General features: G+C 37.6%; 1 long non-coding RNA gene across 1 annotated transcript; it reads left to right on the top strand.

Annotated features, from left to right (window-relative positions):
- Positions 1-45,135: 45,135 nt before the first annotated feature.
- Positions 45,136-130,664, top strand: LOC119627554 (uncharacterized). The gene is made up of 4 exons (XR_005243741.1): positions 45,136-45,215; positions 63,915-63,982; positions 126,912-127,097; positions 130,426-130,664. It is a non-coding gene; the product is annotated as an uncharacterized lncRNA (long non-coding RNA).
- Positions 130,665-144,179: the final 13,515 nt, after the last annotated feature.

Here is a 144,179-nt window from a genome sequence, read left to right as displayed (position 1 = left end):
TGTATTGTATTTATGTTGTTTTAATCAATTGTTTATAAAATATAGATGAAAATTTACATACATGTATTAGTTATAGAAAAATCTGATGCATAATCATTAAAATACTTTGTGATTTTTAATTTTCAACATAATACATTACATAAAAATAAAGTTCAACAGAGAAAAGGAATGGAAATACAAGTTAAAGGAAAAAAAGAAAATGTATACATTTTCTAACTGTTAAAGATGAGCTTTTCTTTGTAATGGTGATAGTAAATAACTTATCATCAAAGTGTTTAGCTTCCACTTGATAAATTTAAAACCATGATTTAACTGTTTTGTTAAAAATGTTTTATTTACAATATGCTGAAAAACATATGCATTGCAATTATTTAAACTCGTGATGAAAAATTTTAGATGACTTAAAAATACGTGAGGGACGCATAGTTTTTCTGAAACTACTTTAGGGGCTATATGAGCAAAACGTTTGTTCCTATAACATTTGAATTTGTAACTTCTGCTCTAAGGTTTATGTGCATAACAGAAAACGTCTTCACTTGAGGGAAACGGTTCCAGACTATTTAAATTAATCTTAAGTAACTGGGACTAAATATTTAAAAGAGCCTCTGTAGTCAGAATGCACACTGCTTAGTGAGAAAGAGAAAAACTCTCTAAGAGAGGGGTGTCCAATCTTTGGGCTTCCCTGGGACACTTTGGAAAAATAATTGTCTTGGGCCACACATAAAATACACTAACACTAATGAGAGCTGATGAGCTGAGAAAAATCGAAAAAAAAAAAAAAAAAAAAAAAAAAAAAAAAAAAAAAAAAAAACCTTCACAATTTTTTGAGACAGTTTATGAATTTGTTCTGAACTACATTCAAAGCCATGTAGGGCCACATGCAGCCCATGGGCCGGGGGTTGGACAAGCTTGCTATAAGACATGAAGTGGATTTCAACACACAAGGTGCACATGTTTCACAGCTAAATGAACATTCAATTCATATCAAAGAATGGAAAGAAATTAAAAGTTCTCACTGTGTACACTGAAGTTTAAGATGCTATAAACCTTAGAGGGCTATCAACAGGTTTACTGTAGTGTAGGATAAATAACCTTAATTCTCTTACATAAATGAATTTCTTATCATTGTCTTCTGTTGAGTGAATTTTAGCACTGAAGATTTTGGAGGAGACAGCTAGCTGATTTAACTTTTTGTGTTTATATTTATAGGTTAGTGTAACTGTATTTAGTTCTATAAAGATAAAAAATGATAAATGTCATAAATAGAAAATAATTGTTGAATATTCAATTGACAAAAACTATTTTAATGGATTAAATAACAGACCTTTAATGGTATTGGTGTCTTCCTTGATTTTACTTTTTGCTTTTCTCACTTTCTACTAACCATGATTTTAGCAAAAGATATGGAGGGAAATTAAGTCATCCTGAAATGAAGAGGATATTAAACAAGTAAGGAAGTGATATAAGCTTTTCTCTTTTTTGATAATGCTGTCTTCACATACACCAACTCCAACACAACAATAGCAACAAACTGAAAAAATGAAAAACTGAAATGTACAATGTTCATGGATTAAGTTAAACCCACAATGAATAAAGGGACTATGCATCACAGCAATATTATCCCTACTGATTAGCAAATTTTCTCAAACAATCCAGTGCACTCCACAATGCAACTCCTTCTTTCTCCTTACATTCATGACAAAAGGACACGTCAGTGGCCCTGAAAATCACTGGGCACCTTTGCTAGTTGAGATGGAGGAATGTCAGAGCTGTAGAAAGTTGTCCACAACAATAGTAATTTCCACTCCATAAAATGACACAAATTCTGCCTCTTTGGCATATTTTATGAATGGGGCCTGGCTTCCCGTGAGCTGGCAACATGCTCCAGAGTGGGGTTCTACCACTGGTATAGAAGCTTACCTGCCTCTGTTGCTCAACTATATTCACTTTACTGATAAATAAATGGAGGCTTAAAAATATAAGTAAATTATCCAGAGTACATGATTTGTAGGTGGTTGAAACTGGAATTTTAAATGTCTGACTCTGTGTTCTTTATAAAAATTTTAAAAATAGATTTACAGATTTAGGGGTACAACAGCAGATTTCTTTTTATTTTATTTTATTTTATTTGAGATGGAGTCTTGCTCTGTCACCCAGGCTGGAGTGCAGTGGTGCAATCTCAGCTCAGTGCAGCCTCTGCCTCCTGGGTTCAAGTGATCCTCCTGCCTCAGCCTTCTTGGTAGCTGGGATTACAGGCTCCCACCACCACACCTGCTAATTTTTTTTTTTTTTTTTTTTTTTTTTTTTAGTAGAGATGGGGTTTCACCATGTTGGTCAGGCTAGTCTCAAACTCCTGACCTCAGGTAATCCACCTGCCTGGGCCTCCCAAAGTGCTGGGATTACAGATGTGAGCCACCACACCCGTCACAATGCAGGTTTCTTACGTGTGCATTGCATAGTGGTGAAGTCTGGGCTTTTACATTAACTGTCACCGGAATACTGAACATCGTACCCAATAGGTAAGTTTTCCACCCTCACCCTGCTCCTACCCACCCACCTTCCTCCTCTTGGTGGTTTCCAGTGTCTAGTGTTCCACTCTGCGTGTCCATATGTACTCATTATTTAACTCCCACTTGTAAGTGAGAACATGTGTTTGACTTTCTGTTTCTGTGTTACTTCGCTTTGGGTAAAGGCCTCCAATTTCTTCCGTGTTGCTGCAGAAGAGGTGATTTCTTTCTTTTTTATGACTAAGTAGTATTCCATGGTATAATTATACCACATTTTCTTTATCTGACCCTCTGTTGATGGACACTTAGGTTGATTCCATATCTTTGCTATTGTGAATAGTGCTGTGGTAAACATACAAGTGCAGGTATCTTTTTTGATATAATGATATTTTTTTCCTTTGGGTAGATACCCGGTAGTGGGATTGCTGGGTGGAATAGTAGTTCTATTTTCAGCTCTTTGAGAAATCCCATACTGTTTTCAATAAAGGTTGTACCAATGTTCCTTCCCACCAACAGTGTAAAAGCATTCCCTTCTAAATTTGTATTCTCAACTGCTCTATTATACTATCTTTTATTAAATTTCAAGCTCTCAGAAACCCACAGATCTTATTTGTAAGTTTTATCCAGTTCCACCTTCTGGCTCACTTGTGTCTTGCTTGTTTTGAGGGATACCCTCCAGCCTGGGGCTCTGCAATTCCTCCAGCCTAGGGCTCCACAATTCCTCCAGCCTGGGGCTCCACAATTCCTCCTGTCCATCTGGGTACTTTGAGGTATCCTTCAACAATGTCTACCTAAGGACAAAATAGTAAAAACAAAACAAAACAAAACAGGCCTGGCACGGTGGCTCACGCCTGTGATCCCAGAACTTTGGGAGGCCGAGGCGGGTGGATCACGAGGTCAGGAGATCCAGACCATCCTGGCTAATACAATGAAACCCCGTCTCTACTAAAAATACAAAAAATTAGCCGGGCATGGTGGCGGGCGCCTGTACTCCCAGCTACTCGGGAGGCTGAGGCAGGAGAATGGTGTGAACCCGGGAGGGGGATCTTGCAGTGAGCCGAGATCGCACCACTGCACTCCAGCCTGGGCAACAGAGCGAGACTCCGTCTCAAAAAAAAGAAAAAGAAAAAAAAAAGCCCACAAAAACCAAAAATGAAAACCCAAAACAAACAAAAAATGTTTTAAGGTATACATAAAATTGCGATTGATCATTTTACATTATTACATGTGAGAACCTTAAAATCACTTAAAAGATATATCTGTGTTAATATTCAACAAACATTAAGTGTAAATTACCTTGGGCTCAGTTCTGTCATCCACACTTAGGAAATACTACTTCATGTAGCCAAGGGAACGCAATTCTCCTTGGGAATATATGATGTGGGGGAATTAATTCTGATTTCTTCTGCCACAAACAAAGTAAGATTCCAGAAACTTTATTTACTCCTGAAATCCATGACATATTCAGAAATATTTAGTGACCTTGCACATTCCTTTCACTATTTTTTAAAACAGAGAAAATCATAAAATCTCTAAGTAGCTACAATATCTATTTGTTTATTGTTGTGGCTGTTTCACACTGACCTTAAGGAATCAGGCTAGCTTATGGTGCTTGCTTTAACTAAAATTATTATACTAAGAAAGGAAAAGAAAATCAGCCTCTTGGATATTATCACACAAAAGGCAAAATTGTTAGAACTCAATAATTTGGTTGAAAATTTTGATAACTAATGAAAAATTTAAAAGAATATTAAAATTTAAATACACAGTGATACATGTTGTGTATTTAGATACACCTGTATCTGCATTTTGCATCTTAGATTTTAAGTCTACACTAGACAAAGATTTTTTAAACTTGTTCTATATAATGCTCTCAATTTTTGAAGGTAATAAGATTGAGAGTTCATGTTTCTATATCATACTGTACTTTGACAATTAGAAAGACTAACAATCAGAATCCAATTTTTGTATGTTTCTTAATTGATACAAACCTTTCCACATAAACTCTACCAATTTCTTAAGAATTTCCTTTCTTATCTAGATATTAATCATATTTGATTATATAGAAAATCAGATAATGCCACATTTTCTAAAAGGTATTTTTTTAAAAGCCTGATCTAATATATTAGCATGTTAGGTTCTTCAGAGAAACAGAATCAATGCATTATTTGTTTATTTATTAATTTATTGATTATTAGGTACTGGTTCATGCAATTATGGAAGCTGATTAGTCCCAAGATCTGCAGTCTGAAGGCTTGAGAACTAGGAGAGTTGACAGTGAAAGTTCCAGTCTGAGTCCAAAGTCAAGGGAACTCTGATGTCCCAGCTCGAAGACTGTGAGGCAGGGAGAGTGAATTCTTTCCTGCTCAGCCTTTTCTTCCATCCAGGCCTTTGGTGGGTTGGAGGAGTCCACACTGGAGAGGACAGTCTGTCTTACCCAGTCTACCGATTCAAATGTTAACCTTATCCCTGCAACATGGGGGATTTTTAATCAAATATCTGGGCACCCTGTAGCCCAGGCAAATCAGTGCATAACATGAACCATCACAATTACCTCTGTGTGAATTTCAGCAATATGCCTATGGCCACTGCATACAATTTGTGCAGGCTGTATACTTCACAAATTTAGGAAACTTTATTTATCAAGTTATTCATCAAAAGGTCTTAAAGGTGCAGGCCTTCTCCCCACTAATTTATGTAAAATTAATGTTTAGGCTAGATAGAGGATTCCCTTTACTATCAAACTGTTATAAAAGAGTTTCCAAGTTATGATTTAAAAACTACTCCTGTCCGGGCTCGGTGGTTCACGTTTGTAATCCCAGCACTTTTGGAGGCTGAGGCAGGTGGATCACTTGAGGTCAGGACTTTAGGACCAGCCTGGTCAACATGGTGAAACCCCCATCTCTACTAAAAATACAAAAATCATCCAGGAGAGGTGGCACACACCTGTACTCCCAGCTACTTGGGAGGCTGAGGTGGAAGAATCTCTTGAACCTGGGAGAGTGAGGTTGCAGTGAGCCATGATTCTTCCATTGCACTCCAGCCTGGGTGATAAAGACTCTGTCTCAAAAAACAAACAAATAAAAAACCAACAAAACAAAACAAAAGAACCTCTGCTCCTACACAGTTAATAAGATAATTAGGTAATCTTTGTAGTACAACAAAATTCCCGTTTCCTTTAAGACATATTAGAGATTGAGTTACCTCTGTTCTTCATTTACTCATTACTAGCTTAGTGATTAGTTTTTGAAATGAAATTGTATTCTTAATTAAGTATACAATGTTGCAATCTCAAAAAATATATGGTAACTTGTAACTTACAATATTAAAATGCTTCTAAAGGGCAACAACTTAAATATTTCCAAATAGAAAATGAAAAGAAAGAAGAAAAAATTAACTAAAATAATTTTACAGTTATTTTTTCAACTCATTAATAATCAGTTTGCCTTTGGGAGGCCAAGACGGGCGGATCACGAGGTCAGGAGACCAAGACCATCCTGGCTAACATGGTGAAACACCGTCTCTACTAAAAATACAAAAAACTAGCCGGGCGAGGTGGCGGGCGCCTGTAGTCCCAGCTACGTGGGAGGTTGAGGCAGGAGAATGGCGTGAACCTGGGAGGCGGAGCTTGCAGTGAGCTTAGATCCGGCCACTGCACTCTAGCCTGGGTGACAAAGCGAGACTCCGTCTCAAAAAAAAAAAAAAAAATAATAATAATAATCAGTTTGCATAAACTATGGCAACAAAAAGAAAAATCTAGTTTAATCAATTTTTAAAATTAGAGTCTCTCTCGTTTTTTTGTTTTGTTTTGTTTTGTTTTTACAATAAACTTTTTTTCTCAAACTTGTTTGCCATGTTAAAATAATTGTTGATTTGGAGTTCATTTTGTCGTGAAAATCATTGCACCGAGAAGAAACAGTGTCTGGCTTGCCAGATTATAAATAATGCGGTAATCTGGAACTGCACCCCTTTCCATCTAAGATAAAAGTTGTTGAATAGAAATAAAATCAATGATTTTGAATTCAGACAAATGGCTTCAGAAATCTTTGCAAAATAACCTCTTTTAGTGATCCAAAGGGTCTTATGAATTTTCATGGTAATAATATGTAGCAAGTAATTCCAAATTTGATAACAAATTATCTTACATTTTAGTTCCTTTCTCACCTACTATCACTTTTGTTGAAAGATGACCCTAAAATTAACCTAAAAATAATCTGTCCTGCATCTCAGTGATGTGTGTGTGTACCCTCACCTGATGCTCAACATTTTTCTTTCTCTCTGGACTTCCTTACTTTTCTCAAACTAACAAACTATCGTTGTTGTCATTCTGACTTGAGGTTTCCTTTATGCCTTTTTCTCATCTTCTCCAAATTCAGTAATGAGAAACTCACGGTTATTTTTTCTTGTCATTGATACCTCATTTTAATTCCCACTGTTATCATCTTGGTACCAGAACTCATTACTTCACAGCAAGACGATTTTAATAATTTCTCAGCTGATCTTTCTTGATCTTGTTTCTGGCCTCTCTAATATTTTCTGTATGCCACTACTTGCTTTATTCAGTTCATCTTTCTACTCAAAATCCATCCAGATTTCCTCATAATTAGTAGAATAGCTTTCAAATTCCTTTAGATTTTCTTTAAGATTTTCCACATTCAGACTGCAATCTACTAATCTAATATAAGGTTTTGCTCTGTATCCCCACCCAAATCGCATCTTGAATTGTAAACCCCACAGGTCAAGGGAGGGAGATGATTGGATTTGGGGGACAATTTCTCCCAAGCTGTTCTTGTGATAGTGAGCAAGTCTCAGGAGATCTGGTTGCTTGATAAGTGTGGGGCTCTTCCCTCTTGGTGCTCTCTCTTCTTTCTCATCTGTTGGCATGTAAGACGTGCCTACTTCCCCTTCTGCCATGATTGTAAGCTTCCTAAGACCTCCCCAGAAATGTGGAACTGTGAGTCAATTAAACCACTTTTCTTTATAAATTACCCAGTCTTGGGTATTTCTGTATAGCAGTGTTAAAATGGGCTAATACAGTAACCTCATTGATTGGCTCACTCAGAAGACATTTTTTAAGAGCTACTCTGTGCCAGGGGCTATGCTGGGAACTTGATGCATCAAGTTAAGGAGTATGATTATCGGTCTTGATAAGCTCACAATGCTTCTCAGCTGAAGGACCTTAGAGGCTGGTAATGCTTTCCATTACCCCTTCCACAATTTCAAGTGCTATTTTTTGATTTAATAACTAGTTCATTCACCTTGTTTTTCCATGAAACCTTCTCTAACTATCCCAGTCCATTTTGGTTTCTTCCTCCTCTGAACTTTCATCTTATTACATTTACTTATGATAATCTAGATCACTTGTTTTTAACTGGGGAGGACTTTGCTTCCCAGGAGATGTTTAGCAATTTCTGGAGACATTTTTAATAGTCAGAATATGCTATTGGCATGTAATGAATAGAGGCCAAGGAAACTGCAAAACATTCTAAAATATGGGGACAGCCCCCCACAGCAAAGAATTATCTGGCCCCAAATGTCAATAGTGCCAGTTAAGAAACCCTGATCTAGGTAGGTGTTATCTATATATAAGCCTTATTTCCAATTATGCTGTAAACTTATTGAAGTAGAAACCATTTATTTTTCCATATATTTTTCTTTCTTTTTAAAATCATAGCGTAGGCTGGGTGCAGTGGTTCACACCTGTAATCCCAGCACATTGGGAGACCAAAGCAGGAAGAGTGGTTGAGAGTTTGAGACCAGTCTGGGCAACATAGGGAGACCCCATCTCTACAAAAAATTAAAACATTAGCTAGGCATGGTGGCATGTAGTCCTAGCTACTCAGGAAGCTGAGGTGGGGGGATTAATTGAGCCTGGAAGGTCAAGGCTGCAGTGAGCCATGTTTCTACCACTGCACTCCATCCAGCCTGGGTGACAGAGTGAGACCCTGTCTCAAAAAGCACAGTGTAGTGCGTTGAATGGTGCCCCCCCAAGAAAAGATATGTCCACATTAAATCCCTGGAACATGTGAATGTTACCATATTTTGAAAAAGGGTCTTTGTAGATGTCATTAAGTTAAGAATCTTAAAATGAAGATATCATCCTGGATCATTTAGACAGGCACCAGATTGAATGATAGACAATAAATAGAAGAACAATAAATGGTCCTTATAAGACATACGAAGAGGAGATGCATAGACAGGAGAGACATACATACAGAGAGGAGGAAATGTGAAGACAGAAGCGGAGGTTGCAACCATGTAGCCACAGCCCAACACACAGAGGTGAGGAGAAAACAGAGATGGAGATGGAAATGATGTGGCTACAAGCAAAGGAAGATAAGGATTGCCAGAAGCCACCAGAAGCTGCAAGAAACAAGGAAGGAGGATTCTCCTCCAGAGCCTCCAGAGAGATTGCAGTCTGCCAAAACTTTGCTTTTGAACTTCTGGCCTTCGGAACTCTGAGAGAGTAAATTTCTGCTATTTTAAGCCACCAGGTTTTCAGTAATTTGTTATGATAGCCTCAGGAAATGAATACACCTAGTAGGTACAATGCATTCATTACCCATAGTGGGTGGTTAATGAATATTTCATATTTATAATGAAAACCGTCTTTCTTCTTTGTAGAAGTTCAATTATGCCTTCTTACAAAAATTAATCAAATTAATATTCTTGTACTTCGCTATAACCTTCCTCAGTTAAACTTCTAGACATATCAGCACAGGCATACCACTTGCTCACATGAGAAGCCACCCAATGTAAATATAAGATGCCAATGCAAATTCATATGTGTAAGTAGTCATTAATTTATTTAAAATATACTCCATGTAGATGTACTTTAATGAAAACTTAACCTACCCTGCTAAACTTAACAACTATAAAATATAATTTCATACTTTAGAAGTTGGTTGTGTTTAATGTAGCTTGTAGCAACATCAGCTTTAATCTCTAGATGGCACTATGTTATAAGGAATCAACCCAAAATCTGATATTACAATTTTCATATAACTCTTCTTGGAAATGAAGAAAATTGTGCTGCTAAAAATCTTCTGAGGAATTATATACCGCACAACGAAAGTCCGATTTTACTAAATATGGATAGGCTTCTAATTTATACATTACTGTGGGATAAGGAAAGATGACAGGGGAATTGAGTTCTTAAAACATGCTAGTCAACAGTAAAAAAATATGTCATAAAAGTTTTTCACTTATGCTTTTGGATTATTTTGTGTACATTTTGTTGGAAAATTATATATAAACAACAGAGCTAGCGCTAGGATTCTTATATGAGAATGTCCATGTAACCTAACACTTTATCTTTGATAGTTATAGGTGAAGATTAATGAACTACTTTTCACTTTAGCTTAAAACATAAACAAGATAACACATTTGCTTTTTTAATCATTATTGAAATTCCAACTTTGGTCTCAGTAGAAAGACAAAGCTACTTGTATCATCTTTTTCTTAATCCTCTTTTTTACATTCCTGACCTCTCCTCTGAAGAATATATTTTGCCTTGAGTCTCTAGTGACTTCTAGGGATTTAAAAAATTCTTTTAACTTCCCAAAGCCTTTAGTAATGAGATTTTTCTCTATTTGCATATGTGGTAAATTCAATGAGGCAATCAATAATCTCTTATCTTGGATTTCTTCACTTTCATAGCATTTTGAACCACTCCTAAAGTACACTTTTTCATTTATTGTCTTGTATTTTAATTATCTGCAACTAGGTCTTACCATCTCTATAAAATTATTCACTTCTGGGGGGATGGCATCCTGACTACCTTTATGTACCTGCTATGTGCTTAGTAACTTCCTATTGAATTAAATGGATTTAGTAGCACACAACATTATCCTATTCAAAGTGAAAAAAAAAAAGCAAATTTGTAAGTTGACTTTCAAAAACCCCCAAAACATCAGAGTATCTTTGATTGAAGTATAAAATGAAGGTTTCAAATAAAATTACACATAATTTTCTTGGTGAGATCAATGATTTATGGAATAGTTTTTAGGTAAAATTTGAGTACCTTCAAAACCAGTTTGTTTGAATTTTTGTACTCTCTATGTACAAATAGAAAAATAATCTCTATCATCACCCCTACCAATCCCATTCCCTTAACCTTTACTCTTCCTTCAGATCTCAACTTATCTGCCAATTCTTGCGGGAACAGTTCTTTCATCTTCAGAAAGATGCCACATTTCTGTGTTCCTAAGTCATACCACCCTTCCCCTGTTATAGCACAAAATTAGACTTTCACTGCTTATTTCTTTGTCTATGTCTTTTACTAGTCTTTAAATTTTAAAAGAACAGGAATCATGTGTATTTTATTTACTCTTACAAGCCCAGCACCTAGCACAAAGCCTGCTGCGTCCTAATCCACACACGTGAATGAGGGTAGACAGAATGATTTCAGGATGAAAGGAAAACATGTACATTGTTTACTTTACAAATATGTTGGGATGTTTATGAAGTGACAAGCACTTGTGTATTCTAGACACAAACAACAGAACAGTGAGCAAGGCAGAAACTTCCCCTGCCTCCACGGAGCTTCCATTTTGGTGGGGCAAAGACAGGCAAGTCAACAAATAAATACATAAGTAAACAAGTGAATACAAAATAAAGAATTTGTAAAAAAAAAAAAAAAAAAGCTAAAAATATAATAAACAAATAAGTATATAACATACATAAATTAGGTAAGCACATGTGATGAAGAATGATGGAGACCAGGCGTGGTGGCTCATGCCTGTCGTTCCAGCACTTCGGGAGGATGAGGTGGGAGGATTGCTTGAACCCAGGAGTTTGAGACCAGCTCATGATAATTTGAAACAAAAGAAGATGGTACTTGGCCGGGCGCGGTGGCTCAAGCCTGTAATCCCAGCACTTTGGGAGGCGGAGACGGGTGGATCACGAGGTCAGGAGATCGAGACCATCCTGGCTAACACGGTGAAACCCCGTCTCTACTAAATACTACAAAAAACTAGCCGGGCGAGGTGGCGGGTGCCTGTAGTCCCAGCTACTCGGGAGGCTGAGGCAGGAGAATGGCGTGAACCCGGGAGGCGGAGCTTGCAGTGAGCCGAGATCTGGCCACTGCACTCCAGCCTGGGCGACAGAGCAAGACTCCGTCTCAAAAAAAAAAAAAAAAAAAAGAAGATGGTACTTAATTATAGCACATTGAATTAAAAATATGCAGGGACATTAGTAATACTTAGTAATAAGAAAGAAGGAAAAAAGAAAGAGGGGTCCAGGCAGGGTGGCTCATGCCTGTAGTATCCGCACTTTGGGAGGCTGAGGCAAAAGGATATTCTCAGCTCGGGAGTTTCAGACCAGGCTGGGCAACATAGCAAGACCTCATCTCTACAAAATATTAAAAAAAAATTAGCCAGGTATGGTGGCACATTCCTATAATCCCAGCTACTCTGGAGGCTGAAGTGGAAGGATCACTTGAGCCCAGGAGTTGGAGGATGCTGTGAGCTAGGATTGTGCTATTGCACTCCAGCCAGGGTAACAGCGTGAGACCTACCAAAAATAGATAAATAAGTAAATGTGATGAAGGCCTTTCCAAGGAGATACAATTGAGGCAAAATCTGAATGAAGTAGATGAGGGGAAGGGTACCTGTGTGTGTTTGTGGAAGGACATCTCCTTCAGAGGGCAGTTAATCTGATGGGCATGGAAGAAGATTGCTTGGTGTGTTCCAGGAACAGGCGTGAGGCTGGAGTGCGTGAACAGGAGTAGCAGAGTGTGGTTGGAGATATGGCTGGAGAGGAAACCTGGTGTCAGATAATAAAGAACCTTATAAAACCTGACAATGACTTTGGATTTCACTGGCTACGGGAGGTCCTTGTACTGAGGTGGTGGTGATGGCGGTAGCGGGCATAGCCAGACTTGGTTTATGTTTGAGTTGGAGCTGTCAGAATTTGCTGATAAATGTGGAGTGTGAGGGAAAGGGAGGCATTAAAGATGATACCAGGTTTTCGGTGAAGGCAACGGGAAAAATGGAGCTGCTGTTTATTGAGACCGATAAGAAGTAGAAGTTTTAACTTTTTGAAGCAGACATGGGGACAGAGAGGCTTTTGCTTTTAAGGTAGGAGCTATATCAGTGTGTGTGTATGCTAAAGGAAGTGATCCTCAAATGTGGGAATGATTAAAGTTGCAGAAAAGAGGGGATAATTCCAGGAGTGCTCCCCTATTTGGTGAGAAGAGCTGTGAACCTATACAGCTGAAGTGGTTGCCTCAGATAGTTCACCCCATGTGCAAGGAGGGACTGTAAGGGTACAAAGGTACAGATGCAGAAAGATTGGTAGATTTGAAGCTGAGAGTACATCAAAGCTCTTTTTGATGCCTTCTGTGTTAATTAATGAATCAATAAATATGTAATGTTTCTGAGTTATTGCAGGAGGCTATGAAGAAACCCTGAGTAGCCTGGCAGCCTGAGGGTAAGTCCTGAAGTCAGAGAGACTTAGGAATTGATTCTCAGGTCCTCCACTTAGTAGTTGTGCAGTTTTGGAAAAGTAGTATCTCTGAGTCTCATTTAGAAAAGGGAAAGAAAAAGGCCACCATTTATGAGCCAGTCGACCATCTGAGAGCCAGGAATTTGTGTTAAAACTTTACATGAATTATTTCATTTAATCTTACAACATATATATAAATCAAGTACTATTTATCTCCATATCTTGATGATATGAAAAACCAAATTTGGGAGGGCTATAAGGATCTTGATTAGGATCTTGATTGTCACTCATATCAGATGAGTGACAGAGGCAAAATGCATCTGGGGAGACAGACCCGAGACCTCATGCTCTTAAATGCTAAATTAAATTACTCGTTAATAAACTTCATGGAAACACCAGCCTTTGAATGAAACATCTGAAAGTTTCTAAGATAGCTTTGGGTCTCATCCATCATATACCACCGCTAGGCAAAATTCTGAGATGGCCCTCAATGTTCTCTGCCCTCTGGTGCATACAGCCTGTGTAGCCCCTGGATTTGTGAATACGAAGATTTTGGTCTCTGACTATATTATGTTCTATGGCAAAGTTGACCTTTAAAAAGGAAGATTGGCCAGGTGTGGTGGCTCACGCCTGTAATACTAGTACTTCAGGAGGCTGAGGTAGGAGGATTGCTTGAGCCCAGGAGTTTGAGACCAGCCTGGACAACATGGCAAGATCCTGTCTCTACAAAAAAAAAAAACACAAAAACAAAACAAAGAAAAATTAGCTGGGTGCAGTGGCACATGCCTGTAGTCCCAGCTGCTTGTGAGGCTGAGGCAGGAGGATCACTTGAGCCCAGGAATTCAAGGCAGCAGTGAACTATGATCATACCACTGCATACCAGCTTGATTGACAAAAATGTGTGTGGCCTCAAGGACCACACAACGGCCCTGGGGGGCCTCCAGGAGCTAGAAAACCCTCTGCTGACAACCAGCAAGGAAACGTAGACATCAATCCCACCACCACAAGTAGCTGAATTCTTCCACTATCCTGAATAGCTTAAAAGTGGAATTTTCCCCAAAGCTTCCAGATAAGAACTCCATTTGGCCAACACCTCAATTTCAGTCTTGGGAGAACCTGAATAGAGAACTCAGTCACAGACTTCTGACTCACAGAACTGTGAGCTAATAAATGACCATGGCTTTATGTCACTACAATTGTGGTAATTTACCACGCAGCAAGAGAAGCGTAATACAATATCTCAAAGATTGTTGTGAAGATCAAGTACCCAGTATTCCTACTTACTTATCAAATGGAGGTAGGAGACTTGCAGGACTTGTTTTCTGGTCAGAATCCTGCTGACCAAAACAGGATCTGGTCTAGACAGGTTGAAATGAAGAAACTGTCAGGGACCAGCAGATGATGAAAAAAGAGATCCCAAGGTGCTCACTGCTCATTAGCATAAGACACTCCCATCAGCACCATGACAGTTTACAAGTGTCATGGCAATGATCTGCAAGTTACCACCCCTTTTCATGGCAACAACCTTGAGGTTCCCACCCCTTTTCTAGAAAGTTCTAAATAACCCACTCCTCAATTTGTATTGACTTACCCCTTAATTTGCATGCAACTGAAAGTGGATTTATGTGACTATAAATGTGATTGCCAAGAGCCCATACGTGGCTGACTCTGGGTGCACTGCCTCCGAGTTAGCCCTGCTCTACAAGGAGCAGTACCATTCAGTGAAACAGTGCTCTCTAACACCATTGGCTTGCCCTTGAATTCATTCCTGGGTGAAGCCAAAAACCCTCCCTGGCTAAGCCCCAATTTTGGGCTTGCCCATCCTGCAATAAAACCATAGTAATTTTCTTGAGAAAGCATTCATTTTCAGTCAGATTTCATTCACTTGAGAATGGAGACCTAAAATAGCAGAAAAGCCTGAAAAGAGCAACTGGTTATGGGAAGCTGAACAGATCTGGAAGAAAGCCCAGATGCGAGGAACACAGGAGGAGGTGGTGTGTTGGAAACCCATACATGAGCCATGGGAAAATAGGAGTGGCTATTAAGGATCCTCAGCAAGTTCACACTCTAGGGTTCTTGCTGTGGAACCTAAGGCTGAAACTAAGGGGTGGTTCTTAAAGTGGAGGGAAGGTACTTAGCGTGGCTAGAGCCAAAGCAAACTTGTGTGGTTGCATTTCACTCTGACTTTGCCCTTAATATGTTTTTTCTAATTAGACTCTAATATTTAGTCACCTAGGTTCAAAGCAATGCTGTTATTTTTGCTGGTTTTTTGTTTTGTTTTGTTTTTTTGAGATGGAGTCTCACTCCGTCCCCCAAGCTGGAGTGCAGTGGCGCGATCTGAGCTCACTGCAAGCTCTGCCTCCCAGGTTCATGCCGTTCTACTGTTCATGCCGTTCTACTGTCTCAGCCTCCTGAGTAGCTGGGACTACAGGCACCCACCACCATGCCTGGCTATTTTTTTTTTTTAAATTTTTAGTAGAGATGGGGTTTTGCCGTGTTAGCCAGGATGGTCTCAATCTCCTGACCTTATAATCCACCCACCTCAGCCTCCCAGAGTGCTGGGATTGCAGGCGTGAGCCACCACGCCAGAGCAATGCCATTATTTTTAAGTCAGTCCTTCTACAAGTCATTGAGTCTGATTAATGATACATTCAAATATTTCTTACTTTTCCATTTCTTATGCTTGCTCCTTATGTTAGCACTTTGTCTTCTGGTAATTGGTTTGCTATTGCAAACACTTCCAGGCCATTTCTGTGCATCAGACTGATCTTACCCGAACCTTTCACTCCTCACAGCATTTCCTTGCTCACAGCTTCTCTGCCTGGGACTCTATCTTGCCTAGAACTTTGAGTTGTAGCAGTCTTTTGGTCTAGCTCGATTCTTGTATGAAGAAACTGAAGCCAATGCAGTGCACTTGTTAGAGCAGCAAACAGGGTCAAAGGAAGGCCTAGAACAAGATCTCCTGATTTAGCTCAGTGCTTTTGTCCATCACACTATTCATATTTCTCACAATGGTTTCAAGGTTTTTCTCATTTATTTCCAGCCTTACCCCACCACCTTTGCTGTCTTTACTCCTCATTGTGAATCTCCCACTCCAGACAGTCCCATTTCCTATCTGTCCTGTGAATGTGTAGGACTCACCTTATTCCACCTAGCGGATGCCCTCTTTTCTCCTTTGCCTTTCTAATGATGGTGTTTATGCTTGCCTGTCACTCTACCAGCACAGATTTCTTCTTTCTCTGAATTCTGCCAGCATTCACTGTTTCATTTCATACATAAATGAAACTTTATGTATCATTGAAACATAAAGTTTACAAACCACCTTATTTGGTTGTAAATGTTTCATGGGTGCCTGCCTTATTTTCCAAGAAGATTGTACATTCCCAGATGATATCCACAGTTTCCCTTTCATTTGTAGCCAGTTCTATGCCTCGTACAGAGTAAATAAATAATATATTGAATTAAATTAGTCTTAGTGTTCTGCACTGTTTACAGATTAAATCGCGATCATTTATTTAGGGCCTATTAGGTATTAGGCAGGGGGATAAAAGGTGAGTTAGGTTAAATTTCTCCTCAAAAGGAGCCCACACACTAATGGGGAATTTGGGCAAGTGAATTGCTCCAAAGTTGTTTGATAAATACATTGGAGAGTTTTAAGGTTATACTACTCCAAATACCAATCCAATTATTACAGGAGAGTGAGATGTCATGGCTGGTCTTGCTCTTGGCACGGCTTTTCTCCTGATGAGACTGATGATTCATGCAGGGATTTTATCCATGCTACATGTTACATTAGTTCCATGCTCTAGTCAGTTGAATGCACTCAGAGAACTAAAAAATGTTGCAGCAAAGCCACATTTTAAGGACTTTGCTGTAGCACAGATTCAATTATTCTGGGTAAATAACCTATCTGATTAGATGCCCTATTGTATTTTCATTTGAAAAATGCTCTGATGCAGAGCCAGTTAATTAAAAATCCATTTTCAACCTGATCTTTTTCATTTTAAACACATATGCCCTTACCATATTGTGAACAATTTGAAGTTTAGAATGTTGGCCCTTCAGAAACATGTTGAACTTAATTATAATAAATTATGTTGCTTTGACACTAGCTACAAATGAAAACAAATCTTTTTTACATAATACTTTCTAAAAAGGCAAAAATAAATAAATAAATAAATAAATAAATAAATAAGACTGAAAAGTCCAGTTGACAAATTGCAACCAGTCTGCACTAGGATGCTTTAGTATATCATTCAGTATCACTGAAATGTAAAGGAGCTTTGTTAGGATTTTAAAAATTGAGGACTTGGATTCCTACCCAGTTGCAGTAACACAGGGTAGCATTGTTAGTTCTGATTCAAGTGCAACTGATCAAAAGGTTATTGAATATTCCTTGTCTCTCTGCCAACTTTGAATGTCTTCTCCCTGACTGGAATATTTGGATCCTGTTGTTCATTAATGCTTATCTTACATTCCACTCACTATCATTATCTACCTTTCTCAGTAATTAGCTAATTATATTTCAAGATAATTAGTTTAATGAAAGTGTGGGAAGTATGCAGTAAGAATCTAAGTGATATTGTCATGACCTCTACGTGTAGATTAAGTAAAAAATAAGGGACACAAAATATACAAAAATAAGGAACACTTACAGTATTATGCATGTTCAAATGATAGGATATACTTTAGTGAAATATCTCAAATAATCTCTAGTCTCCTTTTTGTTTGTACAACTCCTGGAGAGTATATAATGGTCCATTGCATGTTAGAGATATGAAATTATTGTTTAAAGCCATTAGGGCAGCTTTTTGGCCCCTATAGTTGTAATTTATGGTGTTCTGTTTATGGATTTCTCAAATACAAATAAAGAAATGCAGCAATTTAGGAAAATGAAGTGAAATAATGTAAGATGAGTAAAGTAGCTTTATTAGTAGATGCAATATAGCCACACTTGTAGAATTTCTCTACTTTTTAAAAAAGAGCCTATTAAAAAAAAGAGCAAGTTGAAAGTAAAACTAAATGCTTATTTATTACCTTGTGATGTATTCATTTGTAGCTATGTATGTATGCATTTACATATGTATGTCCTTGAATGTGGCACTTTGCAGTTTGCTATGGAAGAAGAAAAGTATATTAGACATGATTTCCATCTGTAAGTAGGTTATTTCTCCTTAATGGCAGTTATGAGAATGTGCTTCTCAGTTCTCCAACTCTGTGGGTATTGAGTATGACTGACTGTGTTAGTCCATTCTCGTACTACTATGAAGAAATACCCGAGACTAGGTAATATATAAAGGAAAGATGTTTAATTGACTCACAGTTCTACATTCCTGGAGAGGCTTCAGGAAACTTAGAATCATGGTGGAAAGCAAAGGAAAAGCAGGCACCTTCTTCGCAGGGTGGCAAGACGGAGTGAATCCAAAGAGGGGAAATGCCAGATGCTTATAAAACCATCAGATCTCATGAGAACTCACTATCACGAGAACAGCATGGAGGAAACTGCCCCCATGATCCAATTATCTCCATTCAGTCCCACCCTTGACACAAGTGGATTATGGGGATTACAACTTGAGGTAAGATTTGGGTGGGGATACAAAGCCAAACCATATTACTGACCAAGGACTTCTGCTGTTGTGCTTTGAAGGTCATCACTGCCACATTTGCACTGTGCACAAGGAAAATCATACAGTTATCACAGCCTTCCAAGCTACGGTTAAATTCTCCACAGTTCCTAGTGACTATTCTCAGCTGATGACTGAGTATAGCTGAGATACTAAAACAGCTTATTCCCAGAAGACATGAGACTCCTAAGATAGCCCAATTTGGATTAGGGACTCTCCATGAATATTACTGGACCTTCCTCTGACTGCATCGCAGTCTAGGACGATTCCACCCAAGCTTCCTTCCCACTCTTCTTCCTTTGGGATCAGACTTGCATTGTATTTGAATAGTTCTTCCAGCCTCCCACTCCTTATTTTCCTGTGCAGACACATTTTCCCCAGTAAAAATCCTCACATGCTTAATCTTGTCTTGACATCTTATCTTGGAGGACCCAGACTAACATGCTAGATGAATAAATCAAATATTACTCTGGAAAAATTGAAAACAACATTATCAGTAAGTACAAAAGAGGAGGAAATGGGCAATACAGTGGAAGATGTCACAAAATGACATAAAGTACTTGATTCAGATAGGTAAAAAGGGACTGATACAGAAATTGTAATGCATAACATGCTTTGGGTACAGTAGGCATCGTAACTGAATGGAATACAAAGAACTGAGGATATGTTGGAAAGGTTTATTGAAATCAGATTATGGAGGAACTTGAATTTGGCTGGTCTTTTTTCTCTACATTTCTTTTGAAAACGTGGCAGTAGTGGAGTTCCAAGGATTTGAGAATGCTGGACACTAGCTGGTGTTTTCTTTCTCAGACTATCAATATAGGGGCAGGACTAACGTCTAGTGGAGTTCAGCAGCCCAGGAAGAAAGCTGTGAAAAGGAACTTTAACTCTGGACTGGGATTTGGGATCCTAACCACTTTGTAGTTTCCCAGTGAGCCAAAAACGTAACTACACATGCATGCAACAGGTTGCTTTCGGGAATCAGACTTCAGTTCTGCACAAGAACAAGCAAAGGGGCTTCTTTCACTTCTTTCTTCTAGAAATGGGGTAACAATGAGCAGTTATGGGCTAGAGTTGAAAGGTTTTGTTTGGCAATCCAAAACAAGGTTTGTTTGACAATGAATGTGCTTTAAAAAATCCAGAAATTTAACATGAAATCTAATTTTGTGACTGTTCTTGAATAATCAGTTTATGTGAACAGATTTTTATTCTTGCATGGTCGCAAAACTAGAGTTGAGTAGCAATCCCTCTGTTTAGATAGGGTAAGTGTTCTTTGGTATATCACAATCCCCACTCCACCCTATTGTCTAACATCTGTTTCATGTTGTAAATCTATAGTCCTGTCCAGTGTTTGTAATTTTTGAGTGTATGACCCCAATCTAAACCTACACTTAAACTTTAGCTTTTTAGATCCTCCCACATTAGTGTTGAAACCTCATACCAGTTCAGTCACATGGGCAGGGTGTTTTGCTTTTGGGCAATTACTTTGTGTATATGAGTTAAAACAGCTGAAATACATTGGATGCCCGGGAAATTTGTTGTGAGATTTTCTTGTTGACCAAGACATAGAAGGCTAACATTTTCTACTAAGCTGTAAGAGGAATGAATTGACAATCATGGCAACTGAGTTTCCATGCAATGACTGTTGAGAACAATGTTTGGGGAGTCCTACTCCAAGGAAAAACCTCAGTGCTTTCTTCCTTTACAGGTGCTGAGGAACATCAAGCATTACTTGAAAACAAGTGCCCTCAAACTATTCAATATGTTATCACGTTATATGTCTATGTTATGTGAGAGCTTACATAATCTTCCTTTAAAGGTTCAAAAACTTTTATTCAAAGACCACAGGAGCCACCTACTCTGTGTCTCAAATCACAAGGCTCATACTTGATTTCTCTAGTCACGGCACCTACCTTACAGATCCATAGATTGGAAATCAGCAAACTTTTTCTATGAAGTACCAGATAATAAACATTTCCAGTTTTGTGGGCCATATAATCTTTGTCACAACTATTCAACTTGGCCCTTGTAGCATGAAAGCAATCATAGACATTATGTAAATGAAGGAGCGTGGTTGTGTTCCAATAAAACTTTATTTACAAAAACAGGCCGTGGATAGGATTTGGCCAGCAAATATAGTTTGCCAACACTGCCATGGAGCATAAGGAAAATGATACACTTATCACAGCCTTCCAAGCTACAGTTAAATTCTCCAAGAATTTAGGAAGTGTTAAAACTCCAGCCACCACTCCATGTATTCCAGGTCCCTTCCCTCCCTGGTTAAAATGTAAGCTTCTCCATATTTCTACAATATGCTTTCCAGAAAACTCTCATTTTTTTCTTCCTAACTTCCTCATGAACTCTCCAAGAATTTTGTCATTCCTAAGCCTCTGTAGTTTCTTGGCCTTACCGAAAGTCTGGTTCTCTCCCTGAGCACACCGCTTCTATAGCCTGTGTAAGTGAGTGGAACAACCGGAACCTGGACCCTCAGGTCATTGATCTTCTCATGCTCAAATAACTGAGCTCTGGCAACTCCTGACAACCTCCTGTGACATTTCCATTGCCTATATTATTTCCACATTTCTATCTGCAGTCCTGATAAGAATTTCAACTTGTTTATCCTACCGCATGACTGATATCCTTTTAGAGACCTAACAAAAAACTCAAACTTAGTATTTCCAAAACAGAATTTACTATTGCTGCCCCTAAGTCTGTTCCATCTTCATCTTCTCGCCTCAGAAAATGACTTCACTTGACCCTCATTGCCTTAGTCCCAAGCTTATCTTGTTCTCTTTTTCTTATTCCCCACCTTCAAGTCATGAAAACATATTCCAACTTTCACCTTGTCATTGTCACTCTTTAGAGTGACAATTCTACCTTTGTCTCTTCCCTAGATTACTGCAATGACTACCAGCAACCTGATATTCCTGAGGCCCACTGTTTATAGTCTACACATAGAAGCCAGAATTGACTTTTAAAGCATGAAACAGATCACTCCTCCACTTTAATTTTCTGACATCAAAAAAAAAAAAAAAAAAAAAAAGGAGCAAACTCCATGCATTTTTCTATTAGACTGTACACATTATGGCCTGTGTCACTTGGATGTCATTCTTATTTTATTTTATTTTATAATTTGAGATGGAGTCTTGCCGGTCACCCAGGCTGGAGTGCAATGGCTCAATCTCAGCTCACTGCAACCTCTGCCTCCTGGCTTCAAACTATTCTTCTGCCTCAGCCTCCTGAATAGCTGAGTGGATTACAAGCACCCACCACCACGTTTGGCTAATTTTTGTATTTTTGGTAGTGACGGGGTTTCACCATGTCGGCTAGCCTGTTTTCAATCTCCTGACCTCAAGTAATCCCCTGCCTCAGCCTCCCAAAGTGCTGGGATTACAGGCGTGAGCCACAGCGCCCGATCGCATGTCATTCTTAAGCACTCTTCTCCGTGTTTGCTCCCCCTTGTGCCGTGGGCCTACTTTCCATTCCAAGCTCATTCCCATCTTAGTGCATCTGCACTTTTGCTCTGTCATCTTTCCAAATTGTTTTTCCCTTCATGCTTCAAAGAGTAATATTTCTTGTCATTCAGATTTCAACTTAAACGATGTCTCCCAGAGATCCTGACTCCTCAACAGAAAGTAGGCACCCTGTCGTTCCGTATCCCTTCGCCATAATTTTCTCTGTGGTATTCATCACACTCTGCCATTTTATCTATGTTTGTTTTATGGCTCCTCTAGTAGAATGTGAGTTTCAAAGGAACAAGAATTGCCTGCTTATTCAATTACATTGGGTCCTTAGTCAGTTGATTCATCACCCCTTCTAGTTTTCTCTCCTTGGTTTTGGTTGTAAATTGTCTTGATGATCATTTCAGCGACTTTCCTGCCAATTGTTTAGGCCTCTTTTCTTTTCATCACACTATTCTGCCAAGTCGTCATCCCTGGATGACTCTAACTTCTACCCACTCTGTGCCAATAGTCTGTCTGATAAGATTTGCTGTAGAAAATTACATAACCAAGATTGGTACCATTATAAATTTACTGTCATCACCTCCCCTGGGCTCTCATTGTTGCCTGGCATTCTTAATATATTTCCCAATTGGCTCATGCTGATGTGCATCACAACAATTATTTCAAATCTCCACCCCTTCACTCTCACCAAATAACCTCACCCCGATTCCATTTAAACAAAGTCCCAAGAGAGGTGTTTTTACACCTTCTACTACCAAACCTACAAATCTTCCTTTCTTCCTTCCCTCCTGTCACATGGGCAGAGGTGGTTGTTTCTTGGATGTAGCTGCACTCTTATTTTTGCTTTGGACACTATCCTTTCCCCTCTTTCAGGATCTTGCCCTATTAGTTATTTTCTGTTCTGTATCAGACACTTCCTCCCCTTACTGGCCCTTCCTCACTCATTGTTCTTGATAGGTTGAATTCATCTTCAGTTCTTGGCCTCCATCGACCTTACTCTCTTTCACACTCTTTCCTTTTCCCACCTCTTTTGGGATTTCTAGCAGCTTTCTCTGCCTGCATCATTCCCTCTTCTGTTCCTCAGTGCCCCTTCCCCTCATATCATATGGCTAATTCCCTTTCCTGCAGATTTTAGCTTAGATGTCCATTCTTCAAAGTGGCCTTTTCTTTCTGCAGACTCTATTAAGGCCCTTATTATCGCATCTATATCATTTTTATTTTCCTTTTTAAACCCCCATCATAGTTGTAATTATTTGTTTAATATCTGTTTTCCTTGATCAGGGAATGAATACTCCATGAGGGAAGGGACCATGTATATCTTGTTCGCCCCTGATATTTGTACCTGACACAGCACTGGCATTCATGCAGTGGATATTTGTTGGATGAATGAATAGAAGAAAAAGGAAGAGAAGGAGAAAGGATGACAAAGGAAAAGGAAGAACAACCAAAAAAAAAAAAAAAAAGCACACCAGAAAGCCTGAAGCTGATAAGACTGTATTAATTTCATGTCTCCTTTCACTAGAGTCACCCTGTGGCTCCCAAAAGATGGGAGGCCCTGGCCTTCCTATCAGGTATGTGGTCCAGTCTCAGTGCATTACCCATATGGGTGATAAGCATTCTGAGCTGGCTCCAAGTTCCTCCAGCCTGATGTGCTTAATACTCCATCTCCTAGTATTGTTGCCCAATGAGTCTGATGTGTACTCAGACCTCCCTGAGGGTGGATTCAGTGTGGGGACAGGGAGGAGAATGTTGTGCTCCTCTTAGTGGTCATAACACATAACAAGGAAGTTTTGGGTGGAGGGGAGAGATTAGAATTTGTAGGGGTAGACTGGGCTAATAGTAGGATATTGCAATGGATGAAAAGCAAGGTGATAAGGATCTATGTTAGAGCAGTGAGAACTCTGGTTTTATACTGTTAATCACGTGTATACTACTGAATATTAACACACAGCTTAAAAATCACTAACAACAGAAGACTAATTCAAACGAGTGTGTTCTTGTGTGTTTCCGCCTAGGGAGATTAGGCTAAGAAATTATTAAAATAAAAACAAAAAGCTAATTTGAACATGTCAAATTGGCTTAGTGAATAACAAGAACTTTGTTTTAAACAAAGGAGGACATATTCAAAATATCAGATTACTGTTTTAATTAGTAACTAGGGTTAAAAGAAAAAAAGAGAGAAAAGAAACAAAAAAATCCCTTCAGAATTCAATTATAGAATCCTCTTAGATAAATGCTATGTGAATTTGATTTTCCTTTTATAATCTTTACCGTGTCACATAAAGAGTAGCAGATGACATAAGCAGATGGACTTGTGTTATCTGCTACTGCTTAAAACCTTCTCTAACATTTTTTTGGCCATATTCATAAACATAGGGTATGGTAGAACTAACTTACATCTGTTTAAAATCCTTGGTAACTTCTGTTAAAATTTATTTTAGTAAGTTATAATATGGCAAGGTTTTTCTTTTTTTTATTATGGACAATATTCTATCCATTTTAGAAATAAAGTCTGAGGTATATTTCAATGCTTCTAGATAACTATGAGTTTGAAAAAGGAAATGTGCCTTTACTTGAGCTTTCATATGGGTGAGCATTCCTAAGGGAATCATTGGTTTTGGATGACAGTTTCAATTCATGGAGGAAACGGGAGAAAGAGATGGAGAGGCTCGTTTTAATTCATAATTTCTATAGCTTTTCACAATTTTCAAAGCATTTTAGCACCATCAATTTCATTCTTTACCTAGGCTTGGCATTTTGAGAAGTAGTATGTTTTTCAAATGAGCAGAAAAGGAACCACTCTGTGTGCATTACCTTCACTGACTTTATCTGAGAAAAAAAATGTAACCATCACCACTCTTTACTTGGTAAGAATTTACACAGGGAATTGCTTGAGCATTGTACCCAGGAAATGTCACACAGAGTCTTAAGAACTCTTAAATGATTAATCTTAATGAAAGGAATAGGTTAATACTTATGTAGTTATTGTTCAGGTTATGAAGAAATTCAAATCTAATGAAATTTGTGTTTACTCCAGTAAATTTTTAAAGAAAATTATGTATTAAAATAGGACCTCTAATAAATGTAGAACTAAATAGCAGTAAGATATATACTGTCTGAAATAATGGTCATAACTTTCAAGTTCTGATTATATGACTACTTTTTTTGTTTTAGAACAAATTTGATGACAATCTAAAATTGTCTTAAAAAGCAAGATTTAAAAGCTAGAAGCTGTAAGCCTCAAAGAAGCTCCAGGTCAGATGTAGTTACACACAGAAAATGTGTTAGTGAAGTACACATTCACTTTCAGGCAAATACTCTTAAAAGAGTTTCTTTAGCAGGGATCATTGAGGAAGGACAATTCCTTCAGTTATGTCTGGATTGTTGCGGCAGGTCACTGATTTCAGACGGACTTTATGGAGTCCTAGCGTCCCACAGAATTCCCTGAGAGCCTCTCAGAGGGTAGCAGGGAGATGAGAGGGAGTGGGCTACTTGGAAGATATCCTAAAGCATATAGTTGAAACACAATTCCAAGAAAGTAACCACATAAACCACATTGACTCAGTAATTTTTGTTTTTTGGCAGATACCTAGCCAGAACAGAAAGAAATAAAATAATGATAATAAGAAAATATCATAAATAATTTTTGTGGAGAGCTTACTAGGTCCCAGGTACTAGAATAAATATCTTATATATATAAATACATGTAATTTTCACCTCATCCTCACTAGGTGGCTAATAATATTATTATCTCCATTTATGGTTGAGGAAACTGAGGCAGAAAGTAATGAAATACCTTGTTCAAAGTTTATCCAGGCAGCAAGTGGTGGAGTCCAGATTGAGGTTGACTCTAAGCTTCCCCAAACTTCTCCCTTCTAAAGAACAGCTCTGCCTTTATATTTGATTTATTGAGGTCTCACTTAAGATGTTTTGTTTTTTAAATAATGTTTTGCTACTAAACACAACTAATAACCACCATACAAAATAAACAAAATAATTACTTCTTAAATAAGGATGTTAAAACGATGAGCTACACCAAATAGCAATCAGATAGATCAGTTACTGTTTTCTAAGCATTTGGGCAGTTATTTCTATTTGAATTCCACCCAAGAATCCCCATATAGTCTCAATGTGTTTTTGAGGTTATTTTGGTGTAACATATCGGCATTAGAATATTTATAACATGCTTTTCTCCTTGATTCTTAATCGTCCTAAAAATCCTCCTTGTACAATTCAACAATTTGCTAACAAAATTTGCTAATCTGTTCATTTTCAAGACAATGCAAAATAATTATTCAATATGTAAGTGCATTAAAATGATGTCAAGTCACTTTTATAGGATCAGGAACTAACAGCAGGGGAGTCTTAGCTAGTAGCAAACATAGATCCTGAAGTTTACACCTGTTTTGCCATTACTGTACTCAACAGCTCCAGATGCTTAGAATCAGGTCATAGAGAAAAGTCCAAGTTGATGGGTCAAATGAAAAATGATACTTTAAAAGATTAAAAGTCAAGAATTCCCAAGCAAGAACAGAAAAGATTGGTTGAGATATGAATAGCAGTTCTTTTGTGTGTATCAAATATTTTTGGTTTCTAGTACCTGAGGATAGAAGAGTCAGCAATACCCACAGACATACCCACTTATATTCCACACCAATGTGTTTACTTCCAGCTCTTAATGATGGGGCTGAAGGCCTACAATTCAATAGGACCATTAGATTAATAATGTCACCCAGGGAATACATCAATGCCAACCACTGTTTCTCAGCAGAGAAACCATCTCATTCTGAATTCCTGTGAAGCACTTTCCTTCTTCATTGGCCACACAGTCTGAAATATTTAGTTCACAATGGAAAAAGATAAAAACTTCAACTCTATCCTTTTTTTTTCAAGCTAAAGAGAAATAAACCTTAATGCCTCTCAAGCTTGTGATAGGTGACCTTTGTTGTCTGACAGGAAAATGAAAAGCCCCCTATTTTTATATTTGGCTTAATAAGGTACTTGAGGTAGTATGCTCAGTAGCCAAAACTGACTGGTGATTTCCTTTCTAGATGACCCATTAAAATTGGCTGGAGATAATGAATTCATCCATCACTTATGACTAAGTGTACTGTCCCCTGCATGCACTCAGGATAATAGCATTTCAAAATGAAGGGTATTAAAATCATCGGATAAATCTAACATTACTGAGGAAAGTCATTTCAAAATGATCACCCGGAGGTCATCATTATGCACATTCATGCCAGTTTCCAACTGGTCGAGGCCCAAAATTGGAGAAGGGAGCAGGGCAAGGAACAATTTCTTGTGAATGACATCACGATTTTTTAGCTACTAGGTTGCTCAGCCTTTTTCAGCAAGAAAGAGACTGAGATAGAGAGAGATAAGAATGTTTTTCAGTTCCAGGTTTGTAGAAAATTTTCCTACATTTTACAAAACTGAACCTTTATGTGTTTTATTAATATGAAGCCATATGAAGTCATATTTTCAGAGAATAGGATGAAAATGTGATGAAAGGCACACAGCTTTGACACAGCTCCAGGAGAAGCTGTCTCTAGCATAAGAGTGAGGCCTAACTCAGCTTCAGTCTGGACTCTACCACTTGCTGCCTGGATAAACTTTGAACAAGGTATTTCATTACTTTCTGCCTCAGTTTCCTCAAACATAAATGGGGATAATAATAATGTTAGCCACCTAATGAGGATGAGGTGAAAATCACATGTACTAATATATGTAAGATATTTCTCACAGTACCTGGGACCTAGTAAGCCCTCCACAAAGGTTATTCATGATATTATTCTTATCATTGTTTTATTTCTTTCTCTTCTGACTAGGTATCTGAAAAAAATAGTACTGAGTCAATGTGGTTTTCGTGGTTACTTTCTTGGATTTGTGTTTCAGCTAAATTCTTTAGGATATCTCCCAAGCCAGCTTGCATTTTCTCTTATTAATTGGATTTCATAACACTCATGATCAGAAATTACTCTTGTTTAATCCAACTTACCTATTACTTTGGGAAACATAGAATACTGAAAGCATAATATTGGATTCAGTTTGTTGGTGGGGGGTGGTAGAGCAAGGAGTCTGGAATGATAAGAACCCTCTGGAATATGAATGGTCTGATGTTCTTTCATTGTGGAAGGTGATAAAAAGATAGGATAGGAGTGTCAACCTATCTCAACCAAAACCTTCTATCGTTTGTTATGGGTGACTGTTGTTTTGGTAAAGGAACACGGTGGAGCAGAATGGATGTTGGAGAAGATACTACAACCAGTTTGCCTATAAAACAAAATATGCCAAATTCCCCTAATCTGCCTTCTCCCTATTACCCTGAGATCCTATAGAGCTGAAGTAGGATCCTCCTTCCCAGTAAACTTATAGGGAACATTCTCATTTGTTTTCTTTTCATCGGATTAAGAGACTATAACCACCCACTGTGTACAGGACAAACTTGCTGATGAAAAGTTTCACATATTTGTGGCCCATCTTTATTAAGAAATATCTATTTAGCTAATTTACTCTTTGTTTAGATCCTAGGATGACAAATATAAGTAAGACATAATCCTTGCCTTCAAGGATCTCATAGTCTAACAGAGGAAAACCCTATGATAGAATGACTCTAACAAGTAACAAATCATTTAAGCGTAAAAATTGTTCTAGAAACTGAGAGGAGGAAGAAGCTGGTTGACCAAGTAATCAGTTGCTGCTGACCAATTTTTATAGCATCAGTGAAAATTCATTCATTTAAATGAAGCTCATTCAAAGAGACAGATGGTCTCAGAAATTAAAATATCCCTAGATGGCTTTCCTGAGTTAACATATTTTGATAGAACTGAATAAAAAGAAGACTTCTTTAGGCTTTAATGTTTTGTATGTTATAGCACTGAAAGAGGTGATTCTTATTCAGCAAGGACTTCTTCTAGGCATTCTTGGTCTCTCTGTTTGCATTTTGATTCTATTAATATTTATAGAACAGCCACAGGGTGCTCAGCGCAGTCACCAGTTATATAATTTCATTGAGTTTCACTCTTAAAAAGCAATGTTGGAGCATCCAACAGGGATAAATATTTATTGGTGAAACTATGTATCAGAAGAAATCATTTAAATTCATTACTCACCATGCCCCTGAGCTATAATTCTGTAGTACTGGAGGCAAAACTAAGAATAAACCCCCAAATGCCATAACTTGGGTTTAGAATTCAAGACAATGAATGTGGCTATGTAAATTCTATATTTCACAAATAAGATTATTATTCCTTACCATAGTAAACCGAAATGTAAAAGATAGGGGAGGAGTGAGATTAAATGTCTTAATGTGATAGTTAATTGAATTATAAGCTGCAAGTTTTGTGGGCCACTTCTACTAAACTACATACATTGAAATATGTTTAAATATAGAAAAATTTTGGTTGCGAGGTAATACATAAATGTCAAACAGAAATTAGATTGTATTTAATATATGTATCTATTCATCTTTTCTTGTAGATACTTTTAGATTTATACCTCCTCACTTTACCATTTATCACTCTTCCCGCCAACACCATTCCTTGGATGGGTTCAGAGTTCCCAACTTAAAAATTCATTCTCAATTGTATGACTAATCTTTTTAACAATTGTTATTATTTTGTTAAATATATATAACATAAAAATTACCATTTTAACCACTTTTAAGTGCACAATTCGGTGGCATTAAGTACATTTACAATGTTGTGCAAACATCATCACTATCTAGTTCCAGGAAACTCCATGCCCATTCAGCAGTCACTCCTTCCTTCCCTCCTTCCCCTAGACCGTGGAAGCCACTAATACACTTTCTGTATCTATGTATTTGTCTATTCTGGATTGTGTGGCTAATTGAGATGACTAGTGCTGACCTGGGAACAAACATTTTGGTGCCTGGGATGCTGACCTCATTTATTCTGGGAAATGCTTTCAAAATTTTACTTCTTTTCAACTTTGGAATGCATGTTCCAACACTTACCATTACTTGCCCTGCTGTAGGATACTGACTTTTAACTCTGTATTGCCTTTGAGCTCACCTTCTGTTTATATTAGACACCCAGGTTGTTAAGAATGCTATCTGTGAATGGCATGTAAATGTAAATGGCATGAGTGTAAATGACATAGGTGAATGAATGTAAATGGCAATAGGATAGTAGAATGAGTAATTAATTCAGAGGAAGAGAGCTACTACTTAGGGTTTACTCTCCAACATGATCTTAAAATTCAACACATGTTTATTGAGACCTTCCTAAGTGCAAAGTGCTGTGAGTGTGTGAAGGTAAAATTTCTGAGGACTATGGATGGATGCACAACACTCAGTCCCTCCAATGATAGAAAAGAAAATAAAGGACCATCTCTCAGACCTCACCAGCAAAGGAGGCCCAGCACCTTACTGAACTTTGGGATATTAGAGACAGTATGTCTCAGCTGGCCGTTCTACTTGATCCTTCATATCAGCTATTCTGCAAATCCACATCCTTTGAATAGCACTTGAATCAATGGGCATCTCTGAAAGTTGTCCAAAAATGTTTTGACTGATGACAGTTCATATGAGTGGCAATTTTGCCTATTATAGTCTCTGGGAAAGGGAGGCCATCTGAATCACTTATGCAGATGCTTATGGTAAGTGTCTGTTGTAAGATGAAATTGACTGCTGTGAAGCTACTGATCGAGCCTGCACTGCCCTGGGGGACAGCGCTAATAACTGGATCCTTCAGTGTATCAGAACTCATAACACATTGACCATTGTAGACTGGGCACAAATTAAAAGACTTTATACTTTGAATACAGAGCTACCACTGCATGAAAGATTTGTGACTTTCCCCAAACGTTAATGGGGAGGCCACTTTGCATGGGCTCTGACCTCTGCTTACTCCTGGGAGTCTATCAGGCATACGGCTCCTTTGGGGGCCATAAAGGTGGCCTGATTGCTGTTGATACTTGTCAGGTTATGGAGTTTTTGCAGTCTGATCAGCTGACTCTGGTCACACTATTGTGGACCTTGAACTAATCGAATGTGTCATGTTTCTGGCTTTTCAGACCATTTTTAGTCTGACAATTGTGAGCCTTCTAACACAAAAGCCCCATGGCAGTGGACTGATAGTCAAAATATTCAATAGCCTTTGATGCTCTGCGCTTTCCACAGGCATCTGGTATTTGGTGCATTGGAATGGCCCCCTCAAAAGTTGACTGAAATACATTTTGACTCTACCTCCCTCACCTTCTTCTGATCCATACACCTTCGTGAAGCAGTTTGCTCACTGAATGCACTATTCTCAGTTATTCTCAGAAAAGGATTATTGCCTTTAGACCACTTCCTGGGTTATGATCAAGGCAAAAAGCATTGGATAGGGAAGTTATACAGACCTACTTCGAAAAAATTGGGATTCTGTTCCAACCATGCCTGGGCATGATTCTTCTTTCTTTTTCCTTAATGACATCCACATTTTAGTGTGGTTTATGCCTCCATTGGCTGGCTGCCTGGCCTAGGAGATTCAAACTTTATTTGGTTCAGCCACCTGGAATCTATTCTTGAATTGACATGATCCAAGATCATATGGCTAAAGACCACTTGAATAAGTACATTAGTCATGAATTCCCACAAAATGGCCCACATAAGACAAAATAGAGAACATAACGGGTCTTCGAAAGATTTAGTAAAATGCCTTTATCATTCCTGTGGCTGGCTTTTCATGATGAAACGTCTGGATGCAACTACGGGGAGATTAGAAAAAAAAAGTAAAGCTATAGCTACTGGACTAGGACATGCTTTTTTGGGGAGGTTTTGCGGGGAGGTGAAATGAGAGCAATGACCTAGAGGGAAACACTGTGGGCCCTGAGAAGTACAAGAGAATGAGGGACATTAGTGATCACTGACTTTCAGAATCAACACTGGAACTTTTTTCACAAAGGAAAATACTCTGATAAGGCTCTCTGAAAGTTTTGTAAACACCTCGAAATAATTAACTAACTGTTGGTCTGTCATCTTCTGCCACATGATTTTGACTACGATTTGATCCCCACTCCCTAAAACTTTACCTGGGAGTCTGCTGGAAACATCAGGGAGGGCCGAGCTCCTGCACTTCCCTTGCAAAACACCCCGTCAGTACCTCAGAATATCGTTTCTAACCCGATTCCTGCAGTCATTGTAGTGACATGGAAAAACAGGCAGGTTAGACTGACACCCTGAGACAGTCTCTTCAGAAACAAGGAGTAGATTCAATTATTTGAACTGAACTGGAAATCTAAGCCCTGCCAGTTACCTAAGAAATTGTGTTGGAAGCACTGCCTCCTGTTTCCTTAATTGATATAGGTCCCAGTTAGGAGGCACTGACATTTAATTTGGTCCCAGTCTCTGTTCAGATTAAGTACTGTGACTGATGAAGTGGTGTACTCAAGAGAAGATTTACCAAAAGACAAGATAGTATAGAAATGAAGAGGCAATATCATTGGGAGACAGTTCTTCATGGGTTTCTTCCTTTTCTGCACATCTTGCGAGCAGAGGGACTAATTCACCTTTGTTCAGGGCTCTCTTTTAAAGGATTTTTGTGTGGCAAACAGCCTCAGAACTTGGAGCTATTTTCACCAAAGAAGTGTTACTGTATATTATAAAACACTGGGATTTCCTAAGCTCAGGGTAACTCTGCTGTAATGCCATTCACTCCACATGCAGGTGTCACCTGACCCTTTTTACATTGCCTTATGGGAATTGGGACGTAGGGGTCAGCACAAGAAAATTGACACTCTGACCAATGCTCTTTCTGCAAGCAATAAACTGTGCATTGTTTCTGACCCAGGAGTCTCTTGTCTTCTGTCAGCATCCATGAAACTGGTAGAAGCTTGCTCAACTTGCTAGCTTAAAAGCAGGTTAAAAATTTTAGACTTTACTATTTCTTGAGAAGCCTGCCCTGAAATAGGGTCTAAGCTGTGATGTGGATGATGCTGTTTGTGAAAATAAAATTTCCAAAGGTTGAAGCCAGATCCACCAGCCAGAATTGCTCATGAAAATCTAGATCATTCTAATATGCTTTGGAAAATCAGAGAAGTTAACTTGAGGTTTGATGATTGGTTTACTTAGAAAGTATGACTTTTTGGTGGGCTAATCAACTGCCTTTCTATTTTAGCTAAATTGACTAAATAATATGATCCCATATAATCATATTCCTTAACCAAAGAGCCAAAACACTAAATGTTTCTTGGTTATAGCAACTAAGCATAAATAACTGCAAATTCCTGCATACTTGAATGAGTAACTAGAACACAGCTCTCATAATATAAAACAAGATAGAAAGAAACCCAGTTTTGCAAACTGGGTTATAGTTTTGAAGTTAAAGGAAGGCAGGGATCAGGTCCCCCATTTTTGGAAAGAGGCACCACTGTGACAGTGTAAATTGATTTGAGAAACAATGCTGAAAGCCCATGGTGAGTACTGAAGGACACTGGATTAAGGTCACAAAGATGATTCACAGCACAAATGGGGAGTTTCAGGTCGGCAGAAAGAAAACCCATTGAGATGCATAACTGAGATAGTGACAAAACTAAGTCTCACAGAATGTGGCAAGCTGGACAGCTGAAATATATCTTTTCAAACTCATGCTAACAGGGAACCGATTAATATGTTGCTAAATCTGAAGGTGTGGTATATTGGAGCTAGGAGGTGGTGTGCATTCTGCAATCAGTGGTTGAAAATGTTGGGAAAATCAGGGAAAGGGAAAGGAGTCAAGGAGTTGCTGCCTTCTGGAAACTTAGTATCTTTGTGAATAGTACACACCGAAGGAGCTGAGGGAGGGGAGGATGGAAAACAGAAGACTGTGCTCCAGGAACTGGGAAAAATTACCTGAAGGAGAACTAGGATAATGCCACAAGCATACTTTCTTTGACCTCATAATTGTTTTCTTGGAGCTTCTAGCATGCTTAGACTCATTTCCACATGCAAAGGACAGAATGTTTATTGTTATTATTGGTGCCATTATTATTACATGAATATATATGTCACACTAAAACATGTCTTTGGACGAAAAAGTGATGAAATTTTGTCATTTTGTTACTTTATCAAAAAGTTGAAAGTCACATGAATTCGTTTTATTTCTATTTAGCTCTGAAGAATAAATTTGAATTCTTTCCTTCAGTGGCAATATTGCTTTTAGTAATTTCTATCAAAAGACGACAGATGAAATAATTTTGGAAAGATGATTTGGACTAAGTATATGGTTTCATTAATGGGGTCTACAGTATACATTTGCATCATGAAAATATGAATATGTATAAAACATACTTGTAAATTCTGATTTCCTAAATTACATCAGCCTTGGGGAGGGATAGGAAGATAAAACTTGGGTAACCTTCAGAGTGGCATTACTCAAGTCTCAAGTCAGATCTTGAAGTTTGTAACTATACTTACTTTAGATTGCAAACCTTATTATGTTTCCTATTTTATAGGTAGGAAAAATGCCAATTATTTAGGGAAATAGATACTGAACCAAACTCCAACTGAGAGTTGGTTAGAGAAAAGCAGGGATCGGGAATCCTATTAGCAGATGAGGGCTTTCACAGATCTTGGTTCCCTCTCACTTCTATTTCTCCATTATTTGCATCTTATACATACTTTTTGTGCCAAATAAAAATACATCTCAAATGCAATGTGACGTTTCCCAAATGAGGATCATCCCTTTCCATATTGAAGTAGGATGACTCTGTTATTGCAAGAATGACTTCCTTCCCTTCGTTGTGTTCCTCCTGTTATAATAGTGCCAAGACACAAATATGGTTATTCAGCAAAAAGAGTTAGTTCTGGTTTCTGCTACAAACCAACACAGAAAAAACCCCAGAAAACTGGCTCAGTCATTCAAAGCCAAGGTTAAAGAATTCTTTTTTCTAGTTTTGATTTAATTTGGGTGCCACTGCCATGTGGTCACAAATATCCTTTGCTTGGCCAAACTTCAGTCAGGCTTCTGAAATTTCTCCTCAGCCCATCTCTGTACTTCCTTAGAAAATCCTGGTTTAGCAAGGCAGTTTAGCTGGATATCTGCTCACACCAGATATCTGATCGGATTCTTATCCCTCACCATCCCCCAGGTGAGGTCTCATTACCCTGGCCTGCATTCAGCAAGAATCCTGTTAGGTCAGTTTAGCCAGAATCCCCCTTACCTCTGATGTTTCCTCTTAGTAATTTTCCATCCTTTGACCCCCCACTTTGCTCCTTGGATGTAAATTCCCACCTGCCCATGCTGTATTTGGAGTTAAGCCTGATCTCCAATGACTACAAGACCCTATTGCAGTGGTCTGTATACCTATTGCAATGGTCCTGAATAAAGTCTTTCATACTGTGCTTTAACAAACATCATTAAATATATATATATATTTTTTGAGACGGAGTCTCACTCTCGCCCAGGCTGGAGTGTGGTGGCGCGATCTCGGCTCACTGTAAGCTCCACCTCCAGGGTTCACGCCATTCTCCTGCCTCAGCCTTCTGAGTAGCTGGGCCTAGAGGTGCCCGCCACTGCACCCGGCTAATTTTTTGTATTTTTTAGTAGAGACGGGATTTCACCGTGTTAGCCAGGACGGTCTCGATCTCCTAACCTCGTGATCCTCCTGCCTTGGCCTCCCAAAGTGCTGGGATTACAGGCATGAGCCACCGCTCCCGGCCTAAATAATTGTTTCTTTAACAACGGTGTCACTTTGTCACTTTTTTTTTTTTTTAAAAAAGGGTCTCACTCTGTTACCCAGGCTGGAGTTTGGTGGCTCTATCATGGCTTACTGCAGCCTCAACCTCCCCAGGTCTAGACGGTCCTCCCACCTCATCCTCCCAAGTAGCTGGGACCACAGGTGCACACCACCACGTGCAGCTAATTTATGTATTCTTTTGTAGAGATGGGATTTTGCTGTATCGCCCAGATTGGTCTTGAACTCCTAGGCTCAAATGACCCTCCTCTCTTGGCCTCCCAAAGCGCCAGGATTACAGATGTGAGCCATCATGCCCTGCCTACATTTAACAAACAATCTTGCCATGCCACTGATGTGGCAGTACAGGGAAAACATGTTGGGTGTCTGGAACAGGATAAGTAAACACCACAGTGAGGCAGAATCGGTGGCCACCGCCTGGTGTGAACCTGGATAGTGAGGGTTAAGGCCTCTCTGTACAGTATCATCTTCCCAAGTCAGGAAAGGGCCACAGATTTGACATCACAGCTTTCTCTCTCTGGATTCGGAACACTGTTTTCTCCTTAAGAACCTCACAGGAAGGCACAAGTATACTTCCAGGGTAACATCTAGCAAGAGAAAATAAAATAACAATCTCAAGACTGCCTTTAAGGGGCAGTAGTGAAATTATTCCCATACTGAGGGGGTAACATTTTTATCCCCAGCTCACTTACTGCCTAATTTTCTGGGGTTGATTCCTTTGTATTCCTTAAGAATTATGAGCTAATATTTTAATAAGGGTCACTGGGAGATGGGATGTGATCATTAAACAGGGAAAAGAGGAGCTTCACATACAAGCTTTAGTCTGCTTTTCAGTTTTGCCCAAAGTTGGATAGGATCCAGAGACTGGAGAGGGTCTCGGTTCCTCCCCACCTTCACGTTTCCACTATCCACATCTCATGCACACTTTGTGCATCCAACAATAATACACCTCAAATGCTATGCTGTTTCCTGAGCCTCTTAAGGAGCTTATTTTTATCATGCCAAGAACTTTCTGCTTTCCATGAAAGTAGTTCTTTTAGTTAGCACCTTGAATATTCCTTTTTCTAAATTCTTGCTCTCAAATGAAGAACTGCTTTGAACACTACAAAAAATCTAAGTAGAGAAGAGGACTGGGAGAAGAACAGACAGTGGCCATCTGTTGCTCTGGCTATCCTTATGCAAATTGGGAAAGCTGTTTCTTTTCTTTTTTTAAAAGATATGTTTAATTTTGAAATTATATAAATGTTTAAAGTAGCAAAAAAGCCTAATATTAAACTAATAATTTATCTCAAAGTTTATGAAACTTTATTGACTTTACTCACCTTCTAGCATATAAACATACTTTCTAGCAGATAAACATCCAAATAAATATTATCAAAATCAGATTACAAAATGGGAAGTTTTATTCTTGCTCAGTTAGGAGTATCATTTTCTGAAACTTTTTAGAAATAAACTTTGGCAATTGGCTTCAAAACTAAATTAAAATTAGACCAAACATTATTTTTACTATATAATCATATTTTTCCCCAACTTTTCATCAGACTTGAAGCCACATATTTCCTAGCTGTTTTCAAAATTCAAATCTGTTATCAACACAATTTGTTATATTTTATTTTTCAAGTAATTTTATTTTAGTTTCAGAAGAGATCCCTGATTCTATAGAAGTAACAATGAAAAAAATGTCTAAAGCCACCAATAAAAACCAATATTATAAAAAGTATTATAAAGGGTCAACAATTATTTGGGTGTGTGGCATATGGCAGGTTCATTTTAAAAAGTTACTTTTCTGAATGTTATACTGCATATATTTCTCTGTTTTCAAAACCAATGTGATTGAGGAAATCAGCTCTGAGTGTCAAAAGAACCTCCTGAGTTTTCGTTCGTTTGCTTCTTTATTGTCACAAGATCGCTTATTGCTTACATTGAAACATTTATTTATTCTTCTATAAAGATGCCAGTGCCAGAATCTCAGCAGAGAAGCAGTCAGTAGATGTAAGAGGTTCTTTTCTGAAAGAAATAGATTCATGCTTCTTGTCTAGCATTTGTGCAGTTATTCTGATAATGAATTTCTAGGTCAATTTTGTGAGTGGAAGGTATACAACTCTCACAACCACAATAGGCATTTGGAATCTGTAGTAAGAAACACTAGACAATTTGAAAACAAAGTCAGAAACAGGAACTCTTAATGAAATTGATAACGAATATTCAATATATAATATGAAAGATAGCTAACTGCAGAAATCATACACTAAAGAAAAAATAATAAAATTCACCCATTCTAAGAAGGCATTTGTAAACATTTTAATAACACCAAGTTGTTGTTTTAATATTTAAACCTCATCAAGATAATTACAGCAATTGAATTCAGTGGGTCCAAATGCCAGTCCATGGATAAACTGCATCAGAATTACTTGGGGAGTTTTAAAATTGTTTCCACTTTAAACATTTTTGATATAGTCCCTAGGGCCTTACTTTAAAACTATTGAAGCAAAATTGCAAAGACCAAGGTATCTTTAATTTAAAAAATATCTCAGGTGATTCCAATACAGTTTAGCTATGGACAAGGACTACATTTGAGAACTCCAGGTGCAAAGGAGAGTATCCTTAGCAGTTGTCTCAGAGAAACTGCAGAGTAGAATAACCTTTAGTGATCAGAGATGAACCCACGATTCCTGCTTTAAAAAAGCTCTGTGTTAGGGGAGAGGGGTTGGAGGTTGCCAAGAATGGGTTCTCTGCAGATGCTGAAGAGAGAGAAACCTGAACAACTCTGAAGAATCTAGATGGACTCTGAAAAATATGGAGGCTTTTACTGAGTATTAGAGGATGTTAAATTCATCAGGTGATGGAAGACACAGGCAAGACACTATGTGTGCAAAGGGAGGGATAGGTCTATAAGAGAACATGTAATAATCTCTTAAAATGTTTGCTGGGCCTCTCTCCTTAGAGTTAAATTTCCCTGCAGGGGATCTTTGGCAGATGTCCTTTGAGCTGAGAGCAAAAGGGCAAAGGGCATGACCCTTGCCCTCTGGCTGGTCCCTGTATTCTCTTATGCAGCTGTTAGAGATGCTTATCAGCCTTCAAAGGTTGCCCGCAGGGAATCCCTGCTGGGTGCCTACTGGCACGTAGAAGTCCTTTTCTTTAGGGAGTCTCTCTCAAGCTAGAGGCAAATCTAACCAACACATGTTTAACCTAGGAGAGTATATAAAACCCTTTTGTATGCACCATTTCATCTAATCTTCACAACAATCCTGCAAGACAAGTATTATTTCTCAACTTTTTTTTTTTTCCTTAGGGGATTAAGTCACTTGCTTAAGAACACAAACGGCTAATAAGCTGTGCAGCAGGAACTCAAACCTATGTCTTGGACTCAGAATCCTGTGATCTTTGCTCTACATTTATAAAGCCCCTCTGCTTCTGAGTAAACTGATGAAATTGAGATTCTGGGTTTATAAGGCTGAAAGCCACACCTGCACTAGTCCTACTTCCACCTTGCGATTTTAAGTTTCCTTGGAATGTTCTTTTAAAGGACTATGTGGATCTCAATAAAAGCACAACAAATATTTGTTAAAAAATAAATGGATATATTTTATACTTTGAGAGTCTTTGCAAAGTGTATCGAAGTTAATCTTCCTTAAAAGTTCAATTCAGAGGAATTTTATCTCTTCTATGTCTGAAAATTATGCTCCCTTGCCTTTAATTAACGGAGGACGATGCCTTAAAAATAAGGCTTTCCCAACGCAGAGAGCAACATACTAACAGATTGAAATAAGGTAAACTACTGGTATAACGGTGTAAGGTTGAGAAGGGAAAATACAAAATAGTGGGTATCAACACCTGTGTGAATAGAAGGGGAGCTAGAGAACAGGCTTACAAAAGTGACAATGAGGACATTTCTTTTTTATAATGATGTCGAGGGTTTCCCCAGTCTACACCTGCTATTTTTGTAATTTCTTTATGAGTACTTTGAGCTATTTAGCAAATTGTAGATCATTCATACTCTTTCACTTAGTCCCCTGACTTCTATTGCCAACCTAGCAACTGTTGTTTTCCTCAGCAGAAATAGATATAAAAATAAAGCATCAGACCAAATGTGCTTAAACGCGGTGATCAAATTCTCTTAGAGAGTGGCTTTAAAAGCCGGATGCAGCTGAGCCCATTCCTTAAGCAAAAACATGGAAACCCAGTAAGTAAAACAAAAGCAGAGCTGATGTAATAAAAATGGGGTCATGGGGACAAACCTCTATTTCATCACATCCTTCGGGGTGACCTCTCCTCTAGCAAAGGAGAGCCACTTCTGGGATCTGAAACGAGTTGAAATATCCTGTTTTGTTTTCTATAATACAATAAAACAACGGGACCTAGAATCTATTCTTTGAATGTCTTTTCTGGCTCCACTAAAAAGTAGAGTTCAGGACAGTAAGGAATCCGGGTGGCACATAAACTAAGTCCCATGAAAATGGGAAGTGGGAAAACTGACACACATCTAGTAGCATTTCAATAGCAACAAAGAACTATTTTTCTTTGAGAATTTTCACAGTGAATATAATCTCACGAAAGAATAAATGTTCTGTCATTTTCGGAATTTAAAGAGTGGGATGAATAACTTTTAAAAATACTGAAAAGTGCATTGTATCTCTTTGATTTGTGGTTTAGCTCCACCATCCATCATAATTGTAGGCGATAGGAAGAGAATCTTGATCATTAATCTACCCCTGCTCTTGTCAGCGCTGCTGTCCTCAGATAAACATAATTTGTTTCTACTATTTTTTTTTTTCTGAAAATATTTCAATACATGGAAACATAGAAGCATTTATTTTAGGCATATTCTTTTGTAGAACTGAGTGGCTTTGGAGCTTGTTTAAAGCTTGGCCAACCAAAAATGGAGAGAGGAAATTATATGTACATTTTATATTATATAGTAAACTTCAGGTCAGCTTGCTTTCTACTGGGCTAGAGGACATTAGATCCTTTTGTGCTTTTGTAAATCACAGGATGAGGTATTTATGAAGCTCTTATGAAAATTACATAATTTTCAAAGTGCTCTTTCTATTAAGGATATGTGTAGTTTTTCACTGAGTAATGTTTCACAAGCAGCATTCTTCTGTCTATGTGCAATAGTTAGAAATCTTGAGGAAAGGAGATTCAACTGAACTTGGACCTGCCATTGTTGAGTACTTCTCACTTATAAATTAGATTTACCCTCATAGGATATACAATTTCTTTTTGTATTCAGTCAAATTCCTCATTCACTTTATGGCATTTCTCTAGTCTTGGCCTTTTAGGCATCCAAGTTTTTCAGAACTTTAGTCCAAACAAACATCTCTGAAAATATTCATAGGTATACACCAACTATCTCTGAATCCCAGAGAAAATTAGGAGATGCTCGGCTTATTCTCTTTTTGTAATTAGCTCCTTTTTTTTTGAGACAGAGTCTTACTCTGTTGACCAGGCTGGAGTGCAGTGGCACGATCTCGGCTCACTGCAACTTCCGCCTCCCAGGTTCAAGCAATTCTCCTGCCTCAGCCTCCAGACTAGCTGGGATTACAGGCGTATGCCACCATGCCTGGCTAATTTTTGAATTTTTAGTAGAGATGGGGTTTCAGCATGCTGGCCAGGCTGGTCTCGAAGTCCTGACCTCCGGTGATCCTCCCGCCTTGGCTTCCCAAAGTGCTGGGATTATACGCGTGAGCCACTGTGCCTGGCCGTAATTATCTCTTTAGAAATAAAAAGTCTTCTAAATTTATCTCCATTCTGTATTGACTTGAAAGGTCATTACATACACAAGAAAGCTTAGAGGTATAAATACACAATGTAAAATGTCTGTTTTTTGAGTTTTTTCTTTTCTTTAAAGTAACTTATTTAGAGATTTCGGGGGTACAGAATACTAAGGAAGAGAGCACAGATTCAGTAGCAAACAATTCCTGCATATCAGAGCATTTCTTTGAGGAAATATCATGGAGAGGATGTATGAAAATTTTAGTTGTCTACCTAAGAAAAAGCTACCATGTTTTTATACACAGGGACTCAAAATAAGTGTGGCCACCAATTTTAATTTTCCACATAGTCTTTTGGCATTAGGTGGCAAGTCAGATGATGTTGTTGCTAACACCCTCCGTTTTGGTCCTTACAATAGAGATGGTAATTCCTAAAATGGCTATGTAAAGAGGGTGTCATGAAAATAACCTTAAAAATGAGTGCAAAAGTTGAAAAAAAAATGAATCCAGATTATGCGCTCATTCCACAAGAATGAATCAAACAGGGCTGATACTCTTTTCTAAATGCAGATGAGTGTTAGAACAGCATGCACGTTCTGAAAGGCTCAGACAACCTGAAGTTTCATTTTTTTTAAGCCCTTCAAAGTTTTGGCTTTTCAGAGAAAGACTAAAGAGAGGAAATGACTCAGCATCATTGAAAAAAGGAATAGATCAAACTTGAACTCAAAAGTTCTATTTTCAGTTGAGGAAGTCTTGTTGCTAAAGCACAGATCTGTTCGCAACTTGAACACACTGAACAAGCCCCACTTCTTTTGCAACCTCTATTCTTACAACAGAATATGTGTAGATGTGTACCCCTTTATAATGCTCTTGTTTTGCATGCAATCAAATGGTTATGAAGTTTTTGTACAAGAATTTCCGTTTGAGGCTAACCTTTATTCCTGAAGTGTCATATATAGTTCCTCTTAAAATATTTATTGCTATTACTCTTGATTCCTTAATGTGAGGTTTGGTAGAGCAGTAACTGCCATCTCTTACAGTGTTGTTATCTTAGTTGCCAACTATACTTTTCTATTTTTTAGAGCACTTTTACATTCCCAGCAAAATTGAGCAGAAAGTACAGAGTTCATAGTTAACTCCCTGTCCCTGCAAATGCACAGCCTCCCCCACCGTCAAGGACCCTCACCAGATGGTACATTTGTCACAATTGATGAACATATATTTATATTTCTTTATCACCCAAAGTCTATAATCTCCATTAGGGTTCACCCTTGGTGTTGTATGTTCTATGGGTTTTGACAAATGCATAATGCCATATAGTAACCATTAAAGTATTATACAGTATCACCTTAAATATTCTCTGTGCTTCACCTATGGATATATGTGTCTCTCCCTCTCCCTCCTCCCAGCCCCTGCCAGCTACTGCTCATCTTATTGTCTTCATACTTTTGCCTTTTCCAGAATGCCATCTAGCTGATATCATACAGTAGGTAGCCTTTTCAGAACAATTATACTTTTGGAAAACCGAAAGTATTTAGTTGCAAATCATAGAATTCATTTCTAAATTCATGGCTATTTTTAAGATTAAAAAATTAGTAACAATTGTAAATATAGTTATTTTAATATAAGATATAAATATATATGTGTTTCATATAAAATAAAAATACATACGTATTCTTTGCATGATCGCTGCATCCAATGTCAGGGGCCATTTTCAGATCCTGAAAGAGGCAACCTATTGTCTTAACTGTATTCATATGTAGTTTCCAAATCTCCTTTTTCTGTATTCTTAGATAAGATACCTGCTAAGAAAAAAGACAAATAAAGCTAAAATATTTGAAAAAGAGAGATTTACTTTTTTCACTTAAAGATTCAGTTTTTCAATTTTTATCTACTTTTCTGTCAAGAAAGGAAATCCTGATTTCTACCAGGGTCATGACTTCTTAATATATTTCCTGTCTAACTAGAATTTAGAAGACTTGAAATTTTCAAAATGTATTGCTGGAGGCTTAATTTTTAATTACTTATTTTAGGTTAGCCGTCTTGTTCCTCCAAACTAAACCTCGAGTAGTTTGGTTTATGATTACCCTGGCGGCTGTGAAACAAGGTGACAAGGAGGTCTTGTTTTTGTTTTGTCAGAAGTAACTGTTATGGACCTTGTTAGGCTGTAGCGATTTCGTCCCTCTACATGGATGGTGTTAAAATCTCCTCATAAAGTGAAGTTTTAAAATCTTATAGTAAAAAAATCAATTTTCCTTTGAACTGCCAACCAAGTTTCCATGTCACATTTGTAAACGTCATTGTGGTGAAGTGAAAACTGCTTGAGAAGTCCTAGAGAACTGTGGAAAGAAACACTTATGTGTGAGTTTTGCTAGCTGTCAATTCTTAAATATGGAAGCCTAAGACGAGAAAGTGATAATATTCAAAGAAGAGGAGGGATACTGAAGGAATAAAAGAATGTGTTAAGCTTTGTTCCATGTGTTAATGATGTTAATACTTTTTAATTGTATTAAAAATTTGGTAGTTGGCTCTTCTTTTTTTATCAATGAAATGTCAATTAATTTTGAGAATAATTTTCAACGCCGTGTGAGATAAAAAAAAAAAAAAGTCACAAAACCGAGAGACATTATTACCTGAAGAGGAAGTGGTTTAGGAAACTTGTCAATCACAGTCATGACTAGGGAACCACTTTGGTCACCACTTCCGATTCTAACTAGCTGTTATCTGGAGAAGAACAGTTAGTGGCACCCAAGCTAGAGGTCACATTCATGACAATTGCTTGCGGTAGGGATGAAGAAAATGGATTTAAGATATTTGTCTATGGAGTATGTTTTATTTTAAAAAATCAACTTTAAAAATTACTTGTAAAATATTCTAGTCATCAGCTGACCCTAACATGTAAATGTTCTTTAATGGAAAAAATATTCTTGATAAAGTTTGCATAAAACAAAGAGTGTCAACTGCTGTTGAAAAGTAAAGCAGATTTCTAATCTAAAATAAACCACCTTAGTTATATGATATACTGATAAGCGGACTGGTTGAAAGTTACAGAGGAATTAGATACGACATTAAAAACGTACGTCTGGACAAATGATAATTTGTTAGAATGCGGTCAAAAGTGAAGCATGCAGAGGTGCAGTCTAATAAAACTTAACTTTCAAATCAATTTTCTTTTTTTTCTTTTTTGAGACGGAGTCTCGCTCTGTCACCCAGGCTGGAGTGCAGTGGCGCCATCTTGGCTCACTGCAAGCTCCGCCCCCCGGGTTTGCGTCATTTTCCTGCCTCAGCCTCGCGAGTAGCTGGGACTACAGGCGCCCGCCACCACGCCTGGCTTATTTTTTGTATTTTTAGTAGAGACGGGGTTTCACCGTGGTCTTCATCTCCTGCCCTCGTGATCAGCCCGCCTCGGCCTCCCAAAGTGCTGGAATTACAGGCGTGAGCCACCGCGCCCGGCCGAAAATCAATTTTCAACAGATGTGAGTGCTCTCAAAATTCTCAATGTATGAGATATCTTTACAAGAATCATTACTTATTACAAATCCTGGCATAGTTCTGTTTCTTTTAAATGCAGCAGGGCGAAAATATGTTATCTTATCAGCTGCCTCCGGAACTCCGGCGGTATTGTTTTGTTTATGCAACATTCACTAGGACAGGGAGACCCTGAGGGAATGGGTGTTGGCAGGAATGAAAGTAAAGAAGGAACAGTTCTGCTTCTGCGAGCCAGGTGGAGAAGAGAGGGTTGGAAGTGAACACTACCAGAGAAGTAGTGTTGGAAGTGAGGTGGGTGTCAGAGATGCCAGAAAGGTTAAAGCCTGGAGTGCTACATGGCATAAATGTGTCCCTCCTTGGGACCCCCAAATCTCCAGTAGAAGTTTTGTTACACTTAATAGGCCTGATTTTTGTAGCTTTTGGGAGATGGGATAGAAGAGGGACCTTTGTTCTTTATTTGGGATGACCCCAGGATGAAAATATAAAAATAGGCATGAGACACAAGGCAGGGGTAAAAAATTCAACCTGAGGAAGAAAATCATATCAAAAGAGATTATGAGGATTTAAGGCACACCTCCATCTTCTCCATTCCCAGGAATTTGAATATAATTAGGGAGATGTTGAATTTCCACAATCCATGCATTTGGGTGTCTGAATTAATCTTATTTAGATTTTAAGTAGTGAGGAGACCAGGTGACATCATGATTACACAATAAAGTGTGATTCCTTCCATGATTGTGTTTGAAACTTCAGAAGAGGTCTTTTGCCCATGTTTTTAGTGGATTTTCTTTTTCATATTAACGTGTAGAAGTTCTTTATATATATGAATACTAATTCTTGGTCAGTTATACATGGAGCAAATATTTTTTACTATATGGCTCTTTATTGCTTTTATAGTATCTTTTGATGAGCAAAAGTTTGAAGTTTTAATGAAGTTGTGTTTATTAATATTTTTCTTTATAGTTGGAACTTTCAGGGTCTTAAGAAATCTTTCCCAATTCTGAAATCATGAAGATAAACTGTCTTCAACAACTAAGTTTTAGTCTTGAATCCATTTAAAGTTAATGTCTATGTATGATACAAAGTATGGATGCAATTTTATTTTGTTTTACCTTTCTGCCATGGAAGTGATAATAATGAATATCTTTGTCATTAAGCTGCTTTATCTTAAAGTAAATATTCTCAATGTTTTGCCATTAAGTGTGGCATTTATTTTAATGCTATTTTTATACATGTTCTTTTTCAGGTTAGGAAATTTCTCTCTTGCCATTTTCTTGTTTGTCTCCTTGCTTTGATTTTTTATGGGTGATACTGAATTTCATCAACCCCTTTTTTTTGTATCCATTGGGGTAATAACATAATTTTCCTTTTTTATTCTTTTAGAATAGTAACTGATTTTAATACTTTATTATTATTAATTCAATCCTGTGTTTCTGAAATAATTCTAGCTGGGTCTTGACATATATACACTTTTAAACAATGCTGTGCTCAATTTGTTGAATTTATGTTCATAAGTAAGATTGATAAGTACTGTTTTCCTTGTTTTTCCTTGGTATCACAGCTTGAGCGCGCCATCTCAAGCTTGAGAACTACATTCAAAATGTATTGAGGAGACTATTACTTTTCTATTCTCTGAAAACTTGTGTAGGATTGGAATTATCTGCTACAAAGCCATTTGGACCTAGTGTTCTCCTTTGGAGAAGATTTTTAACTACTGATTTAATTTCTTTAATGGCTCTAAGACTACTAAACTTTTACCTGCTCTTTGAGTAAATTTTGGAATTTGTATTTTAAAAGGATATATCTATTTTTGACGACATTTTCAAGATATTTGACATTACTGTTGCCCCTAAAAACTTGTCGCCTTTTAAAAATCTCTGTAGCATGTACTGTAATGTCTCTTTTTTATTACAAGTATTTTTTATTTTGTGTCTTCTATTTGTCTTTCAATTGATCTAGCCAGAAGTCTTTCTGTATTATTAAGCTGTCCAAAGGCTTAATTTTTGGCATTGTTGATTCTCTCTATTGTATGTTTTCACTTCTCATTGTTATGATTTTATTTTTAATATTTCTTTCCTCTTATTTTCTTTGTTTTTGGTTTTCTGTTCTTTTTCTAAATTTCTGGGTTGCACACTAAACTTATTAATGTTCAATGTTTCTATTTCTCTAATGTAGGTATTTCATGATATATATTATACTCTATGCATCAGTATATCTATGGCAAGTATTTTTTGTTGTGTTGTGTGTGTGTGTTTCTTTCATTTTTGGTGTATTTATTTATTTATTTATTTATTTTGAGACGGAGTCTCACTCTGTTGCCCAGGCTGGAGTGCAGTGGTGTGATCTCGGCTCACTGCAAGCTCCACCTCCCGAATTCACGCCATTCTCCTGCTTCAGCCTCGTGAGTAGCTAGGACTACAGGCTCCCGCCACCACGCCCAGCTAATTTTTTGTGGTTTTAGTAGAGACGGGGTTTCCCCGTGTTAGCCAGGATGGTCTCGATCTCCTGACCTTGTGATCCACCCGTCTCGGCCTCCCAAAGTTCTGGGGTTATAGGCGTGAGCCACAGCGTCGGCCGTCTTTTTTTCCTTTTACTTTTTTCTCCTCAGCTTATTTAGAAGCTATGTGTTCCGCGTCTATTCTTCTAGAAGTATCAAAACATTTACCTTCATCCTGAAAATTACAAGAACCTTAAAATGCTTTAACTTTGATCTTACTTCCTTTCTAATTTACATATGGTGGTACCTGATATTTTAATTCTGCTGATCTTTAAAGACAGAAATTAAATGCTACTATTTTGTTCAATCAATATGGTTGAGATTTAATAAAAAATTTAACGATATCTCTGCTTATGATCCCTTCTCATACTCAGACCTCCTCCCTGGTATCTTTATTCTGCCTAAAATACATCCTCAGACTTTCCATTATTAAGGATTTGGGATGAGAACATGATTTTTCGTTTGTTTCTTTCTCAAGGATTTGGGATGACAAAATGATTTTTAGTTTGTTTCTTTCTCAGTTTTTGTTACAGAGATTCAGTTTTACTTCATTTACTCAAAAGAAGGAAGTAGTTAAAAAGACAGGCTGTGGGACTGAGGGAGGGAGAAAAGTTAATTCATCTTAAAAGGTAGAGTTTCTGTTTGGGATGATGAAAAAGTTGTGGAAATTGATAGGAGTAATGGTTGTACAATGTTGTGAATGCACTTAATGTCACTGAATTGTATACTTGAAAATGATTAGAATGGTAAGTGTTATGTTACTCTGTTTACACACAGACTCGCACACACACATGCATGCACGCACAGGTTCTGTGGGTGCATGTATAAATGTACCTGTATTCAAATCGCCCATCTCTTGCTAACAGTGATTTTCAGGCAAGTAAATTAACCCTGCTCTGCCTTTCTTCTCGTATCTGTCGAACGGAACTGTACATGAGGTAGACTGCCTACCTCAGGGTGTTTATGAGGACTAAATCAGGTGGTATATGTAAAATGATTAAAACAAGGCCAGTTTATATTCACTATTCAGTAAGCATTAGCTATTATTATTGTTCCTTGTCCCTTATATGCAGAGATCACTAGGCAGTGATAAGAAAGACAACACAGGCCTAGGGAGGCCATGGAATTCACTGCAAGCTTAAACCCAAGCTGAAAAACGTCTATGCTGCTTCCCCTGAAATCACGGCCGCATACCCAATGATCTCACACAATTCAGGCTTATTCCCACTCACCTTTTCTGGGATGTGAACCTGTGACTTTAATGTCATCATTTAAAAACCAAGTTTCAGTTTAATAACTTAGTGTTTAAGATGGTTTATGAAACAAAAGTCATCATCCTGTGAGGGTAACTGTCGTACCATTTCATGTTAGTGTTAGAATACTTGAGTACTTGTCAGAGAACAAATCTTTGGCTACCTTTCAATTCTTGTAATAGTCTGAAGGCGCTTGTGAGTAGGATGATTTTTGGCTGTTTTACGTATTTGTTTGTAGTTCTGAACAAAGATATCTGTTTAACCTGGATGTGAAGGCCTGGTCTATTTTCATTCTTTAAAATTGTTTTTTTTCCTTTCTTGTTTTGATGTCTTGAAAAAAATAAAATTAAAGATATCATTGTAGTTTATGAAGAAAAATAATAGGAAGTAACACAATATAAACATGTTTAATTTCTTAATCTGCAGATTTTATTGGGCATACAGTATATATTTTTGAATACGGTTAGGAAATTGCTAAAGATTTAATCAATAGGAAAGAATTAATGTTATCTCCATTCTTGTAAGAGACATATTTAACTGCAGTCATTAAGATTGCTAACCTTATTTATCAGGCAGTCCAAGTATCTTTTAAAGGTCCGTAGAATGTTTAGAATGCTTATATATGCGTAGACTGGAAAGAGTTTATATTGAAATTTACCCAATTGTTTGGTTTGGAAAAAAATGTAAACCTCTGTAATCACATTTGTAATATGAAAATTATTAGTGAAGACAGAGAGTATCTAACTGACTGAGAACTCATCAACAGAGAAAAAGCTTCTTTCAGGCGCCCATGGGATATCAGAGCTCTGCAGCCCCTTGACGCTGAGGGTCCCTCACAGGCACAGCCACTTCAAAGGCTCCCTTCTTCCCAGCTGGCTCTCCACTTCCTGTGAATTCCGCTAGTAATAGTTCACCAAGCTGGAAGATAAAAATACCTTTCAGGGTCAAAATCTCACAATCTTTAATAATAAGATGTTTTAATTGGCTTTTCTGCTTTTGTTTTTTAAACAGGGCAGCATAGCCTAATAACTCAGAGCTAGCGTATGTTTTGGTGGTCAAATGTAGGAAATCCACGAATTCCAACTTTTTAATATTATAAATAGAGCAAGATCTGGTGGCTGTTGATTTTCGAACCAATTACAGTTACGCCACAAAAAACTGAGTGATGACTACTGTACACTACTGGTTTTATGTAATATTTTAAGTGCAAATTAAATTAAACCTCTCTAGGAGATATTTCATATTCGTTGTTTATTCGTAGTTTTTGTTTGTTTTGAAGCACATGGGACCTGGAAGAATAACTCATTGTAGAAATCAGCATCTTCAAAGATGAAGTATTGAATTTTAAATCCCCAAACTGATGAATCATAGGGCTGCAAGGGATCATGTTTTGTATTTTTATTCAGTTATTTTGCCTTTTAGAAGGATGTATGTTATGTAGTCAAATAAGGTTATAGTCCGTATTGAAAGTTTCTCCAAAGAAATAAATGTAGTATACAGTTCACTTTTTCCAATAGTAGACAGAGCTATTTGCCCTACGGAAATAGAGAAATCTAAGTTAACAGTTTACTTTCGCCTCGCTTTTAAATGTAATGTCTTCTATCTTTTATTATTCAGAAGTTTGCTGTCAGTCTATTGTTGATCCCTTGTAAATAATCTGTCTTTTTTTTTCTGGTTTCTTTAAATACCTTCTCTATGACTGTAACTCTACAGTTTCAATATTATTTATCTATCTATCTATCTATCTATCTATCTATCTATCTATCTATACAGTTTCAATATTATTTGTCTCTCTCTCTCTCTCTCTCTCTCTCTCTCTCTCTATCATCTACCTGTCTACCTATGTATCTATTTATCTATCATCCATCTATTATCTACCCACCCATCTATTAATCTTGAGAAGATCTTTTGCTTTTCGACTCATGAATGACAGCTTGAATACATTATCAATTAGTAACATTCACAGCCATTATATTTTTGAGTAATATTTCTACATTCCCTCTGTTATCACTATCCAGAACTCCAAAGAGCTGTATATTTGAACGTCTGATTTTGTTTTCTTTGATGCTTAAATTGTCTTTTATTTTCCTAATTCCTTATCTCTCTTTGATACATTTTAGGTATTTTCCTTATCTTTCAATTTGTCAATTGTGCCTTACATTTTGTTTTATCTCCTATGTCATCTGCCTATTAAGATTTAATTTCTATGATTATATTTTTTACTGTTACAAGTTTGAATTGTTCTTTCTCAAAGCTAGCCAGTCTTTTTCCATTATGTCTTGTTCTTTTTAGAAGTTGATTTCTCTTTCAATAATTTTAAACATGCTCATTTCCAAAGGATTTATCAGAGTCTTTTATAATATGAAGTTTGTGGGATTCTAATCCTTTTGGCTATCCCTGTTAATCATTGCTCATATGGAATATTTAAAAGTAACTTTAAACATATTTTTAGCATTGCAATTTTAGGGTACTTATAGGCATGTAGTGAGCTTAGGTGGAATTTGTGGCCCTCCAATGCAGATTTGCTTTTGCTTCTACCAGATACCCTACAAGCTATCAATGCTCGGAATAGTTTTGCTATTGTTGCTAATACCTTGGCTTGGGAGTTCCTAGACAAACTAGTAGAAGAATTCTGAACCCCGGACCCACACTAGGTGCTGGTCAGTTGTTTTTGATTTTCAGGGGAGATTCTCTTTTTTTTTTTTTTTTCTACCTAAGCCCATGGCAGAGACATAGCTTCCTTGTTATTTTGTATGTGAGTATATTTTTGCTTAGTCTACTTGTCATCGATAGTGAAATATTTTGAGGTTCCAGATTTCGGTAGGGGTTTTAGTTCTAACTTCCTCCTCCTGTTTGGGCCCAAGGCCTCATTTCTTGTCACTTATGGTATTTAAACCCAGGCTGTAAGTTTATGGAAGCTGACCACATCTATCATCCACGGTAAGGACAGCTGCCAGTATATTCGCATACTATTTTAGTTTTTCAACTCTCTTTTGTTTCTGACTCCTGAGTACTTTCTGTTCTTGGACTTTCAACTGTGGATTTAGGTGGATTTTATCCAGCATTTCTGGGTGTTTGCATCTGGATCATTTTTAGTTTATCATTTTCCACCATCTTGTTAGAATATATCATACAGCTATTAAATGCTGCCCCCTTGAAAAGCCAGTTGATGCTTTAAAATGACCTCTTCCTAAGCAAAATGCCGTTTTTCTCCTTGGCTTCTCTTTGAAGTGAGTATAGTTGTAGTTATAATGTGTTGAATTATTACCATATATTTATGCTTCAATTATATTATTTAATGCTCACATAAAAACCTGAGAGTTTGGGTATATATGCATTTTATAAGTGAGGATATTGAGACTCAGAGAGGTTAAATGACTTGACCAAGGTCACATAGTAGAAGAATATCACAGGCATGATGTCAGTGGAGGTCTATTCAATGCTAAAACTTTGCTTATAAGCCTTTACAGGTTGAGTATCCCTTATCCCAAATGCTTGGCACCAGAAGTGTTTCAGATTTCCGGTTTTTTGGGGGTATTTTAGAATATGCACATATACATAATGAGAAATCTTGGTGATGGGACCCAAGTCTAAACACAAAATTTATTTGTGTTTCATATACATCTTATACACATAGCCTGAAGGTAATTTTACACAAGATTTGCAATAATTTTGTGCATGAAACAAAATTTTGACTGCAACCCATCACATGAGGTCAGGTACGCAATTTTCCACTCGTGATGCTGTGTTTACCGAAAATAGTTTTGGGATTTTGGAACATTTTGGATTTCAGATTTTCAGACTAGGGATGTTCAACTTGTGTCTCTGTGGTCCACAGAGATAATTAGTTTCAAGAGATACTATTTGATATGAATTATCTGGTATGCTCCTTATAAAAAGTTTTATTGCCATTAATATTTGGCTTTAGAATATGCTATTTATATGTATATATTCACATGCACACATGGAATTTTTTAATTTAAATAATGATCCCTTCCCATTAATGTTTGACTTTAGAATGCATTTTATGGTTTAACAAATTTTCTCCCTGTTTCCCAGCCTATTTATCACTAATGAAAATTCACAGAGTGCCTTATAAATATATTCTTTCATTTAGCTATGTGACAAGGCAATGCTAGCAGTGATTGAATGGCAAAATTGTCTATAGGATAATGCCTACAGTTTTCAGCTTGTCCCATGAAACCTTTGTGAACTATTCCCGTCTTGTTACTACTCACCCTCCCAAACATTGTCCTATGCTTTTGAAGTAAGAGGTGAAGTAGGAAGTGACCCACGGAATGCTCCTTCTCATTCTAATTTAGTAACTGGATGGGTTGGGGCAGTTGCTAAGACAGAGAATGTTGGAGGTGAGGATCCAGTTTGGGGATTGGAGGAGAAAACAAATAAGCATTGAGTCTAATAAGTTTTAGCTCTGGTGGGACATCCAAGTGAAGTTGTCTAGGAGGCAGTTTGGTTCTGGAGAAAAGGGGAGAGAACTTTGGCCTCCATCTTCCCAATTACAGTGAATTTTCTGGGCAGCAGGGGCTGAATTTATATTTTACAATGTCCCAACACAGTGCCTTGCTCAACAGGTGCTCTCTGTCTAGCATCTGAGTCCTTGAAGTTATTTAGCTACATTATCTCCATGCATTTCCAGAACACCCTGTTTACCTAAGCCTTAGCCCTTTCCACACTACATGCCTCAGATACTATCACACTGTTTTGAAACCTTCTGCTTAATTTGTGTTCTCCCCACTGGACTATAAGCTTTTGGAGAGCAGGGACAGCTCTCTTGTTTATTATCACAAATGGTACCTGGTGCTAAATACATACTCGTGGACTAAATGAGTAGGTGCTGACTAATTATAGTTCTAATTCAATGCAGCATTACAAAAGCACAGCAGGTAAGGAAGGAAGCCAGGGAATTGTTAAGGGGGAATGAGTAGTAAAAAATGAGGACATTCTCTTTGGACTAGGTCAGAAGAAAAGTGCCATGAAAGATAAGCCTCATGAAATGTACTTGTTTGGAATTATTGCTTAGTATTTAACTCGGAAATAAACTGGAGTAAGCTCACTTATTTCTGCTCTTATTATAGTTTGGTGTTTTATACACTTCAGTTCCTTATTCATTTTTCACAAGTTAGAAGGGTTATTTGGAATTATACAAAGAGGTCTTCCATTGCTATGAAAGGAATGTGTGTTGGTAACTTCCACTAACATTTATCAAAGTTTATATGTCCTTAACTCAATGTAAACAAAATGCCTCAAATTTATGTCTCTTACAACCTTTGTTTATCATTAATAATTTTCCTATTTAAATGACACAAAAATGTACATGCTTTAAAACTATATTAGTTGTTTAAAAATGTCAAGAAAGGTAAAGTTTATGCAGTCTGCCACCTGCTTAATGCCTGTAAAATCATTCCTGCTGGAGATACTGAATTGTTTTCCATTATATTAACATTGCATGAATAAAAATCCAAGCCTTTTAAATCACAAGTTTCATAAGGTGTTGATTGGCCTGGAGCAGGATAAATTCAGACAAATATTTATGGTGCCAAGAGTTGTGTGTATAAATATTCTTCCTCGAAAATGTTTCCAGTGTACTGTTAAACTGCCAAGGTGATATAATTTAACAGGTAAAGCAGTGAATAGAGAGCCAGGGGTCACTGAGTTTGAATTCTTTCTTCATTCCTACTTTAATATTTGATCCTGAACCATTTGGACCTTACCAAAGTCAAATTTCTACTTTGAATTTCTACTTTTGAAATGAGGACAAATTAATCGTTCAGTTGCTGGGGCATGAGGATAGGGTCCATGGTTAAAGAGACTTTAAAAATATACAATTACTATTAGAATGTAGATAGTCAACATTGCTTTAATAGTTCATTCAGGCTGGTATAACAAGGGCATTAAACCAAATCATGACTTAATCACCTCCCAGAGGCTCCACTTCGTAAGACCATCACCTTGGCAATGAGGATTTCAACATACGAGTCTTGAGAAGACATAAACATCAGACCATAGCAATTGTCATGATGAGGGAATTGGTTTGCATTTATTAATAATCTTCACAAAGCATCATCAAATTAATTTGCAGTGACACTTGTTACTATTTACTGACTGCTTGCTGTTACTCAGACACTGCCCCAAGTGCTCTATGTACCCCATTTGCTCCTTGTAACAAGGAGTTAATAATACCTTTGAGGCGGGTATTATTCCAATATCAGTGAGAGTAATATTAAAGGAGGTGAATGAGCTCAACATCACCCAGCTTGAAGATGGCAGAATCACATTCAAACCCACGTGATTCTGAAGCCAGAAGTCTGCATTTTTATACTCCATGCTATGATGTCTCCATGCTTTCCAAATGAGGTATCTGAGGCTTAGAAAGGTCAAGCAGTTTGGTGAAGCTCACAAGCTAACATACTGGACTGGGATGAAAGCCCTGATGTGTCTGACAAGGGAGCTCTAGCTATTTCTATTATTGCTTCTCTAATATTATTAATGTGTTTGATATCTTTTGCACCACTTTTCTCTCTTGGATTACCAAGATAATTAGAGTCAGTGTTCTGCTGAGTGCCTTGACCTCCCTAATCTCAGAAGCCCAATCTTGCTAATGAATTCTACTTTGGGGGATATGAAGGTGGATTATGCATCAAAGTGGAATCAGCTGCATTTAAACCTTTCGGAATTCAGTTCCTTATTGTTTAAATGAGGGGTTAGGATGGTAGAATCTATGGATTTTTACCTCCATTATAGTTTAGCGTCTTTGAGTGCAGTGAACAAATGTGGTCCATCTACTGAGGCCCTGGTGCCTAACTTTGTAGATATACCTAAAATATTAATCGGCTTTAATGAAGTTGCATTAAATTCCTTGATTTTAAGACTAGGTAAAACACAATTTCCACTCTATTGCATTGCTTTTTAGAATGGCAAATATGTTATTTTCTTTACCAGATGAAAGGAATTAAATATAGTGGCCAAATGATGTACTTAAATTGTTTATTACCTCTGTTCGTTAGACAGAGCATGTGAGATAGTGGCAGGATCAAACTGCTTAGGTAGATCCATTTAGAATAATTCACTTGCTTAATTGAGATGAAGCTGCCAAACCAGTCGTGCTGTCTCGTTAAGACTGTTGAGCAGAACGTACGCTGTGGAGAAGAACATTCACAGAGAGTGTAAAATGGTTAAACAGTAAAGCGCCAGGTAGTTGCAGCCGTGGGATATATTGATTAGGGACATGAAAGTAGTGTCAGAGAGCCCAAGGATTTCAACATAAATGGGCGTATTTTTAATTCTGACTTCACACTGCTCTCTTAAGATAGTCGCAGAGCATGATTGCTTCTAACTTACTAGCCTTTACACTAACACGATTTCACGTGGGTAGAGGAATAATGGAAAGTTTCTTTAGCATTAAGTTCCATGTTTCTAGGAATGTCCAATGCCAGCAGCAGCAATAGTTACATCTGAGTTCCTGCCACTTGTTGCCACAATACAGGACCCTTCCAGTTGGTCCCGTGGTGTCGTTAGTAGGTTGAATAGTGCTGTCTAAATACGTGCATGCTCTAATCTTTGAAACCTGTGAATGTGCTACCATGCAGGGCAAAAGGGACTTAGCAGATGTCATAGTTTCCAGACCTTGAGATGGGGGAGATTATCCTAAGTTATCTTTGTGTGTCCAGTGCAATCATATGAATCTTTAAAAGCAAAAATCTTTTCTGGTTTTTCTGGTGGCCAGAGAGATGTGATGAGAGGACTCAACCCATTGTCGCTGGCTTTGAAAATAGATTAAAGAGGCCACAAAGCAAGAAATGCAGGTGGCCCGTAGCAGATGGAAAAGGGAAGAAAACAGGATTTTATCCTTCCTAGAGTCTGCAGAAAGAAGTGCAGTTCCTTTGATTTTAGCCTGATGAAACTTGTGTTGTACTAATGATCTATAAAACTATAAAATCATAATAAACTTCTGTTTAAGTGGTTATATTTGTGGTAATTTGTTAGTGAAGCAATAGAAAACTAATACAGTGTCATTGTACATATTTCCTGAATCACAGCAATGAGATTCAATAAGAACTACCTTTCGAAGGGTGTGTTAGGTATGGTGTTAAGCTATGTGTGTGTGTGTGTACATAAATATCATGCAACAACCACCCCCTAAAAATCTATATTATTGTCTCCATTTCATAGATGCAAGAACTTACATAAGTTCTTTTTTTAAAGAACTTAAAGTCACTTACATAAATCACCTAAGTAACTTACATAAATCACATATCTAGTAAGTGATGCAATAGTTGTTTGAAACCAGGTCAGTCTGGAGTCAAAACCCATAGTGGGTCTACACTACCCTTCATATACAAAATGTTAGGATTATTTTTCTTTATCAGAAGGTATTTAAAAGCAATCACGTTCATGTAAAATAGACTTTGTTACGTCAGATCTTTAGTTACCTTAGATGTCAAGTCATTTTCTCCAGAAGAGTGCCTGGTATATTATAGGCATTCAACATGTGGTAATAGAATGAATGATCAGTGCTGTTTAATAGACATGTGTGATATAGGTATATGATATTATGTTTATTGTATTCTGTGTACATATATTATACCATACCTATATATATATAGGTATCAGCTTTTTTTTTTTTTTTCTTTGTAAAAACAGCAGAGAGATGTTACTTTTGCCACTGAAAAATCAGGGATTCTAATAAGTTTCGTCTACCTCTATAACATTTGAAGTTATAATTACATATTATTTTTAAGAAGTTATTTAGGCCAGGGGTGGTGGCTCATGCCTGTGATCGCAGCACTTTGGGAGGCTGAGGCAGGCAGATCACTTGAGGTCAGGAGTTCGAGACCACCTTGGCCAACACAGAGAAACCCTGTCTCTACTAAAACTGCAAAAAAAAAAAAAAAAAAAAAAAAAAAAATCAGCCAGGCGTGCTGGTGCACGCCTGTATCCCAGCTATTCAGGTGACTGAGGTACCAGAAACGCTTGAACCCGGGAGGCGGAGGTTGCACTGAGCTGAGATCGCAACAATGCCCTCCAGCCTGCGTGACAGAGCGAGACTCTGTCTCAGAAAAAAAGAAAAAAGAAAAAAATGTGATTTGGAAGTCATGTGTGGTTTATTTTCATAATTAGCATCAGTATGAGAGTATATTTAATAAGGTAAAGAGACTAAAGTGGAGGGAATCTTTATGAATTTAGATATTAATGTTATTTTTCGTTAGAATATTTTTAAAAGATTACACACAATGCAAGGGAAGTTAAATGACCTTTGCTTTTTCAGGCCAAGGATTTCATTTTCTTTTTAAGATTGCCGGTAAAATTAGAAAGGTAACAGCATCTAATTCAACGATATTCATTTTATTTGAAAGTGTACACTAACAGCACAAACTTACCAATAGTGCAACCTGACTTACTGGTTAACCTTCATTGTATGTTAGTCCACCTTTAAATGATTACTACATGCCTTAAGGAAGAATCTTAATGCTACAGAAACTTCACTTTTATAAGGGCATAAATTGCAACTAAACTGGTAAAGAGGATTGTTAATTAAGAAGCAATTCTTCATATAACCTTTCTTAAAATAACCTTTCATTGTATATTTCCTTCCAACTATTTTGTAACAATTTCAATGAAGACTCCTAAAGGAAAATAGGGATTCATTTTATTAATCAGGAAAGTAATTCCTATCATTTTACTAAAATGACAAATGTTAATATTTGACAACAAAATAATCATGGGAAATTGGGAATGCTATTTTGCATTTAGTAGAAATGTATTGAGTAGCTAGGAGCAGGATACTTAACCAGGCACTAAAGTAATTTTTAAAATACTTAGTTTTGTATCCTCTAACCTACGTCTCCTTATTTCTTCCCCCTCTCCCTCCCATCCCTGTTTTGTTCTTTCTCTTATGTTTGAATTTTTGTTTTAGAGTCTACATATAAGTGAGATCATGAAATATTTGTCATCTGTCTGCATAATGTCCTTCAGCCTCATACATGTGGCAAATGGCAAGATCTTGTTCTTTTTTAGGGCTGAATAATATTCCATTTTATGTCTACCGCAGTTTCTTTATCCATTCATTTGTTGACAGATACAGAGGTCATTTACATATCTTGGCTGTGTAGCTAATGCTGCAATGAACATGAGTATGCAGATATGTTTATGTGCTAGTGACTTTATTGCCTTTGGGTATATACCCAGAAGATGGATTGCTGGGTCATATGGTAGTTCTATTTCTAATTTCTTTAGAAATCTACATACTGTTTTCCTTAATGGCTGTAGCAACCTAAATTCTCATCAACAGTGGACAGGAGGCCGGGCGCGGTGGCTCAAGCCTGTAATCCCAGCACTCTGGGAGGCCGAGACGGGCGGATCACGAGGTCAGGAGATCGAGACCATCCTGGCTAACACGGTGAAACCCCGTCTCTACTAAAAATACAAAAAACTAGCCGGGCGAGGTGGCGGGCGCCTGTAGTCCCAGCTACTCGGGAGGCTGAGGCAGGAGAATGGCGTAAACCCGGGAGGCGGAGCTTGCAGTGAGCTGAGATCCGGCCACTGCAGTCCAGCCCGGGATACAGAGCAAGACTCTGTCTCAAAAAAAAAAAAAAAAAAAAAAAAACAGTGGACAGGAGTTCCCTTTTCTTCACATCCTTGCTGACATTTGATGTCTTTTGTCTTTTTGTTATCAGCCATCCTAACGGGAGGTGAGATGGTATCTCATAGTGGTTTTGATTTGTGTTTCCCTTTTATTAATGCGAAGCATATTTTCTCATACCTGTTGGCCATTTTTATGTATTCTTTGTAGAAATATCTAGTCAGGTCTTTTTCCCATTTTTTAACTGGGTTATTTGTTTTTTCACGATTGAGTTCTCTGTAGTCTAGAGATCTAATGTTGTAACACAAAGACCATGGGCAGTAAATTTGTACTGTATGTGAGATTCCTGCTAAATTAGTAGATTATAGCTGCTATTGCCACCAACACACACATACACACAATATGTAACTGTGTGAGGTTATAGATATGTTAATTTGTTTCACTATAGTAACCTTTTCAGTATCTCTGTATCCCATAACATAATGTTGTAGACTTTAAATATAAACAATGAAACAAAAACTATGACCATTCCTCATTGAAAGCAGAAACTTTAACAAATATTTTTACATCGACATTCATAGCAGCATTGTTAATAATAGCCAAGAAAGAACTCATGTGTTCATCAATGGTTAAAAGGACAAACAAAATGTGGTGTGTGTATATGTAATTTTTAAACACACACACACACGCACACACACACACACACAAACACACACACACAATGAAAAGCTATTCAGCCTTAAAAAGCGAGGGAATTCTGCCCGGCGCGGTGGCTCAAGCCTGTAATCCCGACACTTTGGGAGTGACCCAGACGGGCGGATCACGAGGTCAGGAGATCGAGACCATCCTGGCTAACACGGTGAAACCCCGTCTCTACTAAAAAATACAAAAAACTAGCCAGGCGAGGTGGCGGGCGCCTGTAGTTCCAGCTACTCGGGAGGCTGAGGCAGGAGAATGGCGTGAACCCGGGAGGCGGAGCTTGCAGTGAGCCGAGATCCGGCCACTGCATTTCAGCCTGGGCGACAGAGTGAGACTCCGTCCCCCACCTCAAAAAAAAAAAAAAAAAAAAAAAAAAGGAAGGGGAATTCTGACATGTACTAAAACATGAATGAACTTTGAAGACATTATGCTAGCTATCATAAATGAGTCACACATGGACAAATATTGTATGAGCCAACTTATATGAGGTAACTAAAGTAGTCAAATTCATAGAGATAGAAAAGAGAATGGTAGTTGTCAGTAGCTGGGAGGAGGGAGAATGAAAAGTTAGTGTTTAGTGGTTACAGAGTTTCAGTTTGGGAAGATGAAAACCTTCTGGAGATGAATGGTTACGATGTTGCTGAACAACGTGAATATGCTAATACCACAAAACTCTACACTTTCAAATAGTTCAGATGGTATTTTGTATTATGTATACTTTACCAGCATAAAATACTTTTCTGTTATTCACAAAATCTTAGTTGTGAGATTAACCTGCTGATTTATTGAAAGTCTGTAACACTGTTATTAATATACATAAATTATATTTGTATATTTTAATAATATAGAATTACACATAACTTTTAAAATTATATATTCTATAATGTATTGGTGCCTAAATAATAAGCAATGTGAAATTCTTCACATTGAAGACCAAAGGTATGAAACGTGTGTTTTATATGACAACAGTCTGGATTGTGGCATATATCAAATATCTTGATTCACGAATTCAAACATTTTGTAATGACTAAATAGTTACAGCCATGGAAGTAGGGGTGGATTTTGTCAGAAGAGTGAAAAATAGGGAACATTTCAGATGGTAATATTCATGGTAATTTGGAGAATTCAAATCATAAGTCAATCATGGAACCCAATCAGATCCATGGAGTACCAGTGCCCAGAGGGCAATCATCAAAATTGAAATGAGACTTGGGGCACAGGGAGAGCGATTTGAACCACATGAGTTCAGGAAGCGCTTCCTCATACCAGTGGCCAAGAAGGAGTGGTTTAGAAGGAGACAAGAAGAGCAGAATTGAAGCCCATGAAAAAGCAAATGTCTTGGCAACTAGTAGTTAATTACATTTGTTTTCACCTCTTCCCCTCCTGAGGGACAATTACTTCTGTGCATTTTCAGGGAATCCCCTTCCATGTGAGAGAGGAATTCTCATCACCTGCTTTGGGATGTTGCTTCCTAATTATCCTTTGCCATCTTTCTCCCTAGTCTGTCTTTACACCCTTCTCTTGATTATGATGAAGTCAAATTTATCCACAAAAATGCTTCCCTAAGCCTTCCTGCTAATTTTTATTTTAAAGTTATCTAGTTGATTCCTTTTTCAATCTTATAGATTTTTTAATTCCCTGAAAATAACCACATGCATTGAACTCAAAATGTCTTATAGTTTGTGTAACTCTTGGTTTGCATAAACCCTAAAATGAGGTAATGTGTACATTAATTATATGCTTTGCCATTTACTTATGGTTTCTGTGAAAGCAAGTGCCACTATTTTTAGTTCCTGGTCTTAAAATTACTCCTTCTCAAATGCTGTTAAACCTTAATGAATATCCAAATTCATATAAATTATTTAAGCTATAATTTCCTATACTAAACAGTCATTAGATTAACATACATCCTTAGAGCTCTTCCCAGCTGTACCAAATTAGCTTTTTTTGAATACTTTTAGATTTGAAGCAATGCAGAAAGTATTGCTCTTCTAAGTTGTATTCTAAGGTTACAAACAGCAATTTGACTTAAAAATGCCGTTTAGAATGTTTCCTCCAGTTAGTATTCATGCAGTAAAACCTCATGTTTTTCCCTAAGAATTATTGAATTTTAAAACATATCCTGATCTTTTCATTTACATACAAGTGAGGAAACTAAGATATAGAAAGTTTGGATGAAGTGCTCAGCATTTCAAAAGAAGTCTGTATATTGAACTGTTCTTTCCCTCCTTTCTTTCTTTTTCTTTTATTTTCTACTAAGAAAGCAAGTATGACAGAACCATCTTAGTTTGGATAATAATTCTCACTTAGAAAAAAATATAAACTAATTGAAATGAAAATCAAAACAGAAAACATTCATTTAAATCTTTATTTTTTAAAACTAACACATATTTAAGAATGTATAAATTCGGCCGGGCGCGGTGGCTGAAGCCTGTAATCCCAGCACTTTGGGAGGCCGAGACGGGTGGATCACGAGGTCAGGAGATCGAGACCATCCTGGCTAACACGGTGAAACCCCGTCTCTACTAAAAATACAAAAAAAACTAGCCGGGCGAGGTGGCGGTGCCTGTAGTCCCAGCTACTCAGGAGGCTGAGGCAGGAGAATGGCGTGAACCCGGGAGGCGGAGCTTGCAGTGAGCTGAGATCCGGCCACTGCACTCCAGCCTGGGCGACAGAGCGAGACTCCGTCTCAGAAAAAAAGAAAAAAAAAAAAAAAAGAATGTATAAATTCCAGTGTGTATCTACCAAGGTATTCCTGATTTTATTTTTCACTACACTCTTTTCCTGAGTGTTTTCATCCCTAGAAGGCATACCCACATGGAGGAAGCATCTTCATGTTATTCCAACAAATGCATTTTCTTTTTCTTAAATTTCCCCTTTCTAGCCTCTAGATATAGGCTGTCTTTCTGTTTCTATCTCATATCTTTTAGAGATTCTTTTCACATACTTCGATGTGCTAGTTATTAGTATTTCCTCTCTGACAATTCTTTATTTCTCTTTCTTTGAAAGGGAACCCTGCTGCTGTCATTACTTTTTCTTCAGATTTCCTTCAGATCTCTCCTTTTGCCAGCTACCCAATTCCCAGTTTACAGGGAACCCGCTGATGGCAATATTTCTTTCCTTTTTTTTTTTTTTGATTCGGAATACTCAGAATGCTGTTTGAAGAATAATGATGATAGGTATATTGTATTTACAAATTACTGTCCATCTGGTGATATCAATTTAGTTTATGTGCATGAATTCATTAGTAGTCTCAATTTTCACACGATGTGTTGTAACAACTTGTGTTGTTTTTTTCTCAGTGAGGAAACAAAGGACAGAAGGGAGACAAGATTAGGGACTAACATTGTCTATTAGCATGATGTGGGCACAGTGTCCAATAAAATAGGGTTTGTCTTAGTCCATTTTGTGTTGGTGTAAAGGAATACCTGAGGCCGCGTAATTAATAAAGAGAAGAGATTTACTTGGCTTATGGTTCTGCAGGCTGTACAAGAAGCATGGCACCCACATCTGCTTTGGGGGAGGGCCTTAGGAAGCTTCCATTCATGGGGGAGTGGAAGTGGGCATTACATGGTGAGACAGAAGCAAGAGAAGGAGAGAATGGTGTTAGACTCATTTTAAGAGTCAGCTCTTGTCGGAACTTCGAGTGAGAATTCACTTAATCCTTTAAGAATGGCATCAAGTCACACATGAGGGATCCGTCCACACACCTCCTGCTAGGTCTCACCTTCAACACCGTGCATCAAATTTCAACATGAGATTTGGAGGGGAGAAATGCACCAACTATAACAGGGACTTTTTTGGGACAATATAATAAACATATATTTCAAAAATTTGATAGATTTTGGTAATTTTAAGGAAATGATATTAAGTGAAGATAATTACCAGGATTTTAATTTTATTCCAAGAAATTCTACTTTCAATTTTCTTTCCCCTACTAGCATTTCTAGGTGCAGACAAGGCATTTGAGGCATAGAAGATCATGTTCTTCTTCTTGCCATGTCTTAAGGTGGGTTTAATTTCATCTTTTTGGTTTATTATGTTGCCCTTCACATTTGCATCTCAGTTCTTTTATCCCAAGTTGTGGCCTGATTATAATTATGATGGATACCAAAGAAATTTTAGGAGCTATCTTACGTTTCCTAAAAGCAGATCTTAGCATGGTGATTTTTGTGCAAATGGTCTATTGGAAGAGTACATGCAGGAGAAGGGAAGAGAGGGAAGCAAGGCAGGACAGGGAAGAAGCTCCTGAACAAAGCAAGATTTCAGAGGAAAACTCACTCCAGCTTCCCAGAGAAAGCCCACAACTCCTGAATTGCACCCACTTTGCAGTAGGGGTTTGACCTGTTGTACCTCCTTGTCAGCCATTTATCGTGGACTGCCTTGGGGACAGAGTGTAATCTTAAGGTAAGGCAGTTCTCTGAAGTAGGAGCAGCTCTGGGCCCTCAGTAACCTCACAGCCGCTGGAGAACAGGTAATTTAGACTGGAAAAGAAGATTGGAATGTGTGTATGGTTGAACTTTGGCAGTGTAGCAAACCACCTAGAGGCTTGAAACTGCAGTGGCTGAGTTCATTTCAGATTTCTTCAGGTTGTTCCTGTGGTGGGGCAGCTGGACCATGCTGCAGGTCTCAGGAGGTTTCAGCTGATCTAAGCTGGGCTTGCCACCATGTCTGGGGCCTTAGCTGGGATGGCTGGGGCAGTGGGCATGGCTGGGGCTCTCTTCACATAGTTCCTTATCTTCTATCATAGGGATCTGAAACTGTGACCTATGGGCCAAATCCAGTTTTTTTTTGCTTGTTTTTGTAAATAAAGCTTTATTGGAGTACATTCTTTTATATCTTGCCTGTATCTGCTTTATCAGTAAAATGAAAGAGTTAGGCTGAGACTGTACAGACACCAAAGCTAGTATATTTACCATCTGACTCTACAGAAAAGGTTTGCTGACCCCTGATTCATAAAGGTAACTCAAGCTTGCTTGTGTGGTGGGAGGGCTCTCAGTGCAAGAGTGCAAGCTGCAAGGCTTCTTGAGGTCCAGGCTTGGGGCGTGCACAAGGTTGCTTCTGCCACATTCTGTTGGACAAAGGAAGTTACGAGGCCAATTCAGTGCCCCAGGAATGGAGAAATAGACTCCACCTGTTGATGGGAAGAACTTAAAAAAAAAAAAGTGTGGCCATTGTTTGCTGTCTACCATGATGAGGCCCCAACAACATCCCCTACAGAATTCAGCCTTGTCTCTGTCCACTGCAGATGAAGACAGAGGATATACGTCAAATATCATACAACTTGTTAGGGGAAGAACTCAAACTAGAATCTTGGTCTCCTGATCAATATTCTGCTACTGTTTGAACTCTGTCATGGTGACTTTACTATATCCTTACCTGCAAGAAGCATCCCTTTTTGGCTATTGAATTGTTACTCCTCAGAACTTTAACAGAATTCTATAACACACCAAAGAAAAATGGAGTCAAACTCCTGCGGAAACCTGCTTCCCCACATCCTGGGTTCGATGTACAGTTACTCTTTGTCTCCTATTGTTTTCAAAATCAGCTGCCTTCACTGATACTCTTTATGAAATGTATCTCCATAGTTTTCAACTTGAATTTATTGGCAAATTCTATTTACCTTCTTTTTTTTTTTTTTAACAAGTATCTGTTAAATAGTTAGAATAAACCTAACCCTACGCTAGGTCATGGGAAATAAAAAGACATCAAAATGCAGTCTGAGACCTCAAAGAGCTTTAAAATGAAAAGTAGTGGTTTCCAACCTGTGTATATTACAGACCCCCAAGGATGACAGAAATGAGAGTTGCACTTTCTGTAGACTGACTCAGGCTTCACAAATTACCTATATAATTGCTTTTCAAAAAGGTGTGTAGATACTTCTATGACTAATAGAATACAAGTGTATGAATGTATACTTGTTTGTCATGATATTTGCCATTCAATATTGTTAAGAGTGGAAAACTCTTAATGTTTTTAAGCATGAGCCCTGAATATCTCCACACACTGCAAGGCGTATCCCATTACTGGTGAACTCATTTCTGTAGCTAGTAATACAGGCAACTAGTAGGTAAAGGGATCATAGTCTGACTTCCCTATAAATGCGTGCTACTTGGAGAGAAAATGACTATTATTTGCTACAATGTTTGCTGCTTGCTCAAAAATAATGCTGGAGGCCAGGTATGGTGGCTCAGGCTTATAATCCCAGGACTTTGGGAGGCCAAAGTGGGCAAATCCCCTGAGCCCAGAAGTTCAGGACTAGCCTGGGCAACATGGTAAAACCCCATCTCTACAAAAAACACACACAAATTAGCCAGGCATGGTGGCCTGCACATAGTCCCAGCTATTCAGGAGGCTAAGGTAGGAGGATTGCTTGAGCCTGAGAGGTTGAGGCTGTAGTAAGCCATGATCATGTCACTGTACTCCAGCCTGGGCAACAGAGCAAGGCTTTCTCAAAAAAATAAAAAATATTTAAAAATAATGCTGAAATGTTGTGCCATATGATCCAGCAATCCCACCGCTGGGTCTTTATCTAAAGGAAAATAAATCAGCATATCAAAGAAATATCTACAGTTTCATGTTTATTGCAGCACTGTACATAGTAGCGAAGATATAGAGTCGGCTGGGCACAGTGGCTCATGCCTGTAATCCCAGCACTTTAGGAGGCTGAGGCGGGTGGATCATGAAGTCAGGAGTTTGAGACAAGCCTGGCCAACATGGTGAAACCCCATCTCTACCAAAAATACAAAAATTAGCCAGGTGTGGTGGTGCACGCCTGTAATCCCATCTACTTAGGAGGCTGAGACAGGAGAATTGCTTGAACCTGGGAGGCAGAGGTTGCAGTGAGCCGAGATCGCGCCACTGCATTCCTGCCTGGGTGACAGAACAAACAAAAAAAAACAAAAAAAAGATATAGAATCAAAGAAAAAAAAAAAGATATGGTTGATTCCATTAACAACAATGTATTTTATATTTGAAAGTAGCTAGAAGAGACGACTTGAATTGTTCCCAACATATAGGAGTAAATACTTGAGGTGATAGATACCTTAAATACCATGACTTGTCCGTTACATTTTCTATCATGTAAGAAAATGTCACACAAACCACGCAAATGTCTCAAATATAATGTATCAATTCATAATTAAATTTAGAAAAGAATAATAATGCTGAGCCCTAGGCCCTGGGTTTCTCATCTGTGAGCAAACTCAGTGGATGTGAAAGACCTATCTGGGCCCATAATATTGCTCTGATAGTACTGGGTGGAAGGGCTATGAGCCTCAGTATCCTGATGTGCTTGCTGCTTATTTCGTTATGCCAAAGTCCTTTGTCTTTGGTCTAGGAGTCTCCTGCCTCTGCTAGCATTCATGAAACAGTAACAGGCTAGCTTATTAGCTTGCAAGTAGTTAAAATCTCAGAGCCTTCAGTTCATGACAGACCTGGAAAGCTTCAAAATTTAATTTTTTTAGCATTAAAATGATCTCTAGTACTCCATGGGCTGGAAATCATTGGTCTGAGGTCTTAGATAAATAAAACACTATTAATTAAAAGATTTATATGAGCTAAAAAGAAAAAAGGAAGGCCATTGGAGAAGAGAGTGACCAAGAGCAAAGGTATGGTGTAGAGGAAGAGATCAAAAGTGTGGAGTAAGAGAAATGTGCCTACTTCATTGGCTAAAGGAGAAGGGATTGAGTGAGAGAATTCTGAAAAGATTGGCTGGGACCACACTTTGGAGCACACTGAGTGTCAGGCAACAGGGAACTCTTAAAGGTAGTCTAGCAAGAAAATGACATAATTAGTTTTTCTCTGGGAAAATTAAATTTTAGTAGGGAGAGACTGGACATGAGAGAGCAGTAAGGAAGGTTTTAAAAATGCTTTGGGCACAAGTTCTAAACTGTTAGTATAAAAAGAATAAGAGGTGGACTGATGAAGATATTCCATGAAGAAAGATAAAATAGTTGGCCGGGTGCAGTGGCTCATGCCCATAATACTAGCACTTCAGGAGGCCGAGGGAGGAGGATCACTTGAAGTCAGAAGTTCAAGACTAGCCTGGCCAACATGGCAAAATCTCTTATGTACTAAAAATACAAAAATTAACCAGGTGTGGTGGTGCATGCCTGCACCAACTACTCAGGAGGCTGAGGCAGGAGAATTGTTTGGACCTGGGAGGTGGAGGTTGCAGTGAGCTGAGATTGCACTTTGTACTCCAGCCTGGGTAACACAGTAGGCTCTATCTCAAAAAAAGAGAGATAAAATGACGTTCTAATGGATTGCCTTTTAAGGGATTGAGCAAGAAAGTCAGATAGGACTATGGTTTTAAAGTGGGAGACAGTGAAAGCACTGAAAAACAAAAAACGAAAAACAAACAAAAACCGTATAAACCTAGAGAGAGAGAAAACTCCAGGGAATTTCAGGTGTGGGTGAAGATAATGAGTTCACTTTTATTCCATTTTGATGGAGGTTGGCAATACAACCAGCCTTTCTTCTTTCCTTTCTCCCTCCCTTACTCCATCCTTCTCTTTCTTCTTTCTTTCTTTCCACCCATCTATTATTAAATATTTAGCTTTTTGCCAGTCATATGCTAAGACTTGGGAATAGAAATAAAAATGTTACAATCTAAGAGTATAAAAAGGTGGATTTAAAACTTCAGTATAAGGTGACGAGTTAAATAATAGAGATAATACATGCTATGAGTATAGAAAAGGAACAGCAAGCTCTGTCCAAGGGAATTGAGGAAACCATCCAAGTGGAAGTGATATTTGAGTTGGGAATGAAATGCTGGATAGGAGCTTATCAGTGTGAAAAGGGATAAGAAGAGGACATTCCAAAGCATGGGAATAGTGAACATGTGCATGGTACAACCAGGTAGAAAACATATCTAAGAAGTTCGTGATGAAGGATTAGAAAAATAACTTGGCATGTCATTCTATGATATTATACTAGCTCCAACTTGGACACAATGGTAACAGCTTATCTTTCTATGTGTTTACTATGTGCCACGCCTCTTATTTAAAAATGTTTTACAGGCATTACTTTTTCTAATATACAAAATGGTGATATAAGTATACAGGTGAAGAAACGGAGACTAAGAACTTGACAGTTCCTGGAGTTTATGAATGGTGGGGGTGGATTTGAACCCCATCAGAGCTAGGATACCATTCTCTTTATGCTCCCTCTGTGTGGAGCTGTGCTCAGTGGCCCTGAACTATCCAAACCTGGTTCCAGAATCGCTCTTCATCATCATGTTATACATTATCACATTCCTTTCTTATCCTGCTCATCCTATTCTTACCTACATTATCACCTTCTTAAATTGAATAAAACTGTGCATCTTCTGAAACATGCAGAACTGAAGGGAACATACATGGATTTTTCTGGAGAGATCATCAGATTCTCAAAGGGATGTACAAAGATTAAAAATCACTGTACAAAATGGTCAACTTTAATCGTTGGATGGGTATTTCTGTTTTTTTTTTTTTTTGACAGAAAATCAGGAAAACAAAATAAGAGGCAGTTTTCTCAAAACATGGTCAATTATTACTCAACATAAAACCCCAATGTATATTTCAATTTGTGGTAAATGATTCAGGGTAGCAGAACTTTTCAAGTTATCTCTACTTTAGTTTCTGTCTTTCATGAAGTCTAGAGTGATGAGGCTTCACAGTCCCTTATGGCCAATGACATTTACTATCCTGAACAGGCAGCAGACAATCAGTAAGCGGTTCCCCCCCAGCACCCCCACTGCTATTTCATTCTTTTTTTTTTTTTTTCCAATATTTACACATTATTTTTGAAGCTGAATTAGAAATACAATGCTGACTTTTTTTCCTAAGTATTTTAGATATTCTCACCAAAAAGTGGAGAGAGGTTTAGATGCTAAAAACATTAGCTAGCAAGTTTTTTCTTGCACTCTTCACATTAAGCCTGTGATAAAAGGCCCACTTGAGGGCAGTGCTCAGTGCCTAAAGTGAATGCTTTAAATTTAATGATACAATCAAAATCATTTTTCCCTAGTAACTACTACTGTGTTCATTTGAATGGATTCCAGAACATTATGCTTTGTGTATAAATATAAGTGAGATGGTTTAGTTCATGTATAACAAGTATCCAGCTAATAATTTACTTTGCCCATTATTTATCTCTGTCAGGATGAATGTCTGCCTCTTTTCTGTCCCTGGTTCATAGCCATTATTATAATAATGTTGGTTCTGCATTTTAAGAATTCCATATGGAGTTGCTGAAAATTACTTAGAAGTACTTCATACTAGAAGGTTAAATCTTAAAAAGTTTTGGTTTTGCATCTAGCAAGCTAAATTGCTCCTAACAACATTATATTAATTAATGTCAGGTTAAGCTATTTATTTTTTTTTGTATTCAATTCCAAATACTCCAGCAAATGGTTTCAGCTGTGCTAGCAACAAACTGATTTGAATAGTAGAGGCTGAATGGACTCAAATCACTTGCTATTGTGAAAATAGCTATTCATTACAAATTTGACAGTATTTTATCAGTTTTCAGAATCACTTTTAAGAATAATTCATCTCTTTCTTAAAAACTGGCTTGAAATTGCATAAATAGCATCTTTTCCTATTTTGTCTAAATACATGCATAAATGTCATAAGATAGAATTGGTCAATATGTAGGGACAGATCTATCCCTGGATGATTTTCTGCCCTTTTTAAACAGTGATCCTACTTTTTAATTTTGTCAGCCTTAGAAAGGTGACGAAGCAAGCAGATCTAAGGGCAGTGGGGAAGGGAGGATGCTAGGTGGATAAATCATGGCAAGTTCATCTCTTACTTAGGGATCCTCTTTTCTGGCCCTGACATTTTGTTCTGTGCACTGCTCAAGTTGTCTTTCCATATGCCACATGGGATGGAGGCATGTCTCAGGCCCACTCATGATGTGAGAACTAGCCTTGTGAAACTGATTAACCAATGGGGTCTACTGGTGGTTTAGTTATACTGACCAAAGCATTCTTACTTTGGGGAAGTTGGGGAAGTTGAAAGATCAAATGAGCTTTAGGCCATGAATTGAATTCTTCTAGGCGTAATACATGTGTGGCTATTATAGCACTAGTTATCTAAAATTTACTCAATCATGTTGACAAGAATGAATATATCAGTTTTGTTTTGTTTTGTTTTCTCTTTTTTATTTTGGAGACAGAGTCTCGCTGTATCCCCCAGGATGGAGTGCAGTGGTGCCATCTTGGCTCATTGTAACATCTGCCTCCCAGGTTCAAGTGATTCTCATGCCTCAGCCTCCTGAGTAGCTGGGATTACAGGTGCCTGCCACCATGCCTGGCTAGTTTTTGTATTTTTAGTAGGGTCGGGGTTTCATCATGTTGTCCAGGCTGGTCTCGAACTCCTGACCCCAGGTGATCCACCCGCCTCGACCTCCCATAGTGGTGGGATTACAGGCGTGAGCCACCACGACCGACTGAATACATAATTTTGGGAAGTCACATTAAGAGGAGACTATTAGTTAACATGTAGATTATAAAAAATGTAATAATTTATAGAATGTTTTAAATTTAAGTAAAGATTAAACGTGTAAAAACTATGGGAACTTTTCAGGAAGAGTCAAGGTTCTTTAACTTACCAATATATAAATTACCATGAATAATTTTTCTTTTAATCTTTTATATCCTAGCTAAAAGGATCCAGGGGTCACCCAATCTTCTTGTTACCAGGAAATAACTATCAATCAAGTATTGAGAAATAATCCAAGAGTGATAAAAGTAGAACAGTGTACGCATTTACACTGATATATGTATGTAAAAGTGAAAATAGACTATACTTTTTCTCTCTCTCTCTCTTTTTTTTTTTTTTTTTTTTTTTTGAAGAGATGGAGTCTCACTCTGTTTTCCAGGCTGAAGTGTAATGGTGTTGTCATAGCTAACTGCAGCCTCAAACTCCTGGGCTCAGGTGATCCTCGCTCCTCAGCCTTCTAAGCAGCTGGGATTAGAGACGTGAGTGAATCGTGCCTAGTATAGATTATACTTTTCTTTATACATACAGTATCTGGTCTTATTGTCACACTTTAGACTTTGTTTAGTTTCTGCATTTTGTTTTGGTATATTTCTGCAGGCCAAGGGAAGACATGTTTTATCAGTACACTTTTCAAGAAGAAGCAAGAGAGGAAAAAAAAATCTAAAGAGATTTAAATAGAAAGGAAAATAAATATTGATTTTTTCAGTAGGGTTTTACTGACAGTATTTTGTGATGTTGGTCTTCTACCTGTTTGGAGGTTATAATGAAATCAGTTTTTGTAATGACCATGCCACCACACCCTGAAACTAAGGTGCCTGTAGCAGGATGGTAATGCTAAAGAGCCATAGTCTCTTGTTACTTTCTAAAGTTTATCTAATAATGATTGATACAGTTATAGGATCCTAGTTGATAATACAATTTGTGGTGCCATTTCTGTTGGTAATGTTGGAGGACAGCACCAGGACACATTCAGTCTAAAGTAAATTTGGATTTCTCCATTGGGCATTAGATGGCAGTATTAATCAAGACATTCGGAGCTGACTTATGTGGGAGCTATTTCTAAAGGTACTTATAATTCTCCTAAGAGCGTTTCATGAAACAGATACTTATCCCTGCATTTTCTACTTCTGGAAAGAAAATGCATAAAATGGACTACAGGTCTGGTTTTGTAATATTTTGCATCTTATATTTATTTTTGCTTTAGGGAAGTTCCCAGAAGACAAGCGACTTTATTTCCAGTTAGTTATCACTAACGTGTCCAAAATGTTTCTTGTACAATTTGTAGTTCTTCTTTTCTTGTGGATATACATTTATATATGTCGATGATTACAATTTCAGAGGTAGAGAATGCTCAATATTAAGAATTATTTATAATGGTTACATAAACTTGGGTTTATCAGGCCACTTGAAAGAGAGCAGAGCACTAGAAGCCCTGCTCTGCAGCTTACTAGCCATATCTATGGGCAATCTATTTAACCCCTCTGTGTCTAACATTCCTAACCTGTACAATGGAGATAATTCTTGTTTCCATCACAGAGTGTTGCTGTTGAGGACTGAGTGAATTATTACATGTAAAGTGCTTAGAACAATAGCTGGGATTATATAAATATAATATAGTAGCTGGCATTATATAACACTTAGAGCCAAAGTGTTATATAAATATTTGCTGTTTTGAAGGGGAAGATGGGAAGGGGGTGCCACTGTGTGTAATAATAACCTTTCTAGAGTGTTTCTGTTCTGCAGTACACAAGGTATCAGGAGTGCAGTTCATACAAAGCGAGGTCTTGTGGCTGCTGTACCCAGGCGGGTTGATGTTCAATGGAGCTAAGCAGGTGGCATCATAGCTTACTTGCCACACAATAGGGGATTCTTTCTGGTGATGACCAAACTCAGAGGTGACTCCTCCGACCAGAAGTGTTATGGAATCAGGTTCCCTCTATCCCTGCTGCAACGCAGAGCAGACGACACAGATCTGGCAACGTTGAGGGGTGTCAGGCTCAGAGCCCTCCCAAAGGAACAGGAAGCTGTGGTATGCACACATTGAGAGAGAAGCCACTTTCTGGGACATGAGTAATCCTTGGCAGGCATTCAGAAGAGCACTTTGGAGGAGAGTTTGAAGATCATTTACCATGGTATACAAAGACTCGGATATTGAAATGTGAACTTTTGAGATATTGCAGATAACATCTGAGACTTCTCAGTCCTGATGCTGGGAGGCATTTGACCCCTTCCCTCCCCCTGAAGGGCAGAATAAGAACATTGTGGGGGACTTAGAAGATGGTAAGCAAACCCCAGAGATCCAAAGAGAAGAACTATAGCTCAGATCCTTAGCATCATACATGGCTCACGGTTTTCACCAATCCTCTGTGAGGAGAAAGTATATTTTTTATAACGTGCATGATAACAATAATAGCTAACACTTTAAAAAACTAGGTGCATGCCAAGCACTTTGCTTGCATTATTTCATTAAATTCACATTACCATTAAGGTATGTGTTTTTCCATTATGCTGCTCAGGAGAAAACTGAAGCTAAGAGGTGTTAAGTAACTGCAGGTTATATAACTGAATTAACTAATTCAGTGTCAGTACATACATTAACTGATTAGTAAAACAGAATATAAGTCTTTTATCATATTAGCTCAGTACTTCTCCATGAAGCCTTTTATAGATTCAAAAACTCTGAAAGTTGAAGAACCCTTCTGGGTAATTTTGTAGATACCTTTGGCTTGTTACAGATGCAATAGGCCCAAAAGGATTTTACCTGGAGATCTCAGTAAAGGCACTGGGTCCCAGAACAGACAAAATAAGCAGCTTTCTTTCTAGAATATTAGGTAGTGCTACATGTATGTATCTCTGTATACAAAGACACACACACATATATTTATATATATGTGAATGATTGTATTCATTGCATATGGAATTTGCCTTCTTTATGCCTGATATGTCATCCAATCAAAATTAAATGTAGGATAATTGTCACCATTCAAATGCTGGGAATTTAGGAGCTCTAGACTTGACTTAAAGGCTTATGTATTTTAATTTTCCAAGATATAACGTTCACTTTAATGTATCAATTTGACCTCATCTGCCCTCATTACTCCCATCCGTCTCTATTATCAAATGGAACAACTTCAGATTCCATCGTTCCTTAATGTCTATTAATGGAATTCAAGTTTTTCATTTAAATGTTCCCAAATTAACCTTTCTAATAAGGAGTTAAGCACCTCTTTTAAGCAAGGATTTTTTAACTTCAAGTGATCTGAATGAAAATAGCATTTTAACTCTCCCTGACATCCCCTTTCCTTTTATATTCCATAAAATTTATCATTAGCTTTCAATGAAGCTTCCAGGGATGTTTTTTCCTTGTGCTTGCATCTGACACTAAATAAAAAAAAAAAAAAGTGACTCATCTGCCACAGTGGTTGGATATAATGTCTGAAACCACTGTTTACAAGGTCCATTAGTGTTTACGGCCCTGCCACTTTCCTTCATGGTCTGCAAAGCATTTTAGTTCACACTGAGTTATTCTTTCATAGCAACAAATTTTCTATATCTCTTGGATATCTCTTCAGTGTTGAAAACTCCAAAGGGAGTTCTGCTGTCTTCTGTATGAAGGCCAGGTAATACGTTAATATTGCAGTGCAGCACAGCTCAGTGCATGCACCATGATTTGTTTGTGATGCAAGGCGAACTGTGCATCCGGAACTCCAAAGTCAAAATGATATCAGAGATGATGCTGTCCAGTTTCTACTAAACTGTTCAAAAGCTTGGTGTATTTTTCCTATCAGACAATTCTGTTTATCTTTAACAATCTCTGGTACCATCACCACTTCAGGTCCTCCATACCTATAAATACGTTATGCATGAACATATACACACATGGTAAAATGTGATTTGGATGGAGACAGATCTTGGGCTAAAACTTTGTCTACAATATTCATCTATAAAATGAGTAATATAATACTTAGTACCCAAGGAGTCAAGCAAGGCCAGGACTGGAGCGAGGGAAGAGAGGAGCCCATAGAGAAGGCCCTTGCAGGATCTTGAATGAATTCCTCCTTACATTGTTTGCCCAAGGCACCTCTTGCTTTGCCCTGGTGCCATGATCCTAGTTTCAAGAAACATGAAGGGTCTGAGATTTTATCTTACTTGCAAGCTAACAAGTTAGCCTACTTTAGTTTCATGGATGCTGGCAAAAGACAAAAGATCCCTGGGCCAGAGACTGAGGACTCACGGCATATAGAGCAGCCCGAGCTTCCCATTCATGCTAGTTCCCTTGCCACCCAAGTCTGCTCTGTAATGGTGAGCAGCTTAGGTGGATGCTGTGTCCTCAGTGGGTTTGTCACATAGCTCAGGAATTCCAGGCTTAAAGAATCCACATCTTTTATTATGGTGTGCAAGCAAACCAGCCTGACTTTTGTGCCAGACTAAGATATTATTTTCATTATATTGGGCAGTAGAACAGAAGAAGGAAAAAAAAAAAAGCAGCAACAACAAAACCCAACCAAACAAAACCCCTGCCCTCTGCTCTGGAAAGAGACACCATTTTTATCTTTCAAGGCTGTTTGCTGTACAAAGATACTCTGGAAATAAAGCTGTGAGTGACTTTGCTCATAACATGTGCACAGTTATCAGAGACTCATGGAGAATTGTCTACTAACACAAGGTTTTATATGACTACATGAAACAGTGTTGATAAAGCACTCAGTACCCATACTCAGTATGGGTGAATAGATTGCCCACCGACATGGCTAGCCTGGGGAACGTAATAGGAGCTCAATAAATGTTAGCTCACTTTTTATTCCTTCCTCTCCACTCTGAAGCATGGTGCCACTTACATCATTTCCCCACAACCAGAGGGTTAATTGAAGATAGGAATCATATTTTGTTTTTTCTACTATGGAAAAACATTTTCAGTTGGTTTCTGATTACTTTATGTCTGCATATGAATCCAATTGAGTCAACCACTACTGAGTTCATGTGAACTGCTGATATTCTCTCTACTTCAGGACCAATCAGTTGAATCATTGATGATGAACCAATCCTCACTAAAGCAGACTATGTTTGAGTAGTCTTGACCTACCAGGCTTACTGATGCAGATCTAGCAACCAGTATTAGAGACTGGTGGTTTACTGGGCAATTTATTTGCTCTCTGATCCATTTTCCTCCCTTTGCCTTGTATAGTATAATATTGACTCCTGCCACCAGCATTTCTCTAGCTTCTTATCCAATCAACTTCCGGCTGGGTTTGGCCAGTGGGAAAAAGAGGCAGGAAGTAGAAGGAGAAGAGGGTAGAAACCAGGGAATTTCTCTCACCCCTAACCTTCCTGTTTTGGATGGGTTTCTAACTATAGTTGTATCAACTATGCTTCTAGCTTTGCTAGGCAGCACCACTCTCTATAATCCTACATCCTCATGGGCAGTCCTAACTCTTGTGTTCTATTAGCCCTATCTTCTCCCTCTGGTTCTCCAAACCCATAGGTAGTAGTATCTCCCTGCTATTGCCTGGGTTGCCTCTCCAATTCCACATTTGCCTCCTTTTTTTTTTTTTTTTTTTTTTTTTGCCCTGTGTTATTATCACATAGAGGTTCTATTTCTTGACTGGTTTCTGTTCTGATAAACTTAGATATCTATACATTTTCTTTTAATACTTTCTTCTAGACTTTTCTAAGGTAGTCTAGCCTGTTGACCACAATTCTATCTTGAATCCTTTATTGCCTTGGGAGTTATTTGGTTGTAGAAAAGAGAAAGGAATTTAAGCTAGCTTCATTGAAGGGGGATATATTGTAAGGATGTTGGATATTTTTCCAGAAACACAAAGTGGGACATGCAATCGATCTGCCTTGTCTGCTTTAATAGCTGATTTTCTTGAATGGGGATAGATTTGATCTGGTCCTTTGGGGTTGATTTTGAGCAGGAGGGCCAAAGCAAGGAAATCTTTCAACCTAGAATTTCATTACTGTTCAGCTGAACTATACTAAGGAGCCAGTCCAGTAATGAACTGGGTAGGTATTGACAGGACCATCAGGAGGCAGCCAGGGAAGGCCCAACATGCTAAGTAGGCCTGATTATAGGAGTAGTTGGCTATATGTCTCAGCTAGGGAGACCCTTATCTTAGTAATATGTACCCCCAGGGGGCAACCATGGCATTTAAAAACATTCATCAAACTAATATCCATAGGAATATTAGTGTGATACTAGTGGTTACAGATACCTAAGAGTAGATGGTGACTAATAAGAGAATTTGAAATAGAGGCCTGGATCTGTATTGACCTCGAGGCATATTTTGTATTTTTTTAAGGTACATCTTACTTTCTGCCATATTTGTAATTTTTTTTTTTGTAATTTGCCTCTTCCTTGGGAAAATGGGGTGCAAACATGCAGCAAAACATCATGATTGGCATAGGTAAAAGCATTTGATCAAAAGAATTTGATCAGACTGAATGTGTTGGCTCATGTCTGCAGTCCTAGCACTTTGGGAGGCTGAGGCGGGTGGATCACCTGAGGCCAGGAGTTTGAGGTCAGCCTGGCCAACACGGTGACACTCTGTCTCTACTAAATATACAAAAATTAGCCAGGCATGGGGGTGCATGCCTGTGATCCCAGCTACTTGGGAGGCTGAGGCAGGAGAATCGCTTGAACCCTGGAGGCGGAGGTGGCCGTGAGCCGAGATCACACCACTGCACTCCAGCCTGGGCAACAGAGCGAGACTCTGTCAAAGGAAAAAAAAAAAAAAAAGCATTTAATCAAAAGCATTTGATCAAATTATTTAGAGCAATAATTTTATATTGTATTTGTTTTGTGGGACTTTAATAGAATTATGGTCTTTGCTATCTTTATTGGTTAACTGTTACACTTTAGTGGCATCTTAAGTATGTTATGTTTTAGCATTTGCAAGCATCTCAACCTCCTAGGTAGCCTCAACTATACTTTCATACATTCATATTATTTTCATAAAGGGATACCGTTATTTTGTAAGTTTTTTTATTACTGTGCTAAAGACTCAAATCAAGTTTGTGTTTTTATAATCACGGGTGTAAATGAGACTTCATAGGCTAATTGCTTTCCACGGGATTTAACTAGGTACTCTATACTTGAGCAAGGTTGAATTTTTACATCTTTAAAAATCAGGGTACTGTTGACTGAATTATGCCCACCCCTCCATACTTGTGTGTTGAAGCTCTGGCCCCACAGTGTGACTATATTTGGAGGTAGAACCTTCACAAAAATAATGAAGGTTGAATGAGGTCATAAGGGTGGAACTGTGATTAGATTGGATTAGTATTCTTATAAGAAGAGACCTAGAGGCCAGGCATAGTGGCTCACACCTGTAATCCCAGCACTTTGGGAGGCTGAGGTGGGTGGATCACCTGAGGTCAAGAGTGTGAGACCAGCCTGGTCAACACGGTGAAACCCCATCTCCACTAAAAATGCAAAAAATTAGCTTGGTCTGGTGGCGGGCACCTGTAATCCTGGCTACTTGGAGCAAAGGCAAGAGAACCACTTGAACCTGGAAGGCGGAGGTTGCAGTGAGCCAAGATTGTGCCACTGCACTCCAGCCTGGGTAACAAGAACAAAACTCCGCCAAAAAAAAAAAAAAAAAAAAACAGATCTAGACTCTCTCTGTCCCTCTCATCTGTGAGGACACAGTGAGGAGGTCATTCTCCACAAACCAGGAAGGTGTCCCTCCCCAGAACCAGCCCATGCTGGTACCCTTATCTTGGATTCAGCCTGCAGACCTGTGAGACAATAACTTCTGTTGTTTAAACCATCCAGTCTATGGTATTTAGTTATGGCAGCCCGAGCTGACTAGTGCGCAAGGTTTCACTCTAGTAGATCATGCTGGTGTTGCTACATCTGTTCTTAATTTAATGGCAAGTGAGGTGTCTGAATGACTTGAAGTGGTCTTGAAACATGAGGTGGGAATAAGTTTGAGGAAACAAATATTTGTTTGTGAATCAATAACTTTTTTTTTCATTGTCAGAGAGAGACGACGTAAGCCCCAAATGATTGCCTTTTCCAAAAATTACAATATGAGGTTTTTGGCAAAAATTTTAGTTTATTAAAACACACAATATGGTACTGAAATGCAGTAATTTTGCATTAATTCTGGATTAAAAGAATCACATATTTTTAAACAGATTGAATGCTAAATGGAGAGCAACTTGTGAACATATCTGTTACTTAGGATTTTCTCTTTTAATAGAATTCATTTTAGCCCCACCACAGCCAAGTAGTATTAGTAATGGCTGGGATCCAGGCCTGGAAATAGTATCACTCAATCAAAATGGATGCTATAAGTCTAGTCTTTAAAATGGAAATCCACATGTATACATTTAGTTTGCATACCTTACTAAGAACAATGGGCAGGGAGGTGATCCATTATTAGATGAACAAATAGCACTAACATTAATCCGCAATAAGCTTTACCAACTTTGAGTGGATAAAGATTGATCCCAGTTTATGAATGGTTACCCTGTTGTATCAAAGATGGGCATTATTTCTTTTAACAATAAGTAAAATATAATGTTCGCCATTTTGGATGCCTCGTAGCCTTTATTATATGTTTTTTAGCCTCCTCCCTACCTGATAATTGGTGTAGTTTCCCCAAATATCTAACCTAGCACATACTTGAAGAGTTGGCACTATTTCCTACAGAGAACCACGCTTGGGAATTTTTAAACAAACATTGATTGAAATGTACATATGTAAGCAGCTACTCTACGCCTATCACTCTGCTTCAGGCTCAACCTACCACAAAAATAAAGCTTCTATTTTCTGTCTTTAAGGCGCTGAAGGGCTCCTAGGGAAAGCAAACCTACACACAAACAGCTTTGGGTAGAGGTAGGGCTGCTGGAAGTGGACTAAAAATGGAACTAGTCTGCTTCAGCTTCTACCTGGAAAACTGCTATGGCTCACGTAAGCCATATTAAAGACAGATCCTCCATACTTGTTTGCTTAATGCTTATAAATAATACACATCTACAAAAAAGAGGGCAATCTTGCTTCGACCTCCAGTGATTTTAGCAAATCCTTTAAACAAGTCTGGTTTTATATGAATAAGAAAATAATATCTTTCCCTCTCTCTACTCTGGACACCTTCCTATTCTCTTTCCCTACTTTCTCCTGTCTCTTACTAATTCACAAAACTTCTCAGTACTCTCATACTGCCATTGTCTGGTAGGATAACAGGGTCCCCCACCATATGACCCTCTAGTCTAGAATGGAATCTTTTTTCTGTAAGGGGCCATCTATCTAGTAAATATTTTAGGCTTTGTGAGTATAGCCTTATCTGTTTGCTGCTTATTTATAGTTCTTTTAAAATATGCATATTATTTTAGCTGTGTGGGTGGTATAGCACCATATAGACCAAACAACCCTCATTAATTGTCAGGCTTTAGTGTGCATCAGAATCATCTGGAAGGCTTGTTGAAACACAGATTACTGGGCATCATCTCCAGAGTTCCTGATTCACTCTGTCTGGGGTGTGACCTGAGGGTCTGCGTTTCTCACCAGCTTCCAGGTTATGATGATACTGCTGGTCTTGGAACTGTGTTTTGAGAAGGCTTTTAGCAGCACTTCTTCATCACAACGGTATCTTAGAATCACCAAAGGAATTAAAAAAAAAAGCAAAACAAAACTCCCCAAATTATGTCCAGGCTTCATCTCAGAGCATAAGAATGGTTTTTATATTTTTAAATGATTAATATATATCCAGGTCCTATCCCTGATGCTTTGTGTACACTTGCGCGCGCGCGCACACACACACACACACACACACACACACACACACACACACAGATACCTACATGGCTCCCTTGTGAATATTATATGCAATCAGGACGGAATACTATTGCTCTCTACCTTGCTCTAGAACCCCTCCTTCCTACAAAAGATACCTACTAAGTACCTTTTCCCAAGGTACCCTGTGCTGTGTGCTGGGCAATACCTGATAAGCTGAGATATGTTTTTAAGTTATGGGTACCCATTTTAACTTCTATTACCCCAGGGTCTAGTCTGATCCCTTTCAACACCCAGGTGCCCCCTGCCAGCAAGATCTCAAAGTCAAAGGGTCCTCAGGAGAAATAGTGGGATTAATAGAGTGTATCTGGAGACTCTATGGTTATTAGCACACTAAAGAGAAGATAATTTTTAGTATAAAGTAACTACCTTGGGTGAGAACTTTGTGGACTCCTTTTACTTGTTTTTAATGAACATATCCACTGAGGGGTAGGGTAAGGGGCGAGATTTGGTGTGAGAAGAGGGAGAGACAAGTGCAGGCTTAGGCTAAGCGGAGTGGGAGCGGATATATCCCCAGTCAGACCCTGGGGAAAATGAGACAGGAGAGTCTCCATTTGATGGAGAAAGACACAGCACATAAAATGCCGTCTGTGGGGAGCGGCTGGTGAGCACATGGATGTACACATGCCTGCTTGACGGTGTGTGTGCGCGATCACAGAAGGGCAATGATGTAATCACTTGATCATTTCGCCCAGGGTTGATGTTTCTCTTGGACTGTTTCCAGGTGTGCATGTGTGGGAGCGAATGGGGTATGACTCTTTCTAGAAGCCCGACCCTTTGCTTTTTCTTTTCCAACCCAGCTTGGAAGGGGCTATCAGGAATGTACAAAGTCAAAAGGGCAGCAGGGCGGTGGCTCTTCCTCCCACTGTTTCAGTGAGTATCTGGGAGGAGAGCTGCAGAAAGATCGAGAAGAGTGGGAAGGTTGGAAGGATCGAAGGGGAGAAAGAAGAGGAGAGGGAATGGGATAAGAAATAAAGGGGCAAGGAAGCCGAGAGGTGCCTGCACCCCTGAGCCCCGCCCTCCTTCCTGGGCTAGCGCGTCCCTTTTTCCTGGGCCCGCGGCTCCCGGCGGACAAGATTGCGCTGAGCTGGGTGGGATCTGGCCAGCGGGGACCAGCAGTACCAGGCTAGCCGTTTCCCCGCCGGAGGCTGGGTGTACCGAGCCCCAGACTCAGTTGTGAACGCAGATTGTCTGTTCCTGGGCGGAGGGCCGTCCCCGCGTCCCACTCGGGGCTGGGCACTGCGCGCTCGTGGAGGACGCGCCCGGCGGCGGCCACGGAGGCCCGCCCAGGCCCGCGGGCACCGGGGCAAGCGGCCGAGGAGCGGCGCAGTCTACCGGACGTGGAAAACAACAGAAGATCCGCCCTTTCGCTTCTTCTCCCTTCTTGCTGGTCCTTTACCCTTCCTTCCGGGTTGTGTGGGAGGAGCTGGGCTGCCTTGTGAAGGCGCCCGGGGCTGGCGAGGGACGGCGCACACTGGGGGTTCCCCGGAGGGGGTGTGAGTGGGTGGGGTGACTGGGCGGCTCTGTTGGACTCTAGCTTATGTTTGGCCCTGGCCGCCAGCTCGGTGCTGTGCTTCAGGGAGTGAAGCTAGAGCCTTTAGTTTCGGCAAAACTTGACTGAACCACTTTGGAAAGACGCTGGGGATGGGGTGGGGTGGAGCAGATCAGTGGCTTCGGAACAGAAGGCAATGCTGCTTGCCATTACACCTCCAGTTCTTGGGCTCACGCTGTATAACTCGCATCAGATCGTTGTCATCAGAAGATGGAAAGTAAACGGGACATTTGGGGTTTAAGATCGCCAGTCTGTAGTCTGTAAAAGCCCACCTGACCTTACCTTGTCCATGGTCACCCTCAAATCCTAAAGCAGCGTAAAAATTTGAGAGGCTGCTGAAAGGGCTGTGTGGAAAGCCTTCCCACAGTGAGGCTTAATCCTTTCTTCCTCTGGACTGTTAAAGTACATCATTATTCTTGCCCCATGATACCATGCCAAATTAGAAGCGCATTTCCATTTTGTCTTTATATACAGAGTGCCTGGGCACAGGAAAGACTCACAAAATATCGTGGAATGACTGTCCTCTAGCAGTGGTAATCAAACTTGAGCATTCGCGTCAGAATCTCCTGGAGGCATTGCTAAAGCAGTCTTGGGCCTCACCCTTGGAGTCCTGATTCAGTAGGCTTGGGGTGGACCCTGAGAATCTGCATTTCTAACAAGTTCCCAGGTGATCCCGATGCTGCTGATTTGGAGACCACATTTTGAGAGCCACTGCCCTAGGGATTGATTTACCATCTTTGGTGCACATTAACATTAGAATCACCTTCGGAGCATTCAAACCAAACCAAAGGAACAACAAACAAAGTGTGCCCAAGCCCCAGTGCCAGATATTCTGAATTAATAGGTTTTGCTGGTTAGAAATTGGCTCTGGTGGCCGGGCGCAGTGGCTCACGCCTGTAATCCCAGCACTTTGGGAGGCCGAGGCGGGCGGATCATGAGGTCAGGAGATTGAGACCATCCTGGTTAACACGGTGAAACCCCGTCTCTACTAAAAACAGTAATAATAATAATAATAATAATAATTATTATTATTATTATTAGGTGGGCGCCTGTAGTCCCAGCTACTCGGGAGGCTGAAACAGGAGAATGGTGTGAACCTGGAAGGCGGAGCTTGCAGTGAGCTGAGATCGCGCCACTGCACTCCAGCCAGGGCAACAGAGCGAGACTCTGCCTCAAAAAAGAAAAAAAAAAGAAAAAAAAAAGAAAGAAAGAAATTGGCTTTGGTGTCATCCTCAGGTGATTGAATCTGCTTCCAGGGCTGAGCACCCATGCCGCGGTGCCAGCAAGTGCCACCTTTAGAACCACCTGGTTAGATTAAGAATAGAGTAATAGATACACCCACTACCTCATTAATAGGGATAAGTTTGATTGATTTGCTTGTCCCGAGAAAATGGCAAATCGGACAAATGCAGTCTAATGTGAAAGGCGTTGTGAAAAGGAGGAGGGTCTGTCTTGCAGGCAGATGATCCAAAGAGGGGTAAAGTAAGGAGGAGGATACCTAAGTAGAGGTGACCTAATCACCAGTGATATTCTCATGTGGACCTGCAATTCATCCCAACTGCATACCGACTCCTTAAGCCTTCTTTTCCCAATTAGCCAAGAAACCTTGTTTACGGAGTTGTGATTTAGTTCTAGGAGAGAGGAAGTCATTATTTGACAGTGGGCGATATTTCTCTAACATCTTATGTGCCTAATCATATTTAAAGTTATGAGCAACAGGAAGAACCTAGAGTACCAGATAGGAATACAAAAATAATAGGTATCTATAGGTGTGAATTAAAGGCACATCTAAGCCCCAGGGTTTAGAACACAGGGGAGACTTAGAGATTCCATAGGTCTGTGGAAAACATGCTGCTGTCGTGGCATAGGTGGTCCCAGTGGGAGGTGAGTTCCATAAACCTTAATTTGCATTCACTTTTCCAATCTGCATGTTGCCCTGCTAGTGCAATGTGTTTTCTTACCAATCTCATAGTTGACATATAACCTCTCATTTTCGTTTTGAGTTGAAATTTTGAATTGCTACTGAAGCTGAAATCTTTATATGCCCACCGTCAATTTTAATTGTTTATTCTATGATGTGATTATTCTAATCCTTTGTTCATGTTCCTGTGGTACCTCTTGGTACCTCTTTTTCTCAATAACTTGTAGGAACTTTAGGTGTCTTAAAGACATGGATATCTTCTGTATACCTTTGTATACATTGTATACATTTGTTGCTCTGTATGCCAATGTGTACATTGACTTTTAGGTGTCTTAAACACATGGATATCTTTTGTATACATTTTCCAAATTTTTGTCATTTTCCTGTGATAAATGCTTTGATATTTATTTATTTATTTCATGTAAGCTTTTTTTTGGTCTGGAAATAATTTTGCTATATAAAATGAGGTAGAGATTGGTTTTTGCTGCTTTTTCCAAATGGAAAACTAGTTATTCCAGCACCATTAACACCTAATCTTTTTTCTTGATCTGAGATGCTGCCTTAACCTATAAATATATACATATATGTATGTGTGTGTATATATAATGTGTGTATATATGTGCATATATATGTGTGTGTTTATATGTGTATATGACTTTATGTGTGCATATATGTGCACATGTGTGTATATCTGTGTATATGTTTGTGTGCATATATATGTGTGTGCATGTGTGTGTATATGTATGTGTATCTGTGTATACGTGTGTGTATGTGTGTGCATATGTGTGTGCATATGTGTGTGTGTGTATATGTGTATGTGTATTCTGTCTCATCTTGTCATCTGTCCATTCCCTGGTCAGTATCTCCCTTTAAAAAACGATTGTAGTTTTTTAGAAAGCATTTTAATATTTCAAAGGGCAAGGACCTCCTTATTATTATTTTTAAAATTCTGGTCTATTCTAGCTCACTTATAATTCCAACTGAAATAAGAAATTGCTTTGTCGTATACTCTTTCCTCTCAAAACTTATAATTATGATAACTTGGAACAACTGCAGATGTTCAAGGATGTCATTCAGATGAAGGGAACAGCCTCAAGGAAAATATATCACTGGAAAAGTACAGCTCACGTAAGTTTGTTTAACAGGTACAAATGAAATTTGCTTATTTTTGGTCCAGAATGGCAAGGTATTGAATATTCAAAGCTGTTTTTAATTAATAAATTAGTATAACATTAATTAACTGACAAATGTGGATATCTAGGCTGTGTAGGGCATATTATTTGGGATAAAACTAAACTTCAAGAGACAGTTTTAAAGAATATAGAAGACGGTTCCTTGCTCGGAGGATAGTTGCAGGTCAGTAGGGTGACTCTACTCCTTACTCCTTGAAGTTAATTTGGTATCTAGATTTCTGCTAATTTCATGTTCTGGCATTGATATTGTTTGGCTCTGTGTCCCCTTCCAAGTCTCATCTTGAATTGTAAGCCCCACATGTTGAGGGAGGGAGGTGATTGGATCATGGGGGGCAGTTTCCCTCCTGCTGTTCTCGTAATAGTCAGCTCTCATAAGATCTGATGGTTTTTAAGTGTTTGACAGTTCCTCCTTCACGCTGTTTCTCCTGCTGCCTTGTGAATAGGTGCCTGCTTCCCCTTCTGCTATGATTGTAAGTTTCCTGAGGCCTCCCTCCTCAGCTATGTGAAACTGAGTCAATTAAACCTCTTTCCTTTACCCAATCTTGGGTATTACTTTATAGCAGTGTGAAAATGGACTAATACAGGCATTCTCTCGGGCAATCACAATACTGAACTGCTGCCCTGTCTGGGTTGCAGCAAGAAGAAAAAAGAAAGAGCGCATGGAACAGATATGTTCATGGTTTTAAGGCACAGCCTCATTTCATTATAAGACTGAAAAGACATCCATCACTTCTGCCTACATTGTTTTGCCAAAAGCATAGTGATATGGCCCACCCCAACTGTAAATAAACCTAGATCCTAGAACCATGGGAGGGGACATGCTCAGCACTGTCTATACTGTGTAAGAGAAAGATCAGATTTTGTTGATCAGCTTGCAGTCACCATTCAGAGAGCAAAGAAGAAGCATGTGGTATGGTAATGTCTGATCATCTAAATTCCTTTCTACGGACACAATTGCTATCACTGTCACAAAGAGCAAAAGCTAGTTCTTTAGTTCATCAACCCATAGTTGCCTTTGATTTCACTTCTTACAAGAGCAATTGTAGGAGCAGCTGTATAACAAGCTAGGGGTGGCTAGTAAAAGTTGGCTAGGGGTCATTCTGAGTGATAATTTCCATTTCTCTAGACATTGTAAAACCAAACTAGTGAAATCACTGTAGTTGTTAGATTGGCTATGATGAATTTTTCTGTCTAGCATTTCTGAACTTTTTTCCCTAACCACATTCTCATGTCTGGCACTGTCGCTATTGATAACTATAGAGCATCAGGAAAGAACAATGTGGTCTTAGATGCTACAGACACATTCTGAAGTCTCAGCCAGCCCACTTCTACTAGGCTGAAACATCTAGTGTGCCAATAGGCAGTGTTTTGGTTAAGAGTAAGACATCATTTCTTTATTTTTTCTTTTGTAGAGACAGGATCTTGCTATGTTGCCCAGACTGGTCTCGAACTCCTGCCCTCAACCTCCCCAGTTGCTGGGTTACAGGCATGAGCCACTGCACCCCACTAAGACATCTTCTTTCCTTTAAGTGATTGATGGTTGGGAAGGTTGCTTTCATATTTGATGCACTCGTAATGGGAAAGCCAATCCACAGGCCCTAGAGCTGAGCAATAAGGCCATAAACTAAGATTTAGACCTGCTCTGTTAGCAGCCAAGCCAACACTGGTACTGGATATAGATTTAAACTTCATTTTATTCATTAGAACTACAGCATTTACTGTTATTTTGCAAGAAAAGATTTATAATTGTTTAGGTAGATATTATTTTCATGCAGCTTTAGTGGAATTATGTTTGCTGCTGTGTGAAATTCTTCCTGATAATCTAAAATTAAAGAGATTCTTTGGCAATTTTCACATTTTCCCACTAGAGAGTTTTTCTGATTTTTTTTTTTTTTTTTGCTCATGTAATGAAACCAGTTGCAATTTAGGACAGATTTATTCTAATTAGCTTGAGTGTCATAGATTCCTTAAAGACTGAGACCTTTGGTCTGACAGTAGGAAAATAAGATTTGATCTCTCCTTTTTGTTCTTTCTTTTCTTTCTTTCTTTTTTTTTTTGTTAGCAGTGAAGCACAACAAGCTGTTTGACTTTTCTTTGTTTCATGGAAAAGATTTTCCTTTCTTGGCCTGTTGCCTTATGTCCCCAGGAGAAAAAAAATCCCCTCTTTAGCCACATGGATTTTTGGGTGCAGATGAAAAACTTCTTGGTATTTTCTGTTTACTGGTAATGGAAAACCCAACCTATGGTATGTTTGATGATGGGATTACAAAAAATTTCCTAGAAAGGGGCTAGACTGGGGCTATCTGATATCAAGTGAAAACCAGAGTCAGGGATTATGGACCATTTTTGCCTTTGAGTGTATCCATTGTCATGTTTAAATACTGTTTTTCTTGAAGATTTAGCATAGCCAAACCAGTTTTTCAAGTAAGCAGATTATATATGTGTGTGCATGTGTGTACTGACCTGCCACCAAGGATCCTGAGTACCACTTCTGGACTAATTTCTAATACCACTTTCATTGTATCTTTCTCTTCTTCAAAACTTTAGAATAGTTTCTCAAGAGCCAAATAGTTTCTCATGAGCCACTGACTTCTGTCTCTCAGGGTGTCCAGACTTTTGCCCTCTGTGTCTGTTTCCTAACAACTCCTATCAAACTCTCTGTTCTACCAAGTAAGCTTCTTCATTGTCATTGTACATATCATGCTTATTTCTCTCCCTACCAGGAATCTAACACCTATTACATTTGCTTGGTTAATGAATGAATAAACAAATTCTTGACTTAAGTGCTTTGCTCAGGCTGATACCTAAGAGATGTGGACTGAAGAAAATGAAATTCACACCCTTTTCTCCATTTTGCTTCAAATTCCTCAGTGCCTGTCTCTAGCTAACTCTTCCTTCATGAAGCCTTCCTTGATAACTGTCCAGCTCTTTCTTTTCCCTTCAGGTCATTCATCCTGAAATCATGTAGTATATATTTGGGTATTGAATTTTATGATTAATTTAGTATTTTATTGTACAATTTCTTATATTCGTTGACTCTTTGTTTCACAGTAAGTATTAACTACACCAAAGATTTCTAAGTGCTGGTACTCTGCCATATATTATTTTCAATCCTCTAAGGAACATGCACACACTATCAAACATATAGTACATCCTTAAAATAAATACTTTGAGAATTGAAATGAATAATATTGATATTTGAAAAGAATGTGATCAATTCGTGCTACGGCTACAATTCAGTTCAATTCAATTCAGCACCTACCCTTCTATACTATTATCACTAAGCCAGTGAATCACATTTGATATGTATTTCTTACACACATATGCACCCAAAACCAATAGTCTACTGCAGGATTAATTTTAAGGTTTTGATCCTATGCAAAAGAAAAGGAAGTAATTCACTGATCTCTCCATTCATTCTCCTTCCCAATCATGGGAAACCACCACAAACGGTTGCAACTGCGCTTATTCTCTAAATCCTGGGCAAGGCTCCATTGTTAAAACGTTGCCCTGAGTTCAATGGTTGCTCTGCCATTTACAAACTGTATGACCTTGGGCAAATTATGGAACCTGTCTGAACCTTGATTTCCTCCTTGTAAAATGAGGATAATCATGGCACCCTTTCAAGGCCACTTTTGGGATTAGCAGTAACACCTATAGTAGTCACTATTTATAGAGATTACTATGTGCTTGGCAGTATGCTGTGTACATAAATTTTCTCCTTTAATTGTTACTACATTTTTGGCATAAATTAGATGCTCAGTAACAGTGGCTATTATATTTCATGCTTTGGCTTAAATGCACACTGAGTCAGACTGGAGATTGCCAAAGACTCATTTTTCATTTCCCAGGCTTGGCAGAAAAGTTTAATAAAGTCAGGCTACCACCAGGGACTTGTGGTCAGTGTAATGGTTACTCTGAGTGGAAACCAAAATGTGGGGTCTTGCCATCCCATCCACCTGATGGCCTTTGGGACAGAGATGCTTGCTCTCACAGCAGAACCTGGCTTAGGAGACAAGATGGATTCTGCTTTGAGTGGCTTGTGAGCTGATTCCTAGGACAGCCTGGCAGAAATGGTGACTCAATTTCATCAAGCATGAAAGGAACTCACCTTATGTAAACTTGGGTGACACTTCAAGAGAGGGCAACATCTCAGTGTTATTGGCAAGTCTTATTTCCTCTGAGCTAAACAGGCTCTGAGCTGAAATAATGGGACTTATCTTTCAATAGGAGGGATTTAGATTAAACTCTAGTAAGAGTTTCTTAACTGTAAAGGTTTTGAGCTGTTGGAAACACATCAACAATAGAACCCATAAGAACTTGTTTAGGGTTTTTATCTTTCTGCATGGATTTCAGGGTCTTTCTAGGAAGTGGGCAAATGATCTAGATGATCTTGATCAGTAACTTCCCTGGATAGTGTTTCCTTCTCTCTCTTCCTTTCTAATCCTAAATTATATTTTAAATTATACTTATTTTCCCTGTTAATGCAGTTCCACATTAGACTTCTGATGATGGGGCTTGGAGATTGGTGTTTTTGAAAAAGTCTTCAAATGATTCCATTTTCTAGCCAGGTTTGAGACCATCTCTTTGGAGAGGACACATCCCAAAGCCTGGGAGAGCCTGGGCTTCAGTCCTACGTGGGTTTGACTGTGATGTTGTCCTTTTTCCTGTCATCTTGCTGTTGTATCTCCCTTTATGATCCACATGGTCCTGGCTGAGGTTGGAAGAGGGCTTTCTCTCCATTGGTCTTACAATAATTTTGTAAAGTACTTGAATGGAGTGATCTTAAATCTTAGTTTCTTACAGAGTCACTAACCGTTATATCTTCCATTAACTTATTGTAACCTCTGATCAGAGCATGCCATAGAACCTTTTCCATTACGGTATCCTGAGAGAAGCTTCGGACTACTCATAGTTAAGTGCACTTTTTGAGATAACAATCAAAGGCATTTTTAACGTGCCAGATTCATTAGAATCTTTATTATACAGATGATGCCAATGAGGCCTGGAGAGGTTAACTAACTTGTCTAAGGTCACACAACTTATGAGTGGTAGAGCTTGATTCAAAGCCAAGTCCATCTGGCTTCTGAGCTGATGTCATGGTAGTAGAATCCAGTCACTAGAATGCTAGAGATTGGTGGCAAAATGGCTCACAAGATAAAACAAAGCACTAGTCCTAGAAAGGGCTGTTGGGATGTTTCTCTTAAACCAAATATGGAACTCAAGAATACAGATGAAGGCAGAATTTATTTTATTCACAAGATAATATGTTGAGGAGATTGAGTGTTAAAGAGGGGTAACTAAGACTCCAGAAAGCATTCAAGATCACTGGACACAGAAGCCTGGTATCAAGATTCTCCTCAGTTCTGGAAGAAAGAGGAATATAAAAATTTAGTCATTTATTCAAAGTAGCTGTCCTGGTAATGTATGTGTTGGTGCCATGGTGGGAGGAAAGTGGAGCTGCATAGTCTAAGTGGTAATAGTTGCTGACACTTTATGAGCACTTGCCCTTATTCCAGGCAACACGGTAAGCGAGTGTTATGCATTTTTTCATTTCATCCTCAGAATATATCTATGAGGTAAACAGCATTTTTATTTATGTTTTTGACATCACCAATATGAAGCTGTAATAGATTTACCCACGTTCAAAGATAGTAAATGTTGTAACTGAGATTTAAATCTTAGACTATAGAGCCTTCACCATTAGCCCTCTCCACCTCAATTTTCTCCTCCCCCAGCCATCACCCTACAACTTCGTTTTGTGATGGAAGATCAATCAGGAAAACTAAATTCTAGCTATTTCCATTCATCAATCCAATTAAATTAAATTGAATGCACTGTCAAACATTCCATTTTCATGGAAGCTATTTGATATGTCTTACTTGGTGGTGGGGGCAAGGAGAAGGGGCTTCAGTATTTGAGGAATCTGCCCCAAGTCCCCAACACACACAGGCACAGTCTATGAACTGTGGTAAGAGACGCGGTTGTTTCTCTCTTTAGAACCAGTCATGTGACATAGGCTTAGCCTACAAGATGTTCTTGTCTGAGACTTTGAACTTTAAATCTCAAGAAGAAAAGTGACTGGTGAGAAATTTTCCAGAGTGGCGGTGGAAGCATCAGAGGAGACTTGAGTGCCCATTGGGAGTGTTCCTAAGAGAGCATCTGAATCAAGCTTTTCAGTGGTAGGTGTTTAACCACCTCCTCTCCCTGAGTAGTACCCATTTCTGAAACTCATTCTGCAGCGTCCTCCCCTCAAATCAAGTCTTTGAGATATTGGATATCTTTCAGTATTTTTTTTTGCTTAAAGTTGAGTTGATTTCTGTTGCTTGCCACCAAGAATCCATACTGATTGACTGCTATACTTCAAGAAAACTTATAAATACAGTAATTAATTATACATAGGAAATACACAGACTTTTGATACAAATAGGTATTTTTTAAAAAACCTGTTATCATTTTACATAGCTGGCTCCCTCAAAATCTTGGTCACATTATATGAAAGGGTTTTTCTTCTCTTTTAATTTACTTACATTGATCTTGCTCTCAAAGTTTCTTTTTGATCTACTTTTCTGATTTATTCATTTGACTGTTTTCTTCAGATTTTTTTCCACAGCCAGGTGGGCCACATATGGAGTCTTTAATACTTCCGTCAGTGCTCTCTCTGGGTGTTCTACACCTAAGCTTCTCTAATCATAACCATGATTGCCTTGTACTTTTACAAGGCATTTGCTTATTTAATTTATTTAGTGTACTGTTCCATTAATGACTTAGTCACAGTCTGCTTAAAGCTTCTGCACCTCTCCACCTCAGAAATGGAAAAAGAGAAGTGTTGCCTTTTTAAAATCCCTGAACTGGTTTATACTGAAACAGAAAATGAGTATTTTAATTCTTTCATCACTGTTGTATCTCCTCTAACCCTGAGTTAGGTTGTTATAAATCTCTTCTCTTGCAAAAGCACTTCTAAAGCTTAAGGGTATTCATTGAGTCTTTGGTTATGATGACTCTGATGTAAAGGACTACATTAGTTGTTGAATAACATAAAGTAACAGGGAGAAAAAAATGCTAGTTAAAACTACAAATAACATAACTGCCTTTGCCCCTAAGGAGGTAGCATAATTTTTCTCTGGAGTCTTTTGTTTAAGAAAATACGTTAACAGTCTGACCTTGGGAATAAATGTGTATAGGATTTAGAAGGAGACAGCAAAACAGAAGATTGGTAAATTGGCTTTAAATAAAATAAAAAGAAAGTAGACAGTGGGGAGCTGCCTGGAAGTGAAAAGGACAGATGAGGCTTTGCAATAAGGCAGAAGTCTGCCCAAGTAGAGGGGACACTCAGAAAACAGCCTCTCGCGATGGGGATGGTGAAAAGAATTTTGAGGATAGAATGTTTAATAGTTTAAGTGTTTTTTTAAATTCTCCAGTAAAAAATGTTATACCTAACCTTGATTTAATTGTTTTTGGGGGGTGTGAATGGGTGGAGATGACTGCCAGTCAAGGGGTAGAAGTCTCTGATGGGGTTAGGAAAGAGGTGCAGAATACAAATGACTCAGTAGGAAAAATAAATAGTTTCTCTTTCTCCCAAAAAGACCAGAGGTAGGAGAATCCTGCGGGAAGATGACGGTGGGCTGAAAGCATTTGGGTTGTAATTGTTACTACATAGACAAAATTTTGGGGAAAGAATTGACCAACTGGGGAAGCAAAAAAGGAGCGAAAAGAGCAGTTATCATAAAGAAAGAATCAGCCTGATGAATAAAAAAAAAGCAGGAAGAATTGAACCTTCCCTTATTTTCCTCCCTACCTTTTGTAATGCTGAAATGTGACAAGGTCTATTGTTCGTTGTAAGTATCACTCTTAAGCCTATAGCCAAGTTGCATGAACTCTATTTAGCACTGTCTAAAATGAGATGAGAAGAATCAAGTTATCTCCCCCCCAACAGCATTAGTCAAAAGCAGAAAATATTAGAAGAATATCCAAACATCTAACAGAAATGTAACTAAGTAATTATTCAGAATGTAAATTTTTTTTAGTGAGAATGTTTGTGTAATGGAAATGATTTCCTTACAGATGATAGGTAAAGAAGTCACTGTCTGCTATTTTGCATTTATGTTTATGATTCCAAATATATAAAATTTGATCATAGCCATAAATTCTTAATATAGCCAGCCTTATTAATCATTTTATGACTGAGAACAACTTTCAAATCTTAAAAAAAAAAAAAAAAAAAGATTACACTCCATGGGAATGAACCGTTCCCCAACTAGGATTTCTAATATCTGTAAGAGAGAGAGATAATGGTTGAGAGGGAAGAAGTTAAGCGTCTTTTACAGAACTAAGACAGAAAGAGAATGAAGAAGAGGATGGGCTAGGGAAAGCAAAGGTATTGAGAAAAACACAGTTGGTGAGAGTTACTTTTCAAAGCATCAGAAATATATTTTCTTCCATTTTTATCGTGGTTGGGGTAAGTTCTCACCTTTAGGAGGTACCTACAAAAAATAAAATTTCTACTCAAAAAGTAAAAATGGCTGCTTATTTCTAAGTTAACGCATTACAGCAACTGGTCAATAATCTTAAAAATCTATGCTACAGTATTGATATGTAGCCACCATTACCATCAACATAGAACTTACAGTAGTTTTGAAATAAATATTTTGGTTTAATGTTTTTATACTTGAAAATATTTGTAAAGAAATTCCTAGTTCTTCAAAGATTCCCTACTCAGTTCAGTTTTAGAGCTTAGAATACAAGTTGTGTCATATTTTGAAGAATATGTAGGTTCTTATAGGCTATTGGTGGCCACCTGAATCTGAATCTTCCTACAACTTCTCTGAAAAGCCATACATTTCAAAATAATAGCAAACAGATCATCCATAACCCACATGTAGAGCATAACTAGGATATGGTGATTTCCACCAACTGATACGTAAGTAGGGAAGGAAATATTTAGTTAAAACTAGAAAAGCCAGTTTCATAGCCCACAGTGAAATGGAGAGTTCGTTGGAAACTGACTGGAAAAGTTATCAGAGACTTGGCATAAAGTCTTCCCTAGAAATAAAGAGTTATTTGAATCTCTTTCTAAAAGAAGGCATTTAGATATTTTTCAAAATAACATTATTTTTTCTAATAGGATTACTATGCTGCCTGGGGACGTGGTGGAGAAAAAACAACCTTTAGGCAGGAAATGATTAATTTGTGTGAACTGAAAGCTGTTCATCATATTCAACATCATTCTGCTTCCTAGTCCTCATTTAAAAGTAAAATATAAGAGGAAAAAATAAATATGCAAAAACATTATTAATTAATGTAAACATTAAAAGCAATCCAATATAGTGAAAAGATAGAAACTCAATTAGATAGAACCATTGAAAGGAACCATATAAAAATCCTTGTTAGCAGTAAAGAGTTTGTGACGTGAATGTGAGTCAAGTGTAAATCAGGAGTAGCTTTTCTGGGACAGTTATAGGGGAGGGCTCCCCAGCATCAGGCACCCAGTCTAGTTACCTTTGATGACAGCCCAAGTCCAGGCAGCTATAAGGCCCCCAAATGGCATACTGTCTTTTCTAACTGACATAAGTTCTGCCACCTGCAGGATAAAACCTGCCTGCCAGTTTTTAGGTAAAGACACTTGTTTCTTTCTCTGTTGGTAGCAGGCTCCTGCTACAGAAACACTTCTCTTGCTAACTCAGGTGCCTGAACAGAAATCACGGAGGTTCCTCTGCTCCCAACCCTGCCCTACGCTGTTTAATAGGTCTTATCCTCTAGGTCTCAGCTGTGACTTCCTCTGCAGAAGACTTCCCAGAGCCCAAACCCATTTCCCACTGCCATTGTCCTGCCACTACCACCAGCCTTTGCTCATATCCCAGATGGTTCAGGTATCTTTTCCTATATCTGGTGTTTACTGAACTTACCCTCATCCTTCCCCTTCGATTACATTATTGTTTCCTGTTGACTTACCTTCCACTAGACTGTAAGCCCAACTTTTCCCCCTCTTTGAACTCTGTCATTATGCACATTGTGTATACTCAAAAAATATTTGCTAAGAGAGTACCTTTGTTCTTCACCTTGAGAGAAGAAATTGAGTATAACGATGGAAACTTTCAGAGGTACATAATAAAATATGATAACAATTGTGATTGCTGTATCATATGCCTCACGCACATGAGTGAATGGAATAACCCTCTACACAGCTTTCCAGTGAGAGCCATTCCACTTGCATTTTTCTGTCAATTTAGGCAATATTATTCAAGTATATGAAAAAATATAACTGGAATCATTCTCTGCAAATTATACCCCCACTGTAGATAGATTAGATGGATTGGTTTGAGTATGTCATACAACTTTCTTAACTTCTGACATTCAGTGTAGCCTTTCCATGCCTGTTGCAGCCACCAGCATAGTTTGGACCTTTACAGACCTCTGCAGAACTAGTTTTTAAATTGTGAAAAGGTAGCTTCGCTCCCTGTCACTTCATCCAATCTCTGCCACACATTGCAGCTGCTTCAAACCTCCCCCAGCATAGAGGTGATCATGTCATTCTTTTAACCAGCAACCTATAGTGAGTGACTCTCCCTTGGATGTTTGTCTTATTGGCAGTGAATAAAAAGTTATCCAACTTACCCTCCATTTAAAATTTTTCCCTCTTCTTTATGTTTTTAATCAAGATGAAATTCACATAACATAAAACTTACCAGCTTAAAGTTAACAATTCGGTGGCGTTTGGTACAGTCACATGTTGTTCAACCACCTTGCTCTAGTTGCAAAACATTTTCATCACCCCAAAGGAAACCCATGCTTACTGAGCAGTTACTCCCTGTGTTAGTCTGGTTTTGCTTTGCTATGAAGAAATACCTGAGGCTGGGTGATTTATAAGGAAAAGAGGTTCAATTGGCTCATGGTTCTGCAAGCTGTGTAAGAAGCATGGTGCCAGCATCTCCTTCTGGTGAGGCCTCAGGAGGCTTTCACTCATGGTGGAAGGTGAAGGAGGATCAGGCACATTACATGTTGAGAGCAGGAGCAAGAGAGAGAAGCGGGAGATCCCAGACTCTTTTTTTTTTTTTTTTTTGGAGACGGAGTCTCGCTCTGTCACCCAGGCTGGAGTGTGGTGGCGCGATCTCGGCTTACTGCAAGCTCCGCCACCCAGATTCACACCATTCTCCTGCCTCAGCCTCCCAAGTAGCTGGGACTACAGGTGCCTGCCACCACGTCCGGCTAATTTTTTTTTGTATTTTAGTAGAGACGGGGTTTCACCGTGTTAGCCAGGATGGTCTTGATCTCCTGACCTCATGATCCACCCATCTCGGCCTCCCAAAGTGCTGGGATTACAGGCATGAGCCACCGTGCCCGGCCAGACTCTTTTAAATAACCAGATGTCCCATGAACTCACAGCGAGAACTCACTCATCACCACCGGGATGGTGCTAAGGCATTCGTGAGGGATATGCCCCCATGACCGAAACACCTCCCATCAGGCCCCATGTCCAACACTGTGGATTACATTTCAACATGAGATATGGAGGGGACAGACATCCAAACTCTATCACTTCCCATTTACTCCTCCCCAGCCACTATTGCCAATATCCTTTCTGTCTCTATGGATTTTTCTATTCCAGATATTTCATATAGATGAAATTATACAGTTTTGACTGTATAATTCATTATGCAGGTCAAATTACTGACCTTTGTCTGACTTTTTGATGCAGGGCATAATGTTTCCAGTTTTATTGATGTATCAGTAACTTCATTTCTTTTTATGGCCAAGCAATATTCCACTACATAGATATGCCACATTTTGTTTAACCATTCATCCATTAATCGACATTTAGGTCATTTCCACTTTTTGGCTATTGTGAATAGAACTGGTATGAACATGCATGTACATGTATTTGAGTACCTTGTTTTGTATCTTTTGCATATATAAGTAGGAATGGGATTGCTGGGTCATATGGCAATTCTATGTTTACTTTTTTGAGAAACCACCAAGCTACTTTTTAAATAACAACTGAAAGGTTTTACATTCCCTCCAGCAATGTACAAGGGTGCCAATTTCTCCACATTCTTGCCAATATATTTATTTTTATAGCTATTTTAGTGAGTATGAAGTGGCATGTCATTGTGGTTTTAATTTGCATTTCGTTAATGGCTAATGATCTTGAATGTCTTTTCATGTACTTTGGAGAGATATTTATTTAACTCCTTTCCCCTTTTAAATTTGGGCTGTTTTTATTTTTTATTTATTTATTTTTTGTTATTGAGCTCTAAGCGATTTGTATATTCTACACACCAGACTTTTGTCAGATATATTATTTACAAATATTTCCCTGCCTTCTGTAGGTTCTTTTCACTTTCTTATTAATGTCCTTTAATGCACAAAAATCTTTAATTTTGCTGTAGTCCAGTTTAGCTATTTTTAAAATTTTGTTGTTCATGCTTATGTTGTCATATCTAAGAATCCATTACCAAATCCAATGTTGTGAAGATTTGCTTGTACATTTTTTTCTACGTGTTTTATAGCTGTTAGCTTTTGTATTTTGGTCATTGATCTATTTTAATTTTTGTAAATGGTGTATAGTTGTGGTTTTCCTCTTTTAAAAATATCATCTGTCACTCAGGCAAACAGAAATAAAATTATTTCAAATAAATTCCTGTCTCTAAGCCTTTCTTATTTCTTCTGTCTACACTGACCTTCCTTACTCTCATCCTCACCTGAGCTAGTATTAACAATCATTCAATGTTGCACAAACACTAACTCTACCTTATATTTTATCTTAATCTCCTGTATCCGTTTTCCACTTCTCATCTCACCAAAATTAGAAGTAATTTTTCTTTTCTCTGAACCCCCATGACCTCTCTTATGGCACTCCATCATATATTCATGTATTCATTCATCCAAACAATTATCTACACATTCAAATATTCAAAAAATAATTATTGGACACCTATTCTGCTAAGCTCTACACCCTTTTCAAACTGTTATATGTGTTGTTTTTGTGAAGATATCTTCTTTCTCCTACTGCTGTGAAAGTTTTGAAACATAGAAACACCATCTCATTGATCTCTGCATCTCTCACAGGTCTCAGCTCAGCAAACTGAGTGAATTAATGAATGCAGGAGTATCAGCATTTTCTAAATATTTACCACTGTCAATGTAGACGACTGCCTCTAGATCCTTGACCTTCACGTATCTTCAGCTAACATGAAGCATTGATCTCAAAGCCGGGGAAGTTTGGAGCAGTACTCTTTCTCCAAACTTATCAAATTTACTGCACCATCTCTCCTTTATTCATAAATAGAATTTTCAGTTTCTCCGGGGTGGGAATTGTTACAGCAAGATAACCATCAGCTATTTCCTGGCAGTGAAACCAAAAGAATACAGGACTACTTCAACTTGCTTAGAGATTTTATATAAATGTTTGTGCCAGACTCATTTGAAGCTTTAGTAAAGCCATTTAACGAAATCCCAATATAAGAAATGGTTCATATATTTTTAACCATTTCTTTCCCAAATATTCCTTATATGAAGACTAGAGGAAGTTATGATAGTCTTGTTATTGCGTATGTGTGTCTGTGTGTCTGTGTGTGTGTATGTGTGAGATATGCTTCTTCTACCTCATTCATTATAAACAGGTTTTCAAAATTTTTCTAGTCTTGAAGCAATGAAAATGGCCATGGTGAATACAGGATTGATAGCTTCTAACAGAACATCTGACATTTTAATTACATCCAATGTTGAATAGAGACAAATTGTTGGATATTTTCTAGGTCTAGACTTTGATTACTTATTTTCTCCAAGCTACAAAATAATCCTAAATTAGCAAATTTCTGAATTTAAATACTATTTCCTACACAGTACTGGTAAAAAAAAATCTATTATTTAAAAATGAGAAAAGATAATGTGGCAGGTATTCCGTAAATAAATTCAGTTGGTGTGCTAAAAAAAAAAAAAATAAGACGCAAGAACCATGATTCATTTAAATACTTCATTCAATTTAATTTGAAGTAAAATCCTGATAACGGCAGTTCTGATTAGGTGGTTATTTTCAGTTTCTCTTGTTTCCCAGTGTTAAGTTCCCAAAATACTTGCTGATTTTAAGTAATGCATTAGATGGCACTATTCACATAGTTTAGAACGGCAGCCACTGCAGCCGTTTTCAATGCAGAGACCCAAATATACACCTTCTTTTTGGATTTTACACCGTTCCATCTCTGTCTCTAATTGTTAGTTCCTGGCCTCCTTTTATGCCTTTGGTTCAAGTAGGGAAAACAAAAATTTAAAAAAACTTCTATAGGAAAGTTAGTAATTATGGGTATCCGACGACAGACATAAAAGCAGATTCTGTGTCTTTTGAATCTTTATAGCTTACTTAAGCAATAAGGAAATGTGGAAGATCATGGCTGTTTCTCATTCATGGCTATTTATGGTTCACAGAAATACATATCACTGTCTTTTGCTAATACAGTGCCAGCCATGCTCGCTTAAAAGTGATGGGATGACTTTATTAGTAAGAAAATGTTCAGATTTGAATCACATTCTTCATTAAAAATTGTTACTAATTTAAAAGTCTTATTAGATTTTACTATTTTTTCCTTATTATTTCCTCTTTTGCCTTTTTGTAGATTTTGACCATTTGGCTTTTTAAAAGAAAACCTCTATTCTAACCCTCCTTATGTTTCTATTTATTTTTATCCTCAAATCCAATAAGGATAATTTGGCAGGTCGAAGCCTGACTTAACTCCATTGGAGCAGAGTCCGCATGGACCAGATGCCAAATAATTTAATATATCTTAGAGCCATCAGGGAAATATCTCAAAAGTCTAAATCAGGATGCCTTTTAGCATCAGGGCATAGCTTTCTTTTAGAAATTTAGCTTGGAAAAATAAATCCTCAAGTCACTGTTTTTCTTCAAGTAGCTGAATGGTCTACGCTCTCCAATTTCCACCACCCAGTAAAATCTGTTTTCCAGTTTTCCAGAAACCCTGGGACCTCTTGACCCAGGAAGGTATGATGCCATATGTTAAATCCACTTAGACTAAATTTAGAAGCATCTTTTCCCCTTCCCCAAGTGAGATCAAGCGGTCTTTGAGGAGAGGCTAGGCATTGCTTCCGGAACTAAGGGTTGCAAGGTCAGAGGAATAAAGGGGCTTTGTAATACCTGAGACTTAACCCTTCTTATTCCTTCCAAAAACACCACAGATTTTGGATATATGTAATGATGAGCTTTCAAATGGAATAAAATCTTTTTGGGGGGAATGAGCACTGAAAATATATTTGTTAAATGAATGCTATCTGATGGAATAATAATGTATATCCAATTAGAGTTACAAAATTCTTTCTTACATAAAAACAGAAGCTCATAATTTCTATTATCTTATGTTACCAATGAGAAAATTGAAAAACAGAAAGACACACTTCAGGTTCACAGATCTAAGACTCATACTCATCTTCTGATTCCTGATTTAGTACACTTTTAATCAAACTTGGAAAGCTCAACTAAATTCTGTGTGTGTTTGTTTGTTTGTTTTTTCTGTTTAGCAATCTAGATTATGGATGTCTCACTTAATCATTGGCTTAAATGTGTCTTGATTTATTAACTCAGGGCAAAGCTATAGGTTATTCCCTTTTCTGGTTAGAAAAGAATTATTGGAATAGCTAGAAAGTCTCCACTTACTTCTTGGCTGGCTAAATTGCCCTATTACTCCTAAGTTAATTTGAATACTTTTAGGAGCCATGTTCTTCTGGGTTTAAGGATTTTTGAAAGGGTGAATAGTATTTTAGAGAATTTATCTCTTAAAGGAAGACCAAAACAGAGAAATGCCCTTTAAGTGAGAGTTTTCATGAAAAGACAAAAATTTAGGAAATTGTGATAGACTATATTTGATTTTTAATATCTACCATATGTCTGATTTTATTCAGGGACTAGAGGAGTGGGTTAGTGCTTATTTTCACAGATTGTATAAATAACAGTCCTGCTATTGCTTCTTCCTTCTAGGTGATAACATTTTGGGTTGTACTAAAGTGCTAGGAAAAAACTTAAAATCATCACTTAATAGAGACAGTCCACTTATAGGTCTTTGGTTTTTCCGTAATGCTGTGGGCTGTGAGCTTTTAGAGTGGGGATTGTTTTACCAACCAGAGATAAAGGTGATCGCCCTCAGGCATTTCAACATTAATATTTCATTTCTTGTTGTTTATTTTTCTCTCTGATTTTTTCAGATTTTGCTTAATGATCTATACATCTAAAAGTAAGTTTTAAAATAAGGGTCCAGTAACATCTTTTTTAAATATATTTTTTACTTCTGTATCTATTCCCTTTTAGGACACCAAACATCAACTTTCCTACTTTCCTTTTCCTGTGTGTCAGTGGTAGGAGGGTAAGTAGACCTTGCTTACTCCCGTGCCCACAGGGAAGGAAGCACTAACATTTGCAGAGTGCTCTCTGGGTCCAGGCACTGTGCTAACCTGTTACATATGTAGTGGTATAATATTTCAAAGTGCTAATTGTCCGGTGGAACAGCCAATTCTCCCCGGCTTGGCAGCTAAATGGAAAAGCAACATGGCCGTGGGGACGATTTACAGTGGGGAACAAAGTTCTTTAGCTTTTAAGTTCAAAGGGCACCATCTGGGTATGAGACAGGGAAATTTCTGAAAAGGAATGCAGTCAGGGAGAACAGGTTTTTCTTCCTAGTGTGAGACTAAAGAGATAAAGGAGCCTGGAGTTTGCAACCAAGTTATCCCCAAAGTCATGCAGTTCTAAAAACACTGGCCTTGATGTTACTTTCTGCTTCCCTTCTTTGAAATATGTCTGTGGCTTCTTCATTTCAGAGGCCACCAAGAATCAGCAGTTTCTCAAAGGATAGCAGATTGAGGCTACTTCTTTGGGATTTGTAACAAAAAGGGAACAATTGAGTACAATGGACCGTTACAGAAGAATTCATTAAACATTTTAGTGGATGAGTTTGCAGATAGTGATCTTTGGCAGTAAATCTCCCTATTCTTCCAAGTTAATAACAAACAGGTCTCCTCTCAGCCTTACCCTTCTTGCTGCTGCTCCCGTTGGGTTTCAGAGGGCTTGCAGACTTCTGCTGCGGTGACTTCATCTCTAAGGAGAATCTCTATAAGTATTTTCGAGCCTTTGTGGCAAATATTTGTAACTTCCCCATTTTCTTTAAGCCCATCCCTGGGGCCTCCTCATTGGCCACTAGCTTTCTGTCTCTCACTTGCGTTTCTCTTCTCTATATATTTGCCCTAATGAATCCAGCATCTGAAGCACACAAACATTCGCCTGAGTTATCTTTCCCCGCCCCTGAGTTTTTGTCAATATGCAGAATGAAAAGAGTTATTCATTTCCTTGAGAAAATTGTCATTTTGTATTAAAAAGTTTGACTTCCGGTAGTGAAAAATTTAGCATACCACTAGGAGGAATCCTCTCCATTTCCTCCTCCTCCAGAAAATAAATAAGCGAAACCCCTTTCTAGTTTCTTCTTGAGTTTCTAATTTTAAAGCATCCCCGAAGCAACCATGCTCAGAACAGCAGTGACCACCAGCTGCTGGAATTACAGAAGGGAGACAAAAGCTTTCAACTCTCTGCTGCACATGGTATGTTGGCTACTTCAGCAGTGTGGCCACTGTGAGAGAGCTGGGCTACATGTTAGGGTTTTAGGTTCGTGCATAGCTCCTTGTACAGATGTCACTTCAGACAAAATCATTTGTCTTAATTCTTCATCTGCAAGACAGATTTCTACTACCACTGAGTTAGGATAAAATGAGATGAAATACATACAAATATTCAAGATAAACATGCTTTTATAATGCAGAGTAGTGGTGGTGTTCTTTGGAGATAAGGTGATAAAAAATTCACTGTCTTTTGTTAAAGATGAATAGACTCAAAATACATGTACTGTTTAGACAGGATTTTTTTAAAGATTAGATTTCAGTGCAAATCTGTTTTGAAGATAAGTACAATTTGAACTGTTTTGGACGTCTTTGTTTTATAAAATATTTAAATGAAACAATTTTTGTAAAGTTGAGTAAATTATGTCACTTATAAGTCAGATGTTTCTTTTATTTTATCATAACAGCCAGGCAAATTAAAAGTCATTGTGCAGAGTGAATACAAAGAAAAATGACTGTGAGATTCTTGCTACTTAATAAGAGTTGTTTAGTTCCAGACTTCAGAAAAAGTTATCACTTTTTATATTTGCTGGTGGCAATCAAATGCAAGGAAAAAGCAGTTTTGAAGAAAAAAAACTAAATAAATATTTCAAAGGCTATGCAGATCTATTTTCATTTTCACAGATGGAAATACTGCAAAGTTGGTTATAGTATATTTATTTTATTCAGAACAATCTCAGTTGGATCTTCCCTTCTGTACCAAAAAAAAAAAAAAATGTAATTTAAATGAAAAAGTGTGCTTTCATGTCACATTGATGTCCTATGTGACCTGCATTTCAAAATTGATAGATGATAAACATAATCTTTTCTACTTTGTTAAAAACAATACTCAAATTGTAAGTTTGTTTTTCTTCAAATGCTATGATATGGCAGGAAAGAGTAGAAGATTTGGTCAGGTCAGGAATTAAGGCTGAAAGATTGATGTAGTCCAGAGAGTTGCAACATGAGAAAGCAAGAGGGAAATAGGTGACTGCAAAAATACCATCTTGCATTTCTGAAGAAAATGATGGAAAGTGGAAGAAAACCTAACTTGCATCAGGAATGCAAAGCTGTCTCAGGACTCCATTAACTACATTCCTGGGATGAGATTCAGAAGTATCACATCTCTCATTTCACCATCCCTTTCCAACATTTGCTCAACTCTGATGGAATTTTAAAGCTACATGCATCATCAGGTCAATATTTCAACCTGGAATTTTACATCTGGTTAAAGACACAGCACTCCCTTCCTTTCACTTTGTACCATGCACTGGTGCACTGGTGTCTTTTTGTAAGCATTTTTATCTCCTGCACAGGACTAAGAATAACTTTGAGGTCAGAGAAATCTCCCTCTCTCTATTGCTAATTGTATCTCTAGCAGGGCTTACCACAGTACCATGCTTTTAATTAAATTTAAGAAATAAAATATATCCAGTTTACATAGTGTTTGTTTACTGATCAAAAACTACAAATACACCTTTACAACAAATAAAATAATACTGTCCATAGGACCAATTAGGCAGAAGCCTACACAGACAACTGAAAAAAATGTGAAAATTTCAGAAAAATAAATACTACTGTTATAAGAAAAATTTTGCTCTGAGAAATTCAAGAAGAAAGTATTTACATATGGCAGAAATGGACAGATTTCTCCATTTGCCCCTGACGCTCTGTTCCCACGTCTATTCTCCACCTTGGTCTGTTTTCTAGGAATGCAGCTTCTGTGAACATTCACGTACAGGGTTCTTCATGCTTGTATGTTTTTATTTTTCTGGGATAAATGCCCAAGAGTATATGATTGCTGGATTGTATGCTAAGAGCATTTTTGGTTTCATACATTAGCTCCACTTTTACTTGCCAGATAGCTTTGTAAATACTATCTTTACAACTCTTCGAATTGGCCATCACTTTCCTGTTGAGATGGAAAGACTGAAATTAGAGAAAAACAAAATGTTGGAAATATAAGAAATTTCTAAATTATGCAGACAATGTTTAATCATGCACTCTTTGCTATAAATATATATGCCTTAATTGTCTTACATTCAACTGCAAACATGGGGCAAGAAAGATGGACAAAGAATAATAATTGTCTTCCACCTATCAGAGGAAATCCAAGATGACATTATTTTCTGAAATAGACCAGCAGAAGTTTAATTTGGCTCTGGTTATATCTACTAGCTATTGTCTTCCTTAAGGCTGTGTGTACTCTTCATAATAAAAAATTAACTGGAAACATCAAAAAGTTACAAAGCTCAAATTAACACTAAAAAGGAGAATCACCTACATATATCTGAATGTGTAGTAGCAGGACTGTATCTCACATTGCCTAACACAAAAATTGCATAAGTTGTCACAAAGGGCAGAGAAAATATCTTCTGTCTGAGGTGTAATTGTGAGGTACAGGATGCTCTGAGCCTCTCCCCAAATCAGAGTGCCTCATGTCACTAATGATTCAGTTGTTAATGCATTCTAAAAATATTTCCTGGCCACCTACTGTGTAAAATGCATGTACAGGAAGACAAGCTGTAATTCTATGCTCCAAGATAATTTTCTGAGGACAGAGCAGTTCCTCAGGAATTGCTTGAGATAGCATTCAAACACTAGTAAACATAGTAGCAAACTTTAACAGAGGAACTCTGAATTTGAGTTTTCATAGCTGTGCAATATGCGTAACAAAACAATGGAATCAGATAAATTCATCCCAAAACAAAAATCTTGATTTTATAAAATATTGGAGGTGATCATAAAGATAAGTGTTGTTTTATTGATTTTAATTTTTTCTCATTGTCTTTATTGTGCAAACGACACAAACCTAGAGACAAAATTGTTAGATTTTGTAACACTGAAATTTCTGCTCTACAAGTACAAAAATCATGTAAATAAAATCAGAAGCTTGACATGCTGTGTTGTATAAAAGGGTAGTGTAGATAAGGAAACAGCTCAAAGAAAAAAAAGTAGATACAAATTCTCTTATGACTCTCCAGGATGCACAGGAATGGAAAGTGGACAGGAATTAAAAGACCTTGGACAAAATCTGCCTCTAGCATGTTCCCACTGTGTGTAACCTTGGTAAATAAATCACCATCTAGATTCTCCTATCCTCCTTGATCTCTCTCTTTCAAAAAATGAAATAAAAATGGCAGGATAATAATGCCTGCCTTTACAAAGTAATTATAAGGCTTACTTCACCAGAGTGCTGAGGCAGTAAAAATACAGTAGGAAAGCACTATTTAATAAATGCTTACACACCTAAGCGAACAAATAGCAAGATTTCATACAAACAAGTGCTGCAATCCAAATAGTCATGCTTCCTCCTCCCAGTTTTCCATTGTTTAAAACTTTTGGAAATCCTCCTATGAAATGATATTATTAAGATCAGTTTTTCAGTCTCATAAGAGCATCATTCCCATTATGTTACAGCCTCGTGTCCTCTTTGGTCAGACAACCCCTCCTTCTTCCTTGGCTTAATAACCTCCTTTATTCATCACATGGCATCAAAATTACCTTTGATTTTTCTTTTCAAAATGGTGAATCAAGTCATCAAAGAAGGGACCAGTCACCATGAGTGAAGCTATCTAAAAGAATTTGTCTCACGCCTTTAAGTCGGCTCTGTAGTTTAAATAATATGTACTTACAGAAAGCTGCATAAAGTAGGTGTAAAGCTTGATCAGTTTTCACAAAATGAACACATTGGCTAATCATAACCCAGGTCAGGAAATAGAACATCACTGCCAGCTTAGAAGCCTCTTTTTTGCCCTCTTGTAGTCATTAACAATTTCCTAGCTGCCCAAAGGTAATTACTATCCTGATATCCATCTATACAATTTATGGAGATAAAGTTGTTATATACAGGATGACAAAATATGTACATTGTTTCATATTCACTCAAAATTAATAATTACCCACCTCATTACATATATCTGTAGTCAATTTTCACGTGTTAATGCATTGAATGAATATTATGAATATGTCATTATTATTCATTCTGATGTCTTGATGATTATTTGATAGAAATATTAACCAGTTTCAGGCTATTTCAAATGGTGTGTTTACATCTGTTTTGGTGAACATAAATATTTCTGTTGAGTGTATTCTTATGAGTGGAATTACTACTTCCATGGACATATATAATTTCCATTTAATTAGATACTGCCAGTTTTCGAAAATAATGATACCAATTTAGACTCCCATCACATTATATAAAATTCTAATTTCATATTTTTAGGAAATATTACTTAATTTCTAGACATAAGGTGATTTTATAGTGATTTTGCTGTTATTAATTTCTAGTTTTTTATAGTCAGTGAAGATACTCTGATTAAAATCCTTTGACATTTGTTGCAGCTTACTTTATAGACTTGTTTGTGGTCAGTTTTTGATAAATACTCAACATTTACTTGATGTATTAGTCAATTTTCACACTGCTATAAAGAACTACCTGAGACTGGGTAATTTATTAATAAAAGAGGTTTAATGGACTCAGTTCTGCATGGCTGGGGAAGCCTCAGGAAACTTAAAATCATGGCAGAAGGTGAAGGGGAGCAAGGCACATCTTACCATGGTGGCAAGAGAGAGAGAGACAGAGAGAGAGAGAGAGAGAGAGAGAAAGTGCTGCACTTTTAAACCATCAGATCTCATGAGAATTCACTCACTATCATGAGAAAGCAAGGGGGAAATCCACCCCCATGATCCAATCACCTCCCACCAGGCCCCTCCCCTGCATGTAGGGATTACAATTCAACATGAGACTTGCATAGGGCAGAGGCAAACCATATCACTTGATAAAGAATGTACATTCTGCAGTTGTTGGTGCATTGTTTTATGTTTGGTCAATTAGGTCAGATTAGTTACAAGCATCCAAATCTTTTATAATCTTATAGACTTTTTTAGTCTGATTTTTCTTTCTGTTATGAAGATGGTAATGTTAGTATCTCCCATTACGGGTCTGGCGTTGTGGGAGGCCAAGGCGGGCAGGGAGGCAAAGGCAGGAGGCCAAGGCAGGTGGATCACGAGGTCAAGAGTTTGAGACCAGCCTGGCCGATATGGTAAAACCCCATCTCTACGAAAAATACAAAAATTAGCTGGGCATGGTGGCGCATGCCTGTAATCCCAGCTACTCGGAAGGCTGAGGAAGGAGAATCGCTTGAATCTGGGAGGTGGAGGTTGCAGTGAGCCGAGATCACGCCACTACATTCCAGCCTGGGAGACAGAGTGAGACTCCATCTCAAAAAAAAAAAAAAAAAAAAAAAAAAAAAAAGTGTATATCTATATATATATTTGTGTATATATATGGGTATATATATGTGTGTGTATATATATATCTCATATTGTGATAATTCAACTTCTGTCTTGCATTTTTTGCTGTATATATTTTGAAGGTATGTTATTAGATGCATAGAGTTTTTTGTTGTTGTTGTTGTTTTTTGAGGCGGAGCCTCGCTCTGTTGCCTAGGCTGGTATGATTTCAACTCACTGCAACCTCTGCCTCCTGGCTTCAAGCAATTCTCCTGCCTCAGTCTCCAGAGTAGCTGAGATTACAGGTGTGTGCCACCATGCTCAGCTAATTTTTGTATTTTTAGTAGAGACAAGGTTTCGCCATGTGGACCAGGCTGGTCTTGAACTCCAGACGTCAGGTGATCTGTCCACCTAGGCCTCCCAAATTGCTAGGATTACAGGTGTGAGTCACCACACCCGGCCTAGAGTTTTGTTTTAATCTTCTTTGTGGAGGAATGTGAAGGATTATTCCTAGTAATGCTTCTTTCCTTACATTCTGTATTGTCTGGTGTTAATTTATATACATTAGTTTTCATTTGATTAGTATTTGCATAGAATATCTTTTTTCCATCCTTTTACTTTCAACCGTATTTTATTCCTTTGTGTATCTTTATAATTGTGTCTTATAAACAGCATTTATTTTGGATTGTTTCATACAGTTTGATAATTTTTTAAAATTAGAATATTGAGTCCATTTATCTTTGTGGGTATACTTTTGTTTTTTGCTTGCCTTTGATTTTTTTACTAAAGTGAAATTTTCATACAGTGAGACCCATACATGTATCTTGGCTATAATATGACAACTTTAAAAAAAGTATATACTCATACAAACCACTCAAACCAAACATAGAATGTTTCTGTCTTTCCAGAAAGTTCCCTGGGTCACATTCCAGGCAGTCTCTACTCCCATAGACAACCATTTTTCTGAGCTCTAACTCCATAGACTGGATATGTACTTCATATAAATGAATCATACAGCATGTAAACTTTTGAGTATATGGTTTCCTTTATTTTGCATGATACATGCTTACCGTTTATAAGTAATTTTTTTATTGTTGAATAGTGTTATATTGTATGACTTTTTTTGTGTGTGATACACAGTTGAATTGTTTCCAACCTTCATATATAATGAATAAAGATTCCATAAGCATTTATATGTACACACATTCTTATTTTTCTTAGGAAAACTTCAATGGGGTGGAATTTCAGGGTCAGAGAATAGATGTATATTTAATTCATAAGAAACTGTCAAAAAATTTTCTCAAGCCATTGGACTACTTTACAATTCTATTAAGCCATGTGTGTGTGATATAATCACTGATATATTTGACATTAAGTCTATCGTCTTACTCTTTTCTACTTGTTCTGCCTGCGATACATCTCTTTTTATGCAAGTTTTTTTTGTATTTCATAAAATATTTTATCACTCCACTTTCCTTTCTTTAACTTTGTAGGCAGACATTAGTTACAAAACCATATTAGAAGTCACTGTATGTATCCTTAACCTATAAGACTCTAATATAAATTGTATCTTTATCACCTCTTATACCTTATGGAGATCTTAGACTCTTTAACACCAGTTGCTGTCATTCTTGCTTTTTGGATTATTATAATCATGTGTTTTACTTCTATAAGTATTTCTACCACATAAGGTGAAATTATATTTATTTTCAGTCAGTATTTATTTAGATTTACCCACATATTTAAAATTTCTTTTTTTATTCTTTCTTGCATTTCTGTGCTTCTGTTACAATTTTCCTTTTGCTTGAAAAAACATTTTAATATTTCTTGTATGCAGATACGTTGGCAAATTTTGTTATAGTTTAAGTTTGTATAGAAAAGCATTCATCTCATTTTAGAAGACTATTATTTCTTGGTATAGATTTCTAAGTTGGCTGTTTCTTTTTTCTTGAAAGATATCATTTCGTTGTTTTCTGGATTTATTTATTTCTGTTGAGAAATTTACTATGGAAAGTATTTTGCCCCTTGAAAGTAAAAGCTTGTAATTTTTCTGTAGTGGCTTTGAAGGTTACCTCTTTTCTTTTGTTTTCAGCAGATTTTACTAATTTGCCTAGGTATGGTTTTCACTGTATTTACTGTACTTTGGGTTCATATTACTTTTTGAATCTGTAGGTTGATAACTTTTATTAGTTTTGAAGAGGTCCTGGCTATTATCTTCATAACTGTTGTTCGTTTCACTTTTGTTCTTACTCTTCTGTGGGACCCTAATCACACATATTAGACCTTGGCATCTTGTCGCACATTCTCTGAAGTCTTTGTTCTGTATATTCTAGCTTTTTTCTCCCTCTGTTTTAATCTGGCTATTTTTTCTAGTGACCTGTTTTCCATATCATTGTCTTTTTTTTCAGTTGTGTCTAATCTGTCATTATGGCAATCTATTGCACGTTTATTTTAGTTTAATTTTTAGATCTAGAGATTTCATTTGATTTCTTCTTTCAATAGGTTTCGGTTTTCAAATGCAATTGCTCATTTTGCCAAGTATGTTCTTGAGTTATTGGAAAGTCTGTGCCTTATAACTCCATTGTATCTATTACATCACCATCTGTTTCTGTCATCCACTTTCTCACTGGGTCTCCTCTCAAATTGTTCAGTTCACTTCTCTGTGCTTACCTTCTCTCCACTTTATGGCTCCTTGGAGTTTGGACTCCAAGTATTAGCTCTCCAGTTAGATGAGACTGCAGGAAACCCTGGGATTGCTCAGGGAGAAAAGTGGCATAAAATAGGGAGACTCATCTCAATGAATTTCTCTACTCTTTGGGATCTTGACTCCTTTATGTTGGGGCTGTTCTGCTAGTTCTTTAAAACTTTCAGGCAAATTCTATTTTTTTTTTTGTTTTTGTTTTAAGACATGGTCTTGCTTTGTTGCCAAAGATAGATTTACTGGCGTGCTCATAGCTCACTGTTAGCCTCAACCTCCCAGACACGGGCTGTCTTCTCACCTCAGTCTCCTGAGTAGCTGGGACCATGCCTGGCTTATGTTTTTTTTTCCCCTCTTTTTTTTTTTTTTTTTTTTTTTTGTAAAAACAAGGTCTCCCTGTGTTGCCCAGGCTGGTCTCAAACTCCTGGCCTCAAGTGATCCTTCTGCCTCGGCCTCCCAAAGTGTTGAGGTTACAGGCGTGAGCCACGCGCGTAGCCTCAAGCAGATTCTTGAAAAGTATTTTCTCAAGCTTTTCTAGTTGTTCTGGGTATGAAGACCAGTCAACACTAGTCTGTCATAGCCAGTGGTATGTACCTTATGCTTTCATAGCGAAGCTAAATGATTTAAGAGCCACAGAACCGCTGCGGTTGCACTTTAATCCAAAGGCCCCTGGGATTTTTAGCTTCAGGACAGAGGCAAGCTGCCATCATGAAGAAGCTGATCAGCTGTTCTTCCAAATTAGCCACAAGCAAAGCTTAGAGAAACTGAAGTAGTATGTCCTTGGCCATACTACCTTCCAGACGTATTTCTGGAAAGAACAGATACTGGATAAAATCGGCTCTGAGCAGCTCTGATCTATTCATGAAAATTTCACACCTGAATTTTCACATTTTTTGCATAATTACTATATTATGGAAATAGTAAAAAACATGAGGAAATCTCCTTATACTCACAGGCAGAAGTGGAGACTGATACAATTATGACATCAACTTGGGCAATGACTTGCAATTAATTGAAATATCTTAATAATCAAGTCCATTGCCTTCCTGCAAAGCACACCACGCACACCTCCCCTCACCAAACCACAAATCAGTATATGTTAATTTAAATTTAGGATAAATCAAGAGAAATATTGTCAGCTTCTGTTTCAACTTTAATTGAACTAAAATACCACAAGGATTACTTTTTATTTTCTAAATTTTCAGATTTTAAAAAAATTTAGCAAAATTGGAACTATTATGACTAAAAGACAAAATGTACAATTAAGAAAATAATTAAGTACTATAATAAGTCAGAGTAATGAAATTAGAAAATAAGTCTATAAAGACAAATATAGTTCACTCATTTCCTTTCAGTTGTAATGAATTCCATCCTGTACTACTACAACTTTATTACTGCTGTGTACATTGTAACTGCATTATAATGCATTTCTGTACAGGTAATTTGATTTTCTTTCTTTTAAAAAATCAAGTCCTATTTCAATTGTGGTGGGGGAGTTCTTTATTTAAATGATGCCATAAGGAATGCATAAGGAAAAATAATTTATTTGGTAAAGTCAACTCTTCCTTTTCATTTATGTTTTCCAAATTTGTAATATCCATTATTTTTTTTTAAAAAATGAAACATAGGTGTTTTAGAGTGGGTATAAATTATAAGTAATTCTGATACCCTATTCAAGAAAATGGAATTATATTTGAGGTAATATGACAGATTTTGAAAACACAATTAGAACCTTTGATATTAATAAATACATATTTATGTAAATTAATGTTTGATACCTGAAATCTTTTATGGGTACATTGTCAAGAGAGTTACTTTATAGGAGGAACACCTGTATTTCTATGGTTCTGAGAGGCAGTATTTAATACTCAGCATGCCCTTAAATGTTACAATAATATGAATTTGTTTTAATCAGAACATTAAATGTAGCCTTATATGTTATTTATATTCTCATTCTCTTTATTCACTTTCCTTTGGTAGTTGTCTAAAAGCCAGAACCCTGCATGTTAGTTTGCTTAGAAATGTTTAAACCAGACTGCCAAAAACCTTTCCTACAGCTTTAAAAAACCATTTTTCAGACGTATAGGAATTCTTATTTGTTGAAAATCTGCATGAATCTAAAATTAAACACAACAACAGCAATTCATGTTGAAAAGAATCTATAAAGAAGGAAACCATGGTAACAGAATCCTTTATTTTTAACTGTACCAACCCTTATCTCTACTTTCACCCCCAAACTAAGTGCACTAAAGCCATAGCCTTTTCTAGACTGCCTTATCCCCATTGTAATTTTGCACTCGTCAAAAATAGCAACAGGAATTGTCATATTTCCATTACTAAGTACTGTGCATGCCATGCTTCTCTTCCTCTTTAGTTGCTCACATTATCCTGCAGACAGCCTTTGAGGAACTTTTGTGGGTGTCAAGGGGAAGCTCAGCTATTGCATACTGCAGGGCCAATGCCATTGCTAATGCCAATGACAGGCTCTCTATTGGTTAGATTGAGGTCCTGACTTAATTCCTCAGAGATCCCACATCTTATCCGAAGTGAGCTGACCACACAGGACAAGAGCAGATGTAACTGCAGCTAACACAACACAGTATCCCTTGGCTCCCAGGGATCCTGTCTGTACACATATCTGAATAGCTCTGTTTTGCCACACCACTGCCTTTTATCTTCCTGGTCATACTTACATCTCTGTGCCAGGAGAACTTACACTTACAACATGCATGCTTTCCTTAACCAAAGGCTAACATACTACAGGAAAAGGTTGTTTTTATTAAAATATCTTAAAAGTGCTCATCAAAACTTTTCACGTGATTGATAAAGCTGGAAAATGTCAATGTATTTTCCTGTTACTAATTTCAAAAACAAATTACTTGTAAGACCTAAGTCTGAAAATCTAGTCACCCGTTTTAATAAAATATCAACTGATAGGATATGATATTTAAAATGTCTTTTGCAATTCCTTTGTCTGTTTTGATTTCTGTTAGCTCACTTGCATGAGGAACTTAGGGTGTTCAGAGATAAGGGTTCATTCCTCCTTGATTCAGTTGAGCTAATCATCCTAGAAGGGCCCTGAGAAAAACACAGGCTTTATTGTGGAAGATCAAAGACTTGGGTGATACAAATAGGTATAAGAATATGTTTGAAGGCATGAAGAGCACTAACCCAGTAACCCAATTGAATCACATGGACAATTGATCTTATATTTTCTGAAATAAATGGAAAATCTGATGGTTAAAAGGGCACTGGCCCATTTATCTATGAACCATACTCAGGGTTAAATAAGAGACAAAGAGAAGGCTACGTCTAGTAATGTACTGGTTACAGCAATATGAGAGCAGAGGCACTGACTCTTTGTTGGCTCATTTACACTTCTTTTTTGTTTCTGTCATTTGTTCCTGTGGCCCATTTCTCCGAATTTCTCCCATTAGACGAGTCTGTAGATCCATTTGCCTGACTTTTCTTCGCCAAAGGCCTTCTGGAGTATGAACCAAGGTTACCAGGGCTATCTGCATAAAAACACTGGCAAACTCTCACATAGATACTTAACAAAAAGAATGAGTATCTACCAATGGCAAAGTGTCATGTTTTCTCTGAAGTAAAGGAAAACAAAAAAAACATTGTTTGGAATTCTTTGAAATCAGACTAAGACAAAGCTACGTTGTTTTTCAGCTACAGTACAGAGAAACAAAATCTGCCTCTCTTTGGAGGAATTATGAAGAGAAAAGCAAGAATATCATATGGTTTCTCTGTTTCCACAGCTGCAGTTACTTTATTTTCTGTGATTGCTTTTTTGTTTCCATGATTTCCCATTTTTGGTAGCAGCTCTGAGGATTATTCAGCAAATATTTATTTTGCCCCTACAAGGTATGAGTCACTGCCCGTGATAAATGATAGCTGTGGAAGTCTGGCCACGGAAGCACAGAAACTTGAGGGAGTCTAGGTGTAAATAACATTTTGAATAGTCATCTCTCACCATCCTAGAGAGACGTGAGAAAGAAAGCTGCTTATTCAGCACAGAGAAAACAATAAGAGCACAAAAAATAAAGAGAAAGGACACAAATTTTTTCCCCCACAATTAGTGGAATATTGCTAAATGATTATCTTTGAAAGAAACCGTATTTTGATAATATAATTTGATAAAGAAATAAGAAAAAATGAAAGTTTATTTTTCTGAGCCTGTGGCCAGCCTTGTAATAGTCAAATGTGATCAATTTGGATACTTTTGCATTGAAAAAAATACTAAAAAGTTGATAAAGCCCAGACTAACAATTTTTGTGATTTGGATATGAAATTGGACATTTATTAAACATATTAATTAGGTAAGCAAGTAGTAAAGGAAATTACGAAATATCTGAACAAATTGCTCTTGCGTCTCCGAGGTGCACCTGTTCTCAGGAAGGTACAAGTATTTGAATTCTTTGTTGCTGCAAGGAAACAGTAATAAAAAGAACAATGAAGTCAGCTTGAGGAGAACAGATTTGTACTTGGATATTTTGTTTATAGCCAACTCACTTTTAAATGGATGTTTTAAAGTGTCTGATGTATATAATAGGATAACAACAATAAATACATGAGACAATCAAGGCAAGGGAAAAAGCAGGGTGGAAAACAACTGAGGCTAAGCCAGAGGAGCAGGAATGTAAAGTGTCATTGTCATGGGGCACTGCCTGCTTCCCCGGAGAAAGCCACGGTTTTGCTCCTGACCTTTCTGGCCACTGTTCTAAATAGAAACCAAGCAGTTACATGTTTCACAGTGTCCATGAGCTAAATCCGAAGGAGTCATTCAGAAGAAGCAAACTATTCCCAGTTCTTAGACTTGAGAGAACTTTCTCCCTCCCGTGGGTCCTCATAAAAACGCCAGTGCATCATCTGGTGCAGCTCCTGAAGAGAGTCCTCAGCGGCAGCCAGAGGAATCTCAAGGAGGAGCTGCCTCCCAGCATGTCCCACACAGCCACTCCATAAACAAAGCCACTTCACCTCTGGGTGACCAGAATGGTTCGACTGGAAAGGCTGGTGGCCTCTTGGGCTCCATCCAACAGTAAAGATCTATTCCTTGGAGTCTGATCATTACATTAGGTCTTTAAAAAGCTCTGCTTGCTAACATTTTTTTTTAGCCTAGAAACGCAGAATATTCTTGAATTAAGACTGAGTAAATGTCTATGTATTCAGATTTCTTACTCATTGATTTACTGTACAAGACAGAGTCCAAAAAGGAAACAGAATCAACACCAGTAATTTATCAAGGAATATTTAATAGAACTACTAACTGGTAGCAGGTGAGTAGCCACTCAGAGAGTATAAAAGAGAATTCAGGGAATTCCCTTGAATTCTCTGAACATCCCAAGTGAAGAAATACACTTGGAGAAGGGGGTTCCTCTCCAGCACTAAGATTCAGACTTCATTGGAATCTAAATTCATTGTGACTGGACCTACTGGATGGCAGAGAAGTTGGATTGCTTCAGGCCAAATCTGGTCCATGGCCAGTTGGCTGGGACTGGTGAGCTGGGAAATCCGGGTAGGAACTGGCATTCAGAAAGCCTTCCACTGGGGTCCAAACAAAACTGGCTGGAGGGCATGTGCCATGTCACCTCTTGGACACACACCTCCAATTGCTACACTCTAAAACAAGAAGAGAGGATGCAACCAAATCAAGAGAAGTCTCTTCCTCTGGCACTGTCCCTCCTGTGATGTCTCCCACTGACAAAGATTAACGTGGTACTGACTAGCAAAAGATAAATCTTTTAGGGTTCCATCTCCAGTGTTCCAAAGCAGGGCAATGAAGGGTGAATTTGGAGCACAGGGGCAATAAATGGGTAACTGGCATACTTAATGTGAACCCCCCACATCTGAGATTGGTCTCAGTAAATTTAAGAAGTTTATTTTGCCAAAGTTAAGGACATCCCATGACCAGCCTCAGGAGGTCCTGACGACACATGCCCAAGGTGGTCTGAGCACAGCTTAGTTTTATACATTTTAGGGAGACATGAGACATCAATCAACTTGTATAAAATGAGCATTGGCTCTGTTGAGAAAGGCTGCGACAACTGGAAGCAAAGGTAGGACAACTTGAAGTGTGGTGGGGGCTTCCAGGTCATAGGTAGGTAAGAGACAGATGCTTGCATTCTGAGTTTCTGATTAGCCTCTCCAAAGGAGGCAGTCAAATACACATTTATCTCAGTGAACAGAGGGGTGACTTTGAATAGAACGGGAGGCAGGTTTGCACTAAGCAGTTCCCAGCTTGATTTTTCCCTTTAGCTTAGTGATTTTGGGGCCCCAAGATATATTTTCCTTTCACATTACTTTTCCCCAAATCATTAAATTCCAAGATATGTAATGCACATTTATGAATGCTCATTACAAATTTTATGCTACAATAAATAAAGTGATGCATTTTATAGTTTTCAAGGAGTTGCAATAAGAAACAGTGGCAGTGGAGTCTAAGGCATCTGAAGTTTTTCTAATAGCCCATAGGCAGCTGACAATGAATGTTTGTCAAATAAGCATGCTGCATTGCTATATTGACTTTCTGATATTCATGCATAGAAGCTTGTGATTCAGACCATTATAACATCATTCAGTAAGCCAGTGATTGCCAGAAAAAGGATACCATATTTTGAGTAAATGTGAATTCATTTATTTGGTCAGTCAACAAATATTTGATGAATACCTACTGTATGTTAGGTATTGGGGATATAGAGCAAAGCAAACATTTAAAAGCCTCAAAGACTTTAAAGTGATAAGTGTCTTGAGGAAGATGTGTAAGTGCTATGACAGCAAATACTGGGGAGACTTCATCTACTCAGGAAGGTTGGGAAGAATTTATAATTGCAAGAGGTGCAATTGAGGTTGAACTGAAAGAGAGAGTTAGTTGTTTAATGGCAGGGTGTAGTGGGAAAATGTATTCCAGGATTGGGGAATATCATGTGCAAAGATCCCATGATGAGAAAGAGCATATATTCAAGGAAATGAAATAAGGTCTGTTTGGCTGAAGCATGGGGATAATGGAAAGGGATCATTGAGGGACATGAATTCTCCAGCAGATTTCATTTGCACCATTGGTTCTCCTGGGTCTCCAGTTTACCTGTCTACACTGCAGATTTGGACTTGCTAGTCTTCATAATCATGGAAGCCAACTCCTTATAATAAATCTCTTTCTCTATTTATATGCACATCCTATTGGTTCAGTTTCTCTGGAGAATCCTGACTATTACAGACTGTAATAGGTAGGAGAACTCCTTAAATCATTCATGAGGATTTCATTCCATCTCACTGGTTTATCACTGAGGGCGATTTCCCCCTCCTGGAAACATTTAGCAATATCTCAAGATGTTTTTGGTTGTCATCACTTGGGGATAATGTTCCCGGCATCTAGAGGGTAGAGATTAGGCTAAGTCTCCTAAAATAAAAAAAGACAGTCCTCTCCCCACCCCAATAAAGAATTATCCCATAGTTGAGAAACCCTGCTCCGTCTGAATGGATAGCCACTGAAATATTTCATGCAGGACTCCGGGTGGAGGGTTAGGGTGGGTTGGGGCAGGGAGGACAGTGAGGGTGATCTTTTGCATTTCAAAAGTATCTTGCTCTGGAGAAAGCTAATAGTAGATATAGGTTGACATCAAAGGGGTCATAAAGAAATTACAGTCACTATTAGCCATGTGAAACCTAAAGTAAAATTTGTTTACTATCTCACATAGTAGTATTAATTTTTTTTTATCATGACTATAAAAACTGCACCCATCCCTCAGGAGAACAGAGAAAGTCAGTGACATTGTTCATTCAAATGGTTTAACATAGGGGAAAGAAATTAAAACATGGATAATATTCGTCATTTAGTTATCTCATTCAGATGACGTGTTACAGATTTTCATGAAATTAAGGAATCTATTTCCTATCAACTCAACTTTCAGACCTTTCAAGTAAGAAAGCAATGCGACAAATTCCCCCAAATTTCCATATAGTTAAAAGCTATTGAAGCCTAGCTCTACAGGAAGTCATAAATATTCTAGTGGAAAGGTAATGAAAACTAAATCCTGAGCGTTTTAATTGGAAGCCATAGGACCCTTAGCTAAGATCTGAGGGGAAAGAATGTTGACTGCTCTAGGAAGTATTTGGTATTGCGGTGATAGATCTGAAAATTAGAAAAAAGTACATTCAGGCAGCGTAGGATGTCACAGGCTGGCCACTGTTAAGTATTTTCTCAACAGTTATCAGCCCATTCAAATGACCCTACCTCTAACTCAGGAAGGGTAATATTTTAACCCTCTGGGCATCTTTTAGTCTAATCTTTTTCTGTGTAGCCACCATAAAAACTATAGGCTGCAGATACACTGCTATAAACAGATTTATGTGAGAATTTTAGAAGAGATTTTGTTTTCAACTCTCTTTAAAATGAATTACAAATATTGAAAGTCTTTGTTGCAAAGGTTTTAACTAAATGAGCATTTATTTGGCAAGCTCTTAATTTTCCTTTTAAATTTTGATTGAACCAGGTGTATTGGCTCACCTAAACTGACTTCATTATGGTGCCAATTTTCACTGTTTTCGAAGTATCAAACACGTATTTTGAGCCTCAGAGAAAGAGAAACTGCCAAGAAAAAGCAAAACAGTGGACTGTGAATGAATGCAAAAAGTGGGTGGAAATAGCTAAAAATAAAACTATTCCCAAAGCAAATATTAAAATGCTTCTTCTTGATGCAAAAAGAAAAAAGTAAGAATCTCCATGCTGGCTGGGCAGTAAAAATAACCACAAAACATCTCATAAGTAGACAAATCCTAAAGTGTTATGATCCAAGAGATTTCATTCATTCTCATCTTGGTGAAAAAGTATACATCATTCTTTGTTGTGTCGAACCTTCTAGACACTTTTATTAATGTGTATCTTCAAGCTTTTTTCCGCCTTATTTCTTGCTTAAAACAAGCAAGCAAGCAAGCAAACAAACAAACTTGAGTATTAGAAAGGAAAACTTGTGAAAACTCGAATCATGTGTTACCAATCAGCAGTGTGTATTAAATAGATTCTGAATAGTTGTTATTATCATAAAGACTAAATGAGGTTTGGGACTTAGAATTGTACGTGCTAAGTGGTTGAATATTCTACCCGGAGAGCTTCTACCTACGCTTTTGCAAGCCTGGTTTCCTCTCCTGTACTTGAGTTAGCTCCAACACTACCTTTTATTCCCAATGTTTGCACATATTCACCTTTCACTCACAATGTTGATAAAAGGAATTGCATGTCTTTGGAAATGGAAACAATCTAGAAAGTGAGTAAAAGGAGGTATTGACACACAGCTGTGAGATGATGTCTGCAATTTTTAGTGACTAGAGTGCAAAGTACAAGAGGTATAATTTATTAAAGCACCAATCTTTCCACCTCTTACTACATTATATTTTAAATCAAAGAAAGTAAAGATTTTTAAAAGAGGGAACATGAATCCAGGTGTTTACACTGTCGTTATTGAAATCAATCTACGCCACTGGAGGAAACTTTCAACGTTAGAGCATTTTCCTCCGTGCTTTGTAATTTTTTCTTTTATACTTATTCTCTCTTCGCCTGATGGTTGGCAGAGAAACTATTTGCAAACATTTATATGACTTCTGCTTATGTGTTCCAGAGGGGAAAACGCCTTTTGTTGTAGGTAGTAAAAATCAAGCGAAACAGACAGGGGCATGATTTGCCAAAGGTCAAAGGTCATGACAAGTGAGTGACTCAAGAAGCCTTGAGGTCAAAGGTGCAGCTGGAATCCCATAACCTCCCCTCCACTTTTTACATGACAAAGGAAAGCTGTGCTTTCCTAACTTCTGTGAAGGAATCTAACTACATGTTCACATTTTCCCTTGAAAAATTATTTTCAAATGATTCTGCCTATGATTATTTTCTCCCTTGAAACCAAGTGGCATGAAATAGGCTTTTATATAAATTGAATGTCTCCTTAGCCTTTTATTAGTATTCTATATCGGGAACCTAGAAGAGGAAGAACTAACAGAGATTAATATGTGTTTTTTAAATGGAAAATAAGCACATTTTTTAGATCAACACAGACTAAAGAAGTACATTTATCCTTTTTTGTTGTTTTCTTTTTCAATCCCTTGTGTATTTACTGACTGTACCTAAAAATGTTTTTCTTGCAAAAGTAACTAAGAGTAATAGTGATCTCTTACGCTTTCCATTTGGAACGCGTTCTTGTGGTAAATCCTTAATACAGCTCCAAACATAAGGTTTTGTAACAAGAACCATTCTGGTGTTAACGTTTTTTGTTTGTTTGTTTTCCTGATTTAAAACAATTACAACTTTAAAGATGCCAGGAGGGCCACTGTTTAGGTCAGAATGTCTGGCAAATCTCAGGATATCTTAGTAGCTGCCTATATCTCTACCATGTGAACTGGAGGAAAATTGCAGAACCTTACTTTTCAACTCCATTGGTTTCTAACCTCTCATGAGCACTTAATTCCTCATAGAGAAGGAAATAGTCACGCTGTAGAATCCTGTGGCCCATGAAGGGTAATTGGATAACATCTTTTGAAAGATTTACAAGGCTGCCAAGGATTTTGCCAGCTTTAAACCTGATTGATTCAGTGTGAAAAGATCTGAACAATTCTGACCTAAAAGTTTAAAGACAGACCTTTCCTGTGAAAGTATAATTTAGAGCCTGTAATAAAATTGTATTGGAAAACACCACATTGAAGAACACAGCCATAAATTGCATTATGTTAAAGAACCCTTTTCCCCTTAAATCCTCTGGAAGAAGCCTAATTGTTCACCAGATACTTTAATAATGAAGTGTTTTTGTTTTTGCTCTCCTACCCCCTCAGTAAGTCCCTAAAGAAAGACAAAGCTTGCCAGCTACTTTGCTTCTCTAACCAAAAAGTTCGACTTCTTGGTTGTATGTACAGATCTAATTTATGTACCTTTTTTTCTCATTAGGTACAGTAAAGGAAAGCAAAATTTCATTTATCTTTAACAAACAAAGAGTAGACCAAATAGACTTGTCCCGTATTTTAATTTTTCAAAGTGCTAATTCTCATCTCATATTAATTTCCATCTTGACAAAATATACACACTCATGATTAGTGGAATATTTTATCGGTAAGCTCAAATGCTTCTGATGACTCAGACAAATTAATGATTAAACATCTTCCAGCTAATTACTGCAGGCCATTAATTATTTATCCAAGTCCATCAGTCTATCATCTATATTAGCCTCGCTTTTCTGCTGCCCATTTTACAAGAGACAGGTTTGGAAAAACTAAAACATAAGAATTTCAATAAACAAAATTAAAAAGAGTATATACTTTTTTTTTTTCTTTTTCTCTAGAATCTGGGAAATTGAGACGATGGTATTTAGACAAAAGCCCCTTTATCTTTAAACAATACCAGCTTTGTCACACGTTCACGAACTTTGTGTTTCCTCCTCAAATTTCAGTTTGAAGGATTTAGGGAAAAATGCCATGTGCCCACTTACCTGTGATTTGAGTGCTAGACCATTTTGCCTTTTGAAATTTCGAATCATATGAACTAGTCTTAGATGTTTAAAATAGGAATCCTGATATGTGTACTAGGCATATTTACAAGTGACCAAGTATGATTGCTTTTTATAGAGATTGGTGAGAACAGAAACTTTCCAGCAAATTGAAAACCTACTTCCCTCTCATTATTTTAAAAAAAAAAAAAAAGAGACAAAACAAAAGCAGAACTGTGATATTAAGAACAAAATTTTGCTTAAGAAATATGTAAAGGAGCGAGCCCTCAGCAGTGTAAACTAGTTGATAGCGTGAAAAGGCACTCGGAAGGAAAGAGGGACACAGAGCTGTACTCTCACATTTCTTTCCTGAAGAATTAGGTAATAAGTTGGCTCAGCCTTTCATCTCCTTCCACATCCTAACTAGAGTTAAGTGTCAAAGAGGTAATTTAACCAGCCACCTGAAAAACCTCTCCGTCTTGTGAACTAGAACAGCTCCCTGCTTCTGGAAGTCATCGAAGGTGGAACAAATTCCACTGTATCAACTTCCAGCTGGTCATTAGCATTTTCTGTAGGATGTGTTGTTTATGATTTTGGTCTACAACAGTCTCTTAAACTGGCACCGTCCCCAGAAGTTCCTCAGAACGTTGCAGTCAGTTAAGCTGAAAATTGTTAACTCCTGTACAAATACCCCAGAGTGAATGAAGAGGCTGATTAGAAATTGGTAATAAAAATATATTTTGACATGTTCACCTCACAAGTATCTTTATAGGAGTCATCCTACAGTAAAGGCTTGGAACAGTGAGACAACCTTCCAGGGAGTCCTGATTTTGAGTTCTGGTGCCACCTTGTGGGCAGTGGGAGGAAGAGAAGATGCGAAAGAGGTTTGACTGAGTCATTCTTCAGAAGATCAAGACTGTCGTCTGATTAATTTCCTTCATACCCTTTGCATCCGAAACAAAACAAAACAAAACAAAAAGCTCCAAACCAGAAAAAAAAAAGGCAAAACTTTATCACTTTCCCGAGGAGAAACTCTTTAGCACTTCCCATCAGTTAAAGGATTAAGAGGATTCAGACCAAACCCCGATTTTGCTGACATTCAAGGCCTCTCACAATCTGATTCTAGCCGATCTTTGCAGCATTACTGGGAACTGCTCTTCTCCATGAATTTCTCATGACAGCCAGACTGTTCTGCTCCTCCCAGACAGTCATTACCTTTGCCCATGTTATCTTCCCACCCAGAATAGACCTTTATATCCTTTTACAATCTCCCGTTTGGAAGGACTTTACGATTGGATTTGATGTCTTCAATGTTTGTGCCTCTCAAAAAACTCTCTCCTAAGAAGTCCTTGAACCTCTTCTTGAACATCTCTGGGGCAGTGCATTCAACCTGATTAAGATGACATGATTTTTTCAGTGATCTCTAGTAGTAAACGCTTTCTTAAGTTGGACACATACCTTTTGCTCAAGAGCAAGGTGAGTGCTGGATGTATGGGTACTTCTGCGCATAGAGTCTGGACCAAGATGAAGATGAGTTGGGTTCAAACTTCAGCTTTGTAGCTTTCTAGCTGCGTAGCATTGTACACATAACTTATCTAGGCCTCAGTTGTTTCTTCACCTGTAAAATAAGAATAAAAACAGTATCTACTATCAATCATATCAGTGTTGTAAGTCATCTTATATGTATGAAAGTACTTACAACAGTATGTACCATGCAGTTCGTGCTTTGTAAGTGCTGGCTTTATTTATAGCTTTGGGAATTCATCAAGATGTGGGTGATGATTGCAGTAATGGAAACAGATGAAAAGAGTATTAAACAACATATCTCAATGTGTACAGTTGGAGCATCCAACCTAAAGATGCCACGCTAGTTAAAGTTCCATAGGGATACAAATTTGGGATATGCTGAATGCTTTATACAGCTGCATACTGTGTGCATGCTTGTACTCTGTCTATGCAGATATATGATAATTAGCATAATCGAGGCTCCTAATTCTTGACATATGACAACCCACCTTTGTCTAACTTGGCATTTCCTGAACTTATGTGATTCGTGAATCCTTTTCAAAGTAACATCTTGTATGTTGTAGAAGAAGAATCCTCAACTCAAAATGTTTAGGGACAAAGCAAATAATGTAAATGAGGGAAGAAGGCCAGGTAAAATATAGTATGGAGTAGTGTGAGTTATGGAAATCTAGAGGACGCATGCTTCGCCTAAATGCATTTCACTTTGGCTTGTGAAAAAACACCCTGTAGGCCAAGGAAAACATATCTGAAATCTGAATCTGGGCCGTGTTCAGCAAATTTGTGATTCCTGTAGAGTGAGAAAAGGGAAGTAACTGCATAATCTGGAGAAAAACCAATTTTTAGAGATAAAGAGAAGCCAGGAAAAGAGACTGTGAAGGAAAAGTAGGGGATGTAGCCAGAAAAAAGCAGCATCCTGGAAACAGAAAGAGGCAAACCAGAGGGGTCTCTGGGTCTCGAGAGGTCATGTTGGTTTCCTATTGCTGCTGTTCCGAATTACCACACATTTAGTGGCTTAAAGCAACACAAACTTATTATCTTGTAGTTCTACAGGCCAGAAGTTTGATGTGTGTCTGACTGGGCTAAAATCAAGGTGTGGTCGGGGCTGCGTTACTTCTGGAGGTTCTAGGACAGGGATCCTCAACCCCCAGGGCCACGGACTGGTACTGCACAGCAGCAGGTGAGTGGCGGGCAGGTGAGAAGCTTCACTTGTACTGTAGGCTGCTCCCCCGTTGCTCCGCTGGCATTACAGCCCGAGCTCCGCCTCCTGTCACATCAGCAACAGCATTAGATTCTCGTAAGAGCCCAAATCCTATTGTGAACTGCATATGTGAGGATCTAGGTTGCACACTCCTTATGAGAATCTAATGTCTGATGATCTGTCACTGTCTCCCATCACTGTCTCCCATCTGTGACGGTCCCATGGGACCGTCTAGTTGCAGGAACACAAACTCAGGGCTCCCACTGATTATACTTTGTGGCGAATTGTATAATCATTTCTTTATATATTACAACATAATAATAGTGGAAATAAAGTGCACAGTAAATGTAATGTGCTTGAACTATCCTGAAACCATCCACCCTCCACAGTCCGTGGAAGAATTGTTTTGCACAAAACTGGTCCCTGGTGCCAAAAAGGCTGGGGACCACTGTTCTAGGAGAAAATCCACTTCCTACTCTTTCCTAGCCTCTGGAGGCTGCTTACAGTCTTTGGCTTATGGCCCCTTCCCCCAGTCAGGAGTGTGGAGTCCTTCTCATATCACACCATTTGACCTCCTCTCCTGCTTCCCTCTCCCGCTTTGTTCCCCCAAATAAATAATGTTCATTTTATTAACTGTAAGCCAAATAAATTAACAGGGCGGCTTTCTAGACACTTATTAGGTATTATCACCATTAGTATATGTTATTGACACAATTAGTAATGTCTCAAAAGGTATTGAACTTACTGAAATATTGTTATGGTTATTTTTTAAATGTTGTTAGTGCTATTAATCATATGTATAATTGTTTGATAATTTTTTGAACTTATATGAAGCAAGGTATAATATGGAAACAAATTATAATTGTGTAGTAATTAATTTTAGGTGTTGAAGAAAATATTCAAGAAGTTGTTGGGCATATCACTGAGGGTGTGTGCAGGCCTCTAATGGCAAAATATTTTGTTTTTATAAGTGATTATGATATCTGGTTAAATTATTGCCTTATTAGTAGGAATTTAACAAAAACTGATACCAGCTTGAACTCAAGTTGTTATTTTTTCAAATTAACACATAAATATAGGCTAATAAAATACACTTGAAATAATAATTGCTAGTTTTCTCTCTGAGAAAGAAAATTGGAAAATTCTTTATATATATATCTTTATCTATCTATGTGTATATATATATACATACACAGACTTTTTTTTTTTTTAAAGATTATACTTTATAGTAATTTATCTTAGTCCAGGTGCAGTGCCTTACATCTGCAATCCCAGCACTTTGGAAGGCTAAGCTGGGAAAATTGCTTGAGGCTGGCAGTTTGAGACCTCTTCCACTTTTAAGGGACCTTGTGATTATAGCTGGTCCACCTGGATATTCCAAGATACTCTCCCTATTTTAAAGTCAGTTAATAACATTAATTCCATTTTCAGCCTTAATTCTCCTTTGTCATGTAACACAACATATTTACAGGTTCAGGAGATTAGAACATGAATATCTCTGGGGACCATTATCCTGCCTGTGACAGAGGGTAAATAGAATACTGAAGAAAGGCCAGGAATCTCTGAGAGCTGGAACTAGGGCTTTCTCATCCTCTCCTCTCCTTTCCTAAATCCATCCTCTTACCTTCTACTAATGGGTTAGAAAGTTAGGAAAGGAGAAGATAATTGAACCCCATTTGACAAGAAATTATGCAAATAATTCACAGTGTGTGGCACTAAATAAGGATGGGATGTCTTTTGGTACTAAGGAAATAGTTCAGGGAAGCAGCTGTATGATGTCTGTGCAAATTAGAATCAAAATGCCCCTCCAGGAAGATAAATAAAAAGAGAGAGCCTCTTCCAGGAAGATAAATAAAAAGAGAGAGCCTCTTCCAGGAAGATAAATGCTGAAAAAGCTACCCTTTCTCCATCTGTGAATGGGTGATACCAAAATGATGCCCCCTTCCAGGCTGATACGGTTTGGCTATGTCCCCACCTAAGTCTCATCTTGAATTCCCAGATATTGTGGGAGGGACCCAGTGGGAGGTAACTGAATCATGGGGGCAGGTCTTTCGGTGCCATTCTCATGATAGTGAACAAGTCTCATGAGATCTGATGGTTTTATAAGGTGGAATTTCCCTGCCCATCTCTCTCTTTGCCTGCTGCCATCCATGTGAGATGTGACTTGCTCCTCCTTCTGCCATGATTGTGAGGCCTCCCCAGCCATGTGGAACTATGAGTGCATTAAACCTCTTTTTCTTCCCAGTCTTGGGTATGTCTTTATCAGCAGTGTGAAAACAGACTAATACACAGGCCAATGCAGTCCTGCGAAGGTCTGCAGAAATGGACAAGTGGCACACCCATGCAGTCCCTGGCTGGGTTCCATTGCATGGGGCACAGTCTTCACAACTGTAGGGGCAGGCAGAAGACAGCCCAGGTTCTGGGCTCTCTTGACCCTCTTACCCCTCCAACTAGTTCCTGCCTACCAAGAGACCTCCCACCATTATTTTCGTGCTCAGAGACACACTTTTTCTATGGTCTTCCCCAAATTTCTAGGATTTTCTCAGAGCATTTTGTACAGAGCTCTAGAATAGCCCATAGCACATGTTACTTTGGTTTCTTACATAATTATCTTTCTTCTTGGCAGTGAATTCCCAGAAAGCAAAGGAAATTTATTTTTTTTTTAACTCAGTAGAGTGTTTATATTTATATCATTCAATTTACCACTGATGGGGTATATGAAACAATTTTACTTGATACGAAGATAAATTTTAAAACGTTGCTAGTTAAGTATTTAAGTGATTATCAGAATATGTATGCAGCATCTTGATGTTCTTAATGTGGTTCTCAGACTCATCTGAGAACTTGTGAGAGATGCAGAAATGACCCCAACCCAGACTGATGGCATCAGAATCATTTTAACTTTATCCCAGGTGATTTGAGCTCGCATCAAAGTATGAGAAGTGGCCAGGGGGCCTCACACTTGTAATCCCAGCACTTTCGGAGGCCAAGGCAGGAGAATCACTTGAGGTCAGGAGTTCAAAACCAGCCTGGCCAATATGGCGAAAACCCGTCTCTACTAAAAATACAAAAAAATTAGCCAGGTGTGGTGGCAGGTCCCAGCCACTTGGGAGGCTGAGGCAGGAGAATTGTTTGAACCCAGGAGGCAGAGGTTGCAGCGAACCGAGATCGCACCATTGCACTTCAGCCTAGGCCACAAGAGCGAAATGCTGCCTCAAAAATAAATAAACAAATAAATAAGAAAGAAAATGTAAGGAGCACTAAGAGCACCAAACCCATCATCTAGCGGGTGATACTGCGTAGAATGGGCCACGTTTTAAAAAGGTCAGTTGATTGAAGCTTCATTTAAAGGAAAATAACAGGTAGGCATTGCCTCAATATGACAAACTGTGAAGGAACTAAACAAATGACTGATATGTGGGAAACAGTGAACTAACGCATGAAGGTGGCCGTAAATGTGTGTTGAATTTGTTGAGTATTTAATTTTCTGTAACTTTTGACAACATATTGATCTACTAATCTAACAGGTACCTAATTCTTTCTTTCTTTCTTTCCACCTACACCCAGATTTTTTCTTTTTCCTGCCTCTCTCACTCACTTCCAGGCTTTGCCTTATACATTTCTTCACTCAGTCATCAAGCAACAGACAGTTATTGAGCCCTTGTCTATGCCCCATCATAGGTAGCCATACCTGAGTCAAAGTCTCTACTTCATCAATATAACATTATGTTACCATACATACGGTCTCAGAAATCCCTTTAAGCACTTAAAGTAACTCCTTTATTACTGACAACTGTGAACAAACTGAACTCTTCTCAGGATTGAGTTAATCACACAGAGCGAGGAACACAGGTACATGTTACAATAGTTACATTGTAATGTGAAGTCCATCAGATTACATAAGGCATGTGCACAATCAGCTGAGCCATGTTGGCAATCCGGATTCCACCCAGATGCCACAGGTTTCAGGAATGGAGTCTGCCACATACTCATTCAAACTTGATGTGCCCAGTCATCAGCAGACTTGAGCACTCTCAGGCAAATAACAGCAAGAGGTTAGAAAGCAGAGAAAGAACCCTAGGCTCAGAATCGCTAATTGCTAACTGCTTTGGGGCTACCACTTGGGACAATACAGTTTTATTCTTGAGATCCTGGGCATAAATTGTTCAACCCTATTGTCCTTAGCCTAGCCATCACTAAACCAGTAATCTGAGAAGCAAAATGCTCTACCGATAGTTCTTCTCAAATTCTCAAAATACGCATACTTTATGTACAAAAAGGAAAATGCTTGTCATGATTCTATGTTGCCTGTTTGTGGATAAATCTTTTAAGATGCAACATTAGGAACACTGTTAGATTGTGTTATGCTGGTTTGACACTTCCAAATGACTGATTCAAGTGATTCATGAGTGGTTTAGTGTGTGGTTTTAAGATAGAGAGGCAAAGAGCATTTGTGCATAGAATATGATTAATTTTTTAACAATCCCTTATTATTTGGACATTTAGAGAGACTGGCAATCAATACTTTATTCACTGGATAATTGATTCAACAATCCAATGCAGGTCTAGATGAATTGTTGATAATGGAAGCATCTTTGTTATCTAAGACATTTAAATGCTCACTTCTGCATGTTATTTCGATGTAAGAGCTGTAATTTAATGTTTATCAGGTATCTTAAGTGCTTTATTTATATCTTCTCATTTAATCATTACAACTTTCATTTTACAGGAGAAAAATATGAAATCTGAGGTACAGTTGATTTGAATCCAAGAAATCTAAAGGAAAAAGTTCAAGCTCTTAATCCTTTCATACCCTCCTTGTTGTTAAACTTTTTTTAAAAAGTTAATCTTGTCTATGAAGCATGAATCTATAATACTAGGGAAAAAACTGAGTAACTTGAAGAAAAAATAAATTGAAATGGAAAGCAATTAATTCCTCTTAATATGAATAAAGGACGACCTAAATGCTTTTGGAGAAATGATTTCCAGTAATGAAATTTTCAGGACAAAAATCTTCTTTTCTGAATAGGCAATCATGGTATTAATCCTCTGTTCCTTAATCTTTATATTTACATTTTTTACACTTGTTCTTAAAGCTTGGTGTTTTCTACCAAAACCATCTGTACATCTCTGTCTGTCTTCATGTGCTCTTTCTGTACACATGCATGCATGCATGCACACACACACACAGATTTCATCATTTATTCATAAAATGTTGAAAATCACTGCTTTGGCCCTTTTTAACTCTCTCGACCAATCTCTCAGTTCTCTAGTGCTTGGAAAGGAAGTATTTATTTTATTTTATTTTTATTTTATTTATTTTGAGACTGAGTCTCACTCTGTTGCCCAGACTGGAGTGCAGTGTTGCAATCCTGGGTCACTGCAGCCTCAGTCTCCAAGGTTCAAGGTGTCCTCCCAGCTTCCCTTGTAGCTGGGACCACAGGCATGCCACCACACCCAGCTACATTTTGTGTGTTTTTTTGTAGAGATGGGGTTTCATCATGTTCCCCAGGGTGGTCTGGAACTTCTGGATTCAAGTGGCTGGCCCTACCTTGGCTATGATTATAGGCGTGATCCCCAAGTTCTATGATTATAGGCGTGAGTCAACCTCCCTCTCCAGGAAGTATGACAAATAGAATGAGCCTGCAACCAGAGTCCTTTGATTTAAACCTTTGCCTGCCACGGACTGAATGTTTGAGCCTCAGTATCTTTATGTGTAACACGAGGTCTATAACAGAACTTAACAAACAGGAGATTATTATTAATGAGATTAAATGCAGTGAGGAACGTCAGTGGTTCCCTCTCTGTAGAGGAACTTAAGGAGTTGAGCATCCAAGCTTATTTCTTGATATGCTGATAAAAGACATAGCCTGGTTTATGGCGGATGCTGGTTAAATTCCAGCCCCCTCTCTTTCAGTCAATAGACTTGGACTCAAAATAAGCCCCATTCAGGCTGATTTGTCTCCATATATCAGTCACAAACTGCACCTCTTGCAAAAATAGCTTTCCCTCCAATGTGTACTGGCCTTGAAGAAGACTGAGAAATAGGGCAACAAAGATCCTTTAAAATCAAGTTACTGAAAGTCACTGAAATAATATACAGTGAAAGATGGATGATGCCATCATTGTATAAATAAAGTCAGTACAACCATTAAAGAACTTACAAGTATGGGTTTTTTTCTTCTCTATGGTTACAATAATTTTTACGTGACCATGATTATATTATATCTGGGTGGTTTAGATGTCTGTCTTTTGTGTCTTTCAAAAAATTAATATTTATTCTTTGACATTATATAATTTCTTAAATAAATCTGAAGAGAGAAATGTTTTGAATAACATTTCTCCAGCCCTAAATTTTCTATACTTAGCATATATTGTTTCTTTTTTAGTAACTTACAGCAACTTTATTTTAAAATTAGTTTAGGAAATGATGTTTTTGGAAATGGCTTCTTTGAGGTCGCTCCTTGGAATGATTACAGTCATTGTGTAAAGCCAGCAATAAGAGAAGAATTTGAAAGTAGAGAGTAGAACGGTAGTTACCAGGGGCTGGAGGCAGAGGTAGAGGAGATATGGGTCAAAGGACACAAAATTTCATTTAGAAGGAATAAGTTAAAGAGACGCACTGTCACATGGTGTCTACAGTTAATAAGAATGTATTGTATTATTGAAAATCCATGAGAGTAGATTTTGAGTGTTCTGACCACAAAAAAAAAAATAAGTATGTGAGATCATACATATGTTAATTAGCTCTATGTAGCCATTCCATGATGTATACGTATTTCAAAACAACATGTACGTAATACACAATAAATATATAGAATTTTTTATTTGCCAGTTAAGAAAAGGGTTTGACACTTCAAACAACAAAATACTTTTGGCATATGAAAAGTCACTTACAATCACACCCCAGACTTTGTGGTTAATATTAGCTGGGATAGTCATTGCTGAAAAGGTCTTCACACGCTTATAAAAGAAGTTTCACTAAATCTAGTTAGCATTGAGAAGTGTTGACAAGAAGAGTTGAAAATAAACCTCAAGACAACTTTTTGATTTAAAATTCTATTTCTTGGTCTGTGAGTGTTGTTTTTGAGGAAACATACACTTTATTGCAACATAACAAATAAATGAGAAAATAAGACAAAGAAAATGTTATTTCACCCAACATAGCAGGGTGGTCTTTAAATAAGTGCATAAATAGCCCATGAGATAGCTTGAAAAGTCACCCTGTTGGTCTAGTCAAATGACTTACATATTAGCAATTTGTTTGCAAAACATCTTCTTCTTATAGTTTCAATTGGATTACATAAGATTGTTTCCTCCTGATAGATAATCTGGACTTTCTTCACCAAAAGAAGGTTAATATTCCTACACATTTTAAATCAGAACATTAAATTTTATACTGAAAATACATCTTCCTTGAGGTCAAGAATGTAGGGGAAGGCAGATTTTTGGTGTTCTTTTCCAAACGATAGCCTTGCAAACCAGGCTATTTTCATGAGGGGATTTTCTTACTTTATTTAAATCTTCTCTGAGAGTAGCAGGAAATAAATCTGGAGACTCTAGCTTCTAGAGCTTTTCTACAAAGAAGATACTGTTTCTGATATAAAGACACAATAAACCCTTCTTTCTCCATCTTCTTCAAAATCCATAGAGCTAAAATAACTACTTATTTTCATTTGTTATAGAATAGCATTATTTCCAAAATTGCATTTAAATCATCTACATACAGAAGGTTAAATTTGTTTAAAAATGAATAATTACATTCATTTCCTTACGTTTGTACTCTGAAGAATGTGGAATTTAAACTAAGTGCGATTGCGCTTTAGCTATGGGCAGGTCACTTATTCTCTTCAGAGGATTAAAAGGATAAAATATTTTTTAAAATTATCTATCTATCTATCTACCTACCTATCTATAGATAGATACACACACACACACGCACACATACATAGAGTTCTTATACAAACCCTCATTAAATGTAATCCAAGTTTTAGACCCACAGTACTGATTTAGGTAGGCAAAATATCTAACAACAACAACAACAAAATACCAGATATAAAAAATGTGTCTCATATTCCGGACACATCATTATTCTCTGAAATATCCACAGACCACTCTAATTTGAGCACAACCTAAGTGGACCAGGAACACAAGTAATGTGAATGACTGCAATAATAAAATGAGTATGTTAAGCTATCAGTTACTTGACTTTAACTCTATGCTTGAAATACATTCAGTGAGCCTCTTCTGTGTGCCAGACAATGTTCTGGGCAGCAGAGACGCACTCGTGAACAGTCCTTGCCTGTATGGAGCTTACATTTTAGAAGGCAGAGACAGATCAATAAATAACTCAGCAAACAATTCATCAATATAACGTCAAATAATAACAAATACTTTGAAGAAAATCAACTAGGGTCTTGCCTTGAGGGCTTGGGAATTAAATGTACTTTAGTTTGGAAACCAGAGAAGTCATGGCTGAGGGATTTATGTCTTCACTGACAACTAAAGACCCAGAAGAAACCAGCAAGGCAAAGGTTGGAAATGAATGCTTCCAGCTGTGTCCTTGAGGAAGCAGGAAATGCAAAAGACTCTAAAGGAAGAAGGAGCTTACTTATTTGCCAAAAAGAAAGAAAGCTAATGAGAGCAACTAAAGCGCAGTGAGCGAAGGGAGAGTGGGAGGAAAAGGGTGGGTCATTAAAAGCCTTTTTAGTCATTTTAAGAGTTTTGAAATTTTTAAACAGGGGAATGAGATCATCTGATGTTTGCCTGAACAATGACCCTGGTTGCTACATGCAGAATGGCAGCAGGGAGATAAGGATGTAAACAGAAGACTGATTAGGAAGTTATTTTAATTTAGGGAAGACATGATGGGCTTGGACTGAGGTAGTAGCTACAGAAATGGAGGGGATGTTATAGGTCCTACGACATTGAAGAGAATACTCTGGAAGCAGAATTGATAGACTTCGTGATAAGTTGTATGAGGAGGGATCAAAAAGGAACCAAGGACAACTATGCAGTGACTGGTTTGAGCAATTGATGGTACATGAGGCCATTGCTGAGATAAGGATATTTAAGGAGGAAGATAATGTGGTGAGGAAACTTTTTAGAACAACTAGGTGAACCTTAGGTGTGGATATTGTCCATTTCTCCAAATGTGATGCAGTTACTGGGGAACTGAGAAAAACTAGTGCTTTCTCCATCTTTCTAAAATGTAATTCACTTTTTGTTCATGTCTAAAACTCTATGCACAACCTAGATTCTTTATGCCTAATATATGTCCACAACACCATATCTGCAATTCCGAATTCCATTAGCTTGGAAAACTAATAGATTTGTGTAACCTACCTGGCAGCAAAATTCACCTGATCTGGTCTAATTTGGTGGCAAAATCCAGCTTGAATTTAAGGGATGTCATTGGTGATGTCAAAGCAAGATTAAATGGAGACTCTGCCTGAAGAATGCCTTACCAAACAAAACCAACAAGGCTTTAAAGAGATCCTTAGCCTTGCTTAAGTTGCAAACATAAGCAAAAGTTAACTCGGATCTTTTTGGGTAAATGCTTATATTACACAGAGACAAAACTTAACCTTAGCCAATCATGAGCAGCCAACTAACATATGATTATGTGACTAGGGACTTTCCAACAAGGTAAACCATAAAAAGCAATTTTGTAATTGCCACTAGTCAAATAACTTGTTTAGTTTTCTTATTCACCCTATAAATATTTGCCTCTGAAGCTGTGTCATTGGAACACTAAACTTCATTTAGTCTGGTGTTCCCCAATTCATGAATTATTTCTTACTCAAATAAACTCTTTAGAATTTTATTGTGCCCCAGATTTTTCTTTTACAAGAATCTTTATCCATTTTAATATTACTATTTATACATTTTGCTATAGAGATATTAGCATTTGATTTCAGGGTGCCACTCTAGACCCCATTGGGGTTACATAGGATATAGTACATGTACTGTAGTCTCTTTATGACTTTTTTTAAACAATTGAGAGTTCTGAAACTCATCTATACTCTGGTCCTAGAGAAGGGATATAGACCTTTATATTTGATAATATTTTATTATGTGTTTTACTGCTTGGTATAAAGAAATATTGGATCTTTTGCTGAGAGAAATGGTTTATAAAGTATCCTTCATGAAGGGAGGAGAAATTTGGAGAGCAAAATTTGCTGATATTACAAACTCTAGACCCAGGCATAGAGGGCAATGTAGGTGACTTCAGTGTAATGGATTATGAGGGCAGGAAGGATGGGTTCTTACTAAAGGGAAAGTCACATAGACCGACAGATTAAATTAATCAGCAGTCTAATGACTTAAGAATTGTGTCAAAATTCCTAACTCAGCTTGACAAAGTTAACTTGGGGCAGCTTGAACACTTAATTTTATTGATTCTAGGCTGCACATTTTCCACATTTTAATTTTTCTGAAGTTGGGACATGTCTTATGATTGATGGAATCTTAAAATGGACTCTGATCAGGTGGAGATGATGGCATGTTATTTCCCGCCCATGCTTGACCTTGTCTGTTGCTTCTGTACCATATGGCAAATAAAAACTTTGATATCTCAATCATAAACTATTTGAGAGCATTAGTAGGAAAGTTTATGTCTTTTGACTGTTACCCAAACTTTTCCATTGTCGGAATCAATTAAGATCAAGAAAACACTAAACCAAAACTAAAAGGATGTTGGAAGCTTGAAAGAAGACCTCAAAGACAATATTTGGGCATATTTTAAGAGCATAATCAGTACTCTGTATGGCACTGAGGATGACACTTTATGGGAAAACAGAGTTATCAATGACTTTTTGTTGGAAATTATCCGAAAGAGTAAGATTCTGCAAAGAAGTTTGTGTATTTCTTTGCCAGTTTATTTTTTTTTCTATTTTCATTTTACAAGTGCATGAGAGTGATATTTGAAAAGTGTTATATTCATATATGTCTAAATTTTTCAACAAGTGTCAAAGATTCTAAGTTATTAGAAAGCACTGTGTCAGTTTAATTGGCTGATTTCTTAAAATTAGCTCCACATGAACGAATGGTGTATCTAAAATTGATAATTTGATAATTGTCTCAGATTTGAGGAAATACTATCCTCCATTATAGACAAAGGCTAGAAGGACCTGGGGATGGGGAGAGGGACTATGTAAGAGACAAATATTCCAATCTCAGATGATTATTCTTCCACTCTCCTTTTTTCTCTGAGTCTAAGTTCATCTTTTACTGTCCCTCTGGACTTTAACAGGCACTCTGCTACTAATGCTTAAATGGAGCATCTACTTAATTAGATTACAGCATTTAAAGGACATCAACCTTTGATTACATGTCAAAGACCCTGGACTTTAGGCCACAACCAATGTAAGTGGATGATTTCCCAATGATAGCATATGCCTGGGAAGGTTAGGCTTTATTTTCCATGAGTTCTTATCTAATGCAAAATAAACTTTGAATTTATATTTCTTGAGTTTTCCAGCACACAATGTTTTGCTTTTATAACTTCCATTATTAAAATAAGAGTATTACACCATTTGTAAATGTTTTTGATGTGGAAAATTGTATACCTATAGGTTGCAAAATCTGTGCATTGCACTAGAAATTTTGCTGAGTTTTCAGCTGTTAGCCACAGCATTTAAGTGGTACAATTCATTGCATATTTAACTTTATTTAAATATCATAGTGAGTGGACCATTGGTTTTCAGATTAAATTTCTTTGTATAATCTGAGTTGATTTCCCATTGTGTCTGCCGAAGTACTCTTCTTTCTTCTTGAGGACAGTGCAGTAACACATTTAGAAATTACCTTTTTGAATGTGGCACATATACACCATGGAATACTATGCAGCCATAAAAAAGGATGAGTTTGTGTCCTTTGTAGGGACATGGATGCAGCTGGAAACCATCATTCTCAGCAAACTATCACAAGAGCAGAAAACCAAACACCGCATGTTCTCACTCATAGGCGGGAACTGAACAATGAGATCACTTGGACTCGGGAAGGGGAACATCACACACCGGGGCCTATCATGGGGAGGGGGGAGGGGGGAGGGATTGCATTGGGAGTTATACCTGATGTAAATGACGAGTTGATGGGTGCAGCACACCAACATGGCACAAGTATACATATGTAGCAAACCTGCACGTTGTGCACATGTACCCTACAACTTGAAGTTTAATAATAATAAATAAATTAAAAAAAAAAAAAAAGAAATTACCTTTTTGAAACATTTTGAAAATTGACTCTTCAAATATGACTTTCGATACTTAAGAACATGACAAAATATATTTAAAACATATCTTTTAGTAGCATATTATGCTCTATATAAAACTGTGTACCTGTGAATGTTCAACAGCTATCCTCCTCCCTGAAAAACAGCAACTTATTTTGTTGCATTTGCTGATTTCCATGGTATAAATACTCCCCCATGGCCAGTTTCAAAGTACCAACTTGATGTCACTGGATATAGAGTTAGGAAGAGGTATCATTATAAAGTATTTTTATAGTAAAGATGCAATAAATATAAGCAACTACAAAAGCACAGATAATAGTGAAATGCATTAAAATAATTGGGAAATATTAAGTTTTCAGTATTCATTTCCTTATCTTGTAATTTATTTAATTGTAAGTTTATATAATTAAATTTTTGGCAATGGCTGTATTTAACAACTGGTTTCCAAATGTACAAACGTACTCTTTTAGGCCTACATGAACTGGGTGTAGTTCAGCACTCCTGTATATATGATATTTGATATTGCCTATTATAACGCAGGTTAAAAACAGTGAAACTTAAACTCATGTGAGACTCCTTCCATCCCTCCCTCCCTCCCTTCCTTCCTTCCCTCCTTCCCTTCCTTCCTTCCCCTTTCCTTTCTTCCTTTCTTTCCTTCCCCTTCCCTTTCCCCTTCCCCTTCCCTTCCCTTCCCTCCATCATTAAGTTCTTACAGATTTGCTAGACATGTCAAAATGAGTAGAAGTCATTATGAACAAATTAAATTATCAAATTACCTATTTATGCTGTTGATATGGGGAGAGACAGAAATAAGAAGTTTTTACTTTTCTAGGATTCTATAATATACATTTTCATTATACGTCAGGACATATGTACATATCCAGTTGTGCATCTTGATACAGTTATTTTTGTTTCTATGAAACCATGTTGAATGCTATAGAAAGCATTGATAACGGTCAGTTACTAAAAAAGGCTCTCTAGTATGAGCAAGAAGGTGAAAGACTGAGATAAAAAATACAAGCTGTCAGTTTCTGTATTCTGATTGTTTTGCTAGTATCTTTTATTCTCAGACCACTTTAAAGAAATAAAACCAAAAATTTTAAATAATGAATTTCTGGAGAATACTTATCTACTGATTTATAATTAACAAAAAAAGACCTATGTATAAAAAAAAGTAAATAAATGTGTGCATTTTTGTTAAAAAATCAATTTTAATTATTTTAATGGTTATTTGTATCATTTGTATTTAGAATTTTTTGTTTTGTTTGTTTTTGCCGTTAACTGATAAACTATTACCCCAAGCACAGTGGATATTAGGGCTTCACCTATGCATATACTTACCATATCCAAAATTTATGTTTACTAAATTCTGAGAAACGCAGAGTTAGAATGTAGTAAGGTGAGGAAAGATACATAATTACTAGCATCAGGTGTTAGAAGGGCCATACAATTAAATTCCACAGAATTCAAGAGAAAAAAAATGAATGTAGTCAGGTAATCTCTCTTGTTGAAATTATGACACTATTTAGTTTATAATCAAATTGCTGATTGCTAATAATTTTTATTGACTTTTTGTTATGTAGCCCTGGAATAAGAGGTAGTGATAAGGAAAAAAAAAGTCCAAATTCTCTTTAACCTAAAAGTCATTGTGTTGAATGTGACTTTATTGATGCTTATGAGGATGTTTAAAAACTTGTGTGTATCTGCATACAAAATGATTATTCAGAATTTTCTGTCTAAAAACTTAGTATTAATTTTTTTGTTAAAATTTTTAGAATTTAGTTTTTTGTTAGCCCTACAAATCTCATATATTTATAAATGTAGAAAAATGTAACAATACTTTGAAGAAGTCTTTAAAGATTAGTGCTGTTTAAAACTTAAAAATAAGTATTTTAAAATAAATTTATAACTTTATTATATTAAAAATACTTTCTAAGTAGTTTAATTTTCTGACTGACCAACTTTCAAGTACTCAAGTATTACATAACGATTGAATAAATTAAACTTATTAAAATGGTTGTGTCACTAAATGTTCTAATAATTTTCATTAGTGTTTCACTTACACATTTAAACTTTAAATCACAAGTTGAAATCAATTATTTAGCAACATATATTCAATTAAAATCATAAGGTTATCTGTTATTCTATTGACAGTAGGACAAATTATCTTGAACACTATACAAACCATAGAAAGCAATGCTCAGATGTCTTAATACAAATATAACACCAGAATTTTGATCTTCTTAGATCTTTCTATACTTAAGTTTACATCTTCTCTGAGTTAAAAGAACCTTATTTATTAAATGAACAACTTTGTCATCCCAAACAATTTGGGAGGTTGCTTTTTCAGTTGGTTATGATAGAATAGCGAATGACCAGAGACATTTGAGAGAATATTTACTGGACTCTTTTTTCATGATGTTTTTGGGACATCCTTAACCCCATTTATAATCTGGCATTATCTAGAGGCAAAACCCTATTAGCTTCAGAAGTCTATTTTCCAGGTCTACTCATGGAAATCTGAAACTTCCACCCAAGATGCTATCCTATTTGATCAGACTGCATTTCTTTGGCTCTTAATATTTAAATAATCCCCTCGGCTAGTTATAGGAACCTTCACATTTTGGGGGGTTCCTGCATTCATTTATTTCATATTTTTCTTATCTCTTTAGAACCATAGCAAACGTAATACTGATAGCTGATTAAATTTTGAATCTCTTTCGTGGCTTCATTTGGCCAAATCGTCGGAGATCTTTCTACTGTGAGAAAGGCGTTTGATGCTTCCCATTAGTTAAAACAAGATCTTAGACGTGGTTCTAGGACTCCACTGCCACAAGAATGGAGTAGATTCATGCTGAAGGGATTTCATTAATGTTATTTGCTCAATCATTTGTTTCTTAATATGTAAATATTCTATTAAAGTGTCTTCTCTGTACCCTTCAAAACTATAGGCCAGGTGCGGTGGCTCACACTTGTAATCCCAGCACTTTGGGAGGCTGAGGTGGGCAGATCACTTGATGTCAGGAGTTCGAGACCAGCCTGGCAACATGATGAAACCCTGACTCTACTAAAAATAAAAAACATTAGCCAGGCATGGTGGGGGGTGCCTGTAATCCCAGCTGCGTCGGGAGGCTGAGGAGGAGAATCACTTGAGCCCGGGAGGTGGAAGTTGCAGTGCGCTGAGATCGTGCCACCACACTCCAGCCTAGGTGACAGAGCAAGACCCTGTTTCAAAACAAAACTATGTTATGAAGGGAGACTATGGAGAGCCTTTGTATACGTTTTAAACTTCTCTAATTGTAAATATTGCTAGATTAGATAATAACTGCATTTAAATGCTCAGTGTCCCCAGAGTCCTTTAGGAAAAAAAAAATCATTGATTTCTCATGAAAATTTATGGAGCATAAACACAGTGGGGCACATAGATCAAAGACGCGGTAGCAGTAAGCTGCAGTAATATGCCTAGGGGATGGGCTCTGACACATGCCCATAAGCAGAGGGAGGTATGAGGAGTGCAGGGGAGGAGAGACACATCAGGGAACTGTATGTAATGGAGCACTATTTCAATCCTGCCTTCATATCTTTCTGTATTTAATGGAAAATGATTTGAAAATAATATGTTCTTTGAGTGCCTGCACCCTGCATATTACTAGAATATTCATTACCCAAATCTTAAATGGCAATCACAACGGCTCAGAAATATTCATAAATCTTAAAAATGTTCTTACAAAGTGAGACTTGGTGTGGGCTAGGCAACTTTTCACAATATGAGGAAAGTAGGTAGTGGGTCCACTAGTTAATCTGTTCAAAAAAGTGATTTCAGAAACTTTTCCATCGAATTTTTTTGCTTTATATAGAACTCAAGCAATTATACTTTTCTTTGTGTGTATTCTTGCCTAGACATAAGTTGCCCTATTTACTGCTCCAATCTCTTTAAAATGTTTTTCAACTAACTACAATGTACTTTTCTCATGGGGACGACTTACATACATATAGACCATGTTTATACACATAAATTGAAGTTGAAAACTGAGCATTTTAAGTTAAAATGTTTTCGACTTTTGACTTCCAGTGAACGTAGTTGAGTTTGAACTATTATGATTCCAGTTACACCTTGGTAAATGGTTTTGCTGGAACCAAACTTTAAAAATGAATGCTCAAGTCAGTAACAGATTTGAGGGACATGTAATTTTATTTTGGATCAGTATTTTCATTTTAGAGGTTTTTTAGGTTATCGTTGTCAAGATCTGTGTTAACAATATTCACTTATCTGATGGATGAGGTACAGCTGTTTAAGTATCAGCTTAGAAAAGAGGACATTTATCTGGACCAAAGCTTTTTTTTTCCTTTGTACAAAAAAAGTAAAATAAGTGGACGTGAATACGCTACCTATGCCTGATGACTAGAAAATTCAAATAGCCAAAGGGTCTCATTGATGGGTCTGAGACAGATACAAGCCTTCAGATAAATGCATAAACAAAATATAAATGTATGAAGGTGAATGTGCATGTGTGCAAATTGTTATGTTTCATGTTTAAAGCAACTAAACATCAGGTGGAAACCTTACATTAAAATTACTTAGAAATTACTTTGAGAAACTTGTTACTTTTCATAAGTTGGCAAACATATATTCTTTTCTGGATAATTTATCTCTTTCTTCCATTCAGTACACATTTTCCTAAGGTAGTACCATGAACTCTACATGAGTGCAGACTACTATTTAATAGTTCAATCAGTAGATATACTGTTTCTTATTCACAATTCTGGCCACCGTTGAATGGTGCTATTTTGTTCTAAGCATACAATGCTTTCATGAGCTTTCTAGGGATCATGAAATCATCTGAGAACATTTAATAATTACAAGAAATTTGCACTATCAAAGTAAAGAATTGAGCAAACTGCCAAAAAAGTATGACAATTAGGGATAGAAAAAGGGAGGGGAATACTTTCACCCTAATTCAGATTTCAGGCAAGAGGAATAGTCACTTATAGAATTATCTGGAAAACTACTTTCATACTTTTATTCATTCAGATGGCATAAGCTTTGGCCTCTTTGGTAGTTTTTATTATGTACACTAACATAATGATTAAGTCTGATAAATCTGTATTTTGGTAAAAGTGACTTTTTTGTGACAGAAAACCTTGTATTCTGTAGTTTTCATCTTTTTTTAAACTTAACTTTCCTTTTTGATTATTACTGAAACCAATAGTCTACTGTGATTTGAATTCATGCAGTGAATGCTTAACTATGTGGTACTACTCAAGTGTGAAATTAACAATGGAGCTGGGCTTGTTGTGTGGCCTCTGACTTGCTTCCCACAATTTGAGAAGGTGTCAGAATTATGGCTTCTATTAACCTTTCTTTATGAGGGATTTGTGAACCTATCAGATTTGCTTCCAGCTTGAATCATTAGAAGTAAAGTTATAATTTTTGTTGTTCTTCATTTTGAAATGAAAAAGGCACATCATGTTGAATCATTTTGAGCCACTCATTGATTTTAATTTGTCCAGCTGGAGACCCTATGCACTGGCTGTGATTGTGGCTAAAATAATTGAGAACTTAGAAAACAAAAATGGAGCCACTGGAGGATACTTCATTATGATGAACAACCGTCTCCTCGACTTCCAGAGAAATTTGTTTCCATTTTCCAGGAAGCGCAAGTTAACACCATATTTATGGTAACTAGTTTACTGAGAACACTTTCTAGTGGATTTAACCCTGAAGGCAGGCCAGTGACATTGATAGTAAGTATAATAGAACAAATCACAAATATCCTTCTGTGTCAAAAAAATCCTCTTTTTTTTTGTATATTGTTACTTGTATGTCTTGTATACATAACCTTTTAATTTTTATATTATAAAATAATATAAATACAAATACAAATAATATAAAAATAAAATAATATAAATATAAATTGTATATATTTATATACATATAAAATAGAAATTATATATTTATGTAAATATATAATTATAAATTATAAATATATGTAATTTTATATATAATGTATATACATGTTTATATTTATATAAATATATATAATTTATATTTTATATGTATATAAATATAAAGTGCATATATATATATAGAGAGAGAAGTCTAAAATCTTAGCTCTAATGCCATACTAAACTATAACAGTAGAGAAGAATAACATTAGTCTTAGGCCAGGCGCGGTGGCTCACGCCTGTAATCCCAACACTTTGGGAGGCCGAGGTGGGCGGATCACCAGGTCAGGAGATCGTGACCA

Source organism: Chlorocebus sabaeus, chromosome 3 (assembly GCF_047675955.1).
Source record: "Chlorocebus sabaeus isolate Y175 chromosome 3, mChlSab1.0.hap1, whole genome shotgun sequence".
In the NCBI taxonomy this organism is placed as follows: domain Eukaryota; kingdom Metazoa; phylum Chordata; class Mammalia; order Primates; family Cercopithecidae; genus Chlorocebus; species Chlorocebus sabaeus.
The sequence above is the reverse complement of the archived record's forward strand: the minus strand, read 5'-3'. Positions and strand labels throughout refer to the sequence as shown.